We start from the raw sequence: 121,896 nt of genomic DNA on the forward strand, positions 1-121,896 counted from the left end.
TTTGGTTTTGTCCTGGTCACCGGGGGCACCCCGGGCAGTGGGTGCTGGGTGCGGGTGATGCTGAGCACCCAGCGGGTCGGGGCCCCGGTGCTTTCGCAAAGTCGCTGCTGCCATCTGCTGCAGGAAACCTCCCTCGGAGCCAGCAGCAAAAATAAATAAATTAATTAAATAAATAAATAAAGGCTAAAAAAAAAAAAGAGTTTCTTGGAGCTGTTTCCACAGCTGCTGAGGTGGGCACACCGATTCGACGAAAGCAAAATGGGCAGAAAAGGGCTGTTTTTGGTGCCCTTTTTTCCCAGAGCAGTGAGCAGGACTTTCAGCGTCTGCTTTTTTGGAAGAGACCGCTCAGATTTCTGTTTTTCACTTTTTTTTCGCTCAGTTTTCCATGGTCTCCAGCTTGGTTCCAGGCCAGCCGTGACCGGCATCTGCCATCTGATCCAGCACGTCGAGGAACTTTATTCATTATTATTTTGTTTCAGTTCTTAATTTTCTCAGGAGCTCTGCTTTTGCTTTCATTTCAGTTTAGAAAAGATATGAAAATAAATAAATAAATAAAACTGCAAAACTGTGGGACTTAGAATAAAAACAAGTGCTGCCCTCACCCTGTTTTGATGCAAGGAGCAGCCCTGGCTGGATCGAGGACTGAAAAACCATCAGGGACCTCATTAAAACCTGGGGAGCAGCCAGCATCACCTGAGCATGGCCTCTGGTCCCCTGTGATCCGGATTAGACCCTCCAGGAGCCCAAAACTAAAATAAGGGGCTTCGAGGGGCACCAGGGGAGAAATCAGGATGATGTTTCTGGGGTTCAGGAGATGTCGCGAGGACAAGCGTTTGGGAAAGCTCTTCATTCCGGCGCATCTTGGAGCAGCTGACGGAGGGATTTCGAGCCAAGGAAACTCGCTGCTGTAGTTTGTTCCTTGGAAAAAAAGGATGAGGGCCCAGCTCCCTCCCGGGAGGTGTGTAACGGAGCGGCTGCAAGCAGACATGAGTGGTCGGTTGCCTACCAGCGGGCGGGCGCCCTTCCACAGTGACTCAGAATCGGGACCTCACGGCTGACCGACGGCTCCTCTGGTGGCCTCCTGGGGTGTTTCCCCTCTAAAAAGCAGGGCCCCCAACCAAGGAGAAAGGTGTTTCAGAGGAGGAGAGCTCAGATGAGAAAGATCTGATAGCTGAAGCCACTCCTGGTGACACGGCTCAAACTTACGTCTTCTCCTCTGCTCAAGCCACCAGCCCACCTTCCCACCTGCACCAGGGGAAAAGGCCTCTAGAAGGAGACACATCCCCTCCTGACCTTTTCTGTGTGCCCCAGCCAAGTGAACCACCCCAAAGCTACGTCCCTGCCATGCTCGCGCCATGCCCTAGGGCCAAGCCCACGAAGGGCTCTGCCAGCGTCTTCCGCAAAGTCCCCACCAAGCCCAGCACCAGCCATGCTCACGCGGTGCCATTTCCACCCCTCCTGGCCTCCAGCTATCTACGATCCATCCGACAAGTGCTCCTGCAATAGCTCAAGCGCCTCAGCTGGATTATAATTACAGATTTCACACCTCCAGAGATGTGCAGCTTCAGAAGCTGGGGCCTGGCTGCAAACAGGTTAGGAGAGCTGTCCTGCATCCACCGTTTTCCACACTGAGGACCCCCAAATCTCCACTTTTTTCCCCATTTTTCCTATGCCTGCCTCTCACACGGTGACAGCAAGGGGCAGATATTCCCCTCCAGCCTTTCTATGTCACATCACCATGAGCTAACCCCCAGGAGCAAGCCCACACAGCCGCCTTGTATCAGTGCCTGCAGAATAAATCAGGAAACGAGCCTCTCTTTTGGTTTATTTTCACAGCATCAGCTCTCATTAGTGGGCAGCACGTGCTCCTCGGATGCTGCTCGGCAGATCAGGGGAGGGTGGAGCCATTTCGACAGCGCCGGCATCAGCCACGCGTTATCTGCTGGCACACGCGCGTGCCCAGCTCCCACCCGGGTGAGTTTTCAAAGGTTACAGAGCTTATTAAAAGGCTGATTCATTATATCGCCTCTGTAACCGCGTCGTGGGTATGGGCTTAAATGTTAATTGCAATCTAATTCTCAAGGATAAGTCACAGCTGTTTCCCTAGAGATAAGTGCGGTGCACATGCTGCAAATGTAAGGGAATAACTGAAATAATGGGGCGTCTGCCCGAGGGATGGTGAAAACCTGGAGGGCAGTTTGATCACAGCACGGAGTCAGCACAGGTTTTTCCCCCGTGTCCTGGGGGGAATAAAAAGGACACGCCTGGGAGGTGGTAGATCAAGTCCTTGCCCTGCTGTTGTGCCCCCATGACATCTTGGGCAAGAGGTCTTGCAGATGATCCCCTAGCTAAGACCTCCTAAAGTCCTCATTTGTGAGGTCGTAGGTACCACACGAGGCTACCCATGGACATTACAGCTACTCCAGGGCTGGCCAAGCCCGACCCAACCACAAGATCCAGCCCAATCTCCAACCGCTTCTGCCAGGGTTGCCCAGAGCCACAGCTGGATTAAGAGTCCGCGACGGGCTTTCCCTTCCATGAACTCAGTGGACCCCTGTGAACTTTTAGCCCAAATATCATCCTGCAGCAAGGATGCCCTTGCCTGCAGTTAAATGGAGCATCGCTCAGGCACTACTGGGCCATACAAGCCAGGAGCTTAAATCATTTTAATTTAATTTACACTTGAATTTCAGCAAATGGGACCTTGGGAGCATTTGTTTCCTCAATTTCTTCTCTGTATTGCAAGCCCAGCCCCTCCACTGAGGTCAAACTGTCTTTGACTTCAGCAGATTTGCCTTGGGCCAGAGGAAAAATTTGTGATCCATTGCACAAGTGAGGTCTGCTGTGCTCCAAGCAAGTGTTGGAGGCTGCTGTGTGATCCCATCATGTTCACACCATCCTCACAGACCCTGCTCTGTCCATGCTCAGGGCAAGAAGGGGGAAAACTCCCCAGTTCTGGGCTTATTGAGACAGTGCCAAAACTGTGATAAAGTTTAAAAACTCGTGGGGACCTGTTACATTGCAGGGTCTAGGCCAGGAAAACCCATTCACCAGGTAGAAAACCTGCTGCAGGTTTTGGGACCTGTTTGGTAATGCAGGAGGTTGAGACCGAAAAGGTGCATGGGGAACAGGCAAGCCACCTCCACAGAAGTGACAGTGTGGCTCCAAGGTCTGAGATGAAGCTTTCCTTGGGGAAAGCTATGAGACCCCCCCCAAGCCTCACCTGATCTTTGCATAATGCCAGGTGGAGAACATCAGCCCAGGACCTCTCACCTCTAGCCCTGCTCATCTTTCTCCTGCCATGCAAGGAGATTTGATTAAATGAAGACAACAGCACCCAACTGAAGGCTGAAGGCTCCTCTGGAGGTCTCTTGTCCAGCGGTCATCTCAGGTGTCTGAAAGATGGATGAATTACACCCTCAGATCAATGGTTCTCTGCAGTGACTGTAAAAGGGAGCAGGGAATGAACATGGCTGGGGACAGCTGGCAAAACGAAATGAAATGATCCCATCCTGCAGTGATTTAGGCACTTGCCACCTTTATACCTCCCTTCCCACACCATACCTTATTACTGACCCCAAAACCTTCTCTGCAGTCCTTCCTCCAGCAGCCTCCTTGCACCGACCCCAAACCCATCTGCCTTGCAAACCTTGCTGCAAGGCCCAGGATTTCCCTTGCATATCGTCACTTCTCACTCCTGCTGTCATTCATATTGCAATTTTTCTGCAATTTTTATCTCCATATTTCTACAAAACAGTTGCTGGATGAACAAAACTCCTCAAGGTGAAGCTTTTCAGCCTGGACATCCCAGAGCAGCCCCGACAACTCGAGTAGTTTCACACAAGCCGGACCCCAAGAGCCGCCGTCTGCTTTTTTTCTCATCCCGCAGGTGTCCGGTGAGGGTATGTGACCTGACATTGATGTTATAATTAGGCGGGTTTCCATCTTTCTCCTCGCAGCTGAAACAATCGCCGTCATTCTTGCAGGCGGTCAAAGTTCAGCGCGGGCCTGGGACGGCTGTGACATTGATCGGCGGGTCCCAGGGCAGCCGCTGCCTTCCCCTTTGACGCAAGTTGTCAGGTTGGGGCATATCAATTAGTGGCTGCGCGACTTAATGAGGTTTTGATGATGGAGAACAGCTGAAATCTCATTCCCGTCCAGGAAAAAAAAAAAAAAAAAAAAAAAAAACTGATAATAACCTTGATACCTCTGGTGTGACATTTTCTTGTAGATCTTTGTAGCCAAGCGACTTGAGATGGAGAGCTGGGGCACTCGCTGTTACAGCTAATTAACTGGGATGATTTTGGAAGAAGCCAGGGGTGGCAGAACACAATATCGGTGTTTCAGAGGTGGTAGTTTTGCTAGCAGACAAAGGGATTTGGGGGCATTGTGCCGCTAGAGGTGAAATATTGCAGCTCAGCATTTAAAATCATGGTTTCCTGTGCATGGCCATTAAAATGTGGTGGGCAGACAGCTTTCCCTGACGGAGCTCCATACAATTGAACACAGCTCTCCAAATGGGACATTTTAAAGCTCCTGTCTTTTGCCTTTACACTGGGACAGCATCTCCCCTGAGATCCTCCTTTGCAGAGCGTACAGTCTTCATGGGCAAAGCTGCACCAGCAGCGGCCTAGAGACTTAAACTGAGGCCTACAGCCTCCCCCAGGTGGCCGTAACTCTTCCTTCTGGCAAAGCTTTAGGAAGCCCCGGTCCCACACGTGCTGTGAGGCCGCAGCTCGGTCTCCTTGCGCTTCTGGGCCCTGCAGTGCCTGGAGGGATGTCCCCAGCTCAGGGAGCCAGTGTCTGTGGGGCAGGCTGTGGGATCTTCACAGGACTCCCCATTAGAGCGTATTTTCAATCCTCACAGCAGCCCCAAGTTATCCAGGTCACAGGAGCTAATATATTCATACAGGAGACTCAAGGATTCCAGGGAGACCAAACCGACCTCAGGAGTTGATCCCATTAAATACTTCACACCACAAGTAATCGCGTGGACCTGCCACGTTACTGGTTTGGAGGGACTGGCAGCACTGGTGTGGCATGGCTGGCTCCAGGGACACCCTAAGGCCAGAGACAACTGTGTTTGTCCAGAGGAGGCCACGAGGATGCTCAGATGCTGGAGCACCCCTGCTGTGGAGCCAAGCTGAGGGAGTTGGGGTTGTTCAGCCTGGAGAGAAGGCTCCGGGGAGACCTCACAGCGGCCTGCCAGGGCCTAAAGGGGGCTGCAGAGAGCTGGGGAGGGACTCTTGGTCAGGGGTTGAAAGGATAGGACAAGAGTAATGGCTTTAAACTAAAAATTGTTGATTTAGATTAAATATGAGGAAGGAATTCTTCACTCAGAGGGCGGTGAGGCCCTGGTGCAGGCTGCCCCCAGGAGCTGTGGCTGCCCCATCCCTGGCAGTGCCCAAGGCCAGGCTGGATGGGGCTGGGGGCAGCCTGGGCTGGGGGCAGGGGGCCCTGCCCGTGGCAGGGGGTGGGATTGGGTGATATTTAAGGTCCCTTCCAACCCAAACCATGGTGTGCTTCTACAGTTCTATGGATCTGTGATCCTGTGATCTGGGCCCCACAGATCTGGACACACTGCAGCCTCATTTCCAGCAGCAGGTCTCTGACTGCACCACTGGTACCTCATCTTCAACTTTAAAACGCTGCCACAGAGCAAACCCAGAACTGGAGAAGGTGGATGGAAAGACTGTTTACAGCACCAACCAATGCCATTATCAGGACCTGAGTCTCTGCTGCTCAAGTCCCAGACAGGAGGCCCTTCTGGGTCCAGTAACAACACTGCTGCACACTCCTAAACACTAAGCAGGCTCCAGGCTCAGCTGAGACACAACTCTGAGCATTTGGGATGCTGTTGCCACAGCATCTCCTGCACACACCCAGCTGACATACTGGTGAAGTCGGCTCATCTGCTAACACCTCGTGCCCTTCACAGGGAGGTCTGACTGCCTAAAAAAGGAGCAAAAAGGAGGACAGCGGCAGTGTGTGAAGATACCCCAGGTGCACGCTCAGGAATATGTTTCTGCTGCCACTGCAGGTGCCCAAAATGTTATCAGATGTACTTGGTGTCGATGGTAGCACCTCTATATTTAAAGTGCTCTGTGGAGAGGGCACAGCCAGCAGCACCTCTTGACCACAGCCTTTGAGTTTCAGGTGCAGGCTGAGCAGGTTGCAAAGCATTTCCCAGGCAAAGCATCCTGCTGGAGCGTGTTTTCCAGCCTGAATGCTGAGCAAATTAAGTGCTTGGGGTCTAAATGATACAGGGGGCATGGCAAAGCCTCACCCATCACCCAAGGCTGGTCATGGACATCTTCCCCAGAGCCTTCCTGGGGATGCTGGATGGAGAGGCGATGGTAGGGATGGTTGTTGGTAGGTGATGGAGACCTCCTGGAGCTGATGTCTGGAGCAGGGCAGGTGAATCACTCCCCTTTATCTCCACTGACCTGAGCAAGAGCAGAAGGACTGGCTCAGCAGGGACATCTGCCTGTAGCAGCTGAAGGGAGGGGGGATGGATAAATGACAGCAGAAGAACCAACTTATCCTACCTAACCCATCCTCCCCACATACCAAAAGACATCACAAGGCTGCTCAGCGAGGCATCACCCCCTTGCACATGCAGCTGAGAGCATTATCCAGAGGTGTCAGCGGCAGCACTAAAAATTAGCAACACGAGCATTACACAAAGCTCTGCTCCCTGACAGGTTGCACTGCACGTCCCCGAGTCACGAAGTGTAGCTATTTCTGAAATAAGGAGAAAAAAAAAAAAAAAGGCAGAGAGAGCTGCAGTCATTTGCCCACCATCCCGAGGGAGTCGGTGTCATAGGCGGAGAGCTGATCCGCTTCCATTTCCCCACATCTGAGATGCTCTCAGGTGCGTGGGTCCTTCTGCCAGGGAGAAACCTTGGCAAAATGCAAGCTCTTGCTGCAAGCTCTTGTTCTTCTGCTGCCCGTTGAGGGGACCATTTAGAGTTCTGCTTGCTTTTCTCTTCATTTCCACCTTCCAGGATGGCAAAGTGTGGTAGATCCGAGGCTTTTCGACAGCCCAGCCCCACTGTTAGGTGATCCCAGGCCTCCAAATGCAAAGAGCGCTCATTATTTTTTTAGTAGGTAAGGCAGCAAATAGCTGTTGTGGAGTAATTTCTCAGCTCCTGTAAGTGTGATTCTCACCCCAACATGAGACTCAAAGGTGAGACATCCCCGACTCAGTAACACGGCCTTGCAGAGCAGAGAGCAGAGAGCAGAACAACACGGGGGCCTACCCCAGCATCACCCCAAAATACCCCAAAATGATTTTGCCATCACCACTGGGAGGGATTTTCTGGCTGGACATCACTGCCACCTCCTCAGAGGGACCCGCTCTCACCACCACTACTGGACACCAGCAGAAGATAATCAAGCGCTATCAATATCTCAATAATATCTCGATAAAAAAACAAGGTGCCCACACTGGGGGAAAAGATTTCTTTGGGGGACCTGGAGTTAAAGCAAACCCTACCCACAGTGTTTTTTTTCCTGGGGCAGATGCCAAAGGAAAAGGAAAAGCATCGCTCAAGCAAGCACTGCGTGACTGGGGGTGATATTTTTATAACCTCAGAAAATTCGCCTTTTACATACTTTTTTTTTTTTTTATGATTTTTCCCCCAAAGCCAGGAGAACAGGGCGTAGCTCCGCAGCAGATGCGTCATCCGAGGCTGCCGGCGGGGAGGAAAACTGAACAGCCCCAAGGGTTTTCGCGTGGAAAAAGACACCCCGAGAGCACCCAGCTCTCGGGGCCCCCCAGGGAACTCCTCTCCATTTTGTCCTTCTCCCAAAACTGCCTTTTCACGGAAAAATAAGGTTCCAACACTCCTGCCCTGCCGGCAGCAGAAAGAAGCCTCCTTCTTCCTCCAAACGCCGTGAGTCACCGGGCAGAGCGCTCAGCTTGCATCACAGCAGCCGTGACTCAGACCGAAGGGGACAAATTCCTCTTTGGGGAATCTCTGCAAGGCGCGGGCTCGCTCAGGGAGGAGAAGGATGAATTAAACCCCAAAAGCCGTGCGCCCTGCCTAGTCTGACCCCCTCCATCGGCTGGGGTTTTGCAGGGACAGGCGAGAGGCGATGGGGCGAGCGCCTCCTCCCCGCGTTGAGTTAGAGTGAGAAGCTGCTCTGGGTTAAAAATAACCCACCAGAAAGTGAAAAAAAAAAAAAAAAGGTTATTTTTAGTGCAGAGCATCGTCCTGATCTGGTTCAGAGTCCAGGCGTGGGGACCCGGCTGTGAAACAAGCGGGTGCTCGGCTTATAGGGGGAGCTGGGTATGGGGGGCACGCGCACCGGTGGGGTTTTGCCACCCGGGGGTGCAACTTTTCAACCTTTTCCAGGAAATTCTCCTGACGGCAGAATTTGGCAAGAAATATAAGGGGGATTTGAGCACCTGGGGCTTTTTATTTTCCACGTCCTTCAGCACTGGGTCCCCGGCCCCGTTCAGCAGCGGCGGTGTTCAGGGATGTTTCAGCGTGCAGCCTCAGGGACCGCAAGGAGCCCGAGGAACAAAAATATGAGCTGAGCACATATGGGATGTGCCAAATGCAAGCTCGTGAAAGCTTTGCAGTAATCTCTGTGGGTGTGGGATGGGAAATATGGACTGTTCCTCAAAGGTTTGGCGATAGAAGTGCCATCCTCTATTGTCTCTTTAGGTTGTGCATATGGGAAAGGTGGTTTGGAAGGCAGTAGTAGGTAGGTGGGCTAATCGGGAGGAAAACCAAGCCCCGCGTGGGAACAGGGAACATCGGTTTGCTGCTGGATAAAGAAACAAAGGGGGCTGCTGAAGGATTCAGCCCCCGGTCACATTTTGGGCCCCGATGCTCTGGCAATGCTGCGCCTGCTCCCGATGGACGCGGCTCCCTGCGGCTCGCGGCGCCTGCGCCGAGGGGACGGGGCCATCTGCAGCCTGGCACTCGTCACACGCGGATGGCAAGCTGCTCACTGCTTGGGTTTTCCCTTCCTTAAATCCTCCTGGTGGCCCCGTTTCAGGCAGGTCATCTTCCAGGACAGTGGAAAAAAAAAATAAATACCTTTGTTTTCTCCTCATGGCTTTGCTTTTCCAGCACCACCGTTGCCATCGCCCTCTCCTGCACCACCTGATTTTTTTTAATTTTTTTTTTTTTAGGGAAAGAGGCTTTGGCCCTCTGTCCTCCCTCATGTAAGGTTTTCGGCTGCCACACCATTTCAGCCCCATTTGACAGACGGATGGAGGGCTCTGAGGTGCTCGTTTCCTGGGACTGCTGGGGGGAAATCTTGAAATCTTATTTTTGTGGCTTCCTGCTGCCTTTCAGAACTCCTCTGCCTGTCTTTAATAAAGGAATTATTGAGAAGTCAACCTGGGACAGCACACGACCTCGGTTTCCCTTGAGGTTACCCAAAACAGAAAGGAAATCATCCTGACGTTACAGCATGCATTTGGCTACACCAGCCTCCTGAGCTCTCAAGCCACGTGAATTTTATTTTCCATGGGGAGTTAAGAAGAAAAAATCCCTGCGTTCCCATTCCCTCCTGCCCATCTGCGTATTGTTAAGGTGAAAAATATATATATATATATTTTTTTTCTTTTTAGCCCCCACGGCAGGGTGCAAGGGCAGCTTTCAGATGCGCGCCCAAGCCTCAAGCACGTCCCCGAGCAGCAGAAGGTGAGGGCACAGAGGCGAGAGCTCGGGGCAAGGCAGCAACCCGCAGCCCGACCCCATTGCGCTGCCTTTCAGCCCCATCCCGGCCCTGTCGAGCTGCGCCAGGGGAGGCTCGGGTTGGAAACGAGGAGACATTTCTGCTCAGAAAGAGCAGTCAGGCCTTGGGACGGGTTGCCCGGGGAGGTGGTGGTGTCACCGTCCCGGGGTGTCCCCACACGGAGCGGCACGGCCTGCGCAGGACACCGTAAAGGATGAACACAGCAGGCCCCATACAGCAGGCATGCACTGCCACAGCAGCCCTCTTTTTCTAATTTTCCCCCCTTCTCTCCATTTTTTCTCCTTTTTCCCCATTTTCTCCCTTTTCCCCCTTTTTGCCCCTTTTCCTCCTTTCCCCCCTTTTTCCCCCTTTTCTCCCTTTTCCCACTTTTTCCCCTTTCCCCCTTTTCTCCCCTTTCCCTTTCCCCCTTTTCCCCCTTTACCCTTTTTATGCACTTTCTTTTTCCCCTTTTTCGCTTTTCCCCCTTTTACTCCTTTTTTCCCCTTTTCCACCATTTTCTCCCTTTTTCACCCTTTTCCCCACTTCTCCCTTTTCCCCCTTCTCCCCTTTTTTCCCCTTTCCACCATTTTCTCCCTTTTCCCCATTTCTCCCTTCCCCCCCCTTTTCCCTCCTTTCCTTCTTCTTCCCCCTTTTCCACTTTCCCCACTTTTCCCACGTTTTCCCCCTCTTCCCCTTTTTTCCCCTTTCCCCCTCTTTCCCCATTTTCTCCCTTTTCCCCATTTCTCCTTTTTTTCCCCCTTTCCTCCCCTTTTTTCCTCCTTTCCCTTTTCCCTCCTTTCCCCTTTTTTCCCCCTTTTCCCCACTTCTCCCTTTTTTCCCCTTCCCCCCCTTCCCCTTTTTTCCCTATTCCCCCCTTTTCCTTCCTTTCCCTCTTTTTCCTCTTTTCCACCTTTTTCCCCCTTTTCCCACGTTTTCCCCTCTTCCCCTCTTTCCCCATTTTCTCCCTTTTCCCCATTGCTCCTTTTCCCCCCTTTTCTCCCCTTTTTTTCCTTTTTTCCCCTTTTCCCTCTTCTTCCCCCTTTTCCACCTTTTTCCCCTCTTCCCCTTTTTCCCCCTTCCCCCCTTTTTTCCCTTTTCCCCCTTTTTTCCCTTTTCCCTCCTCTTCCCCTTTCTCCACCTTTTTTCCCCCTTCCCCCGCTCTTTCCCCTTTTTTCCCCTTTTCCCTCCTTTTCCTCCTTTTTCCCCTTTTCTCTCTTTTCCCCCCTTTTCCCCCTTTTCCTTTCTTTCCCCCCCTTTCCCCCCCTCCCCCTCCCCCCCAGCCCCACCCCCACCGCACCCACCCACGCCCCGGAGCCGGAGGGGGCGTGGCCACGTGGTGGGCGTGGCCACGACGCCCCAGTGGGCGTGGCCACGTGGTGGGCGTGTCTCCGTCCCCCCAAGCCCCGCCCCTCCCCATTACCTCCGCGGGGAGGGGGCGTGGCCCCGCCGCCTCTCCCGTCGTGCCCCGCGCGGGGCTGGCACTGACGTGGCCGCCGAGCGCCGCCATCTTGTGTGCCTGGGCGGCGAGCGGCGCAGGGCGGGCGGCTCCGAGCGGCACGGCCCGGGGACAGCGAGCGCAGCGCCCGCGGCAGCGCCGGCCTTCCCCGGTGGGTCCCCGACGGCCCCTCGGCTTCCCTTCCCTTCTGTTTTTCCTCCCCTTTTTCCCGACCGCGGCCGCCTCCCGTCCGCGGCTGCGGCCTGAGGGGCCTGAGGCCTGGGCGTTGAGGGGGGGGGCGGCGGGGCCGCCGCAGGCCGCGCACCCTTCGTTCCCTCACGGCTTCGGCGGGGGGCGGCGGGGCCGCTTCTGGCCTCCCTCCCCTGCTTTCCTCACGGCCCCGGCGCCAGGTTCCGCAGCCAGGCCGCGGGGCTGGGCCCGGGGAGCGGCGGGGCAGGGCCCGGAGCTGCTCCCGGCCGTTGTAGTGCCCCCCTCCCTCCTCCTCCCCCTCCTCCCCCTCCCCCCTTTCCTCCTTTTCTTCCCTTTTCTCTTTTTTTCTCCTCTTTTTCTCTCTGGGGAGCCAAAGGGAAGGGGGAACCGCCTCGCCGCTCCCCCTACCGGAGGGATTAACCGGGCCTCCCTGCCTGCCCCACGCTCCCGCATTCCGGCCCCGCCCGAAGGAGCTTTGCCTCCCCTTCCTCTTCTTCGGAGGGGCCTCGGAGAGGTGGGGCCGGGGAGGGGGGGATGGATGGATGGATGGATGGAGCTCGGGGGAAGCTCGGCGGAGGTTGTGCTGTGAGGGGCTGGCTGCTGAGCTGGGCGTTGGGGTGACGAGAAGGAGTCTGCAGCCTGGAGGAAAGTGGTGGACATCCAGTGCTTGGGTTTGAAGGTCTGGGAGATCAATTTTCCATGGCATAGCAGCTCCCAGTGCGAGGATATTATTTAAAATACTTCTAAAATGATTTAAAAATACCGTATGATGTTTCTGTAAGCAGTAAACGTGATGCTTTGGGCTGATAGCCTCCGTCCGACAAAGGGATAGGCAAGGAACAGGAACCTCTTCATCATTTGCCCCATTACAGTGTGACAAAACTCAGCCAGGTCATAAAACTGCCCAAATGTTGTGTTTGACATTGACCTTGCTGCTGTGCTGCGAGGCTCCTGCCAAAGCAAATTCCACAGGTTGATTAGAGTTGTATCCAGAGGGCTTGTTTGGAAATATGGCTTGGTCAATAACTAAAATGTGAACTGTTTATCTAATACTTTGAACTTTGTTTTGCAAGCAGGGAGGCTGACAAAACCCCCTTGCAGCATATTCCATTAACCTTATTTTTCAGGGAAAGAAACAGAGTCAGAGTTTTTGTTCAAGGTCGTTTGGCAATGTGGTTATTACTATTTTTGCTACTGATTTGCAGCATTTATGTAGGGGAAAAAAAAAAAAGGAACTCCAGCTGAACTAGAGGATTGCTTCTTGGCTTTTGTTCCTGGATTTTGTAATCAACTTGTCAAAACAAGTAACAGTCGTACAGATAGAGAAAGGAAGGGATCCTTTGAAACAAAGTTTAGGAGGCTGGTGTGATGCTGCGTGCTTCCTACGTTTAAAACGCATCAGCAGTGCCCGAGAACCCTGTTGGACTGCTTTGTCTGTTGTGGTCATGACGTTGGGTGAAAGGGTGAGGAAACTTGCCTCGCTTGAGCCTCTTACACTCCCGTGGTTCGCCGAGTTTACCAACTCCTCCGCTGCGGTAGCGCACCAGGTGTAAAAGTGACTCAAGCAGATGTCATCCCCGCTCCGAACAGCCTCTCCTGCTCCAGCGGCTTGTGGCAGACACCATCGCTGCTGGATCGTGCCTTCAGAGCCTGGAGTAGGGTTACAGTGCAAACACCTGGAGGGAGGGCGCTCCCCAGGGGGCTGAGGCACGATTTTGGAGGTTGCCTGCTGGTGAAATACAATCCGGAGCTGGAGGGGGACTGGGCAGAAGTTCTGCGCCAGTGCTGAGAGGCAGGGCAGGGTAAGGGCTGGATTCGTGTCCTCGTCCAGCTCGTCGTGTTGCGCTCCTGGTACGTGGGTTAAAAATCAGCTTCAAGCAGCATTCATACATCTCACCGAGGCGCGATTATCAGATAAACTATCGATTACCTGAATTTGTGAAAGGAGAAGCTCACAACACGAGGTTCCAGCTGAAATTGCAGTGCTGTAGTTTAAAGAAAGCCCTTTCTTTTAATAAGAAAAGACCAGTTCAGATATAAAAGCTGCTGGGATGTGCCAGGAGGGACTTTCATGCTGGAATTTTTGCGGGTTTCAGCAGCCTGAAATCCCAGGAATCAATATTTCCTTACAGTGGGTAAGGTTGGTGAGCACGAGTTCGCTTTTTCTTCGAAGGAACGGTTCGATTCCTTCTGGAAATCTGTCAGAACTTTTGCTGCTGGGATGCCGTAGAGGCTGTGTTAGAGCTAGCGCCGTCCTCTGCTGTTACTCCCTTTTCTTAACTGATGAGTAAAGAAGTTTATAATCAGCTTCCTACTACAGCAGCTGTTTTTTTCTGTTATTCAGCATATTTTTTCTTTCTGCTTGCAAGTATCCATTTTTGTTTCTTCTTCCTAGTGCATGCAGACGTTGGAGGGCCGTGGTGCTGCTTCTGCTGATGTTTCAGTTCTAACGAACCACGTCTAACGCAGCTCTCACGCTGATCTCGTACCTAACTAGCTGCGTAGGCTCTGCTTTGACATTTTCCCCCAAACCAAAAGCCGATTTCATTACCGGGGCTCTCCTGTGAGTTCTTGCCATTTCTAATATAAATGTTGACTTACTGCCCGGCTGCTAGGAAGGAGTAACGGGTTGTTTGGCTTCGCACCGAAGGTTTTTAAACTTGTGAACGGTTCGGCCTTAAACCGTGCAGAGCTTGTCGGCGGAGAAATGCTTTGTAATGCTCGCTCCCCCAGCAGCACGCCCGCCGTTTAACGGGGGAGTGTGAAGGCAGGATCAAATTGGGGTGTCACGAACACGCTGTTGGCACCACCTTATTTCCTGAGCAGTCTGCGGGGAGGTGATGGATGCGCTTTATCCAAAACCATGAACAGCGCCTGGCTGTGCCTTCAAGAAAATATTTTTCAGGCCGGATGTGTTTTCTCCTGGGTGTTGGTTTGCGTGCTTTTGAGTCGTGTGTGATTCCTTAAAGCAGGTTGAGATTTTGCTGTGCAACAGAAGTAGCTCGTTCCCTACATCAAGGTGAGCGTAAGGTGACGGGGCTGGTTTGGTTTGTGACCTGCCCTCTGGCTTGCTCCAGATTTTTTCTTTTATTCCAACCCCTCCTTCAGGAGCGAGTTCTTGTGGTGTGTAGGAAATGGTCATGGCCCCAAAGGCCGCCTTTAGCTGATCAGTTCAAGCCTTTGGAGGCCAAATTCAGCGGTGCCTCAGCATGGCAGCACGGTTACAGGCCCTTAACTTGTATTTTAGGTGGTGCTCCGGTGTATGTATCCTCCACTAAGCTGCTCTGACAGACAAACACCAAATTTGTGCCCCCTGGGGACATCGGTTCCATTTCATGCTTGGCAGAAGCACCGCCAATATGTGGTGGGGGAAACCTTTGCAGTGGTTGGGGTCCCTTAAACACTCCCGTGGTTTTAATGGGTATGGCTGTGAAGGCGCGGGGACTTCTGGTGATATTTGAGTTCCAGATAACGCCCCGTTGATGGAAGAAGCCAGCAGACTCATTAGCTGCGCCTCTGTCTTCTGCTTGGTGCCTGCTGACCTGAGCATGGTCTTGAGGAACCCAAAGCACCGAAGCCAAATTCCGGTGTTAAGGCCCCGTTAACAGGGCTCCTGTTGACACTTGGTCATCTTTCCCTCGGGTCATCACGTGTGGAGGGCCAGCAAACAGCGCCTAAAAATAGCTGGATACGACTGGAGGTGAACGGTTGGGTACGGGGCCACCCTGGCTGTGTGCAAACGGGGGTTGATCAAAAAGTTTATCAAAATCTTCAGCGACAGAGGACTTAAATCTGTAAAGAAATAGCTCCAGGCTTTAAGACCCCAGCCGTACGTAGCTACCTGTGCCTGTGGGGCTGAGGTGCTGTGGGCCCAGGCCAGTCCTAAACCTCCAGCAAGGGTTTGTTCCTCCTTGGCTCGCTTCTCATGTGATTAAATCGCACTTTGTGTTGTAAGGAACAAGCTGCTGAGTTCATCTGCGCTTTGGTTGAAGTTCTTCACCTGTTCTCATGTGTAACGCCAGCAACAGCTGCTCAAACAGATTTTTTTTAACAAGTTTTCTCACCTCCCCTTTACATGTGGCTGTGGTGATGTTTAGTGTCTAATATTTTGCTGCTTTTTGCGTGCTGAGCTTTTAGCATCTTCTAAAATGTGATAAAGCAGCAAAGATGATACTGGCCAGCTAGTAAAACCTGGCTGGCTTTTAAATTGATATTTCTGTGAAGTAACAACTCGAATTTTATTTTCCTGTGACTGATGTGATCAGTTTGTGTTGATCCCAGTTCAGGAATGACGGGTTTGGTTATTTTTTCTTTCAGTTAGAGATGGAGCTAATGGTTAGGCCAGTGGCAAGCGGTCTCCTCGAAATGGAGATGTGTTTGGGATGGCAAACGGGCCGCCTCTGTCAGCGCACCAGCGTTTCTTGCCACAGGCCCCTCAGCAAACAGAACGAGGTCCAGAAAGAATCGGTAAGGCTGGAAAAGCCCTTCGAGGTCATCTGGGCCAGCCGCCCCGCTCCCACCACCATCACCCACTAATCCCTGTCCATGCAAGCTGCCAGGGGACAGCTTTTTATAACCCTGTATCTGTAGCGTCCCCTCTCTGCTGCACGGGTTTTTAGGCGGGCTTTAGGGTTAGCGCTATGAGTGGGTCCAGCTTTGCGATGCCATGGCTGCCCCTCGTGGAAAGGGGCACCGAAAAAAGATGGAAATGTCCTCGGGAGGGAGGTTTTAGGGGTTTGCCTTCCGCACCTCCATGTGCCAGAGAATTGAGCTTGTCTTGCCTGATCTTCGTTGTCGCTGGTGTTCATCAGCTGCAGAGACCAGGGTGCCAAAATGACCGCGTGAAGCAGCTTTTTTCGTGCTGCTGGCAGTGTTGAGCATTATTTTTTCTGCTTTGGAAGCCTTCTGTGGTAAGCGTTGGTACATACCATGTACGTAAATGTTTCTATACTGTCCTTTGCCTAACGAAACAACCCCTGACTTCTGTCCCTTACGGTGTGTTGAAAGGATGCTCTAAACCTGGCGTTCGCCCTAACTCCTGGCTTTGTGAAATTTAACCTACGTGTGCTCAAAAAGCTTTTTTCCAGAGGTGTAGAGCTGAGATGAAGTAGAGCTGTGGCCATGCAGCTGCGCTTCCCGTACCGTGCGGTGACCCCGTGGGCTGCGGCTCTGGCTCCGTGAGAGAAGTGCTCTGAATAAAACAGCACTGAAAGGCATTAATGTGTGGTTTAGTGCAGGCTGCTACAGGAGATTAAATGTCGAATGATCTTCGGTCTTCAGATGCTCCTCAGAGCTTTCATTTAACCCCCCCTGCAATTAATAAAGGCAAATTCAAGCTCTTACCACGGGCTGCGTCGCTCTAACAGGCAGCTAACAGAGCAGCCGCTCGGAGACCTGTTCCGAAGATATGCTCACAAACTGTAAGCAGCTCGCAAGCAGTAGGCTCCTTGTCATGTTTCCAGGCATCTCATTGGGCTTGTTGAGCCTCTAAAACAACGTTCAGCAATTATTAACAATATTTAAGGAAAAGCGAAAGTTATTTTTGTGTATAGAATACAGGTAATATTTTGGCAAGTCTTTACAGATGGGAAATGTTTGAAGATGCCTGAAAAGCGACAGGATCGCTCGGTAAACCTACCAGGGTCTTGAATTTCCCCGTATCTTCAGTGTGTGTATGTTCTCCTGGCCCAACTAACGGGCTGAAACGAAGCAGACTGTGCTCTGGGGTATGCTGGAAGTGCTCGCGCTGTCCCTCGGCTGAGCTGTGGTGGGAAGCAGCTCCGGCCCAGCTGCGGGCTCTGCCCTGGTGCTCACGCTGTTGAAAAGCAGAGCCCTGGCGACGGCGGGTTGGGATCTGGTGCTGGTGCGGCTGAGGATGTCCTCGAGGAGGAGGAAGGAACTCAAGGGGCTTTTGCTCGTGGTACGAAGTGACAAATTCTGGCAGGGACGGCGTCCCAGGAGGGGTGTCGTGTCCGGAGGCATAGGAAGGAGCAAAAGGTTTCCTTTCCTGTGGCAGCGGACAAACACGGGCAGAGGATGGTCCTGCTGGTGGGGAGGATGGGCTCCTCCTCTGCCCCAGCAGCATCCAAAAGGTACTGGGTGGGACCCGCAGCACCTCGGGGTGCTCTGCACGGGGGCTCCCTGCAATGTTCTGCCGGGGGGCAGAAGCCGGTGGGGCTCGTGCCGTGCACAGCTCGGTCAGCACAGGCTGCGGCTTCTCCGAGGGTGGAAAGAGATGGAGGTAACCGCCAGGATTTGCTCCTTCCCTGGTGGCTGCTGTAGATCCACGGCGTTTAATAACCTACGATGCTTTTAAGCACACTGAAGAAAAAAAAATATCTATCACAGGGTTTACGAGGCTGCCTTCCAACAAAAGCCCTCAAACTAGTTCTGGTGGGTTATGGGAGCTCTGGTAACAGGTAAGAGTTCAGCCCTGACTATTGCTTTCCAGATAAAGCAGCAGGTAGAGGCAGCGAGAGCAGAGGAAAGCTTGCAGCCTCCTCCCCCAGCCCAGCGAGAGCTGCTGGGCAGGGAGGTTCGCCGCTGTGTGAGCGGCTTGGATAAACAGGGACTCGAGCAGAGCTGCCTTCTCTGCTTCCTCCTGAACTTTCCTGTTTATATAACTTCCACAGATTGAAGTGGCAGGTGAACATTCCCCATGGTGCTTCAGAAATATGACGGAAATGGTTTAATACCGAAATTTTACTTCTAAACTTTTCACCCGCAGGCTGCCCTGTCTGGTTTAGAGAGGAGCTTAGTTCTAAAGTCTCGATCCTGCTGAACTTCAGTCACATAAAATAAATGAATCTGACTTGAGTTCCTCCAGCAAGTCGGTGTTTGATGTCATTCAGGAACTTTGGAGTGGACTCTGGACCTCGCTGTGAGGCTGCTTTGTGCTGAGGCATGTGACTCGCTTCGTGGCACTGGCTTAACTTTGGGGTTAAAAATTGTTTCCAGCAAACTCCCTGCGAGGGGCAGAACTGCGCGGGCCTTCCCCAGCGCTGAGCAAGGAAGCCAGCCTTGGGAAATCTGCAGCACAGGGCTAGAAAGAAAAAGGCAAGATTTTGGTCTGGAGAGCACTTTTCAGTTCAGTATCGTTTAATTGTCTCACACAGATACGCTGTGAGATACGCTTCAGTGAGAATTCTGTTTCAAGCACGCAGTGAGCAAGGAGTAGCTTCAGGAGCAGGTTCAGCACTCGTGTTACTCCTTAAATTCTGCCTTGGTTTACAGGAAGCCCAGCCCTTGGACGTTGCACGGCTTGGCTCTGTGTGCCCGTGCTGCCTGAAGCTTGGGTTTTCAGTTGGGCTCGGTCCGTTCTCTTCAAACTTACATCCGGCTTTTTATACTAAGCAGCACAAAAAGTGTGTAATGTCCCGGCTACGTCTGGCTGTAAAGCTTTCAGGCTGATTTTCTCCTCTTGGGCGAGCAGAGCGACGGCTCTGGGTGGTTCAAACTCAGCAGGGGCAAGGTTTGGGGTGGAGAAGCGGTGGTAAGGGTGGACCCATCGTCCCAGGGGCTCAGTGGCTGCTGGCAGGGAGCAGCGGTGTCTCAGTGCCTAGCCAGGGAGCTCCTGGTGGCATCAGTCGCTTGTGAGCAAGAAAAAGAGCTAGGGACAGGGCGCTCGGACGCGTGGTCTGATTTTGGGGTGGCCCTTTGGGGCCCCAGGAGCTGGACTTGATGATCCTTGGGGGTCCCTTCCAACTCGAGACATTCTGAGATCCAAAGCGAAGAAAGAAGCATCCGTTTCTAACCTGGCTCTTTTAAAGTACTTCATGTTGGGAGTTAAGTGTTAAAACCCACGGATTTGGTAAAGAAGGTCGTTGGTGTTAATGAAAGTAATGGTGCTTACATTGTGTTCACAGGGCATTTCCTCAGGGTTCAGGAGGAAGGAAACCGTGTGAGTAGGAGCGAATCCAAGCTGTACTCTGAGTTTCCTTCTCAAAGAAGGTGCAACTAAACAGGGAGAAGAGAACACATTGAAAACTTCATTTAACTGCAGGACAATTACAAAAAGTTTACGGTGACACCTCAAACTACGCCTTAACAGGGAGACAAAGTATCTGACGTGGGCAGTTGTGTTGAAAGCCAACAGCAATGGAACAAAACAAGTTAAGCCAACAGGAATGGTACAAAACAAGTTAGAGAACTAATAATTTAATACTAAAATCCCTGAAAGAACATTTGAAAGCTTTAAAGCACTCAGAGCCGCATCATTTTATGAGGGCTAAGTTTTGGTTTACCTGTTTGTTGTCTTGCGTTGCTTCAGTGTGGGGGAACAAACCCTGTGCTCTGGTCGGGGTACCCGTCGGGGTTTGTATGGCCTGGTACTCTTTTGGTGGCTGACTGCGCCCTGCTCAGAGCACGCCGTCGGTAACTCACGAGTGATACTGTGGTCTCTTTCTCTAGACTTCACTGGCCAGTGAAAACATATCTCAACCATGGGAAATATTTTTGCAAACCTCTTCAAAGGCCTTTTTGGCAAAAAAGAAATGCGTATCCTCATGGTTGGTCTGGATGCTGCAGGAAAGACTACTATTTTGTACAAACTTAAACTTGGTGAAATAGTAACTACTATTCCCACTATAGGTAAGACTTTTACGTTTATTTAAATGCTTGCGTTGAGGTTTGGGTCCTGTTGTTTGCAGCAGTGCCTTATCCCACTGTCAGCCCTGATGTACAGGATGTAGTGCTGCACCCCTCGATGTAAGGGACTTGGTGCTGCGCCCTGTCAGACAAACATGGCTAAAGCCATGCTATGAACAAATCTCTGCCAAATTTTCCGGCATGGGAGGAGATTACACTGGTTTTGTTGGTTTTTTTTTTTTTTTTTCCTCCATTCCCTCCCTTTAGTCCCTTGGGGAATGACCCTTCATGGGCCGCAGCAGGTTGGTCTGCATGCCTTCTGCTAGGCACGCCATGGCCTTGGGTAGTCGGCTGAGAACTGTGGATCTGAGCCTTGCATTATTTGTTCTCCTCAGCCTGGGGTTGCTTTTTGACATGTTTGCTGTGCATTTTGCAGCTGCTCTGGTAGCAGCCCAGCTGTTAAGTTCATTAGTCTAATTGGGGCAGGGGTGGTGGTAAGGGCAGAAGTTCTAGGGAACCCCCATCCCTCTGTTACGAGGGATGCACTGTGAGACTGCTTGCTTAAAGTAGATCTAAAGTTTAACATTTTTAGTAACGACACTGAGTGTGACTTGGTAAATAAAATAGGTACAGGCCACCAATGTTTAATCGAGACTTTGCCACAATTTCTGTTTTAGGTTTCAATGTGGAAACGGTAGAATACAAGAACATTAGCTTCACAGTGTGGGATGTAGGCGGCCAGGATAAGATCAGACCGCTCTGGCGCCATTATTTCCAGAACACACAAGGTGAGTCCTGACACTTCAATCACAGGTTTCCAGGGTATAAAATTTCTACTGTCTGTACTATAATAATCTTGCCAGTTTCTTGGGGTGGTGGGGAGCACATGTTACAACAGGGCGTGTTTGTGTGCCGTGTGGCTCTTACATTAAGCTCGTGCTTGTTTAAAGGGGGGTGGAAAGGAATGTAGAAACCAATCTTGTCCATCAGAATCAGAATTCACAATTTCTGCTCTTCTTCTGTATGCATCGTAGCTCTCAGCCTGCACTTCAAAGCAGCCTTTACTGCTTTTCATTTCCTACAAACTTCAACAGCCCCGTGAGCTGAGAGCTTGTCACTTCTTCCACTGCTGCGCCTTGATAGCGTGCATGCATTAGAGCCCTGTCACAGGATTTCAAGAGTTGCTACTCATTGGAAAGTATCGAGTGGTTACGTAGATGAAGCACACGAGCTCCAAAAATGCAAACACGACGAGCTGCTCGTTTTCACCAGCTCTCCACAACAGCAGGCTTTCTCTCAGACACGAGATTACAATAATACAAACTGTGTTTTTTCAGGTATATTGTTCTGCATTACTCCTCCTTCAAAGCTTAGCTCTGATCTCCAGCAGCAGGTGTCATTTGGCAATAGTACTTGTTGTGTGCTTATTCTCACTATTTGCTTGCTCCTAGGTTTGATTTTTGTGGTTGACAGTAATGACAGAGAACGAGTGAACGAGGCCAGAGAAGAGCTCATGAGAATGTTGGCAGAAGATGAGCTTAGAGATGCCGTTTTATTAGTGTTTGCTAACAAACAGGTATGCCCGAGGAAGGTGTCTTTCTGTAAGAAACCCCGAAAGCACGCGACGTATCCGTGAGTGAACTCAAATCTGTGTTTTCAGCGTAGTAGATACGCTCAGTAAGTGTCCGTTCAGCTTTGCTGAAGACAACCAACCCTCTCAAACTCCTCCGTGCGTATCTGCAGGGCGCCTTCTGTAAGTGAGCTTACAGAGGGAAGAGCGTGCTGCTCCGTCGCTTGTGCAGGCTCGGATGTGACGGGTGAGAAAGCCATGCGAGCCTTTTCTAGGAACAGGAAAGGTGGACTATAAACAGAAGCAGTACTCAGCCGAGTACTTTGTGATAAAAGCTGAGGTTAAATCATTACTGCAGTTGCAGAAAACACTTCCTGAGTGGAAAGTGAATGAAAGGGCTGTGAGCTGTAAGCAGGCTGGGGGCGGATCAGAAGGGCCCGATGGCTTGAGCCAAGCATCAGCCAGTTTGCTTCTGTTTTCTGAAGGCAGTGTTTGGCGATGTTACCAGCAGCGCTCCTGACTGTGTTTTTAAACCTTTGAAAACTTTGGTATAGACAAAATAGCTTCAATATAAAATTGATTATCTGGGGTTTTCTGACAGTTAAATTGAGAAGCCTTAGCTTTTTTTTTTTTTTAAATGGATTTAAAGCTGATGATCAAATTGTTAGGAAGGTGGGCGTTCCTCCTCTGGTGCTAGGAGAGAAAATGACTCTTCTTCCTTCCCCCAGGACCTGCCGAACGCAATGAATGCAGCGGAAATCACAGACAAACTTGGACTGCATTCTCTTCGTCACAGGAACTGGTATATCCAGGCAACCTGTGCCACTAGCGGAGACGGTCTCTATGAAGGACTGGACTGGTTGTCCAATCAGCTCCGAAACCAGAAATGAAACCATAAACCTTCCTCTTCCCTCTTTTTCCACCCCTCCCTCTTATTTCCTCCTATTCGCCCTTCGCTTTACTCTAATGTGGCAAACTGTGCTACTTTGTGGTATTGAGTGCCGGAAGCTGTTTTCATTTCTTTTGTCACAGTATATATTGCATCATGCTGTAAATGTGGCAAATCCAAGCCTGAAAACAGTTAGGTTTCTTATTTAATGTAAATAGTTTTTGTTTCCAATGAGGCAGTTTCTGGTACTCCTATGCAATATTACTCAGCTTTTTTTATTGTAAAGAATCAACTCACTGTTTAGTACTTGGAAGGGATTAAGTGGATTACCATAAGGGTTGCCAGTGGTCCTCGTGCAGTAGAGCTGAATACTATCCCGGTTGGGTTGTGAGATCTGTGAGATCCATTTTGGTGGCTGGTTTTTAACCTGAATTCTGTATTTTTTTTAAAATAGTCGAGGAAAAGTAAAAACACTTCAACACACAAAGGTTTGACATAGCTTCTGCTGTTCTAGCTCTAATGCGGTGACTCTTGATTCTTTGGAACCGGTGAAGCAGCGATTGACACCCGGCTGGCTTCATCTGGTTAAAACACAGGTCGTAACTAACAGATCTCTGGCGCTTTCTGTAGCTCATCCTACGTGCTCACATTTGTTCCTGCTCGTTTAAAAGATTTGTCGGACCTGGTTTAGCTGAGCGCGCAGACTCACGCTAAACTTCTGACTTTTGGTTCAGGTGAGATTTACCACTTCCATTGAACTTGAATAATTTCTGGAAGTCACATTTTTTAGCCTGTCGTATTTGTCAAAAAGTGTTTTGTACTTTTCTTGTGTGTAAACCACTCCAGAAGGCAAACTTTTCCACAGAAAGCACAGCCTGTACTAGTCCTAAGCTCTATAGTCGGAAAGTACTGTACTTAAGTAAGAATTGCCATGAAAAACACCAAACATCTATGTATAGTGTCTAGGGGAAAAAAAAAAAAGCATGAGAGTTAGGAGAGTCATTCCACTCTAGAAGTATTCAATCCCATTTTGGAACAATCCCATATCTGTATATGTGTGAAAACCCTTGGCATCCCTCATACTGCAAGGTTCAGATTTGCCATCAGAAAAAAAGACCTCTTTACTTTTCTTTTGTATTTTGATAAACACTGAAGAAGCTGGAGCTGTTAAACTTTAACTTGAGGAACTATCAGAACTGGTTTGTTTAGTGTTGTGGAAACCTTTATTGCTTTCAATACACGATTAGTAATCAACTGTTTTGTATACTTGTTTTCAGTTTTCATTTCGACAAACAAGCACTGTAATTAAAGCTATTAGAATAAAATCTCTTAACTATTTCATGTTTTTTATGCCTTGCTGTTCATTTGATCATCTTGGCAGAATCATAATGAAATACTTGTTGAATAAAAAGTTTCATGAAACTTGCGCTGGTAGCACGGTGGTTTGTATCCCCTTTGTGCAGCAGTAGGTGTGAGGCTTTGCTGAGGGCTGAATTGAACCAGTACCGCCTCACAAGTCCCGTGAAAACTTAAGAGCTCACATTTACCAAATAACGCGTTGTTCCACTTCCTTTTTTCTTTTTTAAGTGAAGAAGCGGGCAGCAGCCCTGTGTGTCCTGGTGTTTGGTGGTGATCTTCTGCTTCTCGAGTCCCTGGAGGGCATCTGCCAAGCTTCTTGAGCAGCCCCATCGCCTCCCACAGCAGCTTCTTCCTTAATAATAGGCTCTGGGGATGATCTGCTTTTAAGGAGGCAGACTTTGTCCCCAAAAACTCTTTCATTTTTCCCTTCCACAGTCCGCTCCGGCCCTAGGGCTGCCCTCCTGCCTTCTCCAGTCCCCTACAGCCCTGTCACGGAGGCTCGCTGAGTGCTGCGGCTGCTCTGCCCAGCTCCAGCAGGAGCGCAGGTTTGTTCCGGGCTCACGGCCCCGGCTGTGTTCTCGCTCTCTGAGCTCGTCTCGGTAGCGAAGTGTAAACAGCGTCAGGCAAACAGCGACGAGGGATTACCAAACTCCGGTAAGTCAGGTTATTCCTCCAAAGCCCTTCGTCCCACCTCGGATTTCAAGCTCTGAATCATGATCTCTGCACGCCTCACTGGGCAGGACGTGTAGTTACTGCTGCTCGGGGAGGGACCTGAACCTGAAGGGCCAGCTCCTCTGCTGCCAGCACTGCCTCGGTGGGCAAAGCCCCCGCAGCCCCAAAAAGGGGGGTGCCCTGCCCTGGTTCGGAACCCAAACCCCAACACCAGAAGCTCCCGGCTACGTGGGCGTCCCTAAAAGGTTTTAGGGTGAGGCACGGTGCGACCCGACTGCCCCAACCTTAGCAGCTCCTGTGCCTCCACACGCAGGAGGAAGAGAAGGGAAGAGATGTGGGCGCACTGACGTTATCTGAGCTGGGGGAGGCGGCCCCAAAAGGGTGGGGGCGGGCTGAGGCTCCCTCACCCCCTTTCCACCCCAAAGCCCTTTGCTGAAGGAGGGCGCGGGGAAGCTGGAGCTTGGGAGCCGGGCCCCACGCTGGGATCCGTGCAGCCTTTGGGGTTTTAAGTTCCTTTTTCAGCCCGCAGCTCCCGGGGCCGTGTTCCTGTTAACCCTCCCCGGGCAGCGTGGCTGACTGCGCCAACCTCACCCTGCACCGGGGTGCTCCCGGCAGGCACCGCTCACCGCCTGGACCCCAAAAACCCCAGCAGGGCGACCTCAAATGCAGCGAGCGCGGGGAGAAAACAAGCTTGGGACTCCGGTGGATTCCCCACAAGCAGCCAAGCCGTGGCTCCCTGAGCTGGTGAAGGGAAACAAGGGGGTTTCTCCCGCCAGCGGGGTGCCGACTCCACCCCAAAAAGCATCTCAAGGGAATCTCAGGAAGCAAAACCCCACAGCAGCAGGGTTAAGCAGGCGCTCACAGCCGGGGCAGCAGGGACAGAAGGGCTTTATTGCCGCTCGTCCCCCCTGCGCTGAATGCGGCCCTTGTGCACGCGCGGCCGGTCCCACCCCGCACCGGCACCCCGGGATGACGAAGGCCCCGAAACGCTGCCAACCAGCACCGGGTGCGGGGCTTTTGTCCGCCACGAGGGCACGGAATGGCCCCATCCCGGGCAGGAGAAACGGCAGCGTTAATTAAACAAACGAGGCCCTTGTGCGGCCCGCGGTGAGCGGAGCCCTTCCCCAGCCACCGGGATTTGTTGATTTAAAACCCACGCTCCTCCCGCGGCGCGCGGAGCACGTAAATCCCCCTGGCTGCGGTCTGAGGTTTAAAATCCCAGAGGGGAACGTGAGCGCGCTGCTCCCCGCGCAGAGCAGAGATTTCTAATTCGGGCGGCTTCCTTTTTACCCAAAGAGGCCGTTTCTCAGCCAAAAAAAAAGGCACGTCCATCCCTCCTTTTTTTTTTCCGCGTGCCTTGCTGGGAAGGTGGTGGCTCACGCCCAGGCCTCCCCAAATTAAAGAATGAGGGGTCAGGGTGGGTGGCTCGCCGCAGCAACCTGCTTGGGGCACCCACGGCATCGGGGTGGGGGCTGCTCAGCCTCTGCCTCACCTTTATTTCGCAGCTCATGAACTTAAAAAAAGGGCTTAAAGAAAGAAAACTCCCCTCCAGCCGCTTCGCCGGCGCTTAGTCCGGGCTGCGCCGAGGCCAGCCCACCCCAGCTGGATGGCGCCAGCGGAGCTGTGACTTTAATTTAAAGAATAACCTTCAAAAATAGAAAACCTCTGGCCCCGCTCCCCAGCAAAGCCCCTCAGTCACCCGGCTCGGTGTCGTGGCGCTGCCTGGCCCCGCCGCGGGAGCGGGGAGAGCGGCTCCTGCTCCTCTTCCTGCCCTTGTGGCGCGGGGACGGGGGCCGGTGGCCGTCCCCGCTCCGGCTCCGCGCCCTCCTGCGGGCTGGGCGGCGCGAGGGGCTCCTGCCCGAGCCTTCCTCGCTGCCAGAGGAGGAGGAGGAGGAGTCCGTGGTGTCGTGGCGGCGCCGGTGCCGTGAGGCCTCAGGGCGGTCCTGGGCTTTCCTCCGGTGGTGCCTGCGGGGACAGGGGGAAGGTCAGAGCCTGGGACACATCGGGGACGTCCCGGCCCCGCTGTGCTCCCCTCGCCCCGTTACCTCTCGTCCCGGTCCGGAGAGGAGGCTGAGGAGGACGGGGAGGCCGCCCGCTTGTGATGTTTGTCCTTTTTCTTCTCCTTCTTGTGTTTTTTCTTTTTCCTTTTCTTCTTCTCCTTTTTGGCTTTCTTGCCGCTCTCCGTCCTGCGGGGTCGGGGAGAAATCAGGCAGCGCTGGCGGGTCCCTGCCCCCCCCCATGTCCCTCCAGCCCCTTCCTCTGCCAAAAACTCGTCCCCAGCCCTCCCTCCAGGCACTCCCCCCGCGGGTCTCCCTGGTAAAGGAGACGCCTGGGGTGAAAAAGGGGTTTTGGGGGTGAAGCAGAGGTTTTGGGGGTGGATTCCCAGAGGTTTTGGGATTCTTGGGTGGCAGTGGGACGTCCCCGCCCTCACCGCTTCTCCTCCACCTTCTCCTCCTTGTCCTGCTTCCTCTTGGAGCCGGACGCCTCGGGACTGCCGGGGACCTTCTGGTGCTGGAGGTTGGAGAGAGGAAAACGCGGAGCGAGTCCACGGGCTTGCCCAAAGCTCTGAATTACACAAGAGAGGCGCTTTCTCCCTTTAAAAGGGGGAAATTAACTTTGGGACCAAGTTGAAATGCCCGCAGTTGTCGCTTCCAACCCCGCACTTCTTCCAAACCATGCAAGGAGAACATGGGAAACGCTTGCGGGTCGGCCCCGACGTACCGTGAAGACGGAGAGCCCCATCTTGGCCGCCTCCTTGTCCTCCTTGGAGAGCATCACCCGGCCGGCGCTGCCGCTGGGGACAAAAACGTGAAAAATAATAATAATGATAAAAAAATAAATAAAGTAAACATGAAAAATGATGATAATGATTAAAAAAAGGTAAAATAAAACCGCTCTGAAACCCGGCGTCTCGGTGCCCACCTGGAGCTGCCCAAGCCCACCACCCGGTCCACGTCTTTCTCAGCTCGCTCCGCACCGTCCCGCTTGCACACCTCGGCCAGGTCCTGCGGGAGAGAGCACTGAGTCGTGTCCCCTGCCCCCCCCCCCAAAAAAAAAAACCAACAAACAGAGCTGGGGGGGACACCCCAACCTGCAGGGACAGCGTGGGGACCCCCTCACCTCCTTGCTGAGCCCCGTGGGTTGCCTTTTCACATTCTTGTAGCCCCTACAACAAAAAAAAAAAGGGTGCTGGGGGATGTCCAAAGCACTTATTTTGGGGGGAGGGGGGGGTGACGGGGGGGCACTCACAGGGCTGCCATCATGGCCTCCTGCTCGGCCAGGCGGACGGCGGCCAGCTCCTCCTCGCGGGACAGCGGGGTGGCCTCCTTCTTGCTCTTGGCGTACCACGTCAGGTCCTTGCCCTTCTGCCACCGGCCCACCGGGGCCATCAGGGAGTTTCCTGCAGGGACACAAATTGGAGGTGGGGGGATGGGGGGGGCACGAGACGTTTGCCCCCCCCCCCCCCTTTTAACTCCCCGACCCGCCAGCCCCCCCAACCCCAGGCGGTGCGGGGGAACTCACCCAGGTAGTTTTCCCTCTGTTTGTCCGTCTTGACATCCTCCCAGCTGAACTGGTCCTGGCCCCCTCGCACCCCGCCTCGGGACGAGCCGAACATGGTGCCGGGGGCGCGCTGCAAGAGTCAGCCCCCGTTTCACCCCCGCCCTGCCAGCAGAGCCCCCCCCCCACCCCATAACTGAGGGGGGGGGAGGGCTTACAGCAAGCGTACCCCCCAAAAAGCCCCAAACCCATGGGTGCAGAGGTCAGAGAAGGGAGAAAACCCTGAGACAGTGCAAAGTGGCGGTTCTGCGTTGGCTGGGAGGGGGTTGGGGGGGGGTTACACGAGTTGGGGGGGGGGCTCAGCAAGGCCCAGAAAGGCCCGCACAGCCGGTGAGGAGGGGCGGCAGGGGCTGCGGCCCCAGCAGCACAACGCTGGGGGCTCAGAGGCGGTGGCAGGGCCCGGATCCCCCCCCCGCCTCCCCCTCTATTCCCGGTGTCCCCCCCACCCCCACGCACCTCCCGCGCCGCTCAGGCCCCGCGCACCCCGCAGCCCCGCCCGGGAGCCACCACCGGGGAGATAAGGGGGGGGAGGGAGTCGGGCTGAACCACCGCGGGGGGAGCTCCCCTGAGGGAGACAAATAAAGCAAAACCACCCCAAATTCTCCAGGACAAACTATTATTATTTTTTAACACGTTGCTGTTAGGTCACAGTCTGTCGGCCGTCCCGGCTCGGCAGGAGCGACCCCCGAGGTGCTGCCTCGCTTTTTGCAACGAGCTTCACGGCGTCACTTTTTCCAGAATTTCTTGTATTTCTCCATGTCCAGCTTGTCGAAGGTGTCCTCGTCCTCCCTGGCCCTCAGTTTAGTGGGGAACTGCCGCCGCAGCCGGGCCTTCCTCTCCGCCTCGGGCAGCGTGTTGCTGTCCAGGGGCAACTGTGGGGAAAAAAGACATCAAAAAGTGACACTGGGAAGCATCAGAGCATCCAACACTGGGTTTTAATCTTCAAATAAATCAACAGTTGCCACAGTGTTCCTCAGTAAAGGGTTCTGGTGAGGTGAGCGCCTTACCATGAGGATCTTCTTGGGCTCCTTGTAGCGGATGTGGATGGTGGAGCCGTCGGTCCTGACCAGCAGCAGCGGGTACTGGCGGCCGTACGCCTGGCGCTGCAGGCGGGACACGGCCACCCGGTTGGAGTTGGCCTGGATGCAGGCGGTGTGCAGGCGGCGAGGCGTCGGCAGCCCGCGGGGCACGGCGTCGAGCTGCAGCAGCAGGAGGCTGGGGAGATAAATTGGACATAATGGGTCAGCACCAGCCCCGCTGGGAGCCGTGAGGGGGCTGAAGGCGCCATGTTTACCTCAGGGATCTCCTCACGGCTGCCATCCCGGCCTGGGCCAGGCTCAGGTGCAGCACAGGGGTGTGAGGGGATGCGGTGCCACTCCCTCAGACAACCTAAGGACAAGGACAGCGGTCACAGGGACAGACGAAGCCCTGCTGAGCCCTGGTAACACCTCAGGGACGGGTTTAACCCCAGCCCGTGCCCCCAAACCGCCGCCGCCCCCCGCCACCCCTCAGCCTCAAGATGGCGCCCGCGCCCTCACGGCCCGCCGCCTCCAAAATGGCGCCCGCTCCCCCCGCACACCCGCACAATGGTTTGCCCCGCTTCCCCCCCCCGCTCTCCCCTCAGTGGTTCAGCCCAGGGTCGGCCCCGCCCCCACTCGGGGCGCCCCCTCCCCTCCAGCCACCTCCATGGTTCGGCCCTCACCTTCCCCCCCCCCCCCCTCCAGCCCCCTCAAGGTACGGCCCGGCCCCCCCCCGCCCAGCCCGCCCTCGTGGTTCGCCCCGCTCACGTGACCGCCCCGCAAGGGCCGCCACCTCCCCTTTTCCCCGGCGGGGCTCCGCGCGCCGGGACGAGGGGGCGTGGCCTCGACGAGATGGGCGCGGCCTCGCTCGAGGGGGCGTGGCCTCGCTGAGGCGCAGGCCCCGCCCCTTCCCCCCCCCCTCGGTGCCGCTTCCCCCCCATGAGCTGGCGGCGGCTGCGCGGAGCCATCGCCCGGGCGGCGGCGGGTGAGGGGGACGGGGGGCTGGGGGGGGCTCTGAGGACCTGGGGGGATCTTGTGAGGGGCTTCTGGGGTCCTGTGAGGGGCTGGGGGGTTCCTGCGAAGATCCCGTGAGGAGCTTCTGGGGTCCTGTGAGGATCCTGTCAGGGGCTGAGGGGGTCTCTTGGGGGGGGGGGGGCTCTGAGGGGCTGAGGAGGTCTTGTGAGGGGCTAGGGGGTCTGTGAGGTCATCCTGTGAGGGGCTTCTGGAGTCCTGTGAGGGGCTGGGGGGCCTCTGGGGGTCCTTCGAGGGGCTGTGAGGGGCTGCTGGGGTCCTGTAAGGTCCCCGTGAGGGGCTGGGGGGGGTCCTGTGAGGGGCTTGGAGGGTTGTGAGGGGCCAGGGGGTCTTGTGGGGTCCTGTGAGGATCCTGTGAGGGGTTGAGAGGGTCCCCGGGGGGTCTCTGAGGAGCTGAGGAGGTCCAGTGAGGGGCTTCTGGGGTCCTGTGAGGTCCCTGTGAGGGGCTGGGGGGGTTCCCGTGAGGGACCAGGGGGTTCCTGTCAGGATCTGAGGGGTCCTGTGAGGGGCCGGGGGGTTCCTGTGAAGATCCTGTGGGGGGCTTCTGGGGTCCTGTGAGGATCCTGTCAGGGGCTGAGGGGGTCTCTGGGGGGGGGGGCTCTGAGGGACTGAGGAGGTCTTGTGAGGGGCTAGGGGGGCTATGAGGTCGTCCTGTGAAGGTGCTGTGAGGGGCTGGGGGGGCTCTGAGGATCCTTCGAGGGGCCGTGAGGGGTTGGGGGGGTCCTGTAAGGTCCCTGTGAGGGGCTGGGGGGTCCTGTGAGGGGCTGGGGGGGGGTCCTGTGAGGATCCTGTGAGGGGCTGAGAGGGTCCCTGGGGGGGCTATGAGGACCTGGGGGGTCCTGTGAGGTCACTGTGAGGGGCTGGGGGGGTTCCCGTGAGGGACCAGGGGGTTCCTGTCAGGGGCTGAGGGGGTCTCTGGGGGGGGGGGGGGGGGGGGGGGCCGGGCTCTGAGGGACTGAGGAGGCCCTGTGAGGGGCTAGGGGGTCTGTGAGGTCGTCCTGTGAGGTCCCTGTGAGGGGCTGGGGTTGCTGTGAGGGTCATTTGAGTCTTTTTTAAGGGGGGGTGGGGGGTGGGGGGGGAGGTGAGCTGTGAGGGGCTGCTGTGGTCCTGTGAGATCCCTATGAGGGGCTGGGGGGGGTCCTGTGGGGGGTCCTGCGAGGGGCTCGGGGGGTTGTGAGGGGTTGGGGGGTCCTGTCAGGGGCTGAGGGGGGGCAGTGAGGGGCCGGGGGTCCTATGAGGGGCTGGGGGCGTCCTGTGAAGATCTTGTGAGAGGCTCAGGGGGTCGCTGAGGGGGGCTCTGAGGAACTGGGGGGGTCCCTGTGAGGGGCTTCTGGGTCCCTGTGAGGGGCTGGGGGTCCTGTGAGGTTGGGGGGTCAGTGAGGGGCTGTGAAGGACCATGGGGGGGCAGTGAGGGTCCGGGGGGGGCTCTGAGGGGCTGGGGAGGATCCTGTGGGGGTCCTGTGAGGGTCTGAGCGTCCCCTCGAGGGGCTGAGGGTCCCCCAGCAGCACTGAGCTCTGCGGTGCTGCAGCTGGACAACGTCCTGGGGCTGCATCCTGCACCCGACTGAGCTCCGCAGGGAGCGGTTCGAGCTCAAGGCTGCCCTCTGCGAAGCCAGGACTGCTAGTCGCTGCTGTCGGTGGGGGGGGGGGGGGGGGGGGGGGTTAATTAGCACTTTGGGGTTAATCGCTTCCAGCAGTAAGGTTGTTCGGGTGCTCCTGCCAGCCCAGCTGTGTGGGGGTGCTCTGCTCCCGTTTCAGCGCCGCTTTTCGGGGAGGGAGGAGGAATTACCCGCACGGAGCCGCAGCCGAGCGTGTGACCGGCTGTTGGTGCTTGATCAGGGGGCTCGTTCCATGCGGCTGACGAGGCGACGAGGCCTGGTGGCAAGGAAGAACTTTGTAGAACAGGTTAAAAAAGCGAGTAATTCCCTTTGATTAAAGCATCCCCTCAGGGCAGTGTTCTTCTGCAAAGCCTCTGGGGCTCCCCGGATGGATGCGGGTGGTTCTTGGGCTGTTGCTGCCTGCTCAGGAAGAGTCTCCACGCTTACCAAGTCAGAGTTGCACCTCCGAAGAACCCGCTAAAAATAGGGAATGGGTTTATACTCCTAATCCGGGAGACCTTTCCTGGGGCTCCAGAGAAACCGTCCTGTAAGCTGCTTTTCGACTCGGGCAGGGGGCTTTGCGTGCTCCTTACGGGCTGCCAGCTAATCGGCGTTAATTTCGTGTAACTCCTGTGATGTCTGTCCTTCGCCTTCCTGGCTCTGTGCTGCCTGCCAGTTAAAATCCGGGGTGGCTTTAGGAGGCAGGGCTGGCCTGGGAGGTGCTCCCTGCCCACCGCTCGCTTGTCCCCTTCGTCACCTCGCAGCCCCGGCGGGGTCTGAAAATGTCAAAACCTGAGCGGAAAGGGTTGGGGGGGGGAAATTCAACTTCTGCTCAAAACGTCCCTGTAATTCTTACAGCTACAAACACGGCTTGAAAACGTGACACGTAGGGGCAGGGGGCTGCGCCGTGCCAGGCCTTCAGAAAACGCGTGCCAGGCCGGCCCCGAGAGCTATTTTTGCCTTGCCAGCTGGGTGTTTGCTGCCTGCCGCCCGCGGAGGGCCTGGCCCCTTCGTCTGGCGGTGGAAATCGCTTTTTTTTTTCCCCCTGTAAATTACGTCGCGTTTTCCTCTGCTCGCAGAGGTCCCCAGCAAAGGAGGTGGGCTGTGTTTGGGGGGGGGAGGCAAGAGGGAACGCCTGTGAGTCCTCCGGTTTACTCGTAGCCTTTTACCCAAAGAAAGGAGGTGCTGGGCGGAGCGGAGGTGCGTGATAGAAAGGGGTGCTGCGAAGTCAAGACCCGCCGAAACAAGAACTCGGGGCAGTCAGCTCCCATCCACTGAGGATTTTGGGAGCCTCAGGATTTCCAGAAAGCTCCTAGAAACAGAAAAGATGGAGCGGTAGGTCGTGGTTAGCTGGGTTTGGCATTCCCTGAGGGCGTGAGGCTCGCTGCCCTGCCCCAGCCAGCTCTGCTTTTGCCTGCCTTGGCCAGCTGCCGGAGCAGGGAGCGGAGCAGAAGCCACGGGAGAAGATTAAAGATCAGCGGGCGGTCTTCGTCGGCCGTCTTAAAATCACCCCCGGGCGATTAAAAAGCTCACACGCAGCCCGGCGTTCTGCCTGCGAGCCCGTCGCGAGGAGCTGGAAGGGAGCAAAAGCACGAGGTAGGGACGCACGGCGGCGACGCACAGGGCTGGTGCCGCGGGAAGAGGCGTGTTTGGAGCATGCTGAAGCGACTGGGGGGGGGATAAACTGGCTCCTCAGCGCTCTCTTGCCTGATTTACGGTGAGGGGAACAAGCAGGCAGAGGAGAGGAGCTTTGGGCAGGTCAGGGGGGCGGCTTCGCTGCCCTGCTGCAGGCAGTGTGGTGGCGGGGAGGCGCAGAGGGTGTTCTCCAGCTTTTGGGGCTGAGCATTTAGGGAAAACCCGTGATTTCAGGAGTTGGACTCGATGATCCTTGTGGGTCCCTTCCAACTCGGGGTGATTCTGTGATTATCTTCGGGAACCGCCAAGGAGCAAAGGCGAAGGGAAGGATGGCGCCGGCCCGTCCCCACGGGGACTTCTTAAAGGTTTGCCCAGCCTTGATGATTTTTTTTTTTCTTTTTTCGGATGGAGAAGCCCAACCCAGCAACGTGGTAACGCGCAGACGGTGGGGCTAATCCTGCAGCACCCAAAAAAAAGCAAGAGCAAGCAGTTCCCTTTTGGCCAGCGATTGACCTTGGGTGGTTTTATCCCCACGCCTGCCTCTTCCTACCGCCCTGGATAAGCTCGGGTCAGGCAAGCACCGAGATTCCTTAGGGAACGGGGGAAAAACTCCCATAATTTGCTGGCTTTAGAGCTGCCCGCGATATCACGGAGCCGTGCGGAGGGGATTTAGGGATAAGGAGGCATCCAGCGCCCGCAGGCTGGGGTCAGGGAGGCAGCGAGGCCGGATTAGCCGGCGGGGCGGGGTTTGGTAAGAGGCCGCGTTTGGCTTAAGGATGGTTCAGGAGCGATTTGGGAGGTCGGGGTGACTTTGCCGCCGTCTGATTAGAAACGGGAAGGCGTCACGCTGCCCGTCTTCTGGGTTCTCCTGGGGCCAGGCCCGGCTGGTGAGGTTAAAAAAAAAAAAAAAAATTGCCTTCCCCGGGGCTTTGCCGCTTGCACGAAGTCGTCGGCTTTAAATAGGGAAACCCAGACCCGTCGGATTCGTCCTGCTCGTGGGGTCACCTCTGGGTTACAGGCTGCCGAATTGCTGCGGGTGGATGGCAGCCTGCAGGCCCCCCCCAGCGTCAATAATCAGCCTCCCTTCCTCCCCGGGGAGGCAGGCACGTGAAAACGCCCGTTCTTTTCTTTCTGCCCGAAGAAACGACTGCCAAAAAGTCTGCGTGTCCCGAGGCTGCCTGCTTTCTGTTCCGGGAGCTGAACCCTTCTCGCGTGCTGACACACCTCGAGCCGCGGGGCGCGGCTGGGACCCGCGGGTGTCTGTTGTCCGTGCCCAGGCTGCTGCTGCGAGGCTGTGAGCTTTATTTCCCCTGGATTATACACACGGGGGGGAGAGGATGGACGCTTCGATGGTCCTGAGATGCCCCTGGGAACCTGCAGCTGTGTTTGCTGTGTTTTTCTAACCGGCTCTGTATTTTTCTGTCCCTCTAGCCATGCAGGGACCAAGGCCAGTGGTTCTGAGTGGCCCGTCGGGTGCAGGGAAGAGCACTTTGATAAAGAAATTGTTTAAAGATTACGAGAACGTCTTCGGCTTCAGCGTCTCCCGTGAGTATCTGCGTGTCTCCGGGAGGGTTTGGGGCAGCGGAGTTTGGGGTCGCCAGCTCGGAGCCCGAGTCCGTAGCTGTGTTCGTGTCCCGAATAGCGGGCCCAGGGCCCGCGCGGCAGAGCCGGAGATTTCGGCGCTTCGTCCTCTGACACGGGCGGTGGGAAAGGGGCGCTGCCTCGGCAGACTTGAGGGATTTGTGTCATAACCGCCAGGACCGCGCGGTTTCCTGGGAAGATCGCGCGTCTGTCTGTGCAAAACGCTCGCTTACACGAGCAAAATAATCTTAAAACACCTTTCCCCTCCTGCTGAATCCTACAAAATAGCGTGGCGCTCTCTGGGATGTTTTTTAAGGGCTGTAGGGTAATAACGACACGCATCGGGGTCGCCAATTCCACTGTGCTTTCTAATCACAGCAGAGAACAGGATTCTCTTTAGGCAGCTCGCCCGTTGCAGTACAAATGTTGTTTCCTTTGTCTCGAGTGACACCTTGAAGATTATTCAGCCACGCACAGCTCGTTCACCTGATTTTCCCTGGGGCTCTGCAAGGCATTAAGTGTGCTTAAAAGTGCTTTTTGCTGCCCTGATGCTTTGGATGCAGCAGGTGGAATCCTTGCCTCTAGATCTGTGAAATCCAGATTCATTCCGTCGTGAAAGAGCAAATACTGGAATGTGGAAGAATTTAATGGTACTGGAGGTGGAAAAAACTTTAAAACATCTTTCACTTTCTATTTCTTAGTGTGTTTCATTCTATTTTTTTAATTCAACTGAATATCTTACTAAAGAATTCACCCCAAACTAAACCTTGTCTCCTCCAGGGTTGTCTCTTGGTATGTATTTTTCCCTAAATCTCTGTAGGCAGCTCAGAGCTCGGTAGTCGGCGCTTTACGCAAACTCAGAGGTGATTGTCGCCTTATTGTGGGCATGTTCTTAAAATAATGCAACTTCAAATGACTTCCAGCAGGCTTCAAGGCAGCCCGATGTATTCACCTGCAGCACCTTGCCCCCCCATTAAGTCTGGGATTTTCAGCCCCCGTTCATTAAATCTGGGATTTTCAGCCCCCGCGTGGGTGCTGCGTGACGCCATCTCTTAAAATAAAGCTAACCGTGCAAAGCAGGGCGCTGCGAATTCCCCTGAACCGAGGCAGGGCTCTGAGTAACGTGTCTAGGATCGCACAGGGGGTCTGTAGCAGAGCAGAAAACCAAGCCCAGCCGGGTAAGTCCCAAACTGACTGCTCAGCCCCTAACGATGTCAGCTGATTGCTTTCAGATTATCTAGGATTCTCCAATTACAGGCCGACTGACGGTGCCGTGGCGCTTTACGCTGGCTGATTCCGAAGCTTTGATCATTTTAAACCGAGGATCAGCTCACTGCGTGGTTGGGTTAATCTGCGGCGTGTGCGCTCTTGTTTCTTTTGTACTCTTACTTCCTTGTCAGCCCGCACAATTAACGTGTTTCTTGCTCGCAGACACGACGAGGCAGCCGAGACCGGGAGAAGTAAATGGCAAAGGTGAGTGTGGTGGGGATCAGCGTCTCACCCGATTCACCAGGTTGCTGCTCCAAACACTTCTGAATTTTGGTGTGAAATGCGTGAATCCCAGTTGGCAGATAAGATAGCCCTGCAAATGTGGTTTTTGGGGTGTGTTTCTACAGGCGGGAGGAGCAAGCATTCAGTAGTGATACATCTGGATGTGTTTACTTCTGGTTTTGATCTCGGTGGCCGTAAGACCGTAGTCGCTGCTGCTCTGTGGCACGTGCCACGCGCTGGAGGGAAGGAACGAAGAGGGAAGGATACAGCAGAACAAAACCAAACTTAACTGAGCAGTGAGGTGTTCGTTGAGGCGGAACGTGTGTCTTTATTTTCTCTGGACGCTCTCTGTGGCACACTGCTCGAGGTTTCCAAAGCAGGGCTCTCAGTGCAAGCACCCCAATCCATACGTGAGCTTGAACAGCTCGACTTTCTGAAGCGCCACGCATCTCTGGTTAGATGCATCAAAGGCACAGCGTCTGGGGAAGTGCAGCTGCTTCGTGAGACGCCTCGATCTGTGTCAGTAGCTTGTGTGCAGCTGGCTGGATGCTTTCCTGGCTTCTGGTTCCTTTCTGTATTTCAGAAAGGATCAAATGAGGCTCGCACTTGGTTTCCAAAGGCAGCTTTCACTCTGAAGTGAAAGGGGGAAAATTGGACAAAAGATAGAGAGATGTTTGTGTTTGTTTATATTTCACCTTCCCTTTTATGTCCCCCTCTCTCTCGTTCCCGTCCTAGTCTTTAATCATAAATGCTTTCAAACCAAGGGCTTTGCCAGTCCCGTTGTAGTGTCTTTCAAGCTTGCAGGCGGGTTTCTCGCTGCACCAGGAAGGGGAAGGTGTGTGGAGAAGGGGGCACAGCAACACGTCTGGCCCCACGGAGTTCCGGAATAGTTTGAGTAGGTGTCTGGTCAGTTGGGGTGGCGAGGAGATGCCGTAAATGTCACTTAGGCAATAGTTATCTACAGACTGCCAGCATTGTACTAAGGAGGTTTTGAGGTGCTTCTCCCCTGAGCACCCATCCCTGCATTTTTGGCCATGAACTTTACCTTCAAAGTTGTTAATTTCTGGATATTTTTCCTGTTTGTCCCATCCAGATTACCACTTTGTGACTCGAGAGGAGATGAAGAAAGAAATCGATGCTGGGGAATTCATCGAGCATGCAGAGTTCTCCGGAAATATGTATGGGACGAGGTACGCGACTCGGGCGCTCACCACCAAACCCAGGTGGGGCTGGGAGCTGAGGTTAGGGTGAAGGAGAAGATATTTTAACTTAATTACACCGTTTTTTTCCCAATGCGCAGATTCTTGCCTTAATCAAGCCTTTCATTTTGGTGGTGAGGTACTCGTCGGATTTATTTGGTCATCGTTAGACCGCAAAGTTAAATCCTGCAAAGAATTACCTCGCTATAATTAGTTCATCGCTGCATTGTAAGATTTTTCTTGGGCTCTAGGACTTCTAAAGTTGTTCGTATGCTGAACGCTTTCTTGCAGAGGGGCAGTTTTCACAGTCTGTTGGCACTACTTAATATTTTCCAAGTGCTCGCAGACTTGCAAATAAGATGCCTTGCGTGCCGCTCTTGACTAGAGTTAAAGAGTTGGATGGATTTTAAAATAGCATTGCTCCGGGCATCGGAGCTGACGATCAATAAAACGTTAAGCTGCAATGTTAATTAGAAGTCAGATATCTTACGTAATCATTGTGAGGAAACTGTGGCACTACAGCACAGGACCTGCGAAGGAAAGGTAAATATGTCCTGGGATGCTTAATTAGCTGAATTCAAGACGGTCACCTGAAATTCACCTGGTTCGTATTTCTTAAAGGGCTGAACGTGCCTTTTTTGGGAGCATTTTTTGGAAGAAGCAAAGGCAGCTTCTGAGGGTGGTTTCCTTATGGGATGCCCCCAAACCGAGCGTGCTGCAGGTGTGCTCCAAAGGAGCGGCCAGGGACTCTGCGTTTCGTTAACGAGGCTGTTTTAACGAAGCTGTTTGAACGCAGCGTGCGCAGACGTCGCTGCTTTCCCTGCGGCTGGGGCAGGCTCTCGGGTCTGGTCCCGCTGCGGCTGGTGGGGGAGGGCGGTCTCTGCGCTGTCCTTCCCACTCCCAGCCTCGCTCGTTTGGCCAGAGGAACCCAACCCAAGAGCTCCCCGTCCAGTTTACCTCAAACACCCAGCACAAGCCAATCTCAGCCTCCTTAATCCCCTGGGTACATCCTGCGTAGGACAGGCTGCCTTCCTTCCTTCCTTCCTTCCTTCCTGCGCGCCCTGCTTAATCCGCTCGGCTGCCGCGCGGAGGAGGCGGCAGCTCCCTGATGTCTGACCCGGTCCGAGTTGGTCGCGGGGCCCTTCCCTCGGGGTGGGTGTCGGGATGGCTCCTTTCTGGGGCTGACTTCTGTGAAATTTGCGGATTTCGGCGTTTAATCAAACTTGGGTGGAAAGGGCTAACAGGATCGGGAGCGATTAGGAGGGAATCGGCGACCTGAACGCCTTTCAAAAAATAAATTGTGCTGGGGAGACCTCAGGGGGTGTGGGTGGCGGAGCGGAGTGGGGCGAGGGGCACACGCGCTCGTGTGCATCTCAGACGATTCGGTCAGCGATGGGGAGGCAGCACGGGAGAGCAGGAACACGGCTTGGCTTTTGTCTGCCTGGTGGTGGTAATTTTGGAAGAGCAGAGCTTGGCAGGTCAAATGCCACCAGCACAAATAGGTTTCAGTGATGTGCTCGGGTTGGGTTTGACGCCTTTTTCTCCTTGGCCCTCCCTGTGGTCTTCTGTCCCCCCTGCATATTCGCACCGCCTCTGCTCTGTCTGGCAGTGGGCGTGAAGGGTGGGAGGCTGAAATTAACCCGGATCAGAAATTAACCCCAAACATTACATACCGAAACTGTCCAAGCCTATGTTTCCATACAAGTGCCTAAGGGTGTTTCTGATGCGATGCGTGCTAGAACAGAGCTCCTCGTGCTTATCAGAGGAGCTGAAGTTTCCGCCGACCCTTTGCGCTCCCGAAATCTCACTAGCTAATAACATTTAATACCCCAAAAATGAATTTCTTTAGGGACAGAGCCCCCTGAAAGGGCTCTGCCTTTGGATGGCCAAGAGGAAGCCAGGACTTCGTTTAACCGAGAGGCTGCAGGCAGAGGAGAGGCGTTGGGAGCTGCTGGCTCTCGGCGGAGTGCTTGCGGCAGGAGCTGGCTGATGCCTGCTGATAGCAGGTGAAGCCTGTAGCCAAAAAAAAAAAAAACATAAACACATTTGGGGGAGTTTTTGTGGATCTGCTGGGGGTGATGCTCAGGTCTGGGCTCTTCCTGCTTCCCACACAGGTGCGGCAGCAAACCTCTGTATTTGTCCAGGGCCCTGGCTCGGAGGAGAACCTGTGCCCGGCACAAACAGTGCCTGCAGAGCCCCCTGGGAGGGCTGACACCCGGTAACCAAACCCGTTACCTCTGCCGCACGGGGAGAGGGCTGGAGTTGCTGCTTGTCAAGGGACGACTGCAGGTATTGAGGAAAAACCTCAAGGCAGGTGTATATACAGCCCGTTTTGTGGGAAGGGACAACCGCCTTTAGAGTATGAGAGAGCCATTGCTTAAAAAAAATACGTATTTTTTTAATCCTGCATCTTGCAAAAATAGGCAAAGCGTCCTCAGCGTGCCTCAGGAGAGGGCATGGGTACGGGATCTGGGAGATTTACGGTGAAGGGAAGTCGGTTTTGCTCTCAGGGTTAAATTGTTTCTGTGTTTGTCGAAGGTGGAAGCTTTATGGACTGTGTTTGAGCCGCACTGCTCATGGGATAGTCACCCATTACCTCTTCCCACACCTTCCATCGTGGCTTTCCCAGCCCCTCTGCACCATCCCAGGGGCCCAGAGGGCATTCAAGGAAGGAGAAACCGCTTAGAGCGGGCTCTTCCTTCCCTCCTGCCGCAGTTTGGGCACGTGGCAGCCCTACGCAGACCTCCTGCGGGGGAACCAAGCCCCCAGTGCTGGGGCTGGAGGCTCTGACCCCTTCCCCGTCTGTTCTGTCCCCAGCAAAGCCGCGGTGCAGGCTGTGCAGGCCCAGAACCAGATCTGCGTCCTCGACGTCGACATCCAAGGCGTGAAGAACATCAAGAGGACGGACCTGAACCCCATCTACATCTCCGTGCAGCCCCCGTCCATGGACGTCCTGGTGAGCGGCTGCCTTCCCTTGCCAGTAGCGGTTAGAGGTAATCGGCGCCTTGCTCTCAAGCCACGTCCCCCAAGCAATTTCCTCCCTTGTTGGTTTATCTCCACGTTGATTTATCCCCATATTTTAAGGACCACACAGCAGGGGGGCAGGAAGGTGTTCCCAAGCACGCTCCTCTCCTGCCGGGCCTGACTCTCCAGGCCCTCACCCCAGTGATAAACCTTCCCGTGCCCTGGTTTTGGGTCCCTCCTGCACGGCTTCCGTGCTGAAGTGAGACTTCTGGTGTTGGTTATAGGCTCTGTTACAGCACGGCCAGGATTTAAAGGCGTTAGGTGTGCTTACGGTGGGGAGGTTTTGTGCTGAGACTTGCTTCCAGCCACTAAAGTTAACCCTAAGAAGGCTGGTTCTGCAGCGTTGGGATTCCTGCACGCCCTCTGGCCTCCCGTGGCCCTATAAAATACCGGTCACGCTGTGCCTCTGGGAGAATCGAACCACCGACGTGGTTCAGAGGGGGACGCAGACTCACACGCGCGACTTGCTGAAGCCGTGCAAGGAGTTACGTGGCAGAGAGGCCCACGGATCCTGGCTCCCAGCCCTGGCTCTCGGGGCAGGGATGCTCGTTTCTTTAATGCGTTTGTCATTGGGTTTAGGAAAAGAGGCTACGTGACCGACAGACTGAGACAGAAGAAAGTTTACTGAAGCGTTTGAGCGCAGCCCGCGTAGATCTGGAACTGAGTAAGTCCGGGGGGGCCTCTGAGCAATGTGCCCGGGGAGAGGGGGTGGGCGCTGGTGACTGAGGAGCTGCTTTCTGCACGAACGTCTGCCTTCTGCTCCCCGAGGAGCGCTGGCAGGGCTCGGGCATGAGCTGGCTTGGATCTGAGCATCATCCTGCATCGTTTCCCGTTGCGGTTCCTCGAGGGCGTTTGGCAGAGGAGCGCGTTGGCAGTGGCTGAAATAATAATAATAAAATGCTGCAGGAGCTCGGCTCATGCACGAGCGGTGACACAGGGAAAGAACGCGTTCTCCTCTAACTCCCCTGCCCTTGGCTCCTTCCCTAGGTAAAGAGCCTGGCCTGTTTGACTTGGTCATTGTTAACGACGATCTAGAAAAAGCCTACTCCGAATTGAAGGAGGTGCTCCTGAAGGTGAGTTTCGGGGGGTTTTCTGCCTCGTTCCCTGGGTAAGCTGCACTGAGCAGGGGCAAAACGTGCGCAGGTCTCTGGGCGGCACAGCAGGGGCGCGCTGGTCTGAAGAGCCTCTAGGACAAACCTTGCTGTGCTCCTCAAGCCATGCCTTCTCCGGATCTGTCAAACCCCGCGCTGCTTCCCGAGAGTGACGGCTGCTCAGTTGTTTTCCCCGTCTTCTTGCAGGAAATCCAGAAGACCCAAGAATCCAGGAAGTCCTGAGCCCGCTTGGACGTTTTAACTTATCATTCCTGAACCACGTCGCAGCGTTTCATTTCAAGAGACATTCCCTTTAGGCCGATCCTCCTCGCAGAGTTACCCTAGGACGTTTCTATTAAAAGGAAGGAAAAGGAAAGCCGCTTGCGCTTGTTTCTGTTCGCCGGGGGTGCTCGGCCCGTGCTCCCACGGGGTCGCTCCTCACGCAGGCGATTTGCAAGTGACTCCCCAGCACCTGCTGCAGGGGGGCAGAGCCGGCGGGAGCTGCAGCTCCCGGTGTTGGCCGCCTCCTGCTCCCTCTGCTTCCTCGTGCAGACCCGGCCCCGGCTCCTCCAGGCGTTTCTCATCACCTCCGTCCTCAGGCTCCTGGTGTTCGGTTCCGTTGCTCTTGCAGGGCAGCACGTCGGCACGGCTCGCCTGCTCGAGCCGCGGTCCCTGCGAACACGCGGGTTTGTTTAAGGAGCGGAGGGGTGGGGAAGGGAAGGGTTGCGGGATGTGGTCTCCCCACAGCCCTTTTCTGGGGGAAACGTGCTGTGAGCTTCTCTGTCTCTGTCACTTTGGCAGCGACGCTGTAAATCAAATGCACTTGTTCCGCTCGAGTTTAAGTGCAGGTAGATTTGTGATTGCTTCTATACCTACAAATTGGGGGGGGGGAAAAAAAAAGATTTCCAAGCTGTGCAGCCTGTTCTTTTCGGAAGATAACATGGAATGCTCTCTTGAGGGCAGAAATAAATCCACTTTCCTAGCAGGGATCTGTGAATTTTAGCCATCATTCCTCATACCTGTCTCTGGCTCGAGCCAAGGAGAGCTTTGCCTCGCGCTTTGCTTCCCTGCCTTTGTCCAGCCCTCACCCTGATGCCTCTGCCTAAGTTCTGAGCCCTCTGATCCCTCCCGCGGGTCATGCCCTGGGCCCTCACGGCAGGGATCAGTCTCTCTCTGAGCCCCGATGCTCACAGCACCCTGGGGGCTTTGTCAGGGGTGAGTGTGGGAGGCACCAGGCACGCGGCTCCGCTCGCAGGCTTGCTGTCCCAGAGCCTCTCCTGGGAAACACGGGCAGTTTTGGGTTTGATTCTTGAGAAATGGTGAATCCTGCAGAGCTGGCACCCTACACGGGGTTACTTTTGTCTGTTCTCCCCCCCAAACCCAAACCAACTGCGTTGCGCACAGCAAGCGGACGGACCCTGTAGCACCAGGCTGTGCCCCTTTGCCCACCAAAACTGCCTTTCCGTGGCAGGCTTGTGCTTTTAACTCAACTCTCTTGGCTGTTACCCTCTTTATATCCTATTTCTCTGGTTTTTCCCTGCTCCTTGCCCCCTCCTAGATTTCTGGACTCCGGCCTCCCCGTGAGGCACAGCGGTAAGCGGGACCTGACCTCCCGCAGCCCTTTTAGCACCTTGCGTACGTTTTAGCAAGAGAAGAGCTGCCGATTAGCTTCATCATTTGCCTCTCTTGGGGTGTTTCAAACATTTTCTGTACATTAGGGTGCAATCCTCCTCTCTGCTGACACGAGTATCGCGTGGCAAGTTTCTAGGATTCGGTTAAATGACCAGGAAAACGCTTCCCTAAAATTTCCCCTCCCTGGGAGCATCCCCCTGTCCCCATCGTATCGAGGGGCATCGCTGTGGCCAGGCTCCTGCTGCCGCCGCTCTCGGTGCCGAGCGATGGACCGTGCGCGATACTTCCCGCGGCTGCTGCTCGGTTCCGTTCCGTGCGATGCGTTTGCAATGGGGAAATTTCCCCTCTAGATGGCGGAAAGGACAGCAGGAAAAGGCAGGGGGCCCACGCTGCGGAGCGTTCAAACGCAGAGGTGCGCGACTGCGGCGCTCGCCCCCCACTCCGGAGGTCCCTGGCCACCGGCTCGGGACCCGCGGAGCTGCGGCCGGATGGAAATGCCCAGCGGCTGCGCGCCCGGCAGCCGGAGCCCGCCGGCCCCCCGAGCTGCACGGCTGCCAGCCCCAAATCCGGCCCGCGGGAGAGGTAAGCGAGGTCTCCTGGAACAGGCAGGGACAAAGCCGAGGCTTTGCGAGGGAGGGAAAAGTCATTCGGAGCACTCGAGCTGCGGCTCTCGACTCCCGCTGCTCCCTTCCCCCGGTGAGAGCGGGGAGGGAATCCTGAACGACCTGCCCGACATCGGGTGACCTGCTTTTAGCCGTCGCCCTTCTGCGGCCGCTGGACATCATCGCCTCGGTGCCCGCGCTGACGCGAAGCGACGGGGTGGGCGTCGGGATGGCGACGCGTCAAGGAGGGACGGCGGCGAGCGGCTGGTGCGGGGCCTTTCGGCGCTCGGCTCCGTGGAGGGGAGGAGGTTTCAGCATCTGAATACAGAGGGAGGAAAAAAAAAAAAAAGAAAAAAAAAAAAAGGCAAGCGTTGCATGCTCAGCCTGCCTGCTGCCCGCCCAGGTGGGATTTGGGGGTCTGTGGGGTGTCTTTGGGGTCCTGTGCCAGCAGCTAGGGGATGCGGGGTGTCCCTTTCCAGGGGCGAGGAGAGCGTTGTGCTGCCTTATCCGTGCGGAATTGCTCCTCGGCATGGGATGCTGAGGGACAAGGGAGCAGCAGCGACGGGGGGAGAGCAGTTAGTGGGGGTTTGGTGCTTGTCTGGCTGTGGGGGGCCACCACGAGCAGAAGGCAGCAAATCGGGGGCTGGAGGGGTTACGAGGGCCGGGACGTGCCTGGGGGTGGTGGCAGGGTTGCAGCATCCCGCAAGGCTGATGGGCCTCATCTCGGTGCAAAAAAAAAATAATTCACGTGCAGGTTTTGGGGCAGGTGTTGTTAGATCTGGGGGTTTGGGGCGTGCAGGTGATCCCAAAGGCCGGGCTCAGGGCTGCTCCTCCCAACAGGGGGAGCAAAGGCACCTGTTGGGACGTTTCCTCTCCGCTCCTTCAGAAGGGAACATCCAGGGTGCTAATTACACTTCCGAAACCAAACACCCTCCTGGCTCTGGGCTTTGCCTTCTCCAGGGTGCCGCCAGCCCCCCGGGGTGGCGCCGGGGACCTCCAAAGCTCGGTGCGGGGCTGGGGGACAGGAGGAGACAGCAGGCTCCGGCTGCTCTGCCCTTCGAGGCATCAGGCAGCCGCTATCGACTGGGTTTTTTCGCAAGGCAGAAGTCATTTTCCACTGCCTGAGCACCCCAGCTGCTCTCGAGGGAAGGCTGAGACCTTCTCCAGCCCCCGTTGCTCTGTCTCAGGATGTCCCAGGATGGCATCGAGCAGCCGAAATCAGCCCGCGGCCCATCTACCCCCCCCCTCCCTGTGGCTCTTCCCCCTCGTCGTGTCCCCCGACGAGCCCCCCGGGCCAGAGCCTTGTCCTTGCCGAGGCTTTTCTCGGCGTCTGTGCCGTTGGAGGCAGCGCTCAGTCTCAAGCTCACTTCCACGCGACTGCAGAAAGGCACCGCGGGACAGAGCCGTCCCGGGAAATAATCGGGCAGCGGGAGCAGAAACGGGCAGGAGGCTGCGGGGAAAGGGGCAGCGGGTTCCCCAAAAGCAGCCCGGCACGGGGTTTCGGGGTGACGGCTGCGGACCTGGCACTGAGGGACGTGGTTTTGTGGTGGGACGCGGTAGGTCAGGCTGATGGCTGGACCCGATGACCCTTTGCGGTTCTGAGACTATCAGTTAGTGGCTTTCTGACCAAAAAAAAAAAACCAACAAAGCATTTATTTTCTATATCCAGCATCTGCAAGTCCACATTTGCAGCAGAAGGGAGCTGGTTGTCCCTGAGGGCAGCCTGGGGGCGATGCTGGATGGTGCACGCTCCCGAAGGGATGCTGTGCCCCCCTGGGGACACTGATGTCCTCCTGTGCTTCCCGCAGGACAGCGAGGGGACCGCTGTGCACCGGCTGCCGCCGCCTTGCCCTGAGCCACCCGCCGCAGAGAGCAGGTAGGTCCTGTAAAACCCCAACCATTAATTAACCCTCATTTGGGCTATCAACCCCGTTTGTCCCCATCCAGGGTGCTGCTCCTCCAGGGGCTCTTCTTTTCCTCAGGAAGCAGCTCAGGAGGAGGACGGGTTTCTCTCCAGCACAGGGTCCGGGGGATGAGATGCTCCGGGGTGCCTGGAGGAGGAGACCCCACGGCCCCCGGCACAGCCGCTTGCAGCAGGAGGAGAGCGGGGCCGGGAGGCGCCCGTGCCCGCCCCACCAGGCTGTATTTGGGTCAGCCTCATCGAGCGGCCGTGCAGCTGTGTCATCCCTGGAGAGCCAGGGGACACCGCCGCCCGCGCCGCTCGGCGGGTGGCACACGTGGCTGGGCGCCGGTACCGACACCGCGCTCCCCGTTTCTCAGAGCGCAGGCATAAAAATGGGGGGAAAAAAAACCAAACAAACAGGGAATTCAGTCCCGTCTGGGCTTTTTCTGACAATAGCAGCTGTGCCTCTGCTGGTCCAGGACGTGGCTCCATCCCCGTAAATCGCCCGAAGCCATCTGCAATTCAGATTGCGTGCGGCGGCAACTGGTACAACAGGATGCTCGTGCGGGCGGGACGCGGTCCCCTCCTGGCTCCGTGCTTCTTCCTCCCCGGGCATGAAAGGAGGGAGGAGCAGGATGTTTTCCCGGCTCTTTCTTTCCCCATCCCGGCTGCCAGAGGTCGGGGAAGCGATAAAAAGAAGGGAGGCAGAGAAGGCCAGATGCTGGTGCCCAGGTCCTGCTGCGATGGGAAGGATGGGGCAGGCGGACCCCCAGCGGCCAAGTCCTTGCTGATTATCGCGGTTGTGCCCACAGAGTTCAAGCTGGGCTCTGTGAGCGCTGGGCTCGCTGCTCCTGCATCCTCCCTGCCCTGAGGAGGAGCCCCCTGCATCACAGCAGCTCTCCCGCATCTGTTTTGCCTTCATATATGTATTTTTTCAGAATGCACTGCGGTTTTTTTTTGCTCCGTCTGCTCTGCCAAGCACGGGTGCTGGTGCTCCCAGCCACCACCGCGGCTTCAGGCCATCAGCTTTAGGACCTGCTGCCGAACCCCAGGCACCAGGGCTGGGGTTGGAGGAGCAGAACTAAAGCAGATGGCCCGGCTGTGATAACACCTCCAGGCTCTTCACTGGTTTTGTTGCTGAAATCCAACCTGAATCCCCCTTGCTGCCTTTTGAGCAACTCATCCCATGCCCCATGGTTGGAGAGGAGCAAATCCCCTGGTCCTGCAGCAGCTCCTGGTGCTCCTAAAGGAGTGGTCTGAGCTTTCTCCGTGCCTCCCCATCATCTGGCCTCCTGCTGGGCCCCACTTAGCAGTAAGATCTCCCCTTCTCTTCTCCACCCCACTCATCCTCTCCTTGTGCATCCTGGTGGCCTCTCCGTGGGGTCCTCCCCTGGACGCGGCATCCCCGTGCTCAGTCCCTGGAAGGATCCCTCCCAAACGCCACCCAGACCATCCCTCCTTTCCACCAGCGAGCCCTTAACAGATGTGAATCACAGCCCAAATTTTCCAGCCACCGCTGCGCCCCCGAAGTGTGTTATCCAGGACCCGCGCCACGTGCAGGAGCCGCAGCTCCGGGAGGGGACAATGACAGCATTGAGTGCGCCGCTGAGCCGCGGCTGCATTGTGCCTGGCAGAGAGATGCCCGGCAATAATCGCCTCCTCCTTGGCTTTGTTGCAGGGCTGCACAGCAGGGATTTTCTCCCGGGGGCTGCGGTTATGCGGTGAGGACCCGCACCTTTTTTCTTGGCTGTGAAAGGTATGGCTGGCTGCGACAGCGGGGACCCTGGGTTCGGAGGGAGTGTTGGTCTGGGAGGCAAAAAGATGCTCTGGTCCTCGTCCTGCGGGGGGACCAGCTCACTCCTTCACGGATTTTCATCATGCGTACGATGTTGGGAGCTGTGGAAACTGTCTTCTTTTTATGGTTTTAAAAGGTTTTATGTTAAATGTGGGCTTAAGCTAAAGAAATCAAGCTCCGCTTAAGGTCTGGGCAACCCCTAGGAATTTGGACCCAGGGCTTTGCTTGGAACTGTTACACAACAAGGCAGAAAGAGATGTTGCTCCAGGTCCAAAACAGAGCTCAGCTGAGATTTTCAGAAGCATTTAAGGATGTGTTCAAGCTGGGCATTTACAAGAGTATTTCCCTAAACTCTGGCAAGGACGTTTTCCTCACCTGAACTCCACTCAAAAATCTCCAGTTTGGGCTGAAGTTTGCCTTTGGACCATTTTGAGGGCAGTGAAGCCTCCCCTCGTCCTCCTGCTGCAGTCCTGGGGTGCGCTGCAAGCTCATTTCCCCCAAAATCCCCTTCTGGGAGCACATCCCTCCGGCACAGCCAGGTGGGCTCCCAGCTCTGTCCTCCCAGAAAGCAGCCTGGAGAAGCAGCACACTTGGAAAATAAAAGGACGAAAATATGGCTGCCCCCATCCCAAGGACATTCCTTCCCCTTAAAACGGGGAAAACGAGTTATTTTGAGCAGTTTCATACGGTGGCGCTACTTAAGAAATTGCGAGGTGTGGGGTCCTCAAGATGTTTGCAGAGCGCAAAGCAGATCTACATGTGTCCTACCTGGCCATGAGGTTTGCAGGGACCTGGCCCCCCTCAGACGGGCACAGGCCTTTTTCCTGGATTTATTTAGGGTTTTAAGCCCAGGCATTGATGGGGACAGGCTTTGGGCCGAGCTGACCCCAGCAGAAGCTGCGGTTTCGCAGCCGGTGTCCCCAGCCGCTGACAAAAGGTCCATTGAGGAGATGATGCTCTTTGTAAGGTGCTTTTGTCTTGTTGTTTGTTTCATTTAAAAAAATAATACTAATATCCCAGGATGTGAACATACCTGTCATCCTCACACCTCAAAGCACCTCGTGAGGGCTGTCTGGAGCAGCTGGGGAAACTGAGGCACAGGGAGGGCAGCGGCTGGTGGCCTCATCTCCTCATTAACAATTTTTCCCTCTCACAGGGGGGTGACCCCCGGCTCTCTGGTCCCCCCAGAGCCACCTCGGTGGCCACCGGGATCCACTGGGGGCTGGAAAACTCCTCCTGGCCTCAAGTGTTTCCCGATCCTCTTTGGGGCCTCCATCTCCTCCTAATGGCCTCCTTTAGGCCTCGAAGGGTTGGACACACCACGTCCTGTGCTGCCGGGGGGGGCAAACGCCCCAGGCCCCCTGATGTTCTGGAGGCCGCCGGCACCTTCTCCTTTCACCCAAATTACCTCCAAGAGCCACGGGAGGGCAACCTGTCCTCCCCCAAAAGCTTCCTTAGGAAGCGTCCCGAGGAAGGAAACGCGATTTAACGGGGCTGGGTGAAGTCACGGGCGGCTGGGAACGGGGGGAAAGGGGCACGGCGGGTCCCCGCCTCGTCCTCCTGCGAGTCGCGAGAGCTATTTCTGAGACAACCCTTGGGCGCTTTCCAGGCCCGAAATACCAGAGGATGTTTCTCGGTGTGTGTCATGAGGGACCCCCCCTTTCCCCTGTGACACGCGGCTCGGGGAGGGGGAGCAGGGCACCAAAGGGCTCCGCTCCCTCAGCGCCGCTCCCCCCGCCATTTCCAGCTCCTCTGGGGCTCGCCCGCCCCCGGCTCCTCCACCCAGGGGCACTGCGAAGGCCGAGCAGCTCCCTTTGACCCTCTGTGTTGCTCAGAGATCTTGGTGACAGGCCATGTAAACCGCTGTTGTTCCAGCTCCTTGCCAGAAAAAAAAAAAAAAAAATAAATAAATAAATAAGGGTTTGGGCTGCTGCACGCTGTCTGTGCAACCCGTTATGAGATGTGGAAATGGAGGCTGCCAGCCTGAGGTGCCCCTGCTGCCCCTAGGGCACAAGATGGCTCTGCTGTGCCTGGCCCGAAGCCTGTCCTCATGCCCAGCAGAGGCTCTGCCATCCCCTGGGGAGGCTGCCGGGCTGCGGAGGTGGGAGGGATGGCGGGGAGCCATCTGCAGCCGGGGGGACAGAGGCTGAAGGTACCTCAGGAGGCCTCGGGGGAAGGCCAGCTGTGGTCGGCCTGTGGTGGAGGGGGTGAGGTTGCCCAGGGCCCTGTCCAAATGAGTTATCTCCAAGGGTGGAGATGCCACCAGCAACCTGTGCCAGCGTTTGTCATAGAAAAAAAAAATATATATATGTATATTTGTCACATCCATTTGAAATGTTTCTGGCTGCAACTTGTCCTTTCACTGTGCACTTCTGAGGAGAGCCTGGTCCTCCTTCCCCACGGCCTCCTGTGAGGCAGCTGCTGCTGGTGAAACCTTCCCCTTCTCTTCTCTGGGCTGCTCAGACTCAGCCTCCCCTTGGACAACCATTTTGGATGCCTCTTGTCACCAGGACTTGTCACCAGGACCCCAGTTTGTCTGCAGAGCTCCTCTCCAGCCAGTTCCTCCCTGCTGGCCTGCGTCCCACTGGGGCCATGGTTCTGCTTTTGCCTCTGCTGAGCCTCACCTGGGTCCCCTCAGCCTCACCTGGGTCCCCTCAGCCCCTTCCTCCAGCCTGCTGAGGTCCCCCCGAGTGGCAGCACTGCCATGCAGATGCTTTTCCTCCAGCTGGGACCGGCCACAGACACGGTCCCATCATCCCCATCATCAACGGTGTTCAACAGCCTCGTAGCGAGGCCACATTTCTGGGTGAATTTACAGGCAGCATCGCCGTCTCAGCCGGGATTAGGTCTGTTTCGACACAGCGGGGACGGAGGGATCTTGGCATCGCCCGAGGCCGTGGTTTTGCTTTGCCTTGTTATTTCTGGCTGCGATTTTTTAATGCCCTCTCCGACGCACGCTTGGCCAAGAGGTTCACAAGCGTGTGCTTCGTGCAAGGAGCCTTTCTGACACCAGGGAGCGGGCCGTAGAGGGCATGCGAGAGCTTTGGGCACTCTCCCACCAGCGGGATATAAACAGATAAAACCTGGGAACGCGGCCCGGAAACACGGCTCATCCCGGGCGGCCGAGCCGCCGCGCTGGAGCATCGCTGCCGGCCCCAAGCATCTCCCGTTTCCTTCCCACCAGGAGGGCTGGGATGTTCCTGCCGTGCTTCCTGCCCCGGGGCAGTTCGCAGCTGCAGGGTGGGAAGCTGGGGGAATGGGAGAGCTGGGAGCAAGCACCCGAGCCCCCAGGCTGAGCGGGATGCTGCCGTCCCTCACCATGGCTGAGAAGGACCTTGAGGACCACAAGAGCATCTCTGGGTGCCTGAACCAGAGTCAATCCAACCACAACCCCGTGACGTCCCCCATCGCTTTCAACCTGGGAAAACGCCCTGACCGTGCATCCAGCGGTCTCTGCTTCGGAAACCTGCTGCCGGTTTCCGAGCCAAATTCCTTCAGGCACGTTTTTATCATCCCATTTTTTCCTGCAGGGGACAATGGCGTTGCTGGCTGCTCTCTCCAGCCATTTCCTCTGCTCTCCCAGACAGAAATAGTTAACTGGGTTTACTACAAGACCCCATTTCCCTTCCTGGCCCCCCAGCCGTGGACAGGAGTTGCTGTTTAGTGACAGGGTGCAGGAGCAGAGGTGCCCTCCCTCGCCCCAGCACCGTGTCGGTGACCACTTCCCTGGGCCTTTGGCTGGTGGCACAGCACCTCCTGGCTCTGGGGACGGCGTGAGCCAGCCCCAGCTCTGGGGAGCTTCAAGCACAAATAAATGGAGCCACTAGGAAAATGGTGGGAGACCAACAGGGATAAGCAGCTCCAGGCCACCCCTAGCTGGATTCAGTTGCCCAAATGCAGGTGTTCGGGTCCATTTGAGATGTTTGGGGTAGCCGCATGGGAGACAGCCAGGACACCCCAGCACCTCTGCTGGGGACACCACATCCCCCAAGCCTCCGTGCAGCCCCCCAAATGAGCTGCTTCAACCTGCAAGCCCTGGTTCCCGCAGCCACCAGCCCCGTTGCCCTTCCCAAGCATCCCATCCCTCTGCCCCTACACCTCCTGTTTTCCCCTAAACCCCGTTTTCCCTCCCCATATCCAGCCTCGGGCACATCAGCGGAGGCACAGGGCTGGGGCAGCCTCCAAAACTGACTCCCCAGCCCTTTGCCACATCACCATTAGAAGGGAAACGAACGCTTTCCCCCAGAAACACAGATCCCAGGCGGAGATATTTCATCCCCCAGCCACTTGAGATATTTTCGCCGTAACCGGTCCGTTTTGGGAAGGCTGCTGGCTCGCGCAGACCTCCAGCTGCCCGAGCTGCCTGGGGACGAAGGCGATGTGGGGCTGGGGAGGAGCCGCGTGTCCCCGATGTAGCCACTTCCCCAAGGGCACCGAAGGAAGGCTGCCTGTCAATGGGGCTTTGTTGCGAGCGGACGAGTCTCTTGGAGGGAGGTGGCAGCTGTCAGGCCCCCCAGCAGCCCAGACAAAGCTTTTTTCATGCGGCGGGGACAGAGCAGGAGCTCCTGGGTGTGAGTGGGGGTGAACCAGGTGCTTGGGGAGCTGCGTGCGGGGTAGGGGCGCATGGAGCCCCCCTTCCTGCGCTCCTCCGTGCTGCCCCATGCAGAAGATCTTTGCTGGGGAGGTCAGCGCTGCTGCTGATTGAACACAGCCAGAAATTTGCCCGGGATGGACCCGGAGTTTGGTTGGGCACGAGCCATCCCACCGCCCCGGGTGGGAGCGGAGAGGTGAGGAGCCCCAGCAGGCCAGCAGAGCTCCACCAGACATCCCCGGGGGAGATGGACTGCACAACCCCACGAGTTCAGGAGATGGAGAGGAGCGCTGTGTCCTTCCCTTTGGCCTGCCAGATGTCCTACGGCTGATATCGGCCACGCTGCTGCTCTTCCAGTGTGCTGTGGGGTGAGACCCACGGCCAAGAGACCAGGGCTGGGGCTGGATCCCTGCACCGGGACTTCTCCACACCTCCAGCTTCCTGCCTCCCCACATCGCTGTAGGGTTTGACCGAGGATGTTTCTGCCCTGAGACTGGAGAAAGCTTCAGGGGCAGACACTGGAGGACGGGACCGCCTGGTGAGTCCGTGCCGGGTTGTACTCGGTGTGAGCTGTGATCCGAGGAGCCCCCGGGAAGGTTTCGATCTCCTGCTCTGGTCCTTTAGAGGAGAGGGAGCTATGGGGGTCAAAAGGACACATCTGAGGAGCCCACGAGAAGCTCGTTTGCAGGAGAAGCTCGTTCCTAGCTGTTATTGCAGAGAGGGCTGCCCTGGCAAACGGGAGGAGATGGCTGAAAAAGGCTGACATCCCCTGCTCCTCGGGGCAGCGAGGCTAGAAGAACGGCGGAGGAAAGCAGACAGCTTTCTGCAAGAAATATTGTGCAAAAACAGCAAAAACATGCGAGGCTCTGCGTGCTGGCCAGGATGTGCGTGGGTGTGGAGCTGATTTATTTGATACTCCACGAGCAGAGCTCGCCCCGAGCTCCCGAGGCGGGAGGACGAGGTGGAGGCTCTGCTCCCAGCAGCTTTGCTGCAAGCCTGCGACCGGCATTTCTCCCCCTGGCGGGTGGCTCCCGAGCCCCCTGGCAGCTCAGGGCACTTTTTTTGGCCGTTCCAGAAAATTGTAGCAGCAGTTTGAGTGAGGATGAACTCCGATATGTGATTTACGTAGAGCATCTCACGGTGTTTATGTTGGCAGGGTGTGGTTAATCCACAGCTTGAAACGTTCACTGGAACCTCTCGTAATTGGAGTTTGAGAGCAAAGGAGTGCTGGTGACTGACCTGCACTAATTGGAAAAGGGCTGATTGAGGGTGTGGGGCAATGGGGTGGACCTCCTGGCTCCTGTAGGGCTCGGGAGGCTGCTGCGGGGACAGGAGGCCCCGCCGGCAGGAGGGTTTCACCCCCAGTGTGGTGGGATCAGTCCCGATGTGGCTGTACCGCCGCCGACGGCCGTGTCCCGCTCACAGCGGGACCGTGTCCCTGGCCTGGCAGAACAACGCGGTCAGCAGAAAAGATATTGGCTTGGGAAACCTCCAAAAGCGATTGCTTAAACGTGCTGTTTTGTAAGGCAAAGCAGATCATCCGCTGCTCAGATACAGGGGAGCACCTTCTGCTGGTGTTAAAAACTCAGCTCGTTTCCCCTCCCATTGCTCCTCGCTTTGTCACAGTGCTAGGATCTCAGTGGCACAGTTCACATTTTACTAAAATCAGTGACTTCAGTGGGATGCCGTCAACATCTGTGGGGTTTGGAGTAATCTAAGCTCACAAACGTGCCACAAAAAGCATCTCCCTGCCCTTCTACAGCTCCCTGACGGAAGCAGGACTGTCCCTCTCCCGTTAGACCTGCAGCTGAGGTCTGCAAATACAAAACTTCTTCAGGTGCAGTGGGTCATCTTGGAGCATAAGGCAGCAATTTATCCCGTCTGCCGTGAACGTAAGAAGCAGGGAGCTGAGCTGAGTCCTCCTATCTCATCGCTCTTTCCCTTCCGAGGCAAAGCCACCGCGTGCATGTGGTCCTGCCTCCGCGTCACCCCACGCTTGCCCCATACCCCTGCAACCCTCTTCCTGGAAGCATCTCCAGGGGCTCCCCTTCCAGGGAAAAAGGCACTTTATTGCAGGCCACTTGATTAGGAAATTTGACTTGCTTTACACTGTTGTACCCTACTAGAAAGAGAAAAGAGAAAGCCAGAGGACTGGAGGCACACATACATGCCTATGGTCTAGGTGTGCATCCTAGAGAATGGAGCAAATTTGGTTAAAACTAGTTTGTTGGAGCAAGCAGCCTTCTATTTTAAGAAGTTTCTGCTATCTTGAACAGCACGGCACCATTAAAAAAAAAAATCAGTAAAGCCTCGTCTGGCATGTGTGAAATACTATTAACCTGTGGCCCGTGCTAATGTGCGGGGGCAGAAACGAGCCGTACAGTAGGAGAGCCCATCCTGCTGTTCTTCCTTGTAACGGGACGCTTCCAACAGGGAGGCCAACACAAATATTTGTAGCACGGGCAGGGGCTGCCCGAAGGGAGCCGCGGCGGCAGGACCGCTCCTGTCCCCGGGCAGGAGGTGACATCACCCGGATTCCTTCACTGAGGAATGCAGGATTTGGCCTCTTCCCTGCCAGTAATTGCTTTTTAAAAACAGACCTGCCCGGGGGTGCACGTTTCACCCAGCCCCGTCCATCGCACGCCCTCAAGTCCCCCCAGTTCCTCTTCTTTTCCACGGCGTTTGCAGGGCTGCTGCACGGATGGGCACGTTGAAAGCGGTCATTTTCCCCAAATTGCAGGGAAAAGCACCCAAACTTCCACGAGCGGGGGCCGGCCAGGGACCTGGGGAGCTGGTGGGGGAGCGATGAACCCTTCTTGGGGCTGGCCAGGGCGGGCTGAGGATGTGCACGGACTTCTCTGCTGGGCAGAGTGCTGCAAGCACAAGAGGAGCCCATTTGAGGGTATGGCGATGACCCCATTTCTTGATCCTATGAAGCTCACCAACTCTGTTGTGAGTTTCTGAATTCAGGATTTCTGTGTCATCACTGGGTTGGATGCGCTGACGTGCAGAGCGTTCTGGTTGAGCACAGGTAGGGCTTGGACGGGTGGGTCTAACCCAAGCAAAGCCATAATTCCCCTTCCACCCAACCCTTGACTCCTCCGTAGGGTTGAGCATCCCCACGGTCCCTTGAGCTCGCAGTCCTCCACCCCTGGCTCTGCTCTGGCTCCAACTTCAGCCACCACCGCTGGAAAATGATGGGGTCACTCATGTTCGTATGTCATCAGCGCTTCCACCGGCCTCGGCGGCAGCGGCGGGTCAGTTCCTGTGGGCTGGAGGCGCTGTCGTCATTTCAATAGCTGGAACTAGGTGTAGTTGTCCTGCCCCGCTCCAGGTCCGAGGGGGTGATTTAGTGGATGGAAAGGCACCACGTTTTTTTTGCTCTCGGTGCCTGAAAGAGGATGGCTGGCAGGAAACGAGAGCGCTGCTGTTCTCCAAGGCAGGGGTGGTGTTGCTCCTGCACTGGTCCTTTAATTTTCCGTCGGGTTTTGGAAATTGTTGGCTATTACAGCCGGACAATTAAACGCAGAGAGAACGGCCAACAGAAAAAAAATAATACTTGATCAGCTGAATTTTTGAAATTAGGATGGATTGAGGATGTTTGAATGGAGAGCAGCAGAGCAGGGGCTGCCTGGAGTTTGGAGCTGTGGTCCCAGAGATGTGGCACCAAGTGTGCCAGGAATGGGTTTGGTGAACAATGGTCGTTGGAGCTGGTAGGACAGATAAAACTGGCAAGGCTGGAGGCAAGGGATCGTGGTGGAGCAATGCCATGACATTTTGTTAGGGGTGTAGGCAGGAGGGAGATACACAACCAAGCTGGATGCAATGGTGTGGCTGCTTGGGTCAAGATGGGCACGTGGGACAGAGGGGCAGTACCGTGGGGCAGGTGCACCTCTTGGGGTCACCCCAAAGATGGCACAGCAGCACCGAGGTTGGCTGTAGAGGGTTGAGGTGAAGGTTCCCAGGCTTTGAGGGCAATAGGGACCCAATAAACAGCCAGGAAAAAAAGACAGCGGTGGATGAAGTTCTGCAAATGATGCAAGGAAGCTCGCAGGCCCTGTGCTCCTCAAGGCTCAGCGGGATGGATGCTGCTGTGGGGCTCTGCTCCAGCTCCTTGCTGCACGCACGGCCTGCAGGGCTCTACCTCGCCCGTCCACGTGCAGATCATCCTGCTGGAAAGCAACGCTGCAGGACAGAACTCGTGGGTTTGGTTCACTTCCCTTCCGTACAGGGCAGGGATTTGTGCTGTTACTGAGCCTTTCTCAGGAACACAGATGGTGTGGAGGTTTCTTCATTTTTTCTGTCTGGAGGCTAAAGGGAGGACGCCTTGAAAAGGAAGGGAGGGAAAGGGCCAGAGGTGGAAGGAGGGAATTTTCAGGGAGATCTTCCCACAGCTTCATCTTCCCTCAGCTTCTGGTAACGGCCAGGTCACTGACCACAGCTGTTCACTCCAGAAAATTTCCAGGGGGCTTCCTGGAATACCCAAGTGTGGTGGGCTGGGGGTCCAGCTGCTGCTGGAGCCCTGTTGAAGACGACAAACCTCGCTCAGCCAGCAGCAAACAGCGTCCCAATAGCCTCCTGTGGGTGTAACTGATACCCTGGCCTGGCATTTCTAAGAGCTGTTTATCACACAGTGGAGGAGGATCGTGGTTTTTTTTTTTTTCCTTTTTTACTCTCTTTCCTTTGTATTTTCCACATCGTTTCACTCTTTAAGCAATGTTGAAATCGGCAGAGGAGGCTGAGCAGGCTCTGGGCAGCGAGCTTCGAAGAAAAGAAATGTGAGCACGAGGCTAGGAGCCCAGGAAGGGGCTCGGTGAATGTCACGGGGGATTTCAGTGTTATTGATGATTAAACAGTGACTGTAGCATCCTCCACATCCCATCTCAGCCTTACAGTCGAGAAAACCTGCTTGGGGACCAGCCAAGTACCCGGCAGGGGGGTGTTTGACCCCCGTGCCCACCCCAGCGATGCCGTGGGTACCATGGGTCCCTCCGCAGCCCAGCGAGTGGTGCAGGGTTTGGTGTCAGCTGCTCATTGCTCTACCAAACCTGCACCATGCACCTGGTGCTCTCTTGGGAAGATTCCCACCTCCAGGAGGGTGTTGTATCAGCAAAGAGAGAAGAAAACCTCATTTGGCTTCCCACCTGCCCCAGCCCCGAGCACCGGAGCGGCGTTGGCTCAGCCCCGCGTCCCTGCCTCTGCCAGATGCAAAGGTTCTCCCATGCCAAATGTGAGGAAGGGCTGTCCCCCTCCTCCTCCCGCATCTCCCCCTCCTCCCCTTCCGCCTCGACCTGCTCATTCATGAAAAAATGCCTGTTGGACAGACGCGGACAGAGGAATTAGCGTTGGCGCGTTTCTTTTCCTCGCATTGGCCAAGGGAGGTCGTAGGCTCAGAGGGTTTTAATCTTTGTTTTCACAGCTGGATCCGATATCGCCCTTTCTTCTCTCCGCCTTTTTATAGCTGCTCCCTCCCCACGAGCAACCTGTTGCAAAGCAGAGCGGGAGCGTGGAGCACAACCCGCTGCTGGCTTCCCCAGGGGCAGCGAGCCCCCACCTCGGGACCGACCACCCGCACGGCCCCACATCTTCATTAAGGATTATTTTAATCCCCTAAGAGATTTACGCTCTCCTACCGGGGTCCTGTGCCCACGAGGGCAATGCTGCAGTGAGGAAGGTGCCATCTCATGAGGATCCTCTGAGAGCCTCTGGCCACAGCTGGCTGCTTCCCTGCGGGCACCACGTGGGGTGAAGACGTCCCAGCAGCGTGGTCCGTCCTTCGGTAGGCAGCAAGGTGGGGTGTCTGCCTTAGCCCTGCGCGTGGGGTAGGAGGGGGCCATAGCAAACCAACCTGGGGACATCACCTGTGTGGGGTGCTGTAGGGTTTGGTGGTGCTGGTGTAGGTGCTTGGTGGTCATGCTGGTGTAGGGCTTGGCTTGGTCATGCTGGTGTAGGGCTTGGTGGTGCTGGTGTAGGGCTTGGCTGGTACTGATGTAGGTCATGCTTGTAGGGTGGTGTGTGGTGTAGGTCATGCTTGGTGGTGCTGATGTAGGGTTTGTGAGGTGCTGGTGTAGGGCTTGGTGGTGCTGGTGTAGGGCTTGGTGGAGGTGGTGTAGGGTTTGGTGGTGCTGATGTAGGGTTTGGTGGTGGTGATGTAGGGCTTGGTGGTGCTGATGTAGGGTTTGGTGGTGCTGGTGTAGGGTTTGTCGGAGGTGATGTGGGGGTTGGTGGTACTGATGTACAGTTTGGAGGTGCTGGTGTAGGGTTTGGCGGTGCTGGTGTAAGATCTGGTGGCACTGGTTTGGATAACTGTCCCATGCAGCAGACGGGCAGGTGGGTGCCCAAGGCTCGGACCTCTGGCTCTGAAGGTCTCCTTGGTGCCAAAGTGTGCTTCAGGCACCAGCACGGCCCAGATGGGGCCAGCTCCGTTCCCACCTGGATGCCAGCCTGAGGCCGCAGGGCCTGCCCCCTCGGCATGGGGGACCCAGTGGCATCCAGACGCAAATTTTGATGTGATCCCTCGTGCAGGGACTGCCAACCTCTCAGACATCCAGGAAGGCTCCCATCCTGCCCAGCCTGCGCTCTCCTTCGGATCACACTGCCCGTCCTTTATGATGCCCTGGGGCTCCCAGGGCAGGAACCGGACAGCTTGCCCAGCACCGGGCACTTCTCCGGGCATTTCTCTCTTCTATTCCTCTTTTTGGCACGTAGACACAACTGTTTAAACACCTCTGTGTATAATTATCGAGGCGGACATTTAAATATTTACTGGTGATACTGGGGTGACTGTAAATCTCAGTCAGCAGAGTAGAAACCTGCCCCGGTCACGCTGGGACCCCAGCCAGCAGGGTAGGAAAGCACTTGTAGTAATAATGTTTCCTTTTTTTTCTGTATTTTCTGTACTGTCTGTTATCTAAGAACAGCTGGCAGGAGCATGTCCAACCCGTTTGTTTCCTCATTTATCACGTTCGAGTCTCTCACTCTCTTCCCTTTTAACTATCTTCAAATCTTATTAGTGATGGAAAAACATCACAAAGTCGCGTCCAGGTGTCTGGCACTTTTGCTTTGCCCTTCGCTTCGTTGTCTTCAGTCTCCTTACGTAGTTGATGATGGATTTGTGTGTGTGGAGGATGCCGGGGGGGGGTCCCTGCTCCTCTGGAGGGGATGGTGCCATCCGTTCCTCCCCAGCCCCCGTGGCCTTGCCGAGATCCCTCGGTTGGTAACCACTCCAGGTCCGAGCCCTTCCAGGTGTGGAAAGCCTTGGGAGGACATTTTGTGTGGCGTTTATCCGGGGAGGCAGCAGGGATAGGTTTGTCGGGGGGAGGGACGGTCTGACAGCCATCCCCCACCCTTTTCCCCACTTGCACAACGCCGTTGTGGTTCTGCCTGGCCTGGCGAGTCGGAGGCTCCTCCAAAGCCAGGGGGTTGGGAAACAGAGGCTCCAGTGCCTTGTCTGAGAGGTTTGGTGTCATGGACACACGTGTCCCATTCAGACATGGTTTTGGTTCACCCTACAAGCGTGGGCTCTTGAGCTCCACCTCAGCTCCTCCAAGCAGGCCGCTCATGGAGCTGCTGGGTTTAGGAGGCCACCACTGGTTTTGGAGCAGGTCTCAGCACCCCGAGCAGGTGCCGCACCACACCAGAAGGACCTTCCACCTGCTCACAAGCACGGCAGCTCTTCCAAACCACCCCACGGGGGCTTCAGCCACACTGCTGCTGAAGGCAGTAAGGCCTGAGGCCTTCCCAGAGGGACAGGGCAGGCAGCTGGCTTGCTGCTGGTGGCCTGTAGACCAGGTTGGATGAAGGTGTGACCACACGTAGGGCATGGACCTGGCTCACGTAGCTGAGCTGGATCCCCCACGGGTCCCATTCCCACACAGCTTCCTGGGGACTTGCTCTCTGCAAGTCCCTGTCCTCACCAGGGCTGTGGTACAGCTCCTCTAATCCTCAATACCTTGGTTGGCAAATTGGTTACTTTCGGGGTGTTGAAGAGGCAAAGATAACTTTGGATCAGGTCATTCTGGGCTTCTCCTGCACTCGGGGGTTAAGAAATCTCCACCAAATCCCATCTCCAGAGCCATCCTCCCTCCTGCACTGTGGTTTGGGCAGGCGGACATCTGACAGAGGAGGCACGTGGTGATGGAGGTGACGCCGTCCTTCTTCTTGTTGGAACTCCTACAAAAACAGGCAAACTCTCAACGTCAGCAACCCACCTGTGTTTTTGCTCCCCACCTTCCTCCTCCCTTTTCCTGGGGCTCTTCCAAGCTCCTCTCTAACACACCACCTCTGCCCGTTGACAGGTGTTAGGGGAAACAAAACCCTTCTGGAACAGCCAAAAATGTGTCCGCTTTCGGTGCAGCTTGACTTTTTCCAGCGTTCCCTCATCTTTCCCGTGCACCTTGGCCTTTTTCCTCTTGATGCGCCTCTGCTCAGTGAACCACTAAAGGAGGAACGACCACAGGGGCGAGGACAGGCGGAGGTGATGCGCCGCGAACTTTTGCACATCCATTGTTGCCCGGGGATCCACTTCCTCTGATTTTGATGGATTTTTTGAATTTTTTTTTTTTTTCCTGCAAGTTCAGGAAGGTCTCCAACGAGCCCACCCTGGCGGGGCTTCACAGGGCCATGCCGTCGGCCAGCCAGCGCTGGGAACGCCGGCTGGGAAGTTTATTGCTTCCTGTTATGTGCCGCGGTGGGTTGGTGGGAGAGACGTGGGCCAGCGCCGGCACCAGGTACTGCCCCGGCACACGGGGTGGGGTTGGAAACGGCCCCTTTTCCTCTTCGCTTCTCCAGCTACTTCAGGAAAGGGAAGCAAATAAAAGGAATAATTGCTCGATTTGGCCTTTGCAGGGACCTCTGGCTGTTGAGGCAGATCTCCGCCTTTGGTCTGCTTGCTTTGGAGCAAGAACAGACGCAGAAAAATATCCTATAAAGGATATTCACCAAGCAGCGTCCCCACAGGTCCCCATCACGGTACCTTTCTTGCCACCTCTTGGTACATCAGCCTTGAAAACTTAACTGAAATGTTCCTGACAGACCAAAAAAAAAAAAAAAGTGGTTTTGTCAACATCGAAATTTATCTCAGGAATGTGTCCATCACAGCGAAAATTTCAGCTGGGAAGGGCTGGAATAAATCGCTTCTGCGCTTCAGCCCAGGCTTAAATGCTTCCTCTGGGCTTTTGTGCTTTGTGATTTAAATCTTATTGTTATTTTCCTTTATTGGATTTTTCTTGTCATTTTCAAAGTGAAGTGCTTTTACCTTTCCGCAGTTATGATTCAGTGAAATCCCAGGGAAACGTTTCACCGCTTTTCAGCAGAAACATTATTCATCCTGCTAACATCTGGCTTTTTCCTCCAATTACCAACCAAACCAAATTTAACAGGAATTCTGTTTTCTGACCTATCTTCTGGGCTGACTGAGGCCAAAGCGTGGTCCAAATTCAGTGGCAGTTGAGAGCTAGAGTTTATATTTTCCGAGTGCATTAAATAAAGCAGCTTCCACCTTGTTTTCAAGGTTACCCTTACGTTACCCAGCCAACATCCCCATGGGCTGTTTTTTTTTTCTTGATTTGGTCCTTGAAAGAGGCAGAGACCTGCCACAATGTCCTGATCCAGACCGAAACCTTCTCGGGTTGATCCAACAAGAAGAGCTGGGAGCAAAATCACCAAAAACCGAGCCCGATGATGAACGGGTAGAGGCCTGTGCTCTCTGGCTTAACATCCCTTCTTTACGCCTCACCATAGTTCTGAAAAGTCCACGCAGAGATTTGTGATGGAGCAGATTTTAGCAACAGACACTGCCATAACGTTTTACCCCGCCTGTAAATTTTGTGGTAAGACCGTTTTGAGGTTTTGGCTGAGTCCCTACGACGTGAGTCCTGCTTACTCCCAAGCCTTGGAGGACGCCCAAAGCTCTGGATGCAGGAGGGAAGTTTGCACAGCCGAGGATTGGGGTGGTCTGTAAGGTCCCTTGCAGCCTAAACCGTGCTGTGGTTGTAGGTCCAAAATGAGCCCGTAAAGTCCATTTTGCATGGGAAATAGGACATAAATTGCAAAGTCAGTTATTAATCACTGGTGGTGGGGAAAAAAAAAAAAAAGAAAAAAAAACAAAAGAGAGTAGAAATTCTCTGAGTCTCATAATTTTGAGGACAAGACCAGGGGGATTTCTGGAGGCGGTGCTGGAGGAAATGCAAGCTTTTGTGACCTGGGCTGGATGTGAAGCCAGCAGCAGGTGTGAGGCAGTCCTCTGCCTCCTCGTCCTCGTCCTCCTTGTTCTTCTCTTCCTCCTCTTCATCCTCCTCCTCTTCATCCTCCTCCCCCTCCAGTGCCCCGCTCCGGGAGGAGCAGAAAAGGAGGCTAATGGCAGGAAGAAGGGAATCAGAGACGGGAGGAAGCACCGACGAGGGAGGTTGCCCTTCCCTGAAGTATGTTTACATCTGACAAAAATCCCTGCTGAAAGCTGTTTCTGGAACCGCGGTGCTCTGCTCAAGGCACGGGGCTGCAAATAGCAGTCCAGACAAACCAGAAGCACTAACGAAATCAAAACCTGCCTCTTTTTTTTTTTTTTTTTTTTTCCTGTTTAGCTGCAATGTTTTAAATCGTCACCTCTGCTTGCACAGCCTGTCTTTCAGTGGCTCTCACCACCACTCACCAGTAACGCTGTGGTGCTTATCCCTTTTTTCTCTCTAAGTTTTGTAAAATTTGTCTCAACACGGTGACGTTGCTTCCTGGGTCTTGTTTTAAAGAGCAGGCCTGTTATCTGAACAAAGACTCTTTTCTTCGTTTTGCGTTGTTATGAAACAGATCAAATGAAAAACCAAAAGGTGGAAATTAGAGAAGAAAAGGAACCCCGTGCAATGCAGTACAGAGCTTCGGAGACTTGGGGCCAGGCTGCCTACCTATGGCTGCCGCTCACCACTGCAGGCAGGGAGATGCAGCACCAGATATTACTGTAATTAGTGGCAGCAGTTACTCATTTTAATGGGACATCCGAGAGAAACACATCCAGACCAATGCCTGGCTGGAGAGGTGGCTCCCAGCAGCCAAAAGTGCTCAAGCCTGCGTTACATCCACTCCCCTCCATCCCCACCGTTGTTTCTTGTTTGGTGCCAAGCACCAAATGGAGCCAGGACACGGGACGCTGCACAGAGAGTGAGAAGGTGCCTGTTGCTGCTTTAGCCTCTAACATTTATTTATGGCTAGAAAAGCTTTGTTTGGTCTCCAGTGCCTGCCTTGGGAGGAAGAAAACACAAGCTGTTTATAAGTGCGCATATCCCTGCCGTCCTCTGCTATTACCCTGGCTACATGCAGCGAAGGTTTTGCCATGCATGCAGCCTGCTCGGACGGTGAAAACCAAACTAAAGCACGCAGGAGAAAACGCTCAGCCTCCAGCCCTCTGCCTCCTTCCCCAGGTGATGCTTTGGTTCGGGGAGACGGGAACCACTAGATCCCCACCAGTGCGGGCGGCTGCTGGAGCTGCTGGAGCAGCCAGTGCCCTGCTCGCCCGAAAAACAGCCACCCCGAGAAGACGTCCACCAGAAGAGATTGCTGTGTGTATAAATAACCCGCACAGTTTGAAAGCAGAGGGTCTGGAGAGGCTGCGGGACCCACGGGACTGGGACGGTGCCGAGCTGCCTTTTATCTCCCAGCCGCTGCCTGCGCTCCTGCAGAGCCTGGAAGTTGTTCTCAGCTGGTTATTTTTAAAGAACTAATAATACTTCTCCGCGGCTCCATCCTGCACCCGCTGGGGCTGGTGGAAGTCTTGCCACGCTCCGTGGTGGGAATGAGGTTTTGGTGGCCATCCCTCAGGTCTGCTGGGTCTCACGGTCCTTCAGAGGTCGCTGGTGTGAAATGCGCTGGAAGCCGGATGGGAGAAGGCTCCCAGGGACCATGCGGTGGCCCCTGTGGAGGTGCCCACCAGGTTTCCCCACCACGTTGTCCCCAGACGTGAAGGACCCTGTCCCTCCAGCCTGCTGGAGGCCAGACCCAGCCCTGAGATGTTCTCAGGGCTAACATGAGATTTTTCTCCTTCTCCGTGGGGTCCCGATGGTCCAGGGAGGTCGGGGCATTGCTGGAGGAGATCTCCAGCCCTGGTGGTCTCAGGAACCAGCTCCGTATCACCCCAAGTCCTTTGAGAGTGCAAGCTTTGTAGGCGTGCTAAGCACTTAAGTTGAAGCATGAAGCCGGGGTCATGACCATTTAACCTCTTTAGGGACTCACTCCCCCCAAAATCCCTCCCTGGACCTGTCTACCCCTAGAGTGGCAGCCACCCCTCAAGGGTATGTTCAGCCCTACATCTAACTTTCCCGAATATAAGGATTTTTCCACCTGCCTATCAGAGATGGCTACTTCTGAGCAATGAATTAACTGACCGATTAATTAAATGAAATGACTTTGGAAATCTGTAGCAAATATCCTGCTTTGTCAGGACCTTACTGGGATAAAAGTTCCCAAAAAGGCATATGTTCTCTAATGTGATTCCCCTCGATCAAAATGTGCCTCCTCCCGCGCTTTCTCCCCTCAAAGGCTGAGTCAGATCCTTTTCGTGACTTGCTGGCTGCTGCTTCCTTCTCCTCCCGGGGAGACTTTCTGCCTCCACCCTCTGCTTTCACCCAGCAGCTACCTGGAGCCCCAGCGCCGATCCCACCGGTGCCAACGACTCCCCATGGGCAGAGCAGGGACGAGAGGTGCCCCCGGACCACCAGGAGGGAGAGTTTCTTCTCCACTTTCCTTAGGCTTCATGCGCATTCCCACGCTTCTTATTTCTTTTTCCTCCTGCAAAGAAGCCAGAAAGCCAGAATGTGTATCCCAAAGCCCTTCCCCATCCTTTTTCTACCCTCTGCCCCCATCCAGGTGCTCCGAGGGAGCACCACATCTTTCAGAGAAAGCCTCGCCTCGAGGAACACCAACGCAGGACCTTCACTCTGCCTTTCCTCACTGCTGAGCCTTGCTTCTTTCTTACTCTTTTTTTTTTTTTTTCCACCAGCTCTCTCCCCGAGAAACTTTTGCCAAAATGCATTTTCCACATGTTCCCTATTAGTCATGCTCTCTGTCTTACAAATCTGTTACCAGCGCCACTAGCTGATGCTATTAATTTACTTCCAGCCGGCTCGAGAGCTCGGCAGCAAAATTCCAGGCAGCGTTCCTAAAACCAGACCCGGCGGCTTGTTTGGATTTAAAACCCATGCCTCCTTCCCCCCTCCGGGATATAGATTCCACCTTCTCCCAAGGCTTGGGGAGACCCGGCGAGGTGTGGAAGCAGGAGGTTGCGGTGGGAGCGGGGCTGCCCCAGAGGCGGGGTCTGCAGTGCCTTAAATTCATCCCCGGAGCTCCGGTTTCCAACGGCCGGGGCATGGCTTGACCGCAGCGGTGGCGGCGGCAGGAGTTTATCTAGGGCAAGGCGCAGGAATGCCGACAGAGGAGGGCAAGCCGCCGCAAGAAGCACCATGTCTCTGTGAGTACGTTTCCCATTGTTTTCCCTTCAGTTTAAACAACTGGGTGGGAAGCGAGCGGAAAGGAAGGACGTCCAGCGAGCACGGATTTTCTTCTTTTTTTTTTTTCATCTATTATTCTTTTTTTCTTCTTCTATTATTCTTTTTTTCTTCCATTATTCTTTTACTTATTTTTTTTTCTCCCTGTTCTGCTTAGTTTACCCTCGGCTTTTAAAGTTTTCCCAGTTCCAACAGTCGTGCCTGCGATTGCACAGAGGGGTCAGTGGTTTTGGGGAAGTAACCGCAGTGGGAACGTGGAGCCAGCAGCTAATTCCTGGCTAAAATTGTCACTATCCTAAAACGCTGCTGCCGGGCAGAGAGGTCCAGCCGCTCTCTGTGCACCGTGTGCCCGATGTGCACCCCATGCACGGCAGCAGGGCTGGAGAAGCGTGCAGGCGGATGGCTGTGAATGAATGGATTTCCGAGCCGGAGGGATGGGAGGTCCTCTCAGGGGATGTCCGTGGCAGATAATAGAGCTACAAAAGCCAACAAATCCCAACCGTCTACCTGCTGCAGACCCGTGCACCCCTTCCCCAGGGGCTCGGCTGCCTGCCCTCTGCACTCAGCGGAGGAATGAGGGCTGCAGCACACAGATGCAAAAATCCAGTTCTTGGGCTTCGATAGCCAGCAGCGTGCGGAGCTGAGATACAGTCCTGGCCTGTTACCGTCCTCCCCATCGGCAAAAGTGAACAAATCCTTCCTCAGAAGCTTGTTTGTGTTAGAATTGGTTTTAAAATGTTAGCATAATACTCTCTCCCCACAGCTAAAGGCATCGAAATCCCACAGCGTTGCCTTCCCGGCTGGCACGTCGCAGGCCGAGCACGGGAAGCAGAACCAAGCTGGCCCTAGGAGGGTTTCTGCCCTCATTTCCCCCGGGTCCAGGGGCTGCAGGAGCTGATTTCTGCAGATGTTTCTGAGGGTCCAGGACAGCACCGACAGCTCTGCCTGTAGCTGGCATCCTCTGCGCGCCTCCTCAAAGCCCCAGCCTGCCAATTCTGCTGGTTCACGGCCTCTCTCCCTGATGCAGGGGGGCCGTGAATGTTTTTATGCCAACGTGGTGGGGTGCTCCTTCCTGAAAAATGCCTCCCAGAGGAGTCAGTGGGTGCTTTGTTACCAATCCTGACTAATAGGATTATTATAATTAGGATCCAAAGTGGAGTATTTGCTCCAAAATCCATCATTACCTGGGGCAGGCCCTCGCTGCTCCAGCCAAACTGCTGCTGGAAGGTGACTCCAGTCTGTGTGGATCATGTCACAGAACCACGGCACGGTTTGCGTTGGAAGGGACCTTAAAAATCACCCAGTTCCAACCTGTGCCATGGGCAGGGCCCCCTGCCCCCAGCCCAGGCTGCCCCCAGCCCCATCCAGCCTGGCCTTGGGCACTGCCAGGGATGGGGCAGCCACAGCTCCTGGGGGCAGCCTGGGACAGGGCCTCACCACCCTCAGAGTGAAGGGTTTCGTCCTCATATCTAATCTAAATCTCCCCTCTTTTTGTTTAAGGCCATTCCCCTTGTCCTATCCCTACACAGAGTCCCTCCCCAGCTGTCCCGCAGCCCCTTCAGGCCCTGGCAGGCCGCTGTGAGGTCTCCCCAGTCCCTGAGCGACCCTTGCAAAATGCTGAATTGCCCCCAGGGCCCGCCTCAGGCGAGCACCGAGCTGACAAACGAACTGCTCTAGGGGACATTCGAAGTCCATGTTTTCGAACAAGCCCAATTTGGGGCTCACAGCTAATTGGGGAAGCAGACGGTGGCTGAGCACTGACATGGGGACCAAGGGGCTGGGGCCCCGTGTGCTCCGTGCAGGCCCCAGACTTGCCTCAGCTGGACAGGGGTGCTCCAGAGGTGGAGGCACCATGTCCCACAGTGGGCAATCGGCACCCTGGTGCCTTCCCTTCCTACCCCCTGTCAGCTGGAGCTTGGCTGAGCGCTGGGATTAATCCTACAAATTGGCCGAGGCCCCATCCTGCCCTAATAGATCAGGGACACAACGCAGAGGGAGGGCTGAAGACACCTTAAAGTGGGTCCAGCGGGTCTAAAAGAAGCAAAAGGTGCTCAAAGGGGACGGTTTCCTGCCTCACCCCAGATAAATAACATAACGCTAAACCCAAATTCTTCAATAAAGAAAGAAGAGCTCTGTGGGGTCACTTTCCATGTTCTGCAGTGGCTGAGCTGTTGTTTTTGTGGCAGCGTTTCTGGACTGACCATCAGGTCTGAGGCGTCACTTTTGGGGCAGGAGATGAGGATTTCTGGTCCCAGTAGCATTGAGGGCTGTAGTGCTTCTCCAGGTAAGCTGAGGGCAGAGAGGAGACCTTCCCCAGCCCTGCTGGCTGGGCCGAGCTCATTCCGTGCTCCCTGCCCCGGTTTCTCCAGCTGCAGGACAGGAATTACAGCCCCCAGCACCATCTGCAGCGCTCCCGCGGTCCCAGCCTGGTGTGTGAAGACCTGGGAGTTTGGGTTCACAGAGGTTTTGTTTGATCTAGAAATAGCAGGGTTAGAAAATTCCATCTGCCGGCTCTCGAGAGCCCTCGACAGTGGAAGAATTGAGCTGGATCTCGAGCCTCCGGCCGCGCGAAGGCGAGCGCTGAGCAAACCAGAGCTGCTTGGCTCCCGTCCTAAGAAGCAGCATGAGCAAAATAACATTCCAGGAAGGCAAAACGTGGAGAACAGAGCAAGTCACGTTCGTGGCTTGCTCGTGTGCCGGCTGCTGCTCGCAGCTGCTCCCACCCCGTGCCTGAGTGGCTAAGGGGGGTTCAAAGCCTCCCCTGAAAACCTCAGGGTGGGGATTTTGTGTCTCCGTGTAAAAACGGTGCCAAGGGTTAGGACCAGGCTCAAGTCTTGCGGCGTCATTTGTCTTCCCGGACATTTACCCCCGTAAATGAGGGCTGTGGAGCAGCAGGGAGGTTTGGGAAGGCTCGGTTCTCCACCTGGGGAGCCATCACACACCCCACGCCAACCCGCTTGTGCCCACACTCATGCACTCGGCTCCGTCATCCACCACCGTCCCACTCCCTCTTAGCTCCCACCTAGGCACCGTTTCGCGGCTGGGACTGGGCTCATGGGTGCCCAATTCACCACCTGACATTAGGGGCACGGCTCCGAGCCTGGGGATGATCCGCAGCAGGGACGCAGGGGTGCAGAAAGGGTGAGCCGTGCAATTACCGCCTGCCTTTAATGATGCCTGGGGCAACCCAAGGAGCTTGGGCTGAGCCCCTGACTCCCACAAATGGAGCTAAACACAAAACAGTTCTTCTTCCTGCCCAGCTGTCCAGGTCTTCTAAAACATGCGTGGTTTTCCCTGCAAGCTTTTGAAGGTTTATTTTTAAAACAGTCTGCATTTGATTTAGGCATGTTTTGCTTTGTTTTTCAAACGGAACTTGAAAGGGACATCAGCCTGTAAATATAAATATTCCCATTCTTTCGCTGATTCTTTGCATTTTTCTGGGTTTGCTAATGAAAGACATTTCAGCATCCCCTGCTCCCGCATTCAGCCCAGGCGCTCGAGCCCGTGGCATGCAAGCGAAAGACTATCACAAGTTAAGGATGTTTTGGGTACCTAGGTGGCCTCCGTGGTGCATTGCATTCATTTTTAGTCACCCAAGCCCTTCCTACAGCTGCGCAACGTCTTGAAACAGGCAACAAAAAGTGTAGCTGGGATGTTGGGGTGTTTATTTACAGCTCTGTTGTCTTCCTTCCTTCTCCCTGCAGGTTATAACTGAGTAGCCCTTATGACCAACATGAGCTGGAGCTTTCTAACCCGCCTGCTAGAAGAGATTCACAATCACTCCACCTTTGTGGGGAAGGTCTGGCTCACCGTGCTCATCGTCTTCCGCATCGTCTTGACGGCGGTCGGCGGAGAGTCCATCTACTCCGATGAGCAGAGCAAGTTCACCTGCAACACCAAGCAGCCCGGCTGCGACAACGTCTGCTACGATGCCTTCGCACCGCTGTCGCACGTCAGGTTCTGGGTCTTCCAGATCATCATGATATCCACCCCTTCGGTCATGTACCTGGGCTACGCCATCCACAGGATCGCCCGGTCGGCGGAGGAGGAGAAGAAGTTCAAGGGATTCAAGAAGAAGAAGCAGTTTGCTCTGAACTGGCAGGCGGTGCGCAACATGGAGGACCCGATGGAGGCAGACGAGGAGGAGCCCATGATCTCCGATGACACGGCAGACAACGAGAAAGCCAAAGCCAAGCCCAAGAGCAAAGAGCAACAAAAGCACGACGGGCGGAGGCGCATCCAGCAAGAAGGACTGATGAAAATCTACGTCTTCCAGCTACTTACCAGGGCTTCGTTTGAAGTTTGCTTTTTGATAGGGCAGTATTTGCTCTACGGTTTCGAGGTAGAAGCTTATTTTGTCTGCAACAGACTCCCCTGCCCTCACACCGTGGACTGCTTCGTGTCCCGGCCAACAGAGAAGACGATCTTTCTGCTGGTGATGTACGTCGTGAGCTGCCTGTGCTTACTGCTGAACATGTGTGAGATGTTTCACCTGGGGTTCGGGACCATCCGAGACGCCATTCGCAACCGGAAAATCAACAGCTTTAGGCAGCCCCCCTACAACTACGCCTACCCGAAGAACATCTCCTGCCCTCCCGAGTACAACCTGGTGGTGAAATCAGAGAAGTCCACCAAGATCCCCAACAGCCTGATGGCTCACGAGCAGAACCTGGTGAACGTCGCTCAGGAGCAGCAGTGCACCAGCCCGGACGAGAACATCCCGGCAGACCTGTCCACCCTCCACAAACACTTGCGAGTGGCCCAGGAGCAGCTGGACATAGCGTTCCAGAGCTACAGCAGCACCCAGGCCAACACGCAGCCCTCTCGAACCAGCAGTCCCGCCTCAGGGGGCACGGTGGTGGAGCAGAACAGGGCCAACACCGCCCAGGAGAAACAAAGCGCTAAACCTAAGGCCTGCTTGGAGAAAGGGAGCTCCAGCAGTAAAGACGGAAAGACATCTGTGTGGATATAGCTTGTCTGATGGCAGAGAGGGCGGCGTAAGTGCGGTTTTTGTTTTGGTTTGTTTCTGGTTTTCGGTATTGTCTTGAGTTCATTTCACAGGGCACAGACGCAACTTTTATATAGAAGTCAAGAGAGAAAATTCAGACCAGTTTAGTGCTGTCTTCCGGTGCATTAACAAAAGACGTTTCCTTCCTCTTTCCAACTCGTTCTCCAGCTGGGAAACTCCAGCGAGCAACAGCGAACGCCGCATCCCACCGGGACCGGCCACGAGCAGGCAGCGCGAGGACGCAGTGCTGTAGGTCATACAGTGTTTAATTACTAAATACCCTTAATCAAAATTAACTTCTGATCCCTCGGTTGGAAGGGAAAACAACCAGTCCGTGGCATAAACTTTGACGACGTGCTGCCCTGCCTGAACCTGCAGACCTCAGGCATCGCTGAGGGTGGCAGAGATGTGTGCTGCGAGCGACGGCCCGGCACCCGCACCACTAACACAGCACCGAAGGCTTTCATCTTTTGGTCCCCTGCGCTGAAACACCAAGCAACTACGACTGACCACCCTTGCAGATGCGGTGGGAAGCACTGCGGTTACGGTGTTTGCAGCAAACCGCTGCTCCACATCATCAGAAAGTGCCTTTATGCAACCAGGAAAACAAAATCGCAAAGGGTTTCTACTACTTGGTTTGCTAATTTGAGCAGAGGTGGGAAGATCAGTGCTGGCAGATTTGTTTTTCTATTTAATGAAACCCTTCTAACTAGTGGCAGAGAGCAGATCTATGCATCGCGTGTATATGGTGTGTGTGTGCGTGCATATACGTATATACATGGACACGTGAACATGTGTGTGTGAATATAGATATAGAGAGAGATATATAAATGTAATATCAACCCTCTGGTAATTTTACAGCCTTCCAGCCTCACCGGGCCATGGGCAGGTTTCCACACACTTGTCTGGGGGGCTCACCAGCAGCTCCGGCTTCCCTGGGGGCAGGACCCAGGCCAGCAGCAAGAAGTTTTCCCCCAGTTTATGGACAGCTTCTTTTGGCTTCACTTGGTTTTAGGGTGAGGTAGCTCGTGCTGGATGTGTTTCGTCAGGATGGTTTCATCCTGGGAGCTGGGATGTCCCTGAGACGCTTGAGGCTTGGCAGATGCTCTTGCAAGAGTCAAGTTGTTGATTCACCACCATGGTCAAGGTCATACTTCACGTGAAGGAAGCAAAGCCTTTCTGAACACAGCACCACCCCTGCTGAGCTGCTCCCTCACGGCTGTGCCAGCACACAAGTCCCCATGCATTTCTCATCCACTGGATCAATGTACCTTCTTGATGGGCATCTTTCTCCTGTCCCCGAGATCAGTCTCTGAAAGCCTCAGGGGTGCCAGTTGTCACAGGCCAGCCCTTGGGGACCTGAGCGTGGCCATCAACACTGGGTTCACCGCACCAGAGCTGTGCAATGCCCTTGGGGTAGCTAAAAAAGGAGGTTCAAAAAGATGCAAAGAAACATCCTACAGGGTATTCAGCTGCAAATATTCAGCGTGGTTTTGGGGAACAGTTTCAGGCTTGTTCCTGGTCCCGCTGAGGGTACTGGTGAAACGCCTGGAGCGCTGCCTGCTCTCGCTGCTGGAGATCTTCCCCTTGACAAAGCCCAAATGCATCCAGGAGGAGGATCAGCGCCTCCTCACAGCAGCAACGGGCGGCAGCACACACCGGTTGCATGGAGGGATGCTTTGTGCTGTGAATTTTCCATGAAGGGCTTGTAGAGTTCACGCCGCGGTGGTAGGACACACATATCACACGGCTGGAGGGGCCGGGTGCTGGTGGGTGAGCTCCTGAAGGTACAGGGAGAGCACAAGAGGAGCTCTGGGTGGACATTTGCCCCTGGCGATTACAGCAGACACCAACGTGTCCCACACACTGATGTGAAATCCTCACCGAGGGAATCCCCCCACGTGGCCTGAGCACAGCCTGGTGAGGTCCCGGGGCTCTCTCAGGAGCCCACGACAGATCCGTTTCCACACCTGCAGGTTCAGAGATGCTCAGAGCAATGGTGCTGGAAAGGAGCACAGATCTTCTCGCCAACTTGCCAGCATCGAACGCATCCCCAAAGGCTAGCACCAACCCCCCGCTGCCACCCCTGGCTTCTCCCCTGCTCAGTAGACACGAAGAGACGCTTCTTCCCTTTGGGTCTGCAGAAGGTTGGGGGTGCCTGAAGATGGTCTCTCTTTTTTTTTTTCTTTTTTAATTTTAATTTAATTTGACTTTTCATTTTCATACCACGGATCCAGCACGCCGAGTGGGGTTTGGACGCTCTTGGTCCTGCAGCAGATCCGCAGCCTCCTCCTGGCTGGTGTCACCGCCCCATGCAATACGCACACACTGTTTTCCATAGTGGGAGTCGATAATTGCAATATTGACAAGTACTGGAGCCGGGGCAGACACTCGGGGGATCGATACCAGCTCCTCATCGGGCAGGGCAACCGCTCGCTCGGCCGCCCTCCCAGCCAGCCCTGCTCATCTCTAGGGCTTGAAACCTTCCCTTGCATCAAAGGCTTTGCATATGGGGGCCGATCTCGCTTCCCTATTTCTTTTTCCAAGAGTTTTGACAGGGACCAGAGCACACAGGCACGTCCATGGCAGGACTGCTCGGTGCTGGAGAGGGACGTAGGGTGTCCTGCGGGGCCCTGTTGACTCCTCTCACTCTGAGTCAGACACGCATTGAGGGTTATTATTACAATAATATTATTATTATATTGCTCACTTCCTCCTTTCCTCCTCCACTGCTTGGCCCCTGAAGCCCTCAGGAGGTTGTGTCTTCCACTGAGCCACCACCAGCAACGCGACCGGCGCGCACTGAGCGGCTCCTTCCAGGGCAGGAGGAGCAAGCCCACCTCCGCCGTGTCCGTCTGGGGAGCAGAAGGCAAAGAAGGCAAAATAAGCAGAGCCACAAGCAAAAAAAAAAAAAAGAAAAAAAAACCCCTCACAAACCCAACCGGCAGCCGGAGGAATTTCAAGTAGACGACTGGCAGCGTCGGCCGCGGAGGAGACGCCAGTAGAATAATTAACGCTTTGCTTTTCTTCCTGCGGGTCGGTCATTTTGTTCACGCTCCGGACGGGTTTAGCTCTGTAGCTGAACTAATCGTAAACGTTGACACTCTCGCTAAGCTTTGCCGGGTAAAGCGCCCGCCCTCGCGTTTCTGTTCTTGCCATTCAGGGCCAGGAATGTCCCACGTAAAAGCCAGATTACCTTGTTGCTTGCATCGCATTCCTCTGGGAAATACTTGAACTTAACTCGAGGCCATAACCAGTCTGTGCTGTTATGAAGTTTCTGGGATTTTTTTGTTGTCGTTGTTTTTTTTTTTTTAATGTACTAACTGTATTTGTACTAGAAAACCTTTGAGTATGAGGTTGAATCTCTAAGTATTTTTCAGTGTAAACGTTCCATCTGGGCTGTAGTTAGAATATGAAGCACTGGTCAAAGGAGAGATACGTCAGCCCGACTCTTCAACCGGCTATTCCACATCCATTACTAATAAATGGAATAAAACTTACGTTTTGTTACAGTACGCAGAGTGTGTCCTGTTTCTGTGCGAAGGGGGCTGAATGTTGATGAGAAGACATTCTTCTCAACCTCTCATTTGCCCGGTTTAACCATATAAGACCTCTATTTTCCCAGATACGGCTATAAATCACCGCAAAATATTTTTGCCTTAAGAAGCAGTTGACCTTCGGGTTGTTTGGGATGTGTTGTCTCTCTGATGAATCACTGCCTGGAGTTCCTTCAGGCGTGGAGCTGAAACCGCCTAGAAAAAGCCTCTACCCTGAAAACTGAGAAAACTTTTCCGAGGCTGGGAGAAGTCAGGAGCAAAGGCGAGCAAACGCTGGGAGAGCCCTTGTGAGAAAGCCTGCTTTTCGGAAAGCCCTCCGTCTTCGCCCCTCCCATTAACTGGCAGGCATGTTCGCTCACAACTGCCATCCAAAGAGTCTTCAGGAAACGGATTTGGGGCGGAAACGTGCATTTTTTGCTGTTCCTCTGGCAGCTGGGCTGTCTCCACGACTCCACTGGCAAAGCAGGAGCAGCTCTCCCCAGGAGATGAAGGGAAATGGGGCCCTGCGAGGCGTCCTTGAGGATGGCCGGTGGTCAGAGGCACCTTGTAGGGCACCCACTTTGCAGTGCTACACAAAGCAGATGAAAGAAAGAAAGAAAAAAAAAGTCTTGCTAAACAACAAGGCGTCCTTCAGACCAGGAACAGGCTGAATTCGCCCATGCTGTGGGGTGATACCAAAGCCGAGCACCCATGGGTGCTGACCTCAGCCTGGTGCTGCTGCAGGACTGGGCCCTGCGGCGAGATTCCCTCGCTAGCAGCCTTCATCTCTCACCTCAATTCCTCCGGGACCCAGCCTGGGGGCAGCCCTGTCCTGTCCCAGCGGGCGAGTGGCATCAGCGAGGGGTGAGGTGTGCGGAGCAGCAGTACCCCTCTTCCCCAGGCCATCTCCAAATTCCTGCTGCTGAGAGAAGTGGCAGCGGCAGCCTCGGTCTTGTATTTTCTCGTTTCTCTAGAAAGCCAGGCCGAAATGCCGGCGGCTCTCCAGCACCCCTGAGATCACAGGGCTCGTCTTGTTCATCAGCTGCTCCACATCTGTCCTGCCAACAGCATCTCACCAGCCGCCAGTCGCTCCCCCCTGGGGAAATGACAATGACAGCTTTACCTTCGTTTTCAGACAAGTCTCGCGGTTTTTTGTGCCACCCAGGCCAGCTGCAAGCTGTGTTTCCCTCCCGTGCCCTGACCCCCTGGATGCACAGCTCGGGGACTAGCACGTGCACGGGGCTGGGGCTGAACAATCGCATCTCACGTGGGTTTGCGGACGGGAGCTTGTGTGCTCTGAGGAAAAGCCGAAGGAAAGGAGTGCACGGCAGCAGTGCTGGGCTGCGGGCAGGTGGCCAGGGGGCAGCCGCTATCGGCACAGCAGTAGTGGCAGGACAAAGGGGGATTGGCTTTAAACTAAAAGAGGGGAGATTTAGATTAGATATGAGGACGAAACCCTTCACTCAGAGGGTGGTGAGGCCCTGGCCCAGGCTGCCCCCAGGAGCTGTGGGTGCCCCATCCCTGGCAGTGCCCAAGGCCAGGCTGGATGGGGCTGGGGGCAGCCTGGGCTGGGGGCAGGGGGCCCTGCCCATGGCAGGGGGGAGGCTCTGGATGATCTTTAAGGTCCCTTCCAGCCTGAACTGCTCTGTTATTTCACGTTTCTATGATTCCAAGTGCACTGAGGGCAGGGCGCAGACTCCTTCTCTCCAGCGTAGTTTTTCCACACAGATGCTGAGCAGAGAGGGGGGGGTCTCAGGGTAGAGAGGAGAGGACCAGACAAGCCCATGCATACATGCTTCTGGAAGCACAGGTCAGATGCAAACTGCCTCAAATGCAGTTCCCAGTGAGGGACACGGCAGTGCTCAGTCTCACCCTGTTCATCTCACAGGAGAGCACCCGCCACATGCAATATTGCCCTCCTGAACAAAGGCAGGAGGGTCCTGCTGGAGAGGGGCGCTGGTGCACCATAGCTTCATCGGGTGCCGAACGATGGAGGTGGAGGGTGGGTAGGAGGCACCCCATGTCTGCCACATCCATGGGGCCAAAGCTGGATCCGGCTGTGGGTCCACAGTGCCCGTTACCCCTGGGGACTCAGCCCAGCTGTGCTTCCAGATGTGCAACTTCTTCCAGACCTCTAAATGTGCCGCTCTTGGCAGGGATAAAAAAATAAAAATAAAAATAAAAAATAAAAAAACAACGATGGGCATCACCTCTGCATCCCCAGCTGGCTCAGCCACCATGTGTGCAGCTCCCCCAAGAAACAGCCCCAATCAGCCGTATTTTAGGGTTTGGTGGGTTGCGCCTTGGGACCATCGCATTTATTTGGGGACAGCTGAGCCCCCCGTGCCCAGGGCAGCAGGAGGGATGTGACCACAAGCGACAGGCACCCCCAGCTGGGGGACGAGCCCCAAGCTGACGAACCATGGCAGTACCAGTCCCTTGAGAGCCACCCGTCCCCTGAGAGCCACCCCAAGGAGCGCCACCGGGGTGGGCGCGCAGCTAGGTGGGTTGACCAGGCGGCCCTAGGGGCTGGGGCGGCCAGGTCTACCCGGGGCTAGGCCCGCTGGATGGGGCGTGGTCGCAGGAGGGGGTGTGGTCTGTGTGAGGGGGCGTGGCTTGCAACCAGGGGGCGTGCCCCGCCCCTCCCCGCCGGCAGGTGGCGCCCGGCGGACACACACAAGATGGCGGCGGCGGCGGGAAGAGGAAGCGGCGGCCCGCCCTGACAGCCCGTTACCCCGCCGCCATGTTGGTGAGGGCGGGCCTGCCCGGCCTGCGGCGGCTGTGGGGGCGCGGAGGGGGGAGAGGGGCCGGGACCGGGGCCGGGGCTGCCGCCGCCGCCTGGTGCTTCCCGGCGGGCCGGGCGCTGCTGAGCGTGCGGGGCGCCGAGGCCGCCATCTTCCTGCAGGGGCTGCTCACCAATGACGTCACGCGGCTGGCGGGGGCGGGGCCGGGGGAGGGCGCCGCGCCCCCCCTCCCGCGCGCGCTCTACGCGCATGCGCTCAACGTGCAGGGCCGCTGCCTCTACGACCTCATCCTCTACAGGTGAGACCAATCGGGGGGGCGGGGGGGGGGGGGGAGATGGGCGAGACCATTGCCGGGAGGCGGGGGGGGAGCCTTGGAGCCTGCGCTGTTGCCATGGAAACGGGGGCACGCGGCCTGCGCGGCCTGCTGTGTGGTGGCATAATTCTAATAAAGTGAAAATTCGAATAAAATTATAATTATGTATCTTATTTTATCATTCTCATAAAATGACAATTATTTTATTTTATCATTATTAAAAATGATTTTTTTAAATTTTATCATCATAAAATGATAATTACCACAAAGATCATTATTTATTTTATTTTATCTTATCTTTATTAAAAATGATATTTTTTATTTTATCATCATAAAGTGATCATTACCACAAAAAGATCATTATTTATTTTATTTTGTCGTTATTACAAAATGATGATTTTATTTTATTTTACCATCATAAAGTTTTAGTTTTTATTTTATCATTATTATAAAACGATAATTTTTATTTTATTATCATAAAATTCTATATTTTTTATTTTATCACTATCATAAAATGATAATTCCTGTCAGCGGCAGTCACACACCCGCCCCTAAGAAACTTCGTGCGTGTCTTTATAAATTCAAAAAAGTACCGAAAGCAGCTCCTCTGTATGATTTTCCTCCCTGGCTGTCATTTCTGTGAATTATCCCACAGAAAATTACAATAACCTGACTTTTTAAAGCAGCCCTCCCAGCTGGTCCGGTGTCTGAGGATCTGTCTGGATGGTGTCCAAGGGGTTTGGGTTCTCCACTCGCTGCCATTAATGGGGTCATTAGCACAAGCAGGATGTCTGGCACTAATTACACTTTATAGCCACCTGACCCAGGTGTGAGAGGGGAAATGTGTAAGCCAGTGAATAAACATCACAGAATCACAGAATGTTAGGGATTGGAAGGGACCTTGAAAGATCATCTGTTCCAATCCCCTAAACATCCCGTTTGTCACTCGCTCGTCCCGTTTGTTTTGGGACATCCCGTTTGTCCCAGGTCACTCGCTTAGTAATGAAAGGCACAAAAATGAAGGCCAAAAGATGGACTGCTTATGGTCTGGAAGAGAATGAGAAAAGTATACGTGTCAAAAACATGCTCAGGGTGACCCTGCTTGAGCAGAGGGGTTGGACTGGATGATCTCTGCGGGTCCCTTCCAACCTCAACCATTCTGTGATTATTTTGTTACAGGGTGCTGAGTGCTGTCCTTGTCTGCGGCAGCAGCAGCAGCATTCCCCAGATCTCTGGATTCGGACCAGGCTCAAGATAATAATGCCTGTTTGCTTCCTCCGCCGTGGGGGTTTGCTTCCCTGACCTTGTAGGTGTTGCTTTTTTTAGGCTTCACGAGAGTCCAGAAGAAGAGCCACACATCCTGCTGGAGTGTGACAGCAGCGTGCTGGATGCCATACAGAAACATCTGAAACTGTACAAGATCCGGAGGAAAGTAAACATCGTCCCTTGCCTTGACCTTTCTTTGTGGGCCGTCTTCCCTGGGGAGCAGGCTGGAGATATCGCTGGTTCCCTCGCACAATGTGCAGACCAGGCTCTGGTTTTAACTCCTGACCCCAGGACAGAAGTCATGGGGTGGAGACTGGTTACAAAGAAAGGAGTAAATCTGACAGAGGTCATCCCTGGAAGTCGTATCGGGAGCATTCAGGATTACCACAGGCACAGGTATAAGCAAGGTAAAGCCAATACCTGTTTTGCACTCTCTGTCACTGGATTTTAGATAAATGAATTTCTTTATTATGAGGGTCTTATTATCAGAGTCCACTCTGATATTGATCGGTGGAATAAATTATAAACGCTACAGGGGAATGCCTCAGTGTGTTTAACTTTTTAATAAAGGCAGGAATTGTTTGCTAATTTAAGGATAAGACTGATCCAGTAGTTACAATTCTGGCCTGTGGCAGAATCAATATTTGAGTCCAGTTTCCCATTATAAAAATCGTGGGATTGTGGGTCAGCGAAAGAAAACGGGGATTATTCATTTTCTTAGAGGGGAATTTCTGTGGTTTGAGTCATTTTAATTATTTTAGAGTTATGCACAATCTACATATTTTCCTTGTTGCTAAGGAAGGAAAAGGAAACACCCTGACATACTTTCCTAGAAATGTATGACTGGATTTGCAGTTATTTTGGAGGCCAAGGAGTGTATGTTTGATTTGAGAAGGAGTTTGGTCTTGAACGCCTCTGTGCCTGTGCAGAGCTCCCGTTGATTTTACTATGTCCACATAGACAGTGGAATCAAATAATTAGCAGACAGAAAGATGATGGTCGTCTGCTAATAAACAACGATCACAACGTGAGTGTCTGTCTGGTACAGAAAAGCAAACTGTTAATGGGTCACAGTGGGCTGGACCGCGGCGGTATGCTGCCTCCCAGAAATACCAGCGCTAGTCTTGCTTGCTACTACAAAAAGCCAGGCCCAGCACTGCTTCAAAAAAAAAATAACATGCCACTGGTCACAAAAGAAGCAGTCATAGCTACTCACACAGCATTTGACAGTTGGCTGGGTTACTTTTGCTAGCTTTGAAGAAAATAACTCATTGATGTTACGGTCTACCTGTGGGAGAAGATAATTTTGCCATTAGCATTAAATGTATGTTGATGCCTTTGTATGGGAGTCTGTGTTGCTCAGCTTCACAGGACTAGGGTTTAGTGCAGTTTTTCCTGTTATCTTTTAGAATAATCTTTGCTAACCCTGAACATTTACAGCTAGTGGTTTCATTAAGGCCCAGACCGGAGTACTGGCAAGCTCATTCGTTTACATTGCTTCTTCTCACCTCTCATTTTATAACACAGAGGAAACATACTCCAGAAATCTAAAATACTGAACATGTTACTTTATTTACATGTTGGTTTTACTCCTTTCCTAGGAATTCCTGAAGGTGTGAAAGATCTCCCTCCTGGAGTAGCCCTCCCGCTGGAATCCAACCTGGCCTTCATGAACGGCGTCAGCTTTACCAAAGGCTGCTACGTGGGACAGGAGTTAACAGCCAGGACCCACCACATGGGTGTCATTCGCAAACGTCTGGTGCCAGTGCAGTTTTCAGTTCCTCTTCCCCAGGAGAGCATTCCCGAGGGTGCCGAGATCTTGACTGAATCGGGAAAGTCAGCTGGCAAGTTCCGGGCTGGAGGAGATGAACTCGGCATAGCTTTGCTGAGGCTGGCTAATATAAACGAACCACTCTGCCTAAACGTAGCGGGTGATAAGGTGAAGCTCACCGCAAGTATCCCTGAGTGGTGGCCAAAAACTGCTAGCAAATAAATGAGGAGCCGCCACTTGCACATTTGCCTTATTGAGAGTATTTTTGTGTGACAAGCTTGGGAAGGTGACTGTGCCTTCAGCTGTTGTTTGTGGTGTTTGGTGAGGGTGTGTGTCAGCAGAATTCTTCAAATTGGGCTTAAACAGCAGGAGCCCAAACCAGCAGCAAGTGCTGCTGACTGTAATGCTTTGTGGAGAGACCCTTACACAGGGAAGCACACCTTTCTCTGAGGGTGCCCCTTGTTTATTTGGACTCCTGCTGAATCTTCAGTACACCACTTGCTCGATCAAGTTGTATTCTGCACGGGGTGCTGTGTGTATGGAGAGACCAGAGTGAGTGATGGGGCAGGAGTATCACCACTCTATGCACTGAAGTTTTGTGTTCAGAATTACCAATCTGTGGTATTGTAATTTTCCACTGGGGAGCATGCTGCACTTACCTTGAATAGGATGTATCGTTGCTATACTCAGGCTGAAGTGTTCATTGCAAAACACTCATTGCATTGAGCTTCTTATTAAACTTGCTGATTGGGTGGGTATTTTTTTTTCCACCACTCTAACTTCTAATTGTGCTCAGGAAGAGGAATAAATTGTACTTCTCCTTTCAGATCTGCTTTTAATACATCACGCCACATTGAGAAGTGGGGGAAAGCTCTCAAAATATCCCTGTCCTGTTCCCCGCTTCATAGCCAGCAGAGGGAGCACAGCCAGAGCAACCTGCACCGAGCTCCTGTGCCGTTGCTCACCTTGGCCACGCGTGCTTTGCTCACTCAAACAACTGTTCAGAGAGGAAAGTGATATTTTATGGAAATAAGGTGTGCTGGGGCATGCCCTGGAGTGGCTATTGTATTGGTGTACTGGTGCTTGGCTGAATAATCTATTACTATAAGCACCTTCCCTCCAGCGTTACTGATCGAGTTGCCAACAACAGTTGAGGGGTGGATTTTTTGGCAACTTTGTAATTTGTACATGAATGTGTGCACAGTTACATAGGAGGAAAGATTCCTCACTGTGTTTCAGTTAGGCTGGTGTAGTTGCAAATGAAGGTAATGCCAGGTGAAGGTGTTGTGATTAAATGCAAAAAACACTAAGACCACGTGCCCCGCAATCTTGTAGAAAAATCCTCTGAACTTTCCTGAAGGCTTCAGCAGAGGTAACACAGCTGGTGAAGGGACAGCGTGCCCCCACGTCACACTGAGGTCCTTGCTCTTCCTTCTGCGTAAGCTGCAGTCTCTGGGGCAGGGGTTAGTGCTTAGCCTGGTGCTTGGGGCAGGATTTTCACCATGTTCATTTCTCTGGCTGCTTCATCACCACACTTGTTCTTCCAAGAGCTCTCTGTGTCCCTCATACAAAAGCCCGTTTTGGGTGAGACCCTGCTGCCATCCCTAGCTGAGGTTTTCTCCATCCACAGTCCCCTCTGGGTTTTTAGAGCAGCCCAATACTTCTGGGTGTCTTTGCTGCTTTTTTCTATCTCCTGCTGCTCTTCTTTAAGCTTGTTCCTGCTTCTGCAATCGATGTGTCCATCTCCCTGTGCCCCAAAGCCAGACAGGTCCGTGCCTGTCAACCTGTGGCAATTTATAGGAGCCCTATGTATTTTTATATTACAATAAATCTATTATGTGTTCAGTCTTGTATTTCCATGGGTGATGAAGGGGGTGATGAGAGAGTTTAGCAGGTGACTAAAAACGCTCTTGTATGCATATTTGTAATAAAAAACCGTCCAAAGTGTGTTCTATTACTGTGAAGGGAATTTATCTGTGAAAAAAATGCTCATATTGCTTAAAGCTCATTAAGCTTGCTGTGAAATGAATCTGTGGAATATCTCATTAAAAGTTTATTGTATCAGTAATTTAAATGTGACTTCTCTTAGAGGGAGAGACACTAGCCGTTGTTTAGCTTGTGCAAGGATATACAACAGAAGAGTTGTTAGGGCTGGTTGCCGACAAGAAACATGTTCAACACAGCCCTAAAACACTGTGATGGGTTTGAGATTGTTAAAAAGTCTCTGCGCTGGAAAAATAAATTAAACTGTAGTGCTTCACACTTTCAGGATCCTCTGAAGGCGACAAAGGAGAGACTGTGCTGCCTGTGTTTATGCCAGTCTGACAGAAGCAGCTTTTCCTCTCAGCCACCCACTGTGCAAAGCCTTCTCAAAATAGTTATATTGCACTGCCATACCAACAGCCTGAATAAACATCGCATTTCTTCTGTCTGGGGAAGCCCAATACCTCTTTTCTGGTGCCCAATACCTCTTTTTCTCTCTTAAGTATTTGAAAGGCTTTTTTTCTGTTGACAACTGCTGCATTTTTCAGACTGCAGACTGAAAATGTGCAGGCACAAAATATGCCCACAGGCTGATTTTCAGAGGCACTAGACCACTTCTGGAGGTGAGAAGGGATGTTGCAGAAGTTGGGAGGGCAGCCCCCATGCCCACCATCCTCTTTTTTTTCTCTTTTTATTCTCCCTCACAGCCCGCTCCATCACTAAGAGCTTTGTCTGGGTGAGCTTGGGCTGAAAGGTCAGCAGCACAGCTTTATAACTACGAGCTTGCATTTGCAGTGGCATTTACTCTACTATTGATTTTCGGTAAGGAAAATCACATTCAGCTAAGGTAGAACTGAATGAGGCACAAAGATCCATTGCTGAATGAAGAAGCTATCAAATACAAGCTAGTCAAAAACAGAGTAACCACTGACCTTTCTGTTAGCTGCATAAACTGATGGGTCAAAGTGGTACTTTTAATGAGCAATTTCAGTATGAATGAGGAAAAACTGAGAAATAAATCACTGGAGGGCTGCTGCCTGCGTGATCTGATGCCTTCCTAGCCAGGATTTAGGCACAGCCCACATATTAGAGGATTACCTCCCTGCAGACTGCTCTCAGTTGCCAAAATCCTTATCAAACTGCTTGCTCTGAAATTTCCAACCAGGTGTAGACAGCTTGAAACACCTGAGCGTGGCTCACACAGTCCCCTTGCAGGGAAACAAGATGCTTTTGTGGTGCAAAGCCATCTGGTTTTTGTGCTTTTGCCAGCAGGGGATGAGCATTGCCCCGGGTTACCGAGCTCAGCTGCGTGTATTTACCTCCCCAGAAGCTAGGTGAGGTGAATCCCACACCAGGTGCTTGTCTCAGACTAAATATAGCTGAAAAACGTCAGCCAGAACAGATTATATCTGTAAACACGCAGCTATGGGACAAGGCGTTGTTGTGGCTATTTAAAAATCGCGGTGGCCCTGCCTGGCAGAAGTTTCTGGGCTTTCTGAAGTGGAGCGGGGACTGCATCCAGGAACAGTGTGCAGCAGGAGAAAAGGGCACGTATAATTTCTGAAAAAAAAAAAACCAACAATAAACAAACAAAAAAAAACATTTCAGTGGGCGGTGGCAGCAACGGCTGGGGGGGGCGGGCCGGGGCGGGCCGTGAGGGAGGGGGAGAAGGGCCAAGATGGCGGCAGGCAGTAGGGCTGAGGGGGGTTGTGAGGGGAGGAAGGGGTTCTTTCCTTGCGAGGAGCAGTGCTGTCACTGCAGTGGGGTCGTTGGGCTCCCTTAGAGCTGAGGGGAGCCCCTGGGGTGGTGTAAATAAATAAAGGACTGTCTGTGAAAGTACCAGGTTTTCTTGTCTGTCGTGTGCCCTGCTGGGTATCTGTCAGAAGTTAAAGGGCTGTGAGGGGTGCTGGCACCCCAAATGGGTGATGTTTCTGACCTGACGGGGAGCAGGAGGGAGCTCTGAAGCAAGCAAGGGTTATCGATTGAAACCCCAACAGGGTAAGACAGGCATCATTTTTTGAGATTGTTGAGGGGAATACCCTGAAATGTTTGATTTCAGGAAAAAAAGTTTTTTTTTTTTCCTTTTTTTTTTTTTTTTTCTTCTGTTTGTTTCTGGAAGCAATGCTCAGTTTCATGTTTCTGGTTTTTAAGTTTCCTCTCCTAATAAAAAGCCTAAAGGTGTGGTGAGGGATCCCAAAGGAGGAGTGCTGGTGCTGAGTCTGCTGTGCATGCAGGTGTTTGCGGGGTTATTGAAATCACTGCTGCCTGCCCTGTAAAACGTATCGTTACTTGAGTGAATCCACTGCTGTGGCCTGCTTGATCTTGCAGATACTGGTAGCTTTACTAACATTTTGAGTATGTTTGTCAGCTGTTGATACTTTGCTAAGACCTTTTAAATCTTTGGTGAGTTGGAGTGCTGCACAGGTAAGTCATAAATGCCACATATTCCTCCTCAAAGCATGTGGTGTTCCTGCCTTTCTAACAGGCATGTTTTCTCTGAAGTTTTCAATACACGGCAGTTTGACAGCTTGTGCTGACTTCTTCATAACAATCCCTGCTGAAACCCAGCTCTGCCTGCACACCTCTGCATGGGCAGGAGGGGCACTCAGTGCATTACTTGGAGGTGCAGGTACCAGTGCTGGCTCCTTCCTCACCTTGGTGGTGTGGGAGCGTGGGTTCTGCTGGCTGGGGGCAATGAGATCTGCTACATTTTGACTTAAAACTACTCTCATCAACCATTTACCTTTTGTTTTTGACATAGACTGCGAGCCCATCTTGTTCTGCCATACCATGCAGTTCTGAAGCTAGTGGAAATACTTTATCTCCAAATAGGATTTGGGGATTTGTGTATGGTTTTCTTGACTGTCCCCTTTCTTGTCCAGGTCAAACGAGTGTGAAATTTTGCTCTCAGACTTCATTTGAAGCCATTTTGGTCTCCATATCGCTAAATTGAGTGCCTGTACTTCAGCGCTGTTTGTGTTGCCATAACACTGGAGTTGTTTGGACTTTCTCTGTTTCTTTAATCCCTGGTCAGAGCGTGGCTTGAGATCAGACTGGTTGAAACACTTGAGCTTGGCCTGTACTTTTGGCAGCGTTAGTGCAAATACATTATGCTAAACGTGGAAGTGGGTGTTAAAGCATCCTATATCACGTTTATGTACATTGTCGGTCTTAAATCATGGCCCCATCGGATTGTTGGGGAGGGTGGAGGAGGACAGCCACCTCCTCTAAGTGCTTTGTGATAGGGGAACAGCGACAGCCTCATGGTGAGGGGCTGAGGCTGTTAGGAAGGCGAGCCTTCATTTCCTACATGCTGCTGTGCCAGGAAAACCATATGGAGGGACTTAAATAACATCTGGGGGAGGTTATGTGCTGCGGGAAATTCTGGGGTGTGTTTTAGCAGTGCTGTCACTGGTTAGTGCTACGGTGATGGTGATTGTGAAGGACATTAGTGAAAATGCCTCGGGAACATGAATCTTTGGATAAAGTCTCTCTCTCTTTCACCTTTTAAGTTCTTTAGTTTTTAGTCTGTCTGCACTAAGTTGTTCAAGAATTTAAGAAAGTAATCTTCTGATTTCTAATGCAACACTTGTGGCTGTCATAGGAGTTTTCTCCGATTTTGTAGGATGGATTTAGGGGCATGGTAAACACTTCAGTTTTATTGCTCAGGGTGAGCAGTGTATATTTTTAATTGTAACTCAGCTGAAGGATAGATTGAGATTTTTGGGGAAAAAAAAAAAACGGCTAGGGACTTGCTGGCACTTTGCTTCCTGTTTTATTCCAGTCTCCAGAGTCACTACTAATACCTGGCTGGTGATGGACTGTCCTACCCAGCTACTGAACTGCTTTCATTTATAGCTATCTGACAAGCTGATTGCTTTGTTGGTTTGTTTTCCCCCAAAAAAGATGAAAATGGCTCTGTTGGCACTGTGCGTTGTCTCTATGGCTTTCTTAATTTGCTTAAATTATTTCTTACTCTTTTGTAGAATGAAAGAATGTGGTGTGAGGGAAGGATCAGGGTTCACTGTCTGGATTAATGCAAAGAGTTGTAGAAAAACAACATCTTTATAAGGAAAAAAAAGTGTAAAAGGCGATAATATGTAACTGGTCAAGAGGTATTTGACTGAAAGTGGGGAGAAGGTAAGTCAGGCACACCACTTTAGCTGGCAAGGAAACCTTTGCCTAACATAGCCTTTGTTTCCTGTAATGAGAATTAAAAATACAGGGCTCCATTTGCTCACACTGCATCCTTCCCTGGTTATTTAGCTGGAGCCAAGCTGTAGCTTTCAGCAGGGAAAACAGGAACAGGAGTGGCAGGTGCACCATAGGCACTGACAGAAACATTCATTTGGGGAAATTATTTTTTCATGTGGAGAAACCAAAACCCTGGAGGTACAAGAGGCGATGAACTTGTTATAGGAACTCCTGTATTGTTAAATAGGATGTTACTATACCCCATAGAAATTAATCCTCAGTGACAGTGCTTCCTGATTACACCTTAAAGGCATTTGGAGTTATTGATCACCTGAAAGCAATTGTCTAGGAACTACTATTCCTGCGGGCAGTAGGAGAAGGTGCATTTCACAAGCACCAGGACCCTTTTTCTTGCCATCTGAGCATCAGTCCCCAGCTAAAATACTTCATCTCTGTTTGCCAGGCAGTTCCTGCGAGGCGCCGTGCGAAGGAGGCTGCTCCAAGGGCTGCAGCCCTGGCTCCTGTGCCTCGTGGCTGCTGCACGACGGAGAGGAGACTACAATTCCCATAGTACTTCCACATACTGGCACTCCAGTGACATCAGACGCTACATGGCTGAGACTGGTTGTAAAGCGAGGAGACCAAAAATGTAAGCTGGGTGTTTCTTTCGCTTCTGTAGCAGGGCCTTCGGCAGCGTGAAATCTTTGCCTGCTAGGGGAGGATTTCACTTGCTGCGGAGGTGTTTTGATAAGGGCGCGTACCTGAAGAAAACCTGAGGTGACACCTAAGGGCGAGCCACCCGTACTGCTCGTGGCGGTGCTGCTGCAGCTCTGGGACTCCCCTAGTCTCGGAGCAGCTGCGTGGAGCCCTCGCTTAATGCCCGCGTTGCCAGTTGGGCTCGGTGGGCCGTTGCCTTGCCCGCTGCTTTCCGTTCTTTCTGGCGGGTGGAGAGGAGACGCTGTCCATAGCCTGGCAACGGCTTCGTCTGCGTGTGGTAACCGGCTGCGCGGCGCCGGTCCCATGGCAGCGCTGGTAGGAAGGGGAACGAGGTGCAGCGGCGGCACCGGCTGAGCTACGCCAGCGGACTCGCGAGCCCAGGGATCGGCTGCTGCAGTGGGTACAGCTGGCACGTCCCGGTGCCTGCGCCGCGTCCTCGGTGGCCCGTGGCGGGGTTGGGAACGCTGCTGCGAGCGGCTGAGGGGGGACCGTCCCCGCAGGTTTGTCTTCAGGGAGCTTGGTTCTCGCAACGGGGAGAGATTTATGGGGGGGGTTTATTGTTCGGGAGAGATGTCGGGTGTCTGAAGTCGTGCTGGTGTTTTAGGAAGCTGGAAAGCAGTTTTGCAGTGTAGTATTGCTTGGGTTGCTCGAACGCTGCAGTTTAAAGTGTAATCGGTTACTCGCCTGGCAGCGCCCAGCCTTTCAAGAGATCCCATACGACGAGTGCCCGGTAAAAACAATTCTCCAAACGCAAACGTCGCGTAGTGTGGACTGCCTGAGCTTTCTATAGGGCGATGGTGGGAGACTTACAAAGTGGATGGGAAACTTGAGAATACTTGCTGTTGTCCTTACTCTGAGAAACTTAACTTTTCAAGCAGGTAGTAGTTTTCCTTTAATTCCTGTTAACAGTTTAAAGCTGTTAAATGGCCTCGTGACATTATTTGCTCAAGTCTGCAGTCTTGAAGACTATTTACTGCTTGAATTTCACAAACTGAAGAAGTGGCCAAGAGGGAAAAGTAGGTTTATATCTAATCTTAGCAGCCTAATGAAACTAGGAGACAAATCATTTTATAATGATATATAGTGTATACAGATCCTTGTACTGCTGACCTTAAAAATTCAATTTGGCCACGTATACTGGTTTGTAACTTCAGAAAGTTTATTTTGATACATGAACTAATTGACAACTTGAGCATTTTTATGTCCGTTTAAAAATAACTCTAAAAAATACATTTGCAAAGACATTTTCGTTTAATGGAGTTTAAATTGTAGTGGATGAATCTGGAAAAATAATTTGTAACTTCATTATTGATTTTGTATTCCTAAACAAAGAGGTTTACCGGGAGTATGTCAGTACCAACAGTGCAGTTCTACAGAAACGTGTCTGGAAGGATATCAACTGCATATTGTGCTTTTATTTTTAGTGTACTTAAACCACCTTTGGGTTAGTTATCTGTGAAGTGAGGAGTTCAGAAGTCAGCGCCTGTCTGTGTAGCAGTGCCTTGTGTTTCCCTGCTCTACCAGGAGGTGATGGATGTGACACGTGGTAAGAACTGAGCTGAAGGTGAACAAATAGAGGTAGCTGCTGTTAAGTTCCTTTTTATTTCCATGAAGCCTACAGTGAACTTAATATTTTATTAATTCAAATACTTAAGCATATATTTGGTTGCTGAATATTTTGAGTATCATAGCCTGCTCACTGATAAAGGTGTTAGAGTAAATTCTTTCACCACCTTTGTGCAACTTTCCCTTATCAGTCCCAAATCTGACCTTCTGGCTAAGGACATCCCACAGCTGAGTTGTGCCTACTGCTCTTACAGCTGGCAACTTAATGTCAATGCTTTGTGAGGAGTGGGTTTTCTTTTTAATGGGGGATTAGCGCATCAAGGCATTTATAAACAAAAACATCCTCTGAAACTCCAGGGTAAGGATGGGAAGCTTAAGTCACTGCCTGCAGATGGACTTGGAAATAGGGCTCTGCTGTTGGAGGTACTCAGGGTTTTGGAGCACTGTTAGAGTTTGTAGATCATTAAAAACAACACTGGTAACTTTTGTTTAAATGAATTGCAGATCAGGACTTTGTTTCTTAGCTACCAACTGGCAAAGTAATTGCTTATTTTTTAATTAATAAAGCAAAAATTGCAGCAAGAGAGGTTAAAAAAATTGAATTTCTGAAATTAAAAACTTTAAGAAGGTTGAAATTACAGTGCTTGCACCTACACAGCCCCACTTCCTGTGGATAAATCTGTGTTGTGTGGCTTCCCAGGTGCTGAACCTGCTTCATTTCTTCCCATTGACTCTCTAAGCTTTTATGTTCATGTTGTAGAACTGTACAACTGTTCTGCATGTTGATTGTTTTATTTTTTTTGGCCAAGGAAGAAGCACCTCACAGAGGTACTGGCACACTCTTCCAGGGATAATGTTTTCATAAAGTTGCAATTGAGGAGCAGATGGGAGATCCATTCTGCAGCAGAATTTTCGTCTTGTGGCTTTGTAAAGCAGACACAGGACTAAATATAAAAAGTCCAAACCAGGCGTGTCAAAAAAAAGGAATGAGGGTCGTCAGACTTAGCACTTCACCCTTGGAATCTGATTTCTACAACTTGTAAAGGTTCAAGTAGTGGAAATGGAAGTCTTTATGCCCTCCTTATCATCTACCTGCAATATTAAAGTGATGTTTCAAATTCTTTTCCCCCCTATGGTTTTAGATGTAGCCCTGATGCTGATACTCTTCCATGCTGACATCAGCATGGGTGCACATGCACAAAGCATCTCTAGGAGGGCGACGTAAACCCTTCTGAAGATGCTGCTATTTGTGTTATTCTGAAAAGCAGGCAGCCAGGTTAGCAGAGCTCACGTTAATCAGTGAGAAAGAGCTCAAAGTGAAGTCTCGTGCTCAAAGTTTGTTTCTGTTTGATCAAAACAAGAAGGTGGTTGAAGCGTGTGTGTCCAGACATGTGCATAAGTATAGAGGGGAACACATTATCCCTGCCTTCATCAAGGGACAGGGCACGTGGGGGCAGAAGCTCAGAAATCAGAGTGGCTGCATATGTCTTGAGAGGGCTCGTTATTTACAAGGCTTGGTCAAAGTTTCTGGTGTTAATTTGAAGTGCTGAAGGGCAGGCTGATGGACATTACGCCGGCATGAAGGGTTAGGGGACTGTTCTTTCAGGATCCTGAGGGTTATGTTCTTGGGGAAGCTGTCCTTCCTCTAAGCTTTGAACCATTGACCAAATGCTCTGAAATTGAGGGAGAGGTGGCGAGACGTCTTGGCAATAATGGATTTCTGTAAATGCCACAGAATTTGACAGGTTTGCACAGAAGAGAGCATCCTCGTACAGAAAAAGGCTTCTGAGTAACTTTGAGCATCCATCGTGGCCTGCTGGTGCAGCCCCATTACCGTAAGCTCTGTGCTGGTGGCCCTTAGGGGGAGAAGGGGGGAAGGCCACGAGGCTGCGGCAGGGGAGGTGCTGCTTGGGGCAGGGCACGAACGTGGAGGAAGGAAGCCAGTCTTTGGTTTTCCCTGCTGATGGAAGAGTGGTTTCCTCCAGGTGCTGGGCCTGAGGTCGTTCATCTTTTTGCTCAGAGTTCTTGAACAGTGTCAGAAGAAAAAAAAACAAACTGTTTAAGCGTTTAAGACATGGTGTGGAAAAGCTCAACGAGAAACTTCTTATTTGTGAATTTAGCAAAATGCAAGCTGGCATTGCTTCTCCAACTGAAGCATTTGCTTCTACCTGAACTCTAATGTAGCACCCTCCCATCCTGAAGATACCCCAAAAGGCCTTTCTAGGAGTGAATTATTTACCAGTAGGGCAGTGAGCACGTTTGTCACTCCCTAAAAGGTAAGTAACAGCTCACAAAGTTATTGAAAATCCCTTTTTTTTTTTCTGGAAGATGGTGTATTGGCTGGGGCACAGCGATTGCACTCTTACCTCTTTTTTGGACAGCTGTATGAATTTAAAACTTGGGCGTTTCAAGCCAAGCCTGTGGAAACTCCACTTTTAAAGCTGCAAGTAGTTGCACTGTGTCACAGAGAGGAATGATTTGGCTGATCACTGCAGGTCTCGTTAAGTCTGCTTTGGCAGAAGAACAGCTAATAAATCACAAGTAGGTAAAAGATCCACAGAGGTTAGCAGCTTAAACGTACAGACAGAACAAATCATCACTGGTGGTGTAAAGATCCTGCTCATCATCTCTATTGAAAGGAAGCTGTGTAGGGAAGGCAGCACCAGGAGCAGCCGTGTGCACCTGAATCCCTTCAGTGCTGAGCCCCCTAACTTAGCTGAAGCACGGGGGGGGTGATCCCCCTGGTTGTAGGGGCCACGGAGCTTTTTGTCAGGAGTTCAGAGGGTGTCAGTGCCTCGAACGTGCACTGAAGGCCACTTGGTGCTAGAGCTGCAAGCTCGGCGCTTCCTAGAAGCATCGAGGTACCTGCAGGACGCTTCCCAGCACTGTTCTGCTACTGGCTGCAGACTTTGCCGTCCGTCTGAGCATGTTTCTCTGCTAAAAGGTGATGTAAATGCTGTAGGAATCCCAAAAAAGCTGACTACCAAGAACGGGTTAACTAGTTCATCCAGCTCTTTGCCTGTTTCCAGCAGCCCTTGGAAGAGAGAAGAGCAGGAGCTTGTCTGGGGGCTGAATTAATTGCTGTAGCATGTTTCGGTATGGCCATCAGGTTGGGTAAATCTGTAGTTCTGCCGTTCAGCAGGTCAGCCACAGGTGGATGTACGTGCAGCTGGACATAAGCTGCTTTCTTTAGAAGAGTAAATTTAGAAGAGTAAGTGCTGCGCTGATTTTTAAGAACTTAAGATGTGACTTGCACACTAAAGAACAAGCTAAATCGAGACGAAAAGCAGCCCTTTCCCCACTTGTTGCTTCCACCAGTTAATGCTTTGTGTCAGCAAAGATGAGACCTTACAAAGATGAGACCCTGAGCAGTGTTCAGTTCAAATGTGGGCTCTGCTGCGTGCCGTGACACGGGCGGCTGATGCTGGAGGAGTGGCACACGTACAGCTGCAGGCGTGTCAGTAAGTGGTGGCAGCTTGACAATCTGCTTCCCAAAAGGGAAGCACGGAAGGTTAGACTCTTAACGTGTGTAAATGCACGTGCAGAGCAAAGATCTTTAGGATCAGCCTGTTTTTAATTGGAGTGCTGCTGGGAACGTGCTCTTATCACACCTGGATTTGGGAAGCAGTGGGTGGGAGAACCTGCCTGGCCTTTGCTACTGACGGAAGGTGGAGTGGAGCCCTTACACAGGCGGTCCCAGGGGGTTTGTCCTGTGTGCTGGGGATGGCCGTTGGGTTCTGGGCTTGTGAGCAGGACCCCGTGTCCTTACCTGGTAGGTAAGGACCTGCGTGATGTGTCGGTCAGCCTGTGGCTTGCTGGGCAGCGTGCCTCTGCCTTCTGAGCCTAGGTGCAGCACGGCGCTGCTTGCTTGTCCCTTCTGGGCCTCCGTGTGACCCGTGGTCAGCAGCTCCTGGCTGCCGAACTGTTTTGTCATGCGGGACCTCAGCAAGAAAGGAACATCGTCATCGTTCTGCCAGCATCTGAGATGTAGGGGATAGCGGAGGAGCTGTGGGCATGGCAAGATGGTGGGAGGAGCAGTGAGGGGCGGCTAGAAATGAGTTTCGTGCATAACAAGAAATACACTGACCTGGTAATTGTTCTTCTTCTTTTTAATTGTTTTTAAATAGGTTAAATCTGTCCACAAGAATCTAAATTTCTGCTTGCCTGGCAATGCTGCATGCGTCGGAGAAGAGAACTGGCATTCTGCTACCAAGGACATGGTCAAGCCAAGTGCCACCCTTGGTCCTTACAAGTCACAGGTGAGTCCGAAGAGCAAGTTTGCTTAGGGAAACAGAAATAAATACTTTTATAATATGTTGGTTTTTTTTCTAACTACGTGTATTGAATAAGTGCGTACAAAAAATAAAACTCCTCCAACCCAGGAACTGAAGAGAGTGCTCCATTACAGCCAGAGCAGATTTCAGTGTTTGTGTCAGTGCAGGAGATTAATGCCCTGTCCGTGGCAGTCAGCAGTTCCTCATCCAGCTGGGCTTTGAGTGTCTCCTGTCAAGGGCGTTTGTGAGACTCACCACAAAGTCTTCTGAAGAACAATTACTGGAAACTACTCTGGATAAAAATTCTTTGACCGTAAGAAATGAGCGTACTTAGATGTCAGTGTTTAAAACAAACAAACATAAACTTCCCCAGTAGCCCTTGAGTGTGCTTAATGGTAATGGGGCTACAGAACCCCTGTATTGAGCAAGCGTCTCAGAGCTGTGCTCTCTGTAGGATTTTGACCCAGCTATAAAAGGAAGCAAGTCTGTCAGAGCTCTCTTATTCTCAGGAAAAGTTTCCAGTGCTTTGCGGAGAAGGAGCATTCCCTTTATCCCTAACAAGCCCTTTGGATGTTAGGAAATTGAGATTTAGAAGGAAGTCTCCAGTAACCTGCCATCATTGTCCTTTTGTCCCTAATATCACGAGATCTGAATACCTGACCTATTTTCTTTCCCATTTATAGTTTTTATTTATCCCTGTCACCTGTTTGCATCCCTGCTGGTTAGTTTCCCAGGTATCACAAGAAGGCAACTCATAGAACTCTGATTTTTTTCACTAGTTTGTTTCAGAGAGTTACTAGCAGTGCCTCCCAAATGGTTAACTGGTTTGTGTGCTGTAGGTAGGAGTTATTAGGATTCTTAGTCACAAACAAACAAAAACCACAATGCTTTTTCATATGTTCGGTTTATCTTGCCAGGAAAAGCAAGAAATAAACACTAAACGCTTATCCTGCCAAGAAATCAAAGAAGAAAACACTCAGTATAGAAGCAGTAACGCTGTTGTGGTGCTGTCACTTACTGGCATCACAGATAAAGTTTGACAGCTGGTCACAAAATGCATCTGCGAGCAGTGCTGTGTAGTGGGGCAGTCCTGCAGTTTTAGGATACCTGGCTGTAAAAGGACTTTTTGCTGATTTAGCTCAAATGTTTTTGGTAAATGCTCAAGTTTGCTTACTCCCCAGTCGTGCTGAGCTTCCTGGAAGTGAAAAGCCCTCTGTGCATCTGAAGATACAGTGTGACTTAATAACAGTATTAGATGTCTCAAAAAAAAAACAGTGTGCCCAGTTATGTTTGCAGAGGGAGAGCTTAGCATATGCACGCTTCCATTTTCCAGGAACAAACTGAAGCTCTGTCTTGTTATGCTTTGAAAGAAAAATCCCCTGAGATATTCTGTCTAGGTTTTAGATAGGACAAGTCTTTTGTTGTTGTTTTGAGAGGTAGTTGAGTGGGAGCAGAGGTTTTCCCATGCTTTGCAGGGTGGGAAGAATGAAGTGAGAACCTGACTGCAGGAGTTGCCATTTCGTTTTGTTGGAGACAGCGTTTTGTTCATTGATTTACTTAATACATTCTCTTAAGGCTGAAATTTGGAATGAAAGACACCTGTGCTTCTGCAGGCAGCCCTTTCTTTGCAAGGCCTGTTAGGGAGGTTATCACTGTCTGAACCTCAGTGAAGAAGGTTGAAAATAAAACAAACTGGCAGGCAGCACGTTGTTTTATCCTTTTTTTACTCTAGCTCGCTACTAGTTTGTATGCAAAGCCCAGGTGAGATTTCCCAGTTAGTTTGGAGTTTTGTTGAACCAGACTGAATGAGACTTCAGAGCTTTGGAAGTGCAGACCGATGGGGCTGTGTGTGGGTACATGAAATACCTCCTCTGCTGAGCTGTGGTCACATTGTCCTGCACAACTCCCATCAGCAGTGACTAATGGCTCTGAAAATAAAAGATACATCCAATAGTTACAGGTCCTATTTTTAAGCTCTGCAAAAGCATTTTATACTTTAGCCAAGGAGCGTGATTTATCTCCACGCTTTGATTCTGAGCGGACTAAACAAGACCAGAGCTCAGGCAGTGGCATGTGCTTGCTGATGTCACTAAATTGTTCCAAAAGTTCTGGCCCTGGTGAGCTCCTGCTTTCCTAAATGATACCTGGGCACGATTTGGGAGCCACTTGCAGCAGGTCCATTGGGTACCGTGCTCCTTCCCATCAGCCAGGGTGAGGGTTCAGCTGAGCAGCATCGTGCCACTGGGTCTCTGGGAGAGGGATCACGTCCTGTACCGTGTGTGTATGGAACAGTACAGAAAGTGTCCGCTCTACAGGATGATACTGCCTCTAAAATAACCCGTTATTTAATAGGGGTTTTTTTGGGTGTGTGAGACAAGGTTGTAGCAACTGATAAGCCCTCAGTTTAAGCTTTTTTCCATGCAAGTGCACTGCAGTGTCAAAGGCCTGTTCAGTCCTGCTCCCGGTAGGAGCAGGCTTTGGCAGGTAATGCTGTGTTTTCAGACTTAGAGTTAGGAAGAGAGCCTCCTGAGGCTGTGGCAGCTTTCACTGAATCAAATTCTGGCTGAAGAGTTGTAGTAAGCAAGATTTCACTGGTCTACTATTGAAAAAAGTTGTGTAAAGAAAGAAAATAACTTCGTATTTTCTCTCTTGAACAGATAAGGCATGAGATAGTGATTGATATCTAAATAACATAAAAAGATAAATCCAATATAAATGACTTTTGAAAAGCCTGTCAGTGGCTCTAGAGACACTTAAAACACAGCTATATTCAGGCAATGTGAATTTCCCTGAAGTGAATTTCCCATAGCAAGTGCCAGTCTCACAGAGTTGGCAGTTTTGGCCATGTAACTGTGACTCTAGTGACAGTGCAGTTTTTAATCTTAGGGCCATAAAATGAGATTTTAGTAGATCTGTTTAAATGATTTTAAATAACTCGTCGTCGCAGCACCGTTTCTTCCTTTCATGTTCAGTTTTTAACCCTTTTCAGGATTTTAAGTACATGGTGATTTCTCTACAGTTATTCAAAAAGGGTTTAGCAAACAGTTTGTTTTGTGTGATCCAAGGCTAGTTTGACCATGCTGATGAAAGATGTTTTTCTTTTTTTCCTTCGTTTTTGAAAGCTCCCCCCCCCCCAAAAAAAAAAAAAAAAAAAAAATGTTAAATCTGTCTTAGTACCTTCTCTAGCTGCATTTGCAATGGAGGAGAAGTGTTTTATCCTCAGTCTTAAGAGCTCTTGCTCTCCATCCTCTGCAGCCAGGTAGCCAGAGTTCAGCGTGGCTTCTAAATGCTAGGATCTCAGATGAAGCTTTTGGCTGCGGTGCCTCTGGAATTCTTCCTGCTGACAGGTTGTACACAGGGGGACTGAAGGTGAGAGATTAGCATAACGAAGGAATTCCATTTATGCAGCAAGTTATTTTTTCTCAGTCTGCCTACTGACCATTCGTTTACCAAGAACACAAAATTCTGAGATTGTTTCAGGAAGGTGGGTTGAGTTACAGAAACTGAAAGGTGGCATCTTGAATGAAATGCATCTTGAAATAGGAAATCCTCTCGATAGATTTTTAAGCTGATATGTTGGTGTGTTTTCTTTGCTCGTAAGAACCGCAGCTTGCTAAGAAATACTTCTAGAAACGGTTGGGGAAAAGGTGCTGCTAAATGTTCTCCCTTGGCTCACACCCTTCCCTCCCTCCTGTGACCTCTTGCAGCTTCTGCTACAGCTGGCTGCTTATGTTGCTGTTGGTTTGAGTCTCCCAAACATCACTTGCAGAAGAGGAGTAGGTACCCTGTCTTGACTGGCTAGCTTTACTTAGGAGAACTGAAGGGACCTATTTCAGTACCACAATATATGTTTTTTTTCAGGAAAGCTTGAGGTTTTATTTTGAGAGTCAGAACTTGCAAAAATTGATCAACAAGGATCGGGGGCCTGATGGCAAGTGGGCCATTGGTCAGCAGTGTGACCCTGCAGCAGAGAGACAGCGACCCTGTGCTGGGTTGCTTTAGGAAGAGCACGGTCAGCAGGGCGAGTGCTCCTGTAATCCCTCTGTTCTGGGGCTTCCCGTACAAGGGGGGGACTGGAGCGAGTCCTGCAGAGGCCCCCAGGATGGTTGTGGGGTGGGGACCTCCTTGAGCTCCAAGGAGGGGCTGAGTGCGATCAGCCTGGAGAAAAGAGGAGGAGCAGCTTGCTGGTGTGTGCAGCTACCGTATGGGAAGTTAGAGGTAAGGTAGTCCGGGCTCTTCTCTGGAATTCTTAGCAGTAATTCCAGGCAGCATTTAGAAAAACTTCCCCAGAGAAGAAATGTCGGGACCTCAAAACCCAGCGTCAAGTTTGTGAGTAACCTACCTGATCAAATCTACCACGAACAGGAAATTAGGCCGGGTGACCCCAAAGGTCCCTTCTGATTCAAAGGGTTTCTGGTATTCTGTTCCCACCTTCATCTGTCACAGGTTCTGCTGTAGCAGCTCCTCGTCTAGATGCCTTGGGAGGTGCAGTTCCTCGTGTTGCTTACATCTCCCATTTTTCACCCTTTGAACAGTAGCTGTCAGTCATCTACCTGAAAGAGTCTTTCCAGGACCAGTACTCAAAGAGAGGTTACTTTACTTAACCCCACTTTTCTCTGAAGTTTAGATTTCCCTCCCTGCTTACGTGGGGCGCTCTGCAGGAATATCTCTGTTCTCAGGGGATATAGCAGGGGTAATTGCTGTACTCTGTTTTCCCAGAAGGGATGTGTATGCCTGTGACACGTGCATTTCCAGTCATGTAGGCTAGAAGATTCTGAGCTTGTGAACTTGACACTCAAAAACCAGCAATGTGAAATCTGTAGAGATTTCCTGTTATTGTATAGTATGTAATCTTTATTATTTACTTTCTTATTTTTAGGAGGTGTGTAAACTTGTCGCATTTCAGGTACTTTAAGGCAGGGAAAGGAACAAGTTTTAGACAGTATCCTTTTGTAACACTTATGTTTCATTTTCCTGACAAATTATTTAGCTCATCACATAAAAGACAAGTTTAACTTTGTTGCCCTTACTGCTCACTGACATAAACATCTTATGTTAACAATTTTTCCTTTTTCAATGTAGGTAAATAGCAAGAAACAAAAAATGGACACTCAAATATTTTCCCCGTTACTAGGGGCAATTACTAGCACGCCACCTCCGTTAGAATCTTCCCGGCTATATAGCGACTGGTCAGCATGCGGAGAAGATATCAGCACAAAAACCTCTTTTCAAGACTGCACAAAAAAACGGTATGAACCTTTTTGGCATGATCTTCTGGCGGTGTTCTGCAACACTGAAATTGTTGCTGAGCAGCACCAGTGGGGTTGTGGAATGTTTTAAGAAGAGGTTATGGCATAACCTTACTCATTGTGGCCTTTCAGTACTTGAAGGGGGCTTAGAAAAATGATGGAGAGCGACTTTTTACACGGAAGTTACTGCTAGGACAAAAGGGAATGGTTTTAAACTAGAAGAGGAGAGGTTTAGATTAGAGGTTAGGAGGAAATTCTTCACTCAGAGGGTGGTGAGGCACTGGCACAGGTTGCACAGAGAAGCTGTGGGTGCCCCAGTCCTTGGAGGTGTTTAAGGCCAGGCTGGATGGGGCTTTGGGCAGCCTGGTCTAGTGGATGGCATCCCTGCCTGTGGCAGGAGGTTGGGAACTGGGCAGTCTTTAAGGTCCCTTGAAGGTCCAACCCAAGCCATTCTGTGATTCTGTCTTCATTAGAAACTCAACTTACTGTGTAGTAGTTGATGTAGAGCTTGCGAGAAAAGATGAGGGAGTCTGTGTACGTGTATCTATGTAAAAAAAACATAAAAGTTTGGTGAGAATAGTATAACTTCATTGTTAGGGAATGAAATGGGAAACTGTCATAAGTGAGAACTCCTTTTTAAGAAAAAACAAACCAAAAAATCCTTCTCCTTCCTTGCCCCATCACTCAGTGCTGCGGCTCGTAACGATCCCGCCTGGTGGTGCAGTGTCATGGAACGTGGGTGTCAGTGGTACCCATCTGCCACTGAAAGCATAAATACGTGCACCGCTGCTCTTGTGGCAGCCTGCTGTCTTCATGTGCCCTTGACTAATGCACTCAGGTTTGATTTTTATAATACATTAAAAAATATATTTTGAATGCTGGCTGAATGCAAAGCCCTTTTTGGCTTGCATCGTGTATTAACTGGAACCATGTATTAAGAATAAATAAGTGAACTTTCAGCTAAAATTAGCTAGTTTAATACACAATTTTGTTTTCTTGATGGAAAAGATTAATGTTCTCTTCTGAGATTAAAAGCCTTGTTTTCCCCCTAATTAAAACAGACAGCTTTAAAATGCGCTCAAGGAGGAGAGGATCACTGAGTTCCATTTAAATGACAATGGGCTTCCTCATCTGTACTTCTCTTGGGTTCTTGACCTTCAGACCAAAGCTATTTTATCTTTACAGCCCTCCCTTGGACTTTTTATGGAGTCCTCCATGGTAGATCTCTGAAAAGATCACCATAATTCTTTAGCATTTGCCAGAAAGACACATACGTCGTTTTGAAACTTATCAAGGAAAAAAGGCAAAACCAGAAACAATTTTATTCCTCTGGAGAAATTCACTCTGAGTCTTGAGTATTGCAGGCACTTGTGATCCATCTGGTCTTAGTAATGCAGTGAAATTATTAAAGGGACAGAGAATGAGGCTGGGCAAAGGCTTGAAATATTCCATGTCAGTAGAGTGTAAATAAAACTGCTTTTTGGTTGTGATAAATCAGGGGGGCAGGCAAAAAATAATGACTCCTGTAAAATCAGGAGTTATATGAGGATTGTGAGGAGCAGTGAATGAGTTCGTAGTATACAAACTAGGGTAGGTACTATGGTTTTATTGTATGCTACAATTAAAATTGGAATGTTTAAATTATTTCAACTTTTGAAATGCATGAACAGTGAATTCATATTAGGCTTCCTACTCTTTTTTTCCTAATAGCATATGCTGGCAATATAATACTGCCTTATTTCGGGGGTTGGTCGGTGCAGACTGACAGTAGCTTTTAACGCTTGCTACCAGTGCTGCTAGCATTTCTAGTATCAATCTCTCTGTATTTAGAGTCACAGAACATCCTAAGTTGGGTTTGTATAAGGGAAGGGATAATTGAACACTTGGTGTTATCACAAACACTTAACAAAATTCTGTCTTTTTCTAAAATGGGACTACAAAATGGTTCAATAGATCTTAAAATAAATAAAAAAAATACATTTAAAAAGTGATTAAAATAGTAGATATTCAATATCAAAGTAGAATAAATCAGAACCCTCAAGATTTTGAGAATGATTGTTTACCCTACGAAGGAAATAGTCAAGATTTGAAGAAATGTGTTCTGTGAAATAGTTGTGTTGATTGGAAAGAGGAAGATCTTTTGGCACTCCTGTCTCTTCATGTAACAGCTAGAGAAATTTCCAGTGAAGCAAAAAGTTAGGAATTGGGAAATGATAAAGGAAATTCCTTCTACTTGGTATAAGCTATAGAATTCACAAATGCAGGAAGAGATTTCTATATATTGCTGCTGAGAATACATTACATTCAAAACACTTGAGAGATGCTGCTAATGCAAATTAAAGGTGAAAATATTATTTTTACCTTTTCTTTTATATGCTTTGTTTAGGAGAAAGTCTCACTTATTTAGACTTTATTTTTTTCAGGGCACAGGTAAATCTTTCTTATTCTGGCAGTGGCCCAGATATGTTTGGGCTAGTGTCAAGCATTTTAGAGGAGCCAAACAAGACAGAACCAGTTACAGATTGGTAAGTTTATTCTGAAAATTGTTTTATGTTGCATATCACTTTTGCATTCTTTTATCACCCATATACGTTTTGAATGTTTTCACAGAATTTAGATGTAAGGGTCTTATAAATGCCCTTGAAATGTGAAAGCTTTTTTTTTTTTAACAAGTGGTTGAAGTAAGCTGTTATAAATGAATTTTTTTTCCTCCAAATGCTTTGAGATGAAACTAAAAATTTCATTTTAGAATAATAGAGAGTTGACTAAATAGAGTCAAATCTAAAATACTGAGTATAAAATCTGTGGTGTTGAATATAAATATACATATATATATATATACATAAACAGAGAACAACGTTGGCAGTCAGATCTCACAGCATTTATTGAACTACAGCAGGAACTTCCCTGCCCTGAAATTTTGTAGGAGAGCTGTGTGTGACTAGCCAAGAATGTAACTGGGGGCACTGTGTTAGGGGCAGGAAACCAACCCTGAGATGTGAACTATTGCACTGTATAAAAGTGTTCAATTATTGCTGGAATTTTGTTTAATTTTGTTACAGGAATTCTCTTTCAAGATTGTTTCCGCCAATGTGGGCACCTGATCTTGGAAACAAGGGTGAATTCTCAGGGCTTTCATCTAAGCACTCTGTAGAAAATAAGGATTTTTCAAACCTGATGTGCACACAGAACTACTACCAAGAAGAGCTGCAGAAGTTGCGTGACGTGGAGATGTTGCACAGAGAGTTAGAAGATCTCCATCTCCTAGAGTCTTGGCTTTCTCCATGTGGCCCTTGTACTCAGCCTGATAACATGCTGAAGAACAGTTATCCTGACAATTCCTCTTTCCAGAATAAGAATTCAGTTCACCAAGAAGGGTATTCGTTTCAAAGTGCCAACTACAATCAGCACTTGCGCAGTTATGACCACACGAGGTTAAATGGAGACTGTGAAAAAATTGGTCCCAATTTTAATACTTTTTCTTCTAGAAACAACAGACTTAAAGACGACACTACTGTTCAGAAAGACTATTGGAAAATTGAAAGAACAAGGGGTAACGTTATGAATAATGATGCGCGTGAACAAACTAAATATTCCCCTGATCTTTCCAATCAGCCTGCTGATGACTCCTGGGATAAAGCACCCCAGGACAGCCACTTGTTTTCTAAAAGATATGAAAACTTTACAGCTGCTCATAAATCACAGTCATCTGTTCATCCATCGCTGTATTTTTTCAATCAACCATCTAAAGAAAACTTTCCTGGAGTGACAAACAGAAAACCACAGGAAACCCACATGCAAAATGGTCATCAGAGCTTTACTTTGGGGGATGCTTTTAATAACAATGAATCTAAGATCCATGCTAGTCCTAAAGAGTGCTCTCATAAAACTTTGGAGTATGATTTGTCTGGCAAAAATATGCAAAATGGGAATTACTCGCCCTACCATATGTGGCTGGATGGAAAAACTGCAGGTCCAACAGCTGCGTCAGATGTTGTGTATGGAAAGCATCTGGTAACGAGTCCCCAGTCGGCTTCTGGGGTTTCAGCCATGTCTGGTGGTTCTCCCACCCATCACTCTGTAACACACTCCTACTTCTCACAGCTCTCCCCTGTCCCCCCTTCAAGAAAGGATGGAAGGTTACACCCTTCAAATGGTGTTTCTAATAATTTGGGACTTTCTAATTTCATCTCAGAAAACCAGAAGCAAACGAAACCCTTTGGACGCTCGCAGCACGAGTCGTTGACCAGTAAGGAGTGGCAGCACAGCAAATTCCCCACGAGTTTTTCATCCAACTGGTTAACACAGCCCAATGCTGTGAGCGAAGACCCCGAGCTATTCCACAGATTTCAAAAAAAGCAAATGCAAGAAAACGGTAATAAAGATGATAGAAGAGGCAGAAGGAACTGGGTTCCCCATTTTGGATATGCAACCCCAAACCGCCCGCAGTTCAACGTGTTCCGAAAAAAGCACGAGCAGAACGGTGGTAGCATGTCAGATCTCATCAGTCCTTCTTTTCTCCCCTCCTTCCCATTAATGGCTGATTTTAAGCAAAATCCCGGCTTCCCTCCATTTAATCACCACCTGTTTTCATCAGCAAATAACTTCAACTTTCCCCCTTCGCCCTTCCCATTCTCAGAACTTGTTGATCTTCTTCATTATGACGATTTTAACCACTTGAACCCCTTCATCAGTGATCTGTTTTGTGGGGAAATAACCGCACCGTACTTTGCCTTTCCGACGCCATTTAACAAGTACAGACCGCCAAGAAATCGCAGCGGACCCGCTAATGAGCTTCATACCCACCTGGAGGAGTGTTACGAGCAGTGGAGAGCTCTGGAGAAAGAGAGAAAGAAGGTAAAACCATAAATAAGTAGCTTTCTGTCAAAGCTGGTGGTGGGATCAAACAATCCACAGAGAGCAGAGGCTCTGGTGGTACTTCTGAGGAGCAGAGGGTTCTGTTGTCACGCTGTTAGCTTTAAATACTTCAGATGCCATCTGAAACATCTTCCCTTTCCACTCAGACAGGGCCGCTGACACAACGTTTTTCTCCGTTAACCTGCAATATTTGCTACAACAAACAGAAGTGTCACTGGCCAAAGCACTGAATTATCCTTGGCTTGGATGCTGGTTCTCATTTTTATGGTCGATAGAAGATCACCAGCTCCTTGTTACTCATTCAGGAGGCCTTTATTATGATTTTGGAGCCACTAACCATACGTGGAGACAAACAGGGTCAGCGCTACCACAGGCGATTCTTGTAGACTGGCGTTTTATGCACCTCCGTGGTGTAAGTTTTTATATTATGTTCAGGGATTGCTTTTCTTGTCCCACCCCATTTCTCCCCAACTAAATCTTTAAGTGATATATTTAGAACCCAGGCTCTACTCTTCCCTAGTGCAGTCACTTAGGGAGAAACTTGTGTTGTCTTTTATTTAATTAAACTAACAGTCATCTGGTGTCTTTCCCTTCTTATTTCTCCCCTTTTTTTTTTTTTTAAATCTTTGGCTTAGTAAAAAAGAAGGGAAATAATCCTGGGCACCCCGTGCACAGCTGTAGAAGACACCTGCAGTGTCTTGTGTGGATGTGACTTCTCCCAAAGGTTCACGCTCCTATCTCAGGTTCTCTTTAAGAAATTGTCTGCGAGGGGACCGTGCTCCTAATAAATGTCTTACTTTTAGGAATGAAAACTCTGAGCTCCGAAGGAGCAGGAATTGCTTCCCCAGGAAGAGTCGAATCTCCTAAATCTGCATCGGGTCTTGGCAGCCGGGTTGTTGCTCATCCAACAGTCCCAGCGGATTCGCCGAGTGCCTGCTTTCTGCCTCTGTTAGGGAAGTCTCCTGGTCCTTGGAGAAGAGGCAGGTTTCTGACCCAGCTGGCTCACTGGAGAGCACTTCTTTCTTTCTTTCTAGGTTTTTAGAGATCTACCTAGAACTGCTTGTCATATTTGCTTACTGATGCCCTTAACTCTTTTCTACCCATCCAGTCGTCTACCAGGAATCCTCTGCAAGTGAGAACGGGTGCTGATTCTTGCTCCTGGGTCTGAGAACAGTGTTTCCAGAAACTCTTCTGCTTTCTGTTGTGACAAAGACAGCTATTCCAAGCCTGCTCATGCAGAATTGGGGTCAATTAAGTCATTTGGGACGATTGTTTCAGTCTTCATCTCATAAAACATATTTTTGTGCTTTCATCCTTAAAGAAGGATTGTTCATCCTTGTTCAGTGATGTTCTTAATAATCCAAGGGATTTAATCAGTAAGTTTGATCTGGTCCATTTTAAGTGGTCGTTTATCCTAGTGGTCTACTCAGGCTACAAACCTCAGTCCTTGATTTTTGTGGTAAAAGCTACACCTGCAGATAGCTTTATTTATGAGCATAAACTCTTCTCAGTCCTGCAGGTCAGCTGTGGGAGTATGGTTCACATCCCTACAGCCAAAATACTTACTCCTCAAATGAGGATGACTTCATCACAGCTGCCTGACAGGAACGTGCCTGGACTGCATTAATTGCTGGTTGTGGCTCTTGTTTGGACGAATGCTGGTTGGCAGGGAGTAAAACTGTCAGAAACTGCTCTCATGCTCCTGACAGTCTGAACTATGCTGTGACAGTGCCGAGGCCTCTGTGTCAGTGTTGTTTAGCTCATTAGGATATGCATTTCACCTTTCCTTGGTCCGTAAGAAGGGTTTGCTCTTGAGGTTCTCGCCCTTTTGATGTTGTCAGCCTGCATGCTTTCTGAAGAGGGTAGGCACAAACTCCTCGCAGTGGGACTTGTGTTAAAGTCTGGCACAGCGAGCTTGGTTCTTCCTCTACATCTTCCTCTTCTAGGGATCTGTCATCAACAAAATATTACTAATTGTCCATTTGGAATTGCCTGCAGTATTAAATTGATGTATAGATTAACACTAAAAGTTGTTTCTTAGCTGTCATTCTTGAATACCTGATGGGGTTAGGTAAATTCATGACCTTCTCCAACTTTTTTTCCTGAATGTCAGACTTCAAGAGTTGACTGTAAGTGGAGTGATTGAGCTCTGTACTTACTGATTCTGAGTTAGAAGGCAGACACCCAGTAGTAAGGATGCCAGTAAAGCAAAAAGGAAGAGACTTCAGCACGCTTTCAGTCTGAATATGGACTTAACCTTACCCTGAACAGCAGCATGGTACTTAATCTTTGTCCTCAGTCCCTTGCATGCTGAAGAAGGACCAAGACGGAGAATCCACTGCTAGTTGTAGCTCTTTTTATACTTCAGGTACCAGAAGCTCCTATCCAAAAACAGGTTTGGTGGTGCTTAGTCACTACTTGTGCTGTATAGCATTTGGGCCAGTTCCTTTCTCAACACAGTCTGGCAGCTGTGTTGATGACTTTCAGAGCCAATACCAGATTGTTAAATCTGGTTTAATTCTGATGCAGTTCAGATGCAACTTGTGCTCCTGTGACCATCTGTTTCTTTTGATAGGATCATAATACGTAACAATAGATGCGGTGAGAGAGTTTAAGTAACTGGTATACAGAACAAGAAAATCTCTGCTTTAGCCTATGCCCAAGGTTGGTTAAAATAAAGCTGCCCAGAGAACTTTATTCGAAGGTAGAGCTGAATTAGAGAAGTATTCTTTTTCTGTAGCTTGCTGCACATCTAGACAGATACTTGGGAGCATTTTGCTGTGAATGCAGTCAGAAACAAAGATAGGAAATACTCTTCGAATGTATTTGAGAACTCTTAAATGAAAACCTTGGTTGTAATTTTGTGCTAATTTCAGACAGTTAAAATGGGTATTTATTTCCCCTTCAGACTGAGGCTGACCTCGCAAGAAACTTCCCAGGAAAGTGCGTATCTAGCTCAAATAACACTCCTGTGTCTCGGCTGCCTGCTAACCCATCCCGCGTCGATCGCTTGATTGTTGACCAATTGCGAGAGCAGGCCAGGGTAAGTTTTCGTGAGATATTGTCTAGTGAGCTCTAATACCTGGTTAAATGCTTCATTTCTCTTCTTTTCTTTGTTTTATTTTGATAGAGAGTTATAAATAGTTAGCGACTTTGGTGTTTTCGATGTGTCTGGTAGGTGCTCACCTTGATAGGGAAAATGGAAAGGCTTCGTGGTGCCCCTGTGCACGGTAACATATCCGCGACGTTGGAACACCACATGGAAGCCATCCACGTAACACAAGCGAGGCGTAAGGATGAGATTGTTAATGCTGCTAATCCGCAGAGACAAGGAGCGCTGCGCTATAATAATGAGAAAGGTAAATACTTTCCGTCTGGTAGTTCTTGGAAAATCTTTTCCAAAGATTTAACTATGCAAATAAATGATTTGAATTATGCAGCAATTATTTTATCTTCAGCAAAAAAGTTGTAAAAAAAAAAAGTCTATACCTGCCATTAGGTAAAATTGTTTAAGCTTTTTGAAGAGCTCTTTCCTTTCTTTTTTTGTTACTACATTAAACACTTTGAGGCCTTCTCCTCTTTATTAAAAGATCTGTAAAAACTGTCCAGTGATACTATTTAACCAGAAGTAGTTCTTAAAATCAAAATGTACTTGTTCTTAAACAAGTTTTTCTTATTAGTGCTGTTTGGCTAATCTTTTCTCTTTAGCTTATAAGGTAAAAAATGTGTTGGTGCTGTGTTACTTCATGGTGTTTACCGTATCAAAGTCACAAAACCACCAGAAATTAGACTTTCTAATTCCTAACTTCTGTTAAAGTAAAGCCAGAATAACTTGCAGCAGAAGTATGTATTTATGTAGAGACATTGTGTGCTGTTCTGCAGTGTTTTTCTCACCTGGCATAGCTGCTACTTAAATAAAAGATCAGCTTCAAGAATTTACCATAAATCTGTTTTCTAACTGTGACTTTGAAAGCATATTAATTGCTAAAAAGTTAACAAACTCTAGCTCGTTATGTATTACAAATGGCTATTGGAAAGCAAGTCTTAGAAAGTAGCCATACGATATAAAACCAAGGGAGCTATCATGCTTTGCATGTTCATTTTTCTGTGAGTTGAACAAAGCAGTCTTTGCTAAAGTTACGTGTTAATTGGAAGAAAAGTGCTCATAACACGTACATTTTCATCTACTACTAATGAGTATTAATGCACAACAAAGAGGAGTTGCATTCCCTTCTAATAGAGCAGGATACACAGTAACTGCTATTCAGTGTAATGACTGTACAGCTGATACCTCCAAAACCTCTATGTCTAAAGGTGCAGATCATTACTTTTCTTCAGAAAGTACCCATCTCAGGAAAAGGTTTCCAGAGGGGACTCCACTTCCCCGGCCTCATTTGGATCCATGCGCAGCACTGGTTTGCAGTGTCAGACTTAACTGTCCCTGTAGTGACTGTGCCAGTGGGTAGTCCTCGGCTTTGTGGGATAACCTTCCTCGTAAGAAGGGAAAGCTGAACTGTAAAGAGTCAAAATACTTAGTTTTCACAAGTTAGGTGTCAAGCACCTTCTTAATGATGTCATATACTTAAAAGTAATAGTCCTGTAAGCAAACCACCTTCTAAAATTACTCTGAAAATTGTATGATGTGATTTGAAACACAAGTATAGGGCAGGAAGTAGGCATCTTACCAAAAAACCCAACGCCAACCATGTTTTTGATAACACTTTATAGTCGAAGGACCTGGAACCATTATGTGAGCTGTTGTAGCTAGAAAAATTGCAATTGCTTTTTATTGTTAATGGTGACACTTCCAGTGTTGATAGGGTCCTGAAGAAGAGTTGTGCTGCCGTTGCTTGTCTAAGCTTAGTCTAAATTGCATACAGAAAAAACCTCAGGTCTGTTTTCTGCTGTGAAATAGTTACTGCCCTGGGTTCTGCTGCTGATCAGGTAGCCAAAGTTCGGTGTGCTACTGGCGGGTGGATAAAGGAGGAAAAAAGGATTGCCTCCAGCTCCTCTGGCTGGACTGAAGCAGGTAGTTTTACTAATTGTAATTTTTTAATGTTGTTGTAGATGGTCTATTTTGATAACATTAATTAGGTTTAATTATTATATCATAGGCGTGGTGATTATGCCAGTGAATTTTAAACATGATTATGGTCACTAGTAGTGTGAGATGTTAGAGCTATCACTTGCAAGAGGGGAATAACTGTTGCAATTCAACCGTTGCAGTAACAGGGTACAATGTTAGCTCTTTCTTCGTAAAATTGTGTGTATTTTCAAAGTATTATGAGGCTTGTGTACTAGTTTTACCCATAACGTGTTTTTCTGTTGCAGATGTTTTGGCTCTGGCAGCTGCCATCAGAGAGTTGGCTGCTTCCACACGCAAGGCTCGTACCGCGCTGTGGTGTGCGCTACAGATGACTTTGCCAAAAATCTCTTTAAGCAGCCCAGTACAGCAGGATGACATTGAAAAGGCCTTGCAAGAGCTTTGTCCTCCAAGCACAAGCACACAAGAAAAAAACAGCGTGGAGCATGAAAAAGGAAGCAAAAAAGAACAACCTGGGGAACCCATGAGGATTCTGGATTAATAACAAATACTCAAAGGGAGGCAGAGGGCTGAGGATCGGGAGGGAAGGGCAAAAAGCCTGCCTAGTACTGAGGGGGGGTGTTTTGAGGGGCTATCGGAAAGCGAAAGGGTTAAAAATAACTAATCAGTGCTGCAATTCTATTACTGTGATTCTGGTGTTGAGAGACACATCCTGTAATAGTGTTAATGCAATTTTAATATTGCTGGTGTTGCGATGTCTGCTACATAAGAATTTTATTATTAAGAGGAACTAAACAGTAGCTGAGCATTTCCTTTGTCTGCTTATCCAAAGCTCTGTATCAGCTGTGACTCAAGCCATGACCTGAGAAACCAGTGAGACAGGACTTAATTCTCTTTTGTTAATGATATAATTTTGCGTACTTAAAAGACAAAGAAAAAAAACACATTTTAAAGGTATTTAAGAAAGGTATTTAATTCAGGTGTTTTTTCTTTTGTTTGTTTTGCACCATGATGTGGTTCTTTGAAGTGCCAAAGTGATCAATAAGTAGATTGCATCCTGTCACAGAGCAGTCCACCTCCTGTATTGTTTCTGTGACCAGGAGTCGTTGATCGTTCAGGTTATTGCCAAGTTTAACGAGAACAATTGGTGTTTCCTGGTGGTTCTGCGAGATGCTTCAGCAGTTGTGCTGCCGATTCAGTTTCTACCTAGACCAATGTACACCGAGATTTCATATCCTTTATTCCATATAACAACGTTTTACATCTTAAAAAAAAAAAAAAAGATTTTGTAGATGTGCAGTAAGTTCTGCATTAGCAGGCGATACAAAATTGTCACTCAGGATCAGAAACTAGATGTATTGATTTCTCACTGGGTTCAAACCCATGAACTAGAGATCATAGTATGCACTTAATTAGAAAATATTTTTTGTTACTAATGTAAGTTCATGGTACTATAATTTTCAGAAACATTCCATATTTATTTTAATGTCTTTATTGAATGTTTATTTAAAATTTTATTTTAGTAATATAAAGTTGGATCTTTTTGCCAAACCTTCCGAATAATCAGATTTAACGATTTACTCAGGAAATATGTGTATTATAATATAAATATACACGTGGTATATAAGGATTTTGGGTGGGAAGGGATGTTTGCAAAATATTTACACAAAGCTAACTATATACTAGATTACCAAAACTGTTTAATTCATTTTCCGCATGGAAGACTTCGTAAACTTAATTGCTGTTAACTAGTCTCCGTTTTGTGGCTTAGACAATCAGAAGTGTTGTGTGTCAGTGTGGATGTTCAGGGTGAGAATTAGAAAGGAGAGAGGAATTCTAGTTTTGTTCGTAGGGCACATCAATATTTTAATGCTTTAACAGCTGTCTTAATGGAACAGGATCTCTTAACACGCGCTGGTAACCAGCTGTGGCTCCTGGGCGTTGAGATATTAGCAAGTGGCTTTGGAGAGCAGGTCTTGTTTTAAAAGTCAATTAAGTATGAAGAAAGGTTGAAAGATAGAAAGGTTGAAAGATTAAAAATGACTTTTTTTGTGTTCCATAATGCTCGATGTTAAATTCGACACTTTGTGGATAAATCGAATTGTTTTCATATATATGCACTTGCAAAATGTTCTGTAGTTTCGGATCTGTGAATGTTTCTAGGACAGATACAGACTCGTTAGTCCCACCGTGAACTGGAAGGAGGCAGTAACCACATAACCCTGTAGATACAAGGTTACACAAGCCTCTTTGTAATGCACTGAATAAAGCTCAAAAGCTAGAGTTGACAGAAATCCGAATCTTAGTGTAGCAAGATCATTTTTTCCTAACGGAAGTGAATTCAACTTAAATGAATATTTGCAGCCTTAGCCTAAAAAAAGGTACCGAAGAGTTACTTTAGTGTTTTCTTTATGTGCGTGCAGTTTATTTGCACAAATTTCAGAATTTGCTTTTGTGAAACTAATTAACTATACTTCACAGTTTAGAAAGTGGAGTCTACAGTATTTCAGTTAATGACTGTTCTTTAATTATGATTACTGTACTGACGGGAAGTCAGAATTTGAAAGTCTTGATCTGCTTTTCTGTTTACAGAACAGTCATGGTCCTGCGGGATTGCTTTGTAGGGGTGGATGTGCAGGGCATGGTAGGTCCTACGGTATCGCTTGTGTATTAATTATTATTGTGAGGGAATGTGGTCTTAATTGGTTCATACCATAGTTAATGTGCCTTCAGCCGTCTGTTTTCAAAACCAGTAACTGTGCTCACTCTGTTTTCCACTGCAGTTTAAAAACCCCTTTAAAAAGGGTTACGGTGGCTGTGTTTGGCTGCAGCTAACACCTGGACACTGTCCTGTTGCTCGTGGGACTGCCCAGCACAAAGCTCCATGGCTGCAGAGAGTTATCATGGTCAAATGTGTTCAGTAGGGGACTTCCCTGGTCATGCCGCACACATGCAAGCACCGTGTGCTCAAACTTCACTTTGCCTTGCTCTGCTTTCCCCCAAACCCCAGGTCTTCATATCAATATGATTTTGAGGCCATTGCTTTAAATTATTTAAATATGGATAGCACTGGACCTTAAAAGACCTATTTCAGAATATTCATTTCCGTTGCTTTATTGCGCACCCTTTTATGTTTCAGGGGAAGTAGCACGCTATTTTATCAAGTTGCCACTTAGAGTTGCAGTAGCTCTGTTGCAGTCATAAAATATTTTTAGCTGCCTAGCATTTAATTTGTCAACAATGCACAAATTGTGTACGTATAGTACTGAATTGTTGGTATGAGTGTAATGCTTCTGCTTTTAGGGACCAATCCTATTCACATTTTATTGACTTTGCTGGAAGCAGAGTTGGAGTGCTAGGTTACACTTAAGCCAGAGATGGTTTTGGATTGGACTTGGGATTGATTTTTGATTATTTTTTTTCCATTTGTAAAGCAATCAGGTAAAAAAATTATCAGTGGATCCTTAATGCTTTAAAATCTCCAATTCCTATTCCAATACAAGGTGGATTTTAAGAATTCAAGTTACTTTGTGGCCTGTATAAATAACTGGAGTCCTCTGGTGATTCGACCTTACAGTTTCCCAGAAGAAAGTCTTGCTTCAAAGAATGATTTTTTTTTTTTTCTGGTAACGTTTGATATCTCTGCTTTTCTTCTGTATCCACGGAGTCCCCATGGCAGTTAAGTTAGTCTGATGGGATTTACATAAACCAAAGCTAAGAACTTGGTGTTAGTTTGTCATTATTTACTAGAACACCACACAGGGAGATTGTTCTGCTGGGGCTTTTTGAGGAGCATGTGTCAGGTTGTAGAGTTCCTAAGCCAGCCCTATTGGTTTTTCTTCCCAGACTGGCTATTCTTCGTTGGTATTGGTATTTACCGCTGCTGCTAACCTCTTTCCCTCCCTACCTGGACATGTATAATCTGGAAACAATTTGCCTTACAGCTTAGGAACTGTTGCTCTGGGCTTCACGATGTCTTCGTATTCCTGTTAACATTCCTTACTGGTGTAGCAAACGCAGGGCAGCAGATGCAGGTTGGGTGAGTGGGGGGCTGTTTGAGGAACTTGCTGGCCTTTTGGCCTTCGCTGTGTCTTCAGAGAGGTGTGGAGATGCTCCAGACTGTAGTGGAAAGCTTCCTAGCCGTTAGTCCTATGCACTTGTCCAGAAGTGACCATGAGCACACTTTCCTGGGGCTGTTTGGTCTGCTGCCTTCTCACACTCTGTTTGGGGATATACAGAAGGAAAGGGGAGCCACAAGGAGGAAGGGAACATCGAGCCACTGGAAGCCCTCCTTCCAGAGGACGAGATCACTCTTTGTGGCTTAGCGTGAGACTTTCCTTGAGCTGTCTGGCTGTGGGTTATTTTTTTAATCAGTTATTCCCCAAGTGAGAGCGTTCAGCTCTGCTCAGCACAATGCATCTGGTACCTGATTTATGAGGTCATAGCTCTAACTCCAGGATGTGGGATTTTTTTTGTTAAACTGCTGTGAAGATTATGCAACAAACAAACCTTAAAGCTGTATGCATTTGTTAAAAAGTTACCTTCTTACCTGTTCTGAGAGCTGATTTTGTTTGTTTTATTCTCTGTTTGGGAACTGTGATGTCAAAATGCTGCATTTTGGAGCAACCCAAAGCAGTAGGGTTTTGAGTTTTTTGTTCTTTGTATCTTTATTGCTCTGAGAGTATATATGATAAAATTTTATTGCCGTGATATTCTGTAGACTTTTTTCTAATAGTGTCATTAAAATGGAAAAACTTGAGCTCGGGATTATTTAACTCTTCAAGATTATACATTATGTTGGACACGAATAAGGTATATGGCACCTTGGTGAATATATGAGAGCAGATGACTTTGGAATATATATATTTTTATTTTTTTAATAGGTGCATTTGCAATTAGGCTACTGAGGAGATGGGTGCGGTCCTGCTTCCACTGAAGCCAGCAGCTTTAACAGATTTTTGTCTTTATCTGTCTTTGTCACTCTCCTGGCATGGTATCTCGAGTTAGGCAGGCTTTTTGTAAATACAGCCTTAGTAGTTCACCTTGAACATTTGATATCGAGAAACTCCGGAAGGATGTGTTCCTGACCTTTTTGATAAGGTTTCTCCCTCTGCTGACAAACTTGGGATTAGCAGGGTTGGTTTGCTTTCTTTTAAAGCTGAGGAATGTACCCACAGCTGAAGCTTCGGCTGAGTTGAATTTGTGGGTTTCTGAGAATTTTGCACCTTGTTTTATCCCGATTTGCTTGGATGGAAAATAGAGCCTTAACCATACCAAGACCCTGATTTATTTCCTGTGCGGTTTATTGGTCTCTGTCACCAGCACTTTTTTGTCTTGTGGAATGTTCTATAAAAATCAGGCATCTCTTAATAGATTGCTTTCTAATTAAGAAAATTAAAATCACTTTCCTGATCAGTTTTATCAGTTGTATGAAATGGAAGGTCGTTATTTTTCTTCGTTAGCAATACTGTAATCAAAGGTGCAAAAAAAATGAGATGCATTTAATGTTTGTGCTGTTACAGATTGGAAGTGTACGGGGTTAGGAGCAACTTTTAAAAAACTTGAGGAACTGGAGCTATAAATCCTCTCTGCTTGTTTGCCAAATGAGCTTTAAAAAGGAAATTATTTGCAAATAGTGTGTCGAAAGTTAGTTAGAAAGGATAAACCAGAGTCAACGTAAAATCATTGCCAGATAAAAGTTGCTTTACATTTTTTTACTGTATCAAATACAACCAGTTCAAAACTCGTTTATGCACAGTAATAACTTAAGGAGTGTAATTTTTTCACGGAATTAGGCTATTTCCAATATGTGTGGGAAAAATAGGTTTCCTTTTATTTTTTATGACAGATATACAAAGATTAATAGTGTCTATATTTTAATATACTACTTGGTGTCTGAAGTATCTTTTACATGTTTGTTGGTCAAACTCATTTACTTAAAATAGTAAATTTTACACTGCTAGCGTTGTATTACTGCAGGAGGGTTTTGTGAGTTGATCCGTGTGATAGACCCGACAGAAATATGTGAAAGTATAATTTAGCTTAAAAAAAGGTCAATTGTTGATTATAAAAGATTTTAATCATTGGTCAATTTCGGCTTATTTAAGTATTTCTGTAAAAACAACTGTGGCTGTTGAATGAACGCTGCAGAAATCTTACTTCTACCTCTTGTGTGATGTGCTTAAAATTATACTTCACAGATCTCTTTGGGATGTACTTTGACGTTAGAGGAAGTCGGTACACCTGAACTTGTGAATTTCATGTGCTTTCTCTTTTTTTTTCTGTTAGTAGTTTCACGTGGAACACCAGGATGCCTTGTGGCTGAGGCTAGGTTCTGTTCACTCGTGTAAAGTAGCTTCAGGCAAGCTGTGCACATTCACACACTGTTTCTGTTGAGCAAAAGGTACAGCAGTCAAGAGATGAGGCTTGTGTTACATGTGTGAAGTCTCAGAAATATGAGAATTCTGTAATAAATCATGGCCAGTGTAATTTTCTAGTCTTTTTATGTACACGATTGATTCCTTTTATTTAAATAATCAACTGTGTTGTATGTATGTCCCTAATAAATAGTTACGGCTTGTTGTTTCATTAGTTCAACACTATTCATCAGATGCTGTTCTCCATATGAAATTAATTTTGGGGCAATTCTGCCTCAGAAAGACATGTTATGTGTTCTGCTTTAACACAGTTACAAAAATTAAAACTCTTCATGTTCTATGACGCTGATCTTACTCCTTTAGCAACCTCTGTGGGTGAAGAACGGGCAGTTCTGTTGAGTATTTGTTGTGCCTGGGTCTAAGGAATGCCCTTTGAGCTGTATGCGAGGTCGCATACAGATTTTTCTCAGAGAATGTAGAATTGCATCAAAGAGCTGAAAATAAAGGACGGTCTTCAGTTGTACTTACAGTAAATTGTAGTCATCACTTCACACAGCATTACTTGGGGTGGGGCTGGGTGGGAAGTGCTGATGAATTTGGCACGTTTCTCAAACCAAACTACCAAGTGTCGTGGTTCTGTTGGTACGTGGAAATAGTTACAAGCAGCAACAAAACTCCTGTGTACTGAATATCCTAAAAGGCACTGTGAAAGACTGCATGCTTTGCAAGATCTGTACTTCCCACGTGCCCTCAGCAAGACGACTTTCGGCAAGTCTCAGGTATGTGGAAACTCTTTAAATTCTGGGCTTACTCATTGACAGGGTGTCTATGTGTGCACATCAGGTGAGTTTAAGCATTTTAAAAATTAAAAATAAAATATTACTGATAAATAATGAACACTTGCTTTCTTTATTTACACTGGGTGAGCTGTTCTTTACAGACTTTTGAGGATCCCATCTATTCTGCATATAATAGCTGAACACTTTGTAAGGGTCAAGGGTGATTCCTCTCAACAACACGTAGACACGTAATGTGAGCCCAGCAGGTCATGTTGGCTGAAAGGGCCCATGTTTTTTCCCCTAGTTATAGATGGGGCATAAGCTGACTATCTCTTGTTACTTATGTTGCTGATGAGATTAATCCTGTCTTGCATACTTCGTGGATTTATTACTGGTAGCAAGTCAAGCTTTGCACAGCCAACGTAACGATTCAGCTTGTTTGTCTTTTGGAGTCTAGTGTGAAATTTCAGACCTCACAGGGAATAAATGTTCCTTAGTTTAGAGTTTAAAACTTTCTTACAGCATTTTCTTTGCTGGTGGCATGCAGGGAAAAGAATAAAATTTCCACTAAAAGCAAATATATTAAGTTTTTATGGTACTTTGAATGATATAAATCTGCAATTTGCAAGCAGCACATTTCTAGATTGAAATTACTTATACATGTCAGATATCTTAACGTGAAGTTATTGAACTCTTTTTCCATGGCTCAACTTTGCAAGAGTTCCTCCCAAATCAAAGCTCTACAAACTGTTTTGGTTCCTTTCTCCGAAATCCCCAAGTTCCTGCATTTCCTATATGGTGTAGGTGCTTGTGTAGCACCCAGGGTCACGCACGCGATGGCTCAGAATGAAGGCAGCAGTGTCAGATGTGGCTCGAGGAGGGAGGTCGCAGTGGTTTCCTGAGGCATCCCGCTGCACCTGCATGGGTTTGGGTTGAAGTCTTTGCTTGGGAATCAATCAAGGGATGTCACTTCTGGCAAGCCACAGGAATTTAGGTTACTAAATATCCTCAGTGCCATTACAGCTGTGATGGCTTGCGTGATAACATGTGAGAAACACTTGAAGTCTTCCCATAAAAATGCTTAACTAGGTAATGGAAGCAGCTGTCTGGGTTCTGGACCCCAGATTTATTCACTTATTCTCAGCAGGTTTCTGTTGCTCTGGGGTCACTAAAAGGAGCTTTTTTTTTTTTTCCACAGCCCCTTTTACATAGAGAACAGGATTTCCAAAGCACTGTTATTTATCACGTCTTCAGAGGAACGTGCCTCTGCAGATGAGTATCTCTACTTTTGCTCAAGTACAGCTTGGTTGCTTTGATGCTTGTTCCAAAACACCTGTAATGGAATAGTCACAGCTATTTCAGTACGACTATGCTGGCAACTTGCCTGGGAAGATGCTTCGGAAAACAGTCACAGTGAAATGTCCTGGTCTGTTACCCACCCCCGTATTAATCTGATAACATTTGGTTATCTTACGGTGATTGTTAAATAATAATAATTGAAAGTATGTGGAATTACGTGTTTGATAGGCTGATTTTTACAAAACCATGCAATTTGGTTGTACTGTTAGGATTTGAGTAATAGTCCCATATAAAAATGAAAACACTGTTTCCACGGTGCTAGCTTGTAAAGGTTCCCGAGAAGACCTTTGACTTCTAGCTGATGAATCATGATGTGTATAGATAGATCTCTATTTCATGAGTGTTGAGTTGCAAGATATACACAGCTCGGTAAGTGAGGAATTTAGTTAAACACTGTATGTTTTCCTAAAAGAAGCAGCATTCTTTTATACTGTCTAAGGAATAAAATTTGTTGCACTCAATGATACTGCGAGTAGATTAAATATAAGCCAAATGTAAAACTGAAATGTTTGTTTTTTTGTTTAGGATCAGTGCCTGAAAAGCAAAAGATGGACGTGCTAAACGAAGAAAACAGATTTGGCATAAAGACCTCAGTCTAGCTGTTAAAAGGGAAGTAATGACCAACTAAAAAAGTGGCAGTGTTGTCTTAATTTCCTCACTAATGTGTTGTCCTAGAAACAAATCTATCTTGTACTCGCAATAGGAGTACCAGCTTACCAGCTGTTGGGATTTTTTTCCTCCTAATAGAGCCACCGACTGCCTCATCAATTTTATTACAAAACATTATTTCATATGGTCCTTTCAGCCTGCCAAGTAGCTTCCGCTGTTGTTTGCAATATACACTTCCCAGATACGTGTGACTTTGGTCAGCCATTACTGAAGATAATACATAACTTGTAACTCAAATGTGGCTCTTCACCGCCTCTCCCTCCACCCCCCTTTCCCTGCCTCTCCCCTGACATTTGTGATTTTCCTGGTCTCTGGTGATTGAAGAATCCGTCACAGCAAACCATTGATGTTGCAGGCTTTCTTTTTTTTTTAAAAAAAAAAAAAAAAACTCACAAATTGTGAACTAGAGCATGTAGCTGGATATATGGGCTCTAATGGTAAAAACACGTGAAAAATCTGCTTTTAAATTTCTGCATGGTTTTGTGAGTGCAAGGGTGATATGAGATATGATTTAGTAGCGTAGTGGGTAGTATTGGTGATAGGAGGATGGTTGGACTAGATGATCTTGTAGGTCCTTTCTAACCTTGTGTTTCTATGATTCTGAGTGCACACGTGTCAGAACAAATGTGAACAACTGACTACCAAGTGACTGGCAATCTGAAAATTCCCTAAATACGTCTTCAGTGTCAATTTTGCATACAGTTTACAGCTTGTTCAAAACAACTGTAATTTTTCTCCTTTTGTTTCCTTTCTTTATTTGCGTGATTGCATTAGAGGCCAGGCTTCCCACTGCCTGTTCACTCACAGCTAGCTGGTTTTGTGCAGAGCCCTGCATGCAAGACACGCAATGTGAAGGAGCTGCATGGACATTCTGATTTACAGAAAATTCCTTACGGCAGGAGCTTTAAATTTGCTTATAAGTTGTTCTGAGTTATGTAGATGAGATTAAGAGCTTCTAAAACTTGCAGGGTTATGTTTTCATCATAAGTAGAAGAAAATAGTGGCTTCTGTAGGTAAGAGTGAGTTTCAGATCTTATGTAGGTAGTGTTGCATATGTAGTTGTTTGGCTAATTCTCTTCTATAAGTTCATACCTTACGTAACTCTCAGGACCCACTTCTGGTTTCCCTCTCCCATCTTGCAGTGTTACAGACTTACTGAATGAAATAGTTCCTTCTTGTTTCTGGGTTTTGTGGTAGGGAGGCTGCCTCGAGAGTTCCTGATGTAAACATAGAAGGACTCGAGCTCTGCTTGAGTTTAAATCAGTGTAGTTGTATCAGCATGACACTGAAAGCTTCTGGTTAATATCGCAATACAGGATGGACTAAAATCTCTTAGAGTGAAAAATAGGATTGCCAAAGACTTCTCAGAACCTTAAATGAAGACATGTGGGCAATCAATATCAAAAGTTTTAGAAAAGCAGTCTTGTTGAATTGATGGAGCACTGCTTTATTGTTTCTGTGATCCACCTGCCTGTTTTCAACGAATATTTAATGTGTAGCCTGTTTGCATGCGGCTTATAGTGCGAAAGATGATTTTACATTATCCTGTCAGATCACCATAACAAAGGCTGTAGGGCAATTACATCAAGGCTCAAATGTCCAGAAGAACAAACAGCTTAGTTGTAAGAATTAGCAATACGAAACTGCAGGTGTCAAGGAAGGGAAATAAATTCTGTCTTGCTAGTGTCAGAAGTTTTTATCAAAATATTTAAGGAAAACTTTCATTGTATCTTATTATAGGGCAGTTTATTAGCAGAAGGGTAATGCTGTCTGTGTCACTACAAGCTCAGCTAATGATGAAGTACAACAGATGGGTGGGCTGGAGAGCCAGAAGAAGGGGTGAGGTGATGGTCAAACACCAGTGTTCTGGAGGCACTGGGACAAGCTGAGTCCTTGGGCAAGGTCTGAAGAAGGTTTGGGATGAGAAAAGGAGACCGTTTTCTCAATTCTGACACCTCTTCCTTAAATGAAATCACTATCAAGTAAGAGCTTTGTGCATATGACTAGCTTAGAGCATATGGCTAATCCCATTGACATCAGTGGTGCTACTTAAACACTTAAAAATAGGCATTACTTTTGGGTAACTTTGAAATGGATTAAACTTCTCATGTGATAGGCATTCCATAAAGTAAATCAGCTTCTAATTTCTTCTGATAGTCTAGTATTGTCTGAATATTTATATACAAAAGCTTCTGACCAGCTTCTGTATGGTCTCTTCAGTTGCCTGTGCATGATCCAAGGTGTTTGCATATTCTTGAAGATCTTCGCCACCCAGCAAAGAAGTTGTTCACAAGCAAAACCGTACTTGCATCAGGATTAAATTTTAATGTATCCAATATAAAAGCTTCTAACTTTGCTATATTGGCAAGGCAAGAGCTAGTGAACTGCTGACACTCAGTGATAAAACACTTTGGTCAGAGGAGCCTACTGTGAAAATGTTTTTGGACCCTCACGTTCATGAAAATGTCAGGTGCTTGGGAAGAAATAGTGCTTTTTGGAAAACAATGATGATAAACCAGTACCCGTGCATTTCAAGAATGCATGTTTTCAGGAAGTAGGGAGTATTTTTAAGAGATGAAGTTGTAAAAGAAAGGAAGGGATGAGAGGAAAATACAAAGAAAAGCATCCATGGAAGACATGGTGAGAGCTTAAAAGCGATGGAAATGTTTTTGAGGACAATTTTAAAAAGTGAATGTTTTCTAAACATAATGTTATTCAGCAACGACAATTGCACTACTCTTGGTGTAAAAGAAGAAATAAATCCAGTGCCTGTTTCTAGTAGTATGGGTTTTTTTCATTTTCATGAAGACAGTAATCCATGTAGAAAATAGTGATGCCTAATCTATTTATTTATTTTAATTCCCTTTACATCAAAATTCCCTTTACATCAAAAATGACCCGTGTAACGTTTAGGAAGTATTAGACAAATTAGACAACTTTCACGGGCAGAAGTACATACGAAATCTCCAGCAACCACATTCTAAGAGAAGAACTGGATCATGAAATATGTAAGTTTGGAAGGGACTTCTGAGTATCTACTTCTCTGCCTGCTCAGGGGAAGGCCAATTTCATAGCCTGGGGCCTTGTCCACTCGAATTCTGCATTTCTCCACGGATGGAGATCCCACAGCGCCTCTGGGTGCTGCACCACTCTCATAAGGAAGACTTTCATTTTTCTTATATCCAGTCTGGCTTTTCCTTGTAACTTTTCTTTGTCTCTTGTCCTTTTGCTGTATCTATGAGAAGAGTCTGGCCACGTCTGTTACAGCTCTGTCTCCCTACCCTTTGGGTTCTGGCATGTGTCAGTAGAGCTTAGGAAGAATGTCGGATCATGTAATGGAAAGTGGGTACTGGTGAATGTTCCTTCAGAAGTTTATCAGCTCTGCCGAGACTAGTGGGAGCACTTCAACCAGAGAGCCCAGCTGTAGAGGGAGGCACTAGCTTGCTTGCTTTGCACCTGGACTCATGCAGGAGCCTTGGAGAAGTTCAGGTATAACGGATGGGGCTGCTGCGTGCAGAGGGATTTGAGATATGCTTAGAGAAATGCTGGTACCCGTGTTCAGATTGGAGCCACGGTAATCAAGGAAGGTCAGTGGGCTATCCAGAAACAGCGCTTGGCTGTGTGGTCCGGCTCCAAGCTGGGATCTACGCGTGTGTCTGAACAGGACCCAGCCTAGAGAAATAGCTGAGAAAAGCTGTGGTGTGAAAAACATGCAAGGAGCAAGCAATTTAATGATGATAAACATTTTACAATTGTATGAGTGATAAAAAAGATTGAGGAGAGGATTGACTGAATATTTAGTAAAGCAGGGGAGTTGTCAATACATCTTTTTATTTTTACCCAGTACAAAGGAGGCTGCAGCCGGATGAGTGACATAGTGTCAGAACAAAAGGTTTTATCAGGCAGGCTCTGCTGTGGGCACACTGACATTTTTGTGAAAACCTGATTCTGACAGGCTGTATCATGACCTCAGCAAGTCACATTTAGAGCTCACTGTCACAGATTTGAGAAGAGGTCTGAAGAATATATGAAGTTCTCTGAGAGGGAAGGCGTTAATAACAATGGGGTGCTCAGTGACAGCATGGGAATAGCCATTCAGGTGCAGTTCTCTGAAGGATTTGGGGATTACTGGGAAGCACGAGTGGATTTGGGATCAGCAATGCCCAGCTCTTGTGAAACAGCAGAGTCGATGCCAGGATGCCCAAAGGGACCGGCAGGCTGCAGCACGGCCCCAGTCATCCTTCTGGTCTGCTTCCCCAAGGGCTGTGCCCCGCTTTGGCCATCGCTCATAAAATCCGTGCAGACAGATGGATTTGGTCCAGCTGAGAGGAAGGAAAATCACCGGTGGGTCAGAACTGGGGCCGTGCAGCCCAAAGAGAAGATGAGTGGCGGAGGCGGTCTGCAGCCACGTCAAGGCTTCCTGCCAGAACAGGAGGGCATGAAGTGCCTTTCCTATTTAGGGCATATACGGTTTTAAATTATGATGTTTCAGATTTACTGTATAGAAATAG

The 121,896-nt window shown here is 50.6% G+C and overlaps 7 protein-coding genes across 28 annotated transcripts; 5 read left to right on the plus strand and 2 right to left on the minus strand.

Annotated features, from left to right (window-relative positions):
• The first annotated feature begins 11,162 nt into the window (after positions 1-11,162).
• On the plus strand, positions 11,163-23,815 carry ARF1 (ADP ribosylation factor 1). Its single transcript, XM_048062373.2, has 5 exons — positions 11,163-11,306; positions 19,754-19,933; positions 20,608-20,718; positions 21,382-21,506; positions 22,229-23,815. The coding sequence occupies exons 2-5, from the start codon at positions 19,786-19,788 to the stop codon at positions 22,388-22,390; spliced, it is 546 nt and encodes a 181-aa protein (XP_047918330.1). The 5' UTR covers positions 11,163-11,306; positions 19,754-19,785; the 3' UTR covers positions 22,391-23,815.
• Positions 23,348-28,550, minus strand: C2H1orf35 (chromosome 2 C1orf35 homolog). The gene is made up of 9 exons (XM_066991358.1): positions 28,435-28,550; positions 27,943-28,051; positions 27,670-27,820; positions 27,541-27,586; positions 27,343-27,425; positions 27,142-27,214; positions 26,852-26,931; positions 26,466-26,606; positions 23,348-26,385 (listed from the first exon to the last, which is right to left on the minus strand). The coding sequence occupies exons 2-9, from the start codon at positions 28,034-28,036 to the stop codon at positions 26,112-26,114; spliced, it is 942 nt and encodes a 313-aa protein (XP_066847459.1). The 5' UTR covers positions 28,037-28,051; positions 28,435-28,550; the 3' UTR covers positions 23,348-26,111.
• Positions 28,551-28,577: 27 nt separating this feature from the next.
• MRPL55 (mitochondrial ribosomal protein L55) lies at positions 28,578-29,900 on the minus strand. 2 transcript variants are annotated; one of them, XM_066991366.1, is made up of 4 exons: positions 29,766-29,900; positions 29,273-29,367; positions 28,986-29,193; positions 28,578-28,850 (listed from the first exon to the last, which is right to left on the minus strand). In XM_066991366.1, the coding sequence occupies exons 2-4, from the start codon at positions 29,296-29,298 to the stop codon at positions 28,704-28,706; spliced, it is 381 nt and encodes a 126-aa protein (XP_066847467.1). In that variant the 5' UTR covers positions 29,299-29,367; positions 29,766-29,900; the 3' UTR covers positions 28,578-28,703. The 2 variants fall into 2 exon arrangements, with proteins under 2 accessions (XP_066847467.1, XP_066847468.1); XM_066991367.1 differs by lacking the exon at positions 29,766-29,900 and adding an exon at positions 29,457-29,485.
• Positions 29,849-42,024, plus strand: GUK1 (guanylate kinase 1). Of its 10 annotated transcripts, XR_010829024.1 has the most exons (10): positions 29,879-29,982; positions 34,404-34,556; positions 34,694-34,807; positions 36,275-36,316; positions 37,428-37,524; positions 39,648-39,822; positions 40,351-40,489; positions 41,137-41,221; positions 41,545-41,630; positions 41,856-42,024. XR_010829024.1 is itself a non-coding variant. In XM_066991359.1 (9 exons), exons 1-9 carry the CDS (start codon positions 29,937-29,939, stop codon positions 41,889-41,891), a joined length of 831 nt encoding a protein of 276 aa, XP_066847460.1. In that variant the 5' UTR covers positions 29,890-29,936; the 3' UTR covers positions 41,892-42,024. The 10 variants fall into 10 exon arrangements, 6 of the variants coding, with proteins under 6 accessions (XP_066847464.1, XP_066847465.1, XP_066847462.1 ...); XR_010829023.1 differs by lacking the exon at positions 41,856-42,024 and having other exon boundaries at positions 29,869-29,982; positions 40,351-40,526; positions 41,545-41,631; XR_010829025.1 differs by lacking the exon at positions 41,856-42,024 and having other exon boundaries at positions 29,870-29,982; positions 39,678-39,822; positions 40,351-40,526; positions 41,545-41,631.
• A 1,506-nt stretch (positions 42,025-43,530) lies between these two features.
• On the plus strand, positions 43,531-74,181 carry GJC2 (gap junction protein gamma 2). Of its 6 annotated transcripts, none has more exons than XM_048062273.2 (4): positions 43,531-43,862; positions 45,552-45,758; positions 47,464-47,541; positions 69,363-74,181. In XM_048062273.2, the coding sequence occupies exon 4, from the start codon at positions 69,383-69,385 to the stop codon at positions 70,628-70,630; it is 1,248 nt and encodes a 415-aa protein (XP_047918230.2). In that variant the 5' UTR covers positions 43,531-43,862; positions 45,552-45,758; positions 47,464-47,541; positions 69,363-69,382; the 3' UTR covers positions 70,631-74,181. The 6 variants fall into 6 exon arrangements, with proteins under 6 accessions (XP_047918230.2, XP_047918229.2, XP_066847458.1 ...); XM_048062272.2 differs by having other exon boundaries at positions 45,691-45,758; XM_066991357.1 differs by lacking the exons at positions 43,531-43,862; positions 45,552-45,758 and having other exon boundaries at positions 45,862-47,541.
• A 2,675-nt stretch (positions 74,182-76,856) lies between these two features.
• Positions 76,857-82,364, plus strand: IBA57 (iron-sulfur cluster assembly factor IBA57). 2 transcript variants are annotated; one of them, XM_048062289.2, is made up of 4 exons: positions 76,857-76,951; positions 77,108-77,244; positions 78,586-78,932; positions 80,127-82,364. In XM_048062289.2, the coding sequence occupies exons 1-4, from the start codon at positions 76,946-76,948 to the stop codon at positions 80,516-80,518; spliced, it is 882 nt and encodes a 293-aa protein (XP_047918246.2). In that variant the 5' UTR covers positions 76,857-76,945; the 3' UTR covers positions 80,519-82,364. The 2 variants fall into 2 exon arrangements, with proteins under 2 accessions (XP_047918246.2, XP_047918245.2); XM_048062288.2 differs by having other exon boundaries at positions 76,871-77,244.
• A 1,566-nt stretch (positions 82,365-83,930) lies between these two features.
• LOC106036844 (meiosis-specific coiled-coil domain-containing protein MEIOC-like) lies at positions 83,931-120,159 on the plus strand. Of its 6 annotated transcripts, none has more exons than XM_048062285.2 (9): positions 83,931-84,277; positions 86,937-87,122; positions 92,884-93,015; positions 98,113-98,279; positions 100,703-100,804; positions 101,342-103,136; positions 106,066-106,200; positions 106,336-106,516; positions 108,489-120,159. In XM_048062285.2, exons 3-9 carry the CDS (start codon positions 92,974-92,976, stop codon positions 108,740-108,742), a joined length of 2,676 nt encoding a protein of 891 aa, XP_047918242.2. In that variant the 5' UTR covers positions 83,931-84,277; positions 86,937-87,122; positions 92,884-92,973; the 3' UTR covers positions 108,743-120,159. The 6 variants fall into 6 exon arrangements, with proteins under 6 accessions (XP_047918242.2, XP_066847472.1, XP_047918244.2 ...); XM_066991368.1 differs by lacking the exon at positions 83,931-84,277 and adding an exon at positions 88,615-88,736 and having other exon boundaries at positions 85,667-87,122; XM_066991369.1 differs by lacking the exons at positions 83,931-84,277; positions 86,937-87,122 and adding exons at positions 87,129-87,690; positions 88,615-88,736.
• Positions 120,160-121,896: the final 1,737 nt, after the last annotated feature.

This window comes from Anser cygnoides, chromosome 2, assembly GCF_040182565.1.
Source record: "Anser cygnoides isolate HZ-2024a breed goose chromosome 2, Taihu_goose_T2T_genome, whole genome shotgun sequence".
NCBI classification, from domain to species: Eukaryota; Metazoa; Chordata; class Aves; order Anseriformes; family Anatidae; genus Anser; species Anser cygnoides.

Bases quoted from the DNA above. Each gene is read 5' to 3' on its own strand.
- IBA57 (XM_048062288.2), top strand. From the start codon at position 76,946: ATGTTGGTGAGGGCGGGCCTGCCCGGCCTGCGGCGGCTGTGGGGGCGC. The intron at 77,245-78,585 runs GTGAGACCAATC...TGCTTTTTTTAG, and splicing joins TACGACCTCATCCTCTACAG to GCTTCACGAGAGTCCAGAAG. The intron at 78,933-80,126 runs GTAAAGCCAATA...CTCCTTTCCTAG, and splicing joins CAGGCACAGGTATAAGCAAG to GAATTCCTGAAGGTGTGAAA.
- C2H1orf35 (XM_066991358.1), bottom strand. From the start codon at position 28,036: ATGTTCGGCTCGTCCCGAGGCGGGGTGCGAGGGGGCCAGGACCAGTTC. The intron at 27,426-27,540 runs GTGAGGGGGTCC...TCTCTCCCGCAG, and splicing joins CCACGGGGCTCAGCAAGGAG to GACCTGGCCGAGGTGTGCAA. The intron at 26,607-26,851 runs GTGAGGGCGGGG...CCGACCCCGCAG, and splicing joins GAGAAGGTGGAGGAGAAGCG to GACGGAGAGCGGCAAGAAAG.
- MRPL55 (XM_066991366.1), bottom strand. From the start codon at position 29,298: ATGGCAGCCGTGAGGAGATCCCTGAG. The intron at 29,194-29,272 runs GTAAACATGGCG...TTATCTCCCCAG, and splicing joins GCCGTGAGGAGATCCCTGAG to CCTCCTGCTGCTGCAGCTCG. The intron at 28,851-28,985 runs GTAAGGCGCTCA...TTTTCCCCACAG, and splicing joins AGCCCAAGAAGATCCTCATG to TTGCCCCTGGACAGCAACAC.
- LOC106036844 (XM_048062285.2), top strand. From the start codon at position 92,974: ATGGTCAAGCCAAGTGCCACCCTTGGTCCTTACAAGTCACAG. The intron at 100,805-101,341 runs GTAAGTTTATTC...ATTTTGTTACAG, and splicing joins ACAGAACCAGTTACAGATTG to GAATTCTCTTTCAAGATTGT. The intron at 103,137-106,065 runs GTAAAACCATAA...TTTCCCCTTCAG, and splicing joins TGGAGAAAGAGAGAAAGAAG to ACTGAGGCTGACCTCGCAAG.
- GUK1 (XM_066991359.1), top strand. From the start codon at position 29,937: ATGAGCTGGCGGCGGCTGCGCGGAGCCATCGCCCGGGCGGCGGCGG. The intron at 34,808-36,274 runs GTGAGTATCTGC...TCTTGCTCGCAG, and splicing joins CTTCGGCTTCAGCGTCTCCC to ACACGACGAGGCAGCCGAGA. The intron at 37,558-40,350 runs GTGGGGCTGGGA...TTCTGTCCCCAG, and splicing joins GCGCTCACCACCAAACCCAG to CAAAGCCGCGGTGCAGGCTG.
- GJC2 (XM_048062273.2), top strand. From the start codon at position 69,383: ATGACCAACATGAGCTGGAGCTTTCTAACCCGCCTGCTAGAAGAGATT.
- ARF1 (XM_048062373.2), top strand. From the start codon at position 19,786: ATGGGAAATATTTTTGCAAACCTCTTCAAAGGCCTTTTTGGCAAAAAA. The intron at 20,719-21,381 runs GTGAGTCCTGAC...GCTTGCTCCTAG, and splicing joins TTATTTCCAGAACACACAAG to GTTTGATTTTTGTGGTTGAC. The intron at 21,507-22,228 runs GTATGCCCGAGG...TCCTTCCCCCAG, and splicing joins TAGTGTTTGCTAACAAACAG to GACCTGCCGAACGCAATGAA.